The sequence below is a fragment of the Pithys albifrons genome, chromosome 20 (genome assembly GCF_047495875.1).
Source record: "Pithys albifrons albifrons isolate INPA30051 chromosome 20, PitAlb_v1, whole genome shotgun sequence".
NCBI lineage: Eukaryota > Metazoa > Chordata > Aves > Passeriformes > Thamnophilidae > Pithys > Pithys albifrons.
In genome coordinates, this window is record NC_092477.1 from 932,641 (window position 1) to 1,070,954 (window position 138,314).

General features: G+C 43.1%; 4 protein-coding genes across 4 annotated transcripts; 3 read left to right on the forward strand and 1 right to left on the reverse strand.

Moving 5' to 3' along the window:
• Window positions 1–12,602: 12,602 nt before the first annotated feature.
• LOC139681356 (fibrillin-2-like) lies at window positions 12,603–28,118 on the forward strand. Its single transcript, XM_071574708.1, is given in 12 exon segments — window positions 12,603–12,657; window positions 13,537–13,662; window positions 18,365–18,571; window positions 19,243–19,368; window positions 19,920–20,042; window positions 20,191–20,307; window positions 20,943–21,071; window positions 22,837–22,956; window positions 24,561–24,780; window positions 25,436–25,463; window positions 25,465–25,626; window positions 27,753–28,118. Coding segments are annotated over 12 exon segments (1,779 nt in total).
• A 2,202-nt stretch (window positions 28,119–30,320) lies between these two features.
• LOC139681358 (arginine-hydroxylase NDUFAF5, mitochondrial-like) lies at window positions 30,321–41,610 on the reverse strand. Its single transcript, XM_071574709.1, has 7 exons — window positions 41,591–41,610; window positions 41,225–41,462; window positions 40,793–40,833; window positions 40,529–40,592; window positions 39,852–39,899; window positions 39,645–39,748; window positions 30,321–36,693 (listed from the first exon to the last, which is right to left on the reverse strand). The coding sequence occupies exons 1-7, from the start codon at window positions 41,608–41,610 to the stop codon at window positions 36,678–36,680; spliced, it is 531 nt and encodes a 176-aa protein (XP_071430810.1). The 3' UTR covers window positions 30,321–36,677.
• A 48-nt stretch (window positions 41,611–41,658) lies between these two features.
• On the forward strand, window positions 41,659–46,866 carry LOC139681168 (ESF1 homolog). Its single transcript, XM_071574397.1, is given in 5 exon segments — window positions 41,659–41,740; window positions 43,363–43,558; window positions 43,561–44,058; window positions 44,911–45,053; window positions 45,992–46,866. Coding segments are annotated over 4 exon segments (1,071 nt in total). The 5' UTR covers window positions 41,659–41,740; the 3' UTR covers window positions 46,226–46,866.
• Window positions 46,867–53,590: 6,724 nt separating this feature from the next.
• LOC139681167 (uncharacterized) lies at window positions 53,591–84,325 on the forward strand. The gene is made up of 39 exons (XM_071574396.1): window positions 53,591–53,715; window positions 56,688–56,725; window positions 57,160–57,264; window positions 57,377–57,480; window positions 59,647–59,774; window positions 59,957–60,099; window positions 60,647–60,769; window positions 61,334–61,447; window positions 61,722–61,865; window positions 62,383–62,496; window positions 62,771–62,911; window positions 63,427–63,561; window positions 64,103–64,268; window positions 65,578–65,641; window positions 66,925–66,973; window positions 68,486–68,595; window positions 69,417–69,534; window positions 70,983–71,082; window positions 71,516–71,712; window positions 72,542–72,679; window positions 73,693–73,828; window positions 73,921–74,192; window positions 75,054–75,201; window positions 75,397–75,503; window positions 76,076–76,124; window positions 76,341–76,468; window positions 76,784–76,901; window positions 77,620–77,678; window positions 78,157–78,296; window positions 78,389–78,660; window positions 79,522–79,669; window positions 79,865–79,971; window positions 80,528–80,576; window positions 80,793–80,920; window positions 81,236–81,353; window positions 81,939–82,023; window positions 82,730–82,804; window positions 82,899–82,998; window positions 84,182–84,325. Exons 4-21 carry the CDS (start codon window positions 57,431–57,433, stop codon window positions 73,777–73,779), a joined length of 2,121 nt encoding a protein of 706 aa, XP_071430497.1. The 5' UTR covers window positions 53,591–53,715; window positions 56,688–56,725; window positions 57,160–57,264; window positions 57,377–57,430; the 3' UTR covers window positions 73,780–73,828; window positions 73,921–74,192; window positions 75,054–75,201; window positions 75,397–75,503; window positions 76,076–76,124; window positions 76,341–76,468; window positions 76,784–76,901; window positions 77,620–77,678; window positions 78,157–78,296; window positions 78,389–78,660; window positions 79,522–79,669; window positions 79,865–79,971; window positions 80,528–80,576; window positions 80,793–80,920; window positions 81,236–81,353; window positions 81,939–82,023; window positions 82,730–82,804; window positions 82,899–82,998; window positions 84,182–84,325.
• The last annotated feature ends 53,989 nt before the right edge of the window (window positions 84,326–138,314 follow it).

Here is a 138,314-nt window from a genome sequence, read left to right on the forward strand (position 1 = left end):
ACCTGACACAAGTGTTGTATGGGAAGTTTAAAGCCATCTCCTCTACCTTCCTGTGCAGGTCCTGCAGGAAAAGGAGCAAAAGAAGAATGTGCTGTTTAAGAGGCTGCTCGAAACCCAGCAGCAGCTTGAGCAGCTGAGGCAGGAGATGAAAGAGGAACGAGAGAGTGGCCAGGTAAGCCTGAGTAGCCCCCAGACAGAAGGAAAGCAGCGGCAAGGGCCTGCAAGGTAGATCTCGGTACTGAGGAGGGAAGGACTGTAGCAGGCCCTGAAAGCACAGAGCCCTTCAGGTCCAGAGATGAGCACCAGGAAGGAAGGGTTAGGATGGAAGCAGCGCTGGGGAGAGACACAGAACCAAGTGTCTGAAAGAACAGGAGTTGGAGATTGAGAGGAAAACCTGAGCGTGACGGCAGGTCCCTGTCACTTTGCATCCCTTTATGTTTTTAGAACATCAAGGAACAGCTGGAAGCAGAGCTGCAGGAAGCTCAGAGTAAGATCAAGGCAGTGGAGAAGAGGCACAAGGAAGAAATAGAAAGAATTCAAGAGTACAATCTTCTGCTTCAGCAGAGGGAGGCTCTGCAAAACCAGGTGAGGGAAACAGCGGTAGGCACTGCAGTCATGCAACAGTGGTCTCTGTCCTTCAGCAGCAGCATGATGGGGGCACTCCCTCTGATGGCCATCCTCTTGTGCTCTCCATCACAGCTGGTCTGAAGGAGACTTACTGCTCCACTGAATCTCAGCTGCCACCCTGGACAGCAGGGCTGGTCCACTTGGCCAGCAGTCACCCCAGTGGATTTCTGCTGGCCTGTTCTGCTGTCCCACCACTGTCCTCACAGGGGGCTGGGGGCGAGACACCACTTGGAGAGACATCACTATTATTGTTATTTTTAGAATAGTATAGACTAGAACATTACATCAGGTACATTTTATTCTATTTAGCATTCTTTATTATACAAGATAGAATTTGATATAGTTCTATTATTTTATCAATTAGTATATTGTCACATTCTTCTTAGTAATCATTTACAGTTCTTATTGGTTTAGGGCTGCTTTGGAGATGGTTTAGGTCTGTTTTTCTAGGTGTTTTAAGAGCTGCTTTTAGGGCTAGTTTAGAGCTGTTTTGGTTTGCTTTAGAGCTGGTTTAGCTTTTGGTTTAGAGCTGGATTTAGGGCTGGTTTATGGCCTGGATCAGGACTGGTTTAGAGCTTATTTCCGTCTGGTTTAGGGTTGGTTCAGGGCTGGTTTGGAGACGGTTTCGAGCTGGTTTCGGTCTCTTTTTCTGGCTGTTTAAAGGCTGGATTTAGGGCTGCTTAAGATCTGGATTTAAGGCTGGTTTAGGGTCGGTTTTAGCCTCCAGCAGAATGAGGCCCAAGGGCAGGGAGCTTGGGTCCTCTGCCTCTGGAGGAGAGTGAAGACCTTTAAGGTCACCCAACCCAGCCATTAATCCAACACTGCAAAGTCCACCACTGAACCATGTCCCAAACACATCCACATGTATTTTAAATACTCTCAAGGAATGGTGACTCAGGCTCTTCCCTGGGCCAATTCTTGACAAGCCTTTTGGTGTAAAGCTTTTCCTTGTATCTAATCTAAACCACCCCGGTCGTGGGGCCAGGCCCAGTCCCAGCTGGTTCCCCAGCCCTGGTGGGCATGAGGTGGCAGAGGATCCAGGCCAGGGGGCACCCTGGGCAAGGGGACAAGGACCCCAGTGTTGGTTTCCCCTCACCAGCTTCTGACACATCTCCACATCAACCTGGAATTCCATTCCAAAGTCTATTAAGAATCTTGTTTAAATGACTGCAAAGTATGGCCTTGGATTTGCCCCCTCCGACTGACTTTTTTGGACTAATACGGAGTCAGGGCGAGTTTCCTGAAAAGGATCTGGAATTTCAGAGCCATCGCTATTATTGTTATTATTACTGGTAATATTTCTACTGATATTATCATCACTATCCTTATATCCTTAACAGCTGCTACTGTTATTGGGATTGTTATTATTACAAATAGTATTACTGGGTTTGCTACTGTAATGTTGTTTTATTATATACAGCATAAATTCTATGTAACTGAAAACATAGAGATTTTAAAGCATTAGATAATTATATCTCTCTAAAGTATATAGAATACATATTACAGCCTCAGTGGGCACGAGGAGGGCTCGAGGCATTTTGGACACACTGTTTTGCCCAAGGCCTTTTGCTGAGACCTTTTGCCTAAAGCCATTTGGCTGCATTGCTTTTCCCAGGCCTTTTGCCCGAGGCCTTTTTCTCTGAGGCATTTTGCCCAAGCTGGTTTGGCCAGGGGGTTTTTGCCTGAGGAATTTCCCAAAGCTTTTTGTTGGGGCTTTTCCCTGAGGCTTTTGGCCCGAGGCACTTTGGCCAAAGTGGTTTGGCAGAAGCTTTTTCCCTGAGGTGTTTCACCACAGGGGATTTGGCTGCATCTTCTGCTGAGGCTTCTCCTGGAGCTGTTCCCTCAGGCCTTTGGGCAGAGCCTTTTATAGGGTCGGGTGGAGTGTGGGCGGAGCCAAGGGCGGAGCAAGGGCGGGGATAACCATATATGGAAAGGGTCTGCAATGCAGCAAAAACTGACCAATAGGAGGGCAGGGGCCACAGCCATGAGGGAACAGGGAAAGTTCCAGAACTTCCAATGGGGAATGAAACAAGAACAGGGGATTTTATAACAAAACCTGAAGGACAAATAGTAAACCAGACCTATAGTCTTGAAGTGACTGTGTCTTTATTATCGAAGGAGGGGACAGGAGGGGACAGGAGGGGACACAGGGACAGGAGGGGACAGATGGGACAGAAGGGGAAAGGAGGGGACAGAGGGACAGGAGGGGACAGGAGAGGGGGTTTGGGGGGGGACAGGCCCCAAAATATGGGGGGGAGGGACCCCAAAATATGGGGGGGACAGACCCCAAAATACAAGGGGAGAGACCCCGAAAAGGAGAGAAGGAGAACCCAAAATGGGGGGAGGGACCCCAAAATATGGAGGGGGGACCCCTAAATGGGGACACACCAAAATATGGGGAGGGGGACCCCAAAATAAGGGGGAAGAGCCCCCAAAATATGGGGATAGAACCCAAAATGGGGGGAGACACCTGGAAATGGGGAGACACCAAAATATGGGGGGAGGGATCCCAAAATGTGGGGGGGACACCAAATGGGGGAGAGGGACCCCAAAATATGGGGGGACACCAATATATGGGGGGGACACCTAAGGGGGGGGAAGGACACCCCAAAAATCCCTCAATGGGGGGATAGACCCCCTTTACCCCCCCACCTGCACTTGTGAGCTGAGGGGGAACGGGAGGAGGGTTTGGGGGTCGGGGGGGGGTTTGGTGGGACCCCCTGGACCCCCCTTTTTTCCCCCCCTGACCCCCCTTTTTGCCCCCCCCCAGGGCCCTGGAACAGGAACTGGGGTTCGATTTCGGCCTCAAGGGAGAGTTCTTGTACCTGTACAACCAGTGCTATGAACTGGGCACCAGTGAGTGAGGGGGGGCTGGGGGGCTTTGGTGGGTCACTGGGCTGCGGTCTGGGGGTCGCATGGGGGGTCTGGGGGGCTCAGGTGGGCAATGGAAGGGGCACATGGGGGGTCTCCTACCTGTACAATCAGTGCTATGAACTGGGCACCAGTGAGTGAGGGGGGGCTGGGGGGAATATTTGGGGGTCTGGCGGTGTCACTGGGGTGGTGTCTGGGGGTCTCATTGGGGTCTGAGGGCCTCAGGGGGGCAATGGGAGGGGGACATGGGGGGTCTTGTACCTGTACAACCAGTGCTATGAACTGGGTACCAGTGAGTGAGAGGGTTCTTGAGGGGTCTGGGGGGCTTTGGAGGGTCACTGGGGTGGGGTCTGAGGGTCTCATGGGGGGTTTGGGGGCTCGGGGGCAAAGGGAGGGGGACATGGGGGGGGTCTTGTACCTGTACAACCAGTGCTATGAACTGGGCACCAGCGAGTGAGGGGGGGCTTTGGGGGTCTGGGAGTTTGGGGGGTCTCTGGGGTGGGGTCTGGGGATCTCATTGGGGGTCTGGGAGGTCTGTGGGGCTCAGGGGGGCAATGGGAGGGGGATGTGGGGGGTCTTGTACCTGTACAACCAGTGCTATGAATGAGTACCAGTGAGTGAGCGGGGTCTTGAGGGGTCTGGGGGGCTTTGGAGGGTCTCTGGGGTGGGGTCTGGGGGGCTCATTGGGGTCTGGGGGGCCTGGGGGGCTCAGGGGGTCTAAGGGAGGGAGACATGGGGGGTCTCCTACCTGTCCAACCAGTGCTATGAATGGGCACCAGTGAGTGAGGGGGGACTGGGGGGTATTTGTGGAGTGCTGGGGGGGTCACTGGAGTGGGTTGGGGGGCTTGGGGGGCTCAGTGATCTTGGGCCTGGGGACTCTGGGGGTCTCAGAGGGGCACAGGGAGACTCTGGGGGGCACAGAGGGACCTTGGGGGGCACACCGGGGGCACAAGGGATCTCCTGGGGGTCCCAGAGGGGGACAGAGGGACTCTGGGGGGAACAGGGGAACACTGGGGGTCCCGGGGGGGCACTGGGACACTCTGGGGGGCACAGGGGGACTCTGGGGTCACAGGGGGGTACAGAGGGACTCTGGGGGTCACAGGGGGACTCTGGGGTCACAGGGGGGTACAGAGGGACTCTGGTGGTCTCAGGGAGACTCTGGGGAGCACAGGGGGGCACTGGGGATCTCCTGGGGGTCCCAGGGGGGTCTCAGGAGCATACGTAGCCCCCTGTGCCCCCCCGTGCCCTCCCGTGCCCCCCCAGGTACATTTACTGCCTGTGCCCCTTTCACCAAGTGACCCAGAGACCCAAAAACGGCGGCTCCGAGACCAACCTGGGGTGAGAGACCCCCCAAACCCCCCCGGGGGGACCCCCAAAGTCCCCCCCACTCTGAGGTGACCTGACCCCCCTCCCTCTCTCGCCCCACAGGACTTGGGGGTCCTGGGCCGGCCCCGACGGAGACAAGTTCAGTGCCCACAAGTATGAGGAGGGCACGGGGTGCTGGCAGGGCCCCAACTGCTCCACCATGGTGAGAGGGACCCCCCAAACCCCCCTGAGGCCCCCAAAACCCCCCTGGGCCCCCCCTGCCCCCCCCCCCTCCAAACACCCCTTGGGTGCTTATTGGCTAAAAGAGTTACACACCACCACGCCAGATACTTCAGTTGGTTAAAGCCTGTCTCTCACAAGTCCCATGATTATATTATTTATCCTGGCTGTTTTCCTGCACCTGCAGAGTCCTGTGAATTCCTACTATGTGAATTCTTGGGGAGTAACCTCCTCCCTACCAGCCAGCAGCAGCTGAGCTCTTTGCTGCCTCTGGCTGATAGCTCAGTCTCACAGGGGTTTTCTATAGATCTGAATTGCTCACTTTTGATTTTACTGTAACAACAGCCCTGGAGAGAGACCTGGACAGAGCAGAGGGCTGGGAATCACCAACCACAGAAAGTTCAACAAGGGCAAGTGTCAGATTCTGCCCCTGGGATGGGGCAACCCTGGATGTAGGGACAGACTGGGAATGAGAGGCTGGAAAGCAGTGCCAGGAAAGGGCCCTGGAGGTTCTGCTCAGTGGCCAGTTGGCCACGAACCAGCAGTGCCCTGGCAGCCAGGAGGGCCAACCGTGTCCTGGGGCAGTTTGGGGCACCACAACTTAAGGAAGATATTGACCCATTATAGAGTGTCCAAAGGAGGGCAATGAAGATGGGGAAGGGCCTGGAGGGGAAGTGTGTGAGGAGCAGCTGAGGGCACTTGGTGTGTTCAGCTGCACAGAGGACACTCGGGAGACCTCATTGCAACCACTACGAGTTCTGTTCTCTCTCCAAACCCAGAATCAGCCTTAGGCAGCCAAAGGAACCTGGGGACACTGTGGAACCCCATGGAGTCAAGGGACAATTGTGACACTGTGGAACCCCATGGAGTCAAGGGGCAATCGTGACACTGCAGGGCCTCAGGGAACAAAAGGAACCCTGAGGCATTTCTGAACCTCATGGAATCAAGTGGCCATTGTGACACTGCACAAACTCAAGGTGCCACTGAGATTCTCGAGTGCCTCATGGAAGCAAAGAAACCCAGGAACCCAGTGGAGCCTCATGGAATCAAGTGGCCATTGTGACATGGGGGCCTCATGGAACCAAAAGAACCCTTGGACATTGCTGTGTCAGGATGCTCTACTTCGAGAAAGCCTGGAGTCTGGCCAGAGAAATGCAAACAGGGCAAGGTGTCATGCAAGCTCTCTGTGGTGACTTAGTGCTGGCATCAAGGTGCTGGTTTTGGTGTTGAACTGTGCTGAACCAGCCTAGTTCTCCAGTTACAAACACACATCCTGCTTTTTGAAGCAGCATTTGACACATTAAGGTGCTGGCTCCTCTGTAAACCTGTGACTGGCAGTCCATCACTTTATAGCTGTAAAAGCCCAGCCCAGCTTCCATAGGGCAGATTGTTCCACAGACTTTCTCCTGTGAAGCAGGGACGCCTCTCTGTGGTCACTCCCTGGGAGTTGAGTGGAAGAGAGAGATCTGCCCACAATCACTGTGTGGTGAGTGCCATCAATCTCTACTTAATGACTGTTTCCTTTTGCCAGCTTTGATACAATTGCTTTAATAGAATTCCTTTGGTACAGGGCACTCTACTGTTTTATGCTCTCCCATACTCTACTAGTAGGTTTGTAGCTTTTACATTGTGTAGTAAATAATTATAATTAAATCTTTGATCTGTTCACTTCTCTGCTCATTTGTCATAAGAACTAACTCATTTTATATAAATTTGCCATCATTTAGTCCTGCAGGACAAAGTGGTTCAATCACTCCACTCTAATTCTTCCCATTTAAGCCATTGACAAAATCCAAGGCTAAGGTTGGATCCAGCCACCCCTAGGCTCCTCTCTGAGAAGGAGTTTACAAAGCCAGGGAGTCCTTCCTGCACCTCACAGATCTAAGAGAGGAGTTTCTCTAATGAGCTTTGTCTAAGCCTTCCACTCCCCCATGACAGTCACTCACCCAAACCAACGACTGTGGGCAAATCTCTTTGGCTCAGCCTCAAGGAGAGACCGTAAGGGGGAGAACCTCCACATACCCCCCAAGAAGGGATGTGTTACAAGATCCCCTTTAAAATTTGGGACTGGGCTTTCATAGTAGAAAGCACTGAACTGTCAGTGAGCTGTGTCCAGGCTGCGCCAGCTCAGCAGCTTTGGAGTTCTCAGTGGTGTCACGTGTTTGTTCCTTTCTCTGGGGATTGTTCCAGCTCTGCCACATCTTCCCCTCCCTCTCAGGATGTTTCACTTTGGGATTGATGACTCAGGCTGCTTTCAGCTTTGTTCAACCCCAAAAGCAGCGTGAGCACCTGTGGGATGATGGCCAGGGTTAAACTTCAGAGGAGACTGAGAATTCCAGGGTAAATGCAGCTGCCCCTCCCTGGATGGAAAGTGACCAACACCCTCCCCATCCAGTGATAATCACTGATCAGAGGGACGGAACAGAGTGGAGACTGCATGGTCCCCCTCCATTCAAATCCCAGCAGAGAGGGGGGACAATGTTGTACTACTGAAGATCAGGAGACTGTACAGTGCCTGTCAGCCAACAGAGAATGCAGATGTTGTGCTGCTGAGCCAACAAGCCCCTCCTCAGGTGCTGAGCCATGACCATCCCATTATATAATATTATATATTATATAATAATAACAATAATAATAATATTTATAATTTAATATTATATAATACATATATATTGTAGTATAATAATATTAATAATAATATATAATAATATAACAATAGTATATAATACTGATATATTATATGATAATAACAACAATAATGAAAAATTATATTATTATTATTATTATTATTATTATTATTATTATTATTATTATTATTATTATTATGAAGAAGAAGAAGAAGAAGAAGAAGAAGAAGAAGAAGAAGAAGAAGAAGAAGAAGAAGAAGAGGAAGAAGAAGAAGAAAAAGATGATGATTTGGGGGGGGTTGGTTTAACTTTGAGGAATTTAGTTATAAAATTTCAGTTTTGGTGAAAGGGAAACTCTGGTTGTAAATGAGAAAAGTCACAAAGTTTGGCCTTTCAGCGGCTGAAAAAGGAGCTTTTTGAAGACCTGGAGGAGCTCAAATAGAATTTAATTCAGGGGGGCCCGATCAGAGAACTGGGAAAAAGCGCGAGAAATAAAACAAGTTTTAGTGCAACAAAAATTAGAGTCCAGGCAGGGTTTGTTTTCCTTTATTTGGGGTTTGTAACCCAAATAACCCCCCTTGCCCCTCCCGGACCCCAATAACCGCCCAGGACCCCCCAATAACCCCCAGCCCCCCAATAACCCCCTTTGCGCCCTCCAGTCCCCCAATAACCCCCCAGTACCCCCCAGTCCCCCCTAAAACCCCCTTTACCTTCCTAATAACCCCCTTCATCCCCCCAATAACCCGCATGTGCCCCCTCCAGCCCCCCAATAACCCCACTTGCCCCACCCGGCCCTGCAATAACTCCCCAGGATCTCCCAATAACCCCCTTTGCCCCCCCAATAACCCCCCATCCCCCTTCCAGTCCCCCAATAATCCCCCAGTAACCCCCTTTGCCCCCTCCAGTTTCCCAATAAGCCCCCAGGCCCCCCAATAACCCCCTTTGCCTCCCCAATAACACCCTTTACCCCCTCCGATCCCCCAATAACCCCCCAGGACCCCCCCGGCCCCCCAAAACCCTTTTTACCCCCCAATAACCCCCTTTGTCCCCCCCAATAACCCGCATGTGCCCCCCCCCGGCCCCACAATAACCCCCTTTGCCCCCCCGGCCCCCCAGTAACCCCCCAGGACCGACCCCACAATAACCCCCAGGACGTCCCAGTAACCCCCTTTGCCCCCTCCGGACTTCCAATAAACCCCCTGAGACCCCCCAATCCCCCCCTTGTAGCCCCCAAATCCTCCCCCCGAACCCCTCAAATCCCCCCAATGCCCCCTGAGCACCCAAATCTCCCCCCGAGTCCCTCAAATCCCTCCCGGAGCCCCCAAATCCCTCCTGAGCCCCCAGATTCCTTCCCTGATCTCCCCAAATCCCCCCTTGTAGCCCCCAAATCCCCCCTGAGTCCCCAAATCCCCTTCTGAGGCCCCCAAATTCCTCCTGATCCCCTCAAATTCCCCCGAGCCCCCAAATCCCCCTCCTTGAGCCCCCCAAATCCCCCCCAACCCCCAAACCCATCGCGATTCCCCCACATTCCCCCCCGGAGCCCCCCCAATTCTCCCCAGGCCCCCAAATCCTTTCTGATCCCCCCCAAATCCCCCCGAGCCCCCAAATTCCTTCGCTGATCTCCCCAAATCCCCCCTTGTACCCCCAAATCCCCGCCGAGCCTCTAAATTCCTTCCCCGATCTCCCCAAATCCCCCCCTTATAGCCCCCAATCCACCCTGAACCGCCAATTCCCCCCAATCCCCCCCGGACCCCCCAAATCCCCTCTCAATCCCCCACAATCTCCACAAATCCCCTCCCGAGCCCCCAAATTCTCTCCCCTGCCACTTAACTGCCCAGGCCAGCAGTTAACAAAAGAAGCAGTTAACTGTTGATCGCGGGGTTGGGGGCAGGTTTGTCTCTTTTGGGTTTTTTTTGGATATTCTCCCCAGTCTTGGCTCGGCGGAACGGGGGAGTGGGGGCTCCAAGGAGGCAGCTGCCCTGCTGGTTACTGCTGGGGTTTTCCTGGCTGTCTTGCCGCTGCCTACCCCGGGCTACTTTTCGTGTCGTGCTGCTGCTGTTCCCTGCCTTGGATTTGCTGCTGGTTGCTCGTACCTTTCTGCTTCTTGGACGGGGAACACAGGGGGAAGAGACTGAGTCCATCTGAAAGCTCACTGCTCGTTTGTCTCGCTGGAGAGGGACTGAAACTCACTCTGCAGCCAGCCGGGCTGTGACATGGACACTTAAGTATAACCTTTTCTCCCGGAGGAAAACCTGCTGGGTTTTGTTGTTGTTTTGGTTTTTTGTTTTTTTTTCCCTCTCTTGTGGTGTTGGGGAAGTGGGTTGCACTAGTCTGTTTACATATATATATATATAGCAGTTATCCTTCTTGTATTAAAATTCCTTTTCTTAAATTTGATAAAGAGTGGTGTGATTATCGTGGAGGAGGCCCCTCCCCTGCTTGTGGGTAAAACATTTTGGTTTTTTCCCCTCAAACCGAGACACTGGGGCACAGTGACCATGAAATAATAGAATTTTCAGTCCTCAGGGATGTAAGGAGAGTCACCATTAAAACCTCTACTTTGGACTTTCGGAGAGCAGATTTTGGCCTATTCGAAAAACTGATTCAGAGCATACCCTGGGAAACAACCCTTAAAGGTAAGGGGGGCCAGGAGGGATGGACATGTTTTAAGAAGGAAATTTTGAATGCACAGCAACAGGCTGTCCCAGTGTGCCCAAAGGCCAGCCGGAGGGGAAGAACGGCCAGCTTGGTTAAATAGGGAGATCCTGAAAGAAATCAGGGATAAAAAGAAAGTTTACAGACTATGGAAAAAAGGGCTGGCTACTTACGAAGAATTTACAGATAGAGCTGGGTCATGCAGGAAAAAAATTAGGGAAAGAAAAGTGGAATTTGAAGTAAATTTGGCTATTTCAGTTAGGGATAACAAAAATTCCTTTTATAAATACATTAATAACAAAAGGAGGGGCAAGGAAAACCTCCATTCTCTGTTGGACTTGAAGGGAAATATAGTTAAGGAAGATGAGGAGAAGGCTGAGCTACTTAACACCTACTTTGCCTCAGTTTTCACCAGTAAGACAGGTGGCCCTCAAGACAACTGGCCTCTGGAGCTGGTGGACAGGGAGAGGGAGCTGAATAGCCCTCCTGTATTCCAGAAGGAAATAGTTACTGACTTACTGAGCCAGCTGGATCCTAACAAGTCTGTGGGACCAGACAGGATCCATCCCAGGGGGATGAGGGAGCTGCAGAAGAGCTTGCCAAGCCACTCTCCATCATCTTCCAACAGTCCTGGCTCTCTGGGGAGGTCCCAGATGATTGGAAGTTGGCCAATGTCACCCCAATCCACAAAAAGGGCTGCAAGCAGGACCCTGGCAACTCCAGGCCTGTCAGCCTGACCTCCGTGCCTGGCAGGGTTATGGAGCAGTTCATCCTGAGTGCAATCACACAGCACCTTCAGGGTGGACAAGGGATTAGACCCAGCCAGCAGGGGTTTAGGAGGGGCAGGTCCTGTCTAACCAACCTGATCTCTTTTTATGATCAGGTGACCCACCTGGTGGATGAGGGGAAGGCTGTGGATGTGTCTATCTGGACTTCAGCAAGGCCTTTGACACTGTCTCCCATAATATACTCCTGGAAAAGCTGGTAGCCCATGGCCTGGACAAGTGTACCCTCTCCTGGATTAAGAGCTGGCTGGAGGGTGGGGCCCAGAGAGTGCTGGTGAACGGAGCTGCATCCAGCTGGTGGCCGGTCACCAGTGGTGTTCCCCAGGGGTCTGTATTGGGTCCAGTCCTGTTTAACATCTCTATTGATGATTTAGATGAGGGGATTGAGTCCATCATCAGCAAATTTGCTGATGACACCAAGTTGGGAGGGAGTGTCGACCTGCTGGAAGGCAGGAGGGCTCTGCAGAAGGATCTGGATAGACTTGAGAGATGGGCTGATTCCAATGGGATGAAGTTCAACAAGGCCAATTGCAGGTCCTGCCCTTTGGCCAAAACAACCCCCTGCAGCGCTACAGGCTGGGCACAGAGTGGCTGGAGAGCAGCCAGGCAGAAAGGGACCTTGGAGTACTAATTGACAGGAAGCTCAACAGGAGCCAACAGTGTGCCCAGGTGGCCAAGAAGGCCAATGGGATCCTGTCCTGTATCAAAAATAGCGTGGCCAGCAGGCCCAGGGAAGTGATCCTTCCCCTGTGCTCTGCATTGGTGAGGCCACACCTTGAGTACTGTGTTCAGTTCTGGGCCCCTCAGTTCAGAAAGGATATTGAGGTGCTGGAGCGGGTCCAGAGAAGAGCAACAAGGCTGGAGAAGGGACTGGAGCACAAGCCCTATGGGGAGAGGCTGAGGGAGCTGGGGGTGTTCAGCCTGGAGAAGAGGAGGCTCAGAGGTGACCTCATCACTGTCTGTAACTCCCTGAAGGGAAGTTCTGGCCAGGTGGGGGCTGGTCTCTTCTCCCAGGCCCTCACCAATAGGACAAGGGGGCACGGGCTTAAGCTCTGCCAGGGGAAATTTAAGTTGGATATCAGAAAAAAATTCTTTACAGAGAGAGTGCTCAGGCATTGGAATGGGCTGCCCAGAGAGGGGGTGCATTCCCCATCCCTGGAGGTTTTTAAAGGGAGATTGGCCGTGGCACTGAGTGCCATGATCTGAAAGGGACTGGAGTTGGACCAAGGGTTGGACTCGATGATCTCCGAGGTCTTTTCCAACCCAATCCATTCTATGATTCTATGATTCTATGATTCTATGATTGCAAAGTGCTTTCATAATAGTATGGAAAATTCAGTCCTTACATTATTCCTTTCAGAGCCAGAAAGTCATCATTTAATATTCTCTTTTAGATACTCGTCAAGGCTTCTGTTTCACTAACTTTGAGAATGGGAAATGCTCAGTGCCAAAGGCTTTCAACACCACAAAGGCAAAGTGTTGCTGCAGCAAAATGCCAGGAGAAGGATGGGGTGACCCTTGCGAGCTCTGTTCAAAGGAAGAAGAAGGTACATGTCCAGATTTAAAATTTTTAGGTGGGAGAAAAGGAAGAGCACATTGGTGTTGTATTTTTTGATCAATAAAAAGAGAGCTCTCTCTGGCATTTGCTCTTAAAGGGCTTTTCTAGAACAATTTTCAAGTCTACAAAAGGATAAGATTAAGTACATGGAGCCACAGAAAGAGTTAAGTACTGAGTTGTTGGTCTTGCTCTGTAGAGAACTGAACTATCCTCCATCTGTGGGTCTGGTCTGCTTTAAGCAAAAGAGCAGAGCAAAGTGGGGCAGTGCCAAGAATCCCTGAAATAACAGTTTTCAGTCCTTGGGTTTCTCCAAGTATGGAAAGGCACCAAGCACATGCACACATCAGGTGCTGCTTTAGTGACCTAAACACAGTGTTACTTTTGCATCTGGCAAGACGGAGTAATGACTGTGGTTTAAACAGCTGACAACTATGAAAAAACGTGATGTAGAAGGTTTTTGGATGGCTTTAACCATCTGTCATGGTTCTCTCATTCTTTTTTTAAAAAGAAAACATATCTCTACGGTTGCTTTTCAGGGCCTGTGTCCTTATGGTCATGGAACTATTCCTGGAATTGATGATACACGTGAAGGTAGGCATTCTTTTGCCTGAGAATTAAAAAAAAATAAATATTTATATTTGAAACTGGACTTGAATATTATATGATATTACTCCTCACAGCTGCTGGGGGCGAGAGGCTGACACGTAAAATGTGGACCATATGGAAGGATCGTTAAAGGAACACTTTCTGAAATTGTGCAGCTCAAAGCAAGCAGAGTAGGGCTCTTAGTTTTTTTAAAATCTCTTTTTAAAAGCTTGATACACAAATGCATCAGCTAAATGATGGATAATACCTTCCTGCTTTTTAGATGTCAGTGAATGCCTTGGAAGCCCAGGAATTTGCTCCAATGGTCACCGCATCAATACTGACGGATCATTCCGCTGTGGGTGCCCCATGGGATACAACCTGGATGTCACTGGAGTGCATTGCATTGGTGTGTACAGTTTACAGCAATTGCAACACTTGAATTTAAAACACAGTTTGAAATGTGGCCCAGTCCCTTCAGTTTGCATTTATTCATTACATACAGATACTGATGAACGTTCAGTTGGCAGCCCATGTGGAAATGGTACGTGCACTAATGTGGTTGGCAGCTTTGAGTGCAACTGTCATGAAGGATTTGAGCCAGGCCCAATGATGAATTGTGAAGGTAACCTGTCCTCCTGGTTTTTCTTTTCCTTTACTTTTTGTCTAGTCCTCAGTATCCAAATTCATTAACTCATTCATTAATTTTGGTGCCACAATAACTGGGAGGAAAAAAGGTTTCTGTGCTTGAAATAAGTCATTGAAAAAGAAGTCCTGATTTGATTTAAGGTGTATTTTTAGTTTAGCACAGGATTTCTCAAACTGCGTGGTGTGGCATGTTGTATTATTCAGCTTTTTTAGGAAAGAGGTGGGAAGAAGTTAACTGTTGACCCCCAGAATATCCCCATATAGCCAAGCATGGCAGAAATACCTGCATTTGCAGAGCATTTTGTCATAATTGAGGCAGAGCAGTTATGAAGTGACCCACTCATCACAGTTGTAGGAACAGGTGATTTATTCTGCCTGTAATGAACTGAAGTTAGACCACTGTTCCATTAACTCATCCCTCACAGCTGAATGCTAATTCAGGATGCAGACATGACTTAACAACCTTCTGCAGTTTGCCCTCTAACGCAGGAGCTGAGGATACAGGGAAAATACGATGGAAACTGGGGGATGCATCCCTGAAGAGTGGGTTTGTTATCCACTTATGAGTCTGCTGTCCAAGAATCTGTTCAGAACAGTTAGAATCTGCTGATGCCTCTTTTCTCACTACTTAGAGTATTTTCTTCTATCTGTTTTAAACTAATCCCTTACTTGTCTCATTAAGTACCTCTTATTTTTCATAGCGTGTAAATTGTACACAGCTATTCTACTCTCATCATATCCCTACAGGATTCTTCTTACAATCTTTGTATTTTATGATTCATAATTACTTTGCTTTCTGAAGTAATTTTTTTTAGAGTTAGAAGAAAAACTGACATTTCTTGTCACACAGAAATATATTAAAAATGATCATACAATAGAAATCTGAAATAGGGCTGTTTCATCTTACCATTCTAAGCTCAGGTAGTTTTGTATATAAGTAGTTCTGTGTGTGTTATGCCATTATTTTTAAGCGGAGTATTGTTCAATTTTCTCTGGTTACTCAAAACCAAATGTCTGTAGTTTTCTGGTTTGAATTATTACATTTCTGATCATTTTAGCTGACAAGGGGAGAATAGGTGCAATAAAACCTTCTTGGTGATTGTTTTAAATCTTGGTAGAGAATGATTATTTTGTTTCTTTTGGCTATAAATGAGTGTGCTCAGAATCCCTTGCTGTGTGCTTTTCGTTGTGTCAACACTTACGGTTTCTACGAGTGCACCTGCCCAGCTGGGAATGAGCTCAGAGAGGACAGAAAGATGTGCAAAGGTAATGACTTCTCCCTGCCTTCCATCACCCTGTTCTGGCCAAAGCATGATCCAGGTATTTCTGTGCATCTTGCATTCATCTTCACCGTGGGACGGAGCAAACAGCCCAGCAGATGATGATTTATTCTTTCAGAACTCGGGTAAAAACAGTATTTAGTGTATCAAAGTGCAACCCGTGATGGTGACCATTCAGCCAAGGAGGTCACAGTGGAGTTCATCTCCACCATGACAAGATGATACAGCTCACAAAATTAATACACCTGTACATAGTTTCTTTCTTGAGAAAGTGCTTGTTGTCCTCAGTAACTGAAGGTACTGGAAGTTCAAACACAAAATGTGTGTGTTGAAGGTCTCCACGACTGTGAGTCAAGAGGAATGATTTGCAAAATTTGATTGGTACCTTCATGTGCATTTGTCCTGCTGGAACGACCCGGAGACCTGATGGAGAGGGATGCACAGGTAAGAAGGGAAGAAGGCATCTATTGAAATACATACAAGCAAACAAATAAAAAATTCTCTGTACATGTATATAGTAAACTAGAAAATAACAATTCATAAAGGCTACTTAAGATAGCTAATGGTGCCAGACATCTTAAACTTTGGTTTTTGTTTCAAGGTTTGAGCCTTATCTGGAAGCAGTTCTGAATGACTAATCAGGATTTCAGAAGGAAAACTCTATTGTTCTACAACAAAATCCAAACGTTTTTCAGGCAGTGTTGTAGTTTCAGATTCTGAAACTATAACAGACAGTTACTACATATAAGAAATTAAATTGCCAAACAAATGACACCCCATTTGATGGGTAGGAAGAGAAATTAGCATAAATAAAAAGTTATCTTTCCTTTAGCATTAATATAAAATCATGTGTGACTTCTTTAAAGATCTAAAGCTACCTATAGATGCCATGAAGAGCAAAAGATGTGGAAACTGCCACAGTTCAAAATAATTCCCTGTCCTGTAAGTAAGCAAACAGCTTTCCTCCACCATTTACTCAATTGGCTGAGGGGAAAACAATAACTACATTTTAGTAAATTATACTTTCTTCTGGTATATTAAAAACCCCAAACCATTCCAAAGTTCTCTGCCAAAAAATTAGTAAAAATTAAGTCTCCATCTTAGTGAATGCTTTAAATGAAAATATTTTAAAACAATGTTCCTTCACCAAGAGATGATTGCTCCCTTTTACAGATCTTTACCACTTTTTTTTTCAGGGAATATAATCTGTATTATCGAGTATTTTGGTTTTGGTTTGGTTTGGGGGGTTTTTTTGACATGTAATTATGCCTTTTTTTCACCTGAGGTTCTTCTGAGGTTTTATTTTAAACGTCTGTAATGGTGTGTAATTGTTTACAGTATCTGTGCCTTTACTGATGGAAAAAAATACCCTGGAATTGTAAACTGTTTCAGGGAAGTAATATGTGAACTGAAATATGACTTATTGAAGGAAAGGTCAAATGTATTCAGGGACTATTACTGATTACAAAGTGAAAATTTGTTACTCAAATCTTGCAACAAGGCATCTGAATTGTCTGTACCTTTAATTCAGACAGTGGTTGTGAACATAAAACACTATAATTTCACTAAGAGTTTGTAAGACATATTAAGAAGTTTTGGTGCAGGCCTAAAGATTAAATGCTAATGAAGGGTTTGTGTTCATCAACCTGTACTTCCTTTTCAATATTCAGACTCGCACTGTAAAATTCCTTGTTCTCGTTTTGGAAGTCAAACAGAGCTGCAAAACCTTCATTTTTCCATGACCAATTTTCAAGTGTAGGTACAATCCTGAAATAGAACAAGTAATCATTAATGTTCTTTCATCAAAGATGCTGCATCTTATGTAAGTGCTATAAAGTCAGCTCCCTGTAAATTGCCATCAACAGTGCACTGACTTCATGGCAAAGCAATAACAAGGGAAGCACAGAGTATTTCCTAAGGATTGCGAGCAGATGGGAAGGGAATGCTGCAATCTGTTAACCCCAGCCAGTCATTAAGGCCAAGGAAATACCCTGTTTGGAGGTCATTATTGCTTTTTTATATGTAACATGTAATTTTCTTGTTATTTTCTGAAAACTCTGAGTTGGGAGGGTTTGCTCATTGCAGCTTTTCCTTGGGGTTTTCTAGTTTAGAAATGACAACACAAAATGAGGCTGGCAGAAAAGAAACATAACATTTCTTCAGAATTAAAGCACAAACGTGGAGTCATGGATTACAGTGATTTAAACATATTGTGCAAATCTTTATATCTGTTCACACTGAAATTTATGCCACATCTCCAACTGTGAGCCTGATTCATGTAACAAGTGTACAGGTTCTGCTCCTCACTAAAAGAAGGTCAACCAATGTCGATACAGTTACACCTTCTGAAGGGTCAGAAGGATTTTAAGTTTTAACTCTGAAAGAGAAGAGAAAAAAAGTCTTTTTTTCTTTTTAAAGAAGCATTCTCAGAGCATAATTGCCAATGTCTCCATTTTAATTAACAAACAAGGCAGGTCACAGGGACTGTTTAGAAGATAAGGGGTTTCCATTAGCACTGGAATCTGGGATCTCTGCTCTCCTCAGCTGCCTGTTTGAAGGAAACCTGTAGGAGCTCCATGGCTTTGCTCCCCGTTCATTATTGACAGGTATTAACAATGCTATTATTAAAACAGCATTAGACAGGGACAGATCAACAGCAAGGCCATTTTTTTTCCTCAACAGAAAATGGGAATACCACAGAAAAAGTAGTGAGTTGCATTTACACTTTTCAGTGATGAGAATTTTTTTCCTTAAACCTCTTCAGGGTAATTGGAGATGATCAGACATGTTATTTTGGTCCAAAAAGCAAACAAACAAAGCAGACTTCTAACCCCACTCCAACGACATAATTTAAATGCTTAAGTGGGAGCTCAGTTTGCCCACAGCCTATTTTACTACCAAGCAACTCTTACTATCACCAGATATGCCCCAGGGCACAACTTTCCTGCAAGGAAAGGTCTTATCCAGCTCCTGCAGGCACTGAACATTAGGAATGTCTTGAATATGTTTGGAATGGCAGAGTATTATCAGAACACACAACAAATCTGAAAGGCTAAATCAAGACAGACTTCATGGTAGCTAATTATGTAGTGCTCATATGTGTTGATGGAGAGGGAGAATAATACATCAGGTGCTTCATTTTCTGTTCTTCTCTGTTTTAATCTCTGCCCTTCTTCCTCCCAGATAATCGCCGGGGGTTCTGCTTTGCTGAAGTTTTACAGACAATGTGTCAGATGGCTCCCAGCAGCCAGAACCTTGTCACCAGGTCTGAGTGCTGCTGGGATGGAGGCAGGGGCCGGGGCAACCAGTGCAAGCTCTGCCCACTGCCCGGAACCACCCAGGACAAGAAACTCTGTCCACATGGGCCAGGCTATACCACAGATGGAAGAGGTATTGGGAGGGATGAAAAAGAGGCAGAAAAGGGGAAAAAATATGCTCACATATTTAAGAAAATGCAGGATTCCCTTTGAAGTTCCTTTGAAGAATTTCCTGTTAATGGAGTTTGGTATTTCAAATTATGCTGAGAGATCAGATATTAAAAACACATTTCAACAGTAGCTGCAACCAGAACAGTTGTGCAGAATATTCAGGACTGGGATGTAAAACAGGAGGTACCAACCAGTAACTAAAAGCCAGAAATTATCCCAAAGTTTTCGTATGGTAAAAGTTACATAGATGGCAAAGGCAACAACTGTTGTTCTAACAACAATATAGGTACTATTTCTTCTCAGGAAGCAGAAGCCAATATACAGTTTCTAATTCTGGTGAAAACTTTTTAACATATAGGTGGGAATAAGAAAATTCACTTCTGTGGTGTTTGTATTTTGAGTTAGAAAAACTGGGACCTGTGTACCTGATGGAATAGCAGGAAGGTTTCGGTATAAAGAGCAGTAATGAAAGTTTGAAGGATGCTTGGCTTTGGATTCAGATCCATTTTGAAGAGGGAGAAGGGGTAAAGTTCCTATCAGAAGCAGGATGATAAGGAACTCTGAAAAAATGGGAGAGAAGAAAAATGTCAGATTTAAAACTGAGAGATGACCTATTGAATATTTTCTGTGCAGATATTGATGAATGTGAGGTCATGCCAAAGCTGTGCAGAAATGGACAATGTATTAACACAATGGGCTCCTTCAGATGCTTCTGCAGAGCTGGATATACCACTGACATAAGTGGCACATCCTGTAATGGTGAGATTCAGTGTCTCAATCAGCAGTAAATTTTTTGTTGGCTACAACCTCTGTAAACCTTGTAGCAAACCATTCTTTTCTCTTTTCTCTCTTTCCCCTCGTTTCTGTCTTTACCTAATAAGCCCCTTTGTTTCTGTATTTGATTTGGAGAAATCAAGACAGGGGCTCTGCTGGCAATATTCCTGCAGTACAATGATCCCTGAGCTGTTTCAGCTGTGTCATCACTTTAACTGATTGGTCTCTATTTCCCCACTTTTTTTTGTTGGTTAACACATATTAGTAGACCATAGGATGCCAAAAATTAAATAGTTGTTCCTTAGATGAAAATAGTAATGTCACTGTTCACTCTTTCAAGACAGTTTTTCTTGGTAGAGGCAACCCCATATAAACTCCACATCAACATCTTCACAGGGAAAGGAATAGAAATTCTGACCACATGTGAATCAGGGGCTTTTTCCACTAACATTTTCCCCTTAAATGTGGTGCTGTTTAGCAACCATCTTTCTGTCAAGGAAATCAGTACAAGAGATACTAATATTTTCTCTCTTTAGACCTTGATGAGTGTTCCCAGTCTCCCAGACCATGCAATTTCATCTGCAAGAACTCAGAAGGCAGCTACCAGTGCTCATGTCCTCGGGGCTATGTCCTTCAGGAAGATGGAAAGACATGTAAAGGTAAAGAAAGTTACACACACTAAGTTTTTAATTTCATTTTAACTTGACTTAGAAGGAAGTAGTTTTGAAGTGTGATGGTTTGATGAAATTAAACTCAATGTGCCTCTTCTTTGTTGACTTTTCTTAAGACAACATCTCTTACTTTCAGATCTTGAAGAGTGTCAAACCAAGCAGCACAATTGTCAGTTTCTCTGTGTCAATACCCTTGGAGGCTTCACATGCAAGTGTTCACCTGGTTTTACACAACATCACACAGCTTGTATTGGTAAGAAAAACATTAGTTTTCTTTCATAGTTTCTTTCTGAGAGAACAACATTCTCAACTCTCAGTCATGGCTTTTGCTCTTTCTAGAGAGCAATAGTGCCAGGAGTTCAGAGAAGAGGTTTTGAACAATGACAATTACAGCTAAAGCAAAAAATCAGTCTATCCAGTCTGCCCACTGCTCGTACATATTTAATACATGTTTTTATGTTCTAAGTATAAGCACATGGAGACGAAAGGGTCAGTTATTAAAATCTCATTTAAAATACAGTTAACCCAAACCAGACTGCATTTTCTTTTCTTATAGATACAGTAGATCTTAAGCATTGTATGAATCGTGCCAACTGGAACTATTTTGGTTCAGCTAACACAGACGTGCAGCAGTTTTCCAATATCAGCAATTACATGCCCGGTCTTCCATACTCATCTCATAACTGAATTACATCTTGCACTTCCAATTTATTAATTACTCATAGCTCTGCATGAGTTTTCAGGTCATCTGACACTTTAAAAGTGAAAAGCTACAGAATGAAATGTTGCACCTCTGTGGATTTCAGCCTCTAAAGAACATGTTACATGATCCTGTCTAAAATCATGCCCCAAGTTAAACCAACCTTCTCTCTCCTCTGTGTTCCTAAGATAAGAATGAATGTGGTTCCCATCCAACACTTTGTGGATCAAAAGGAGTTTGCCAAAACACTCCTGGAAGTTTTACCTGTGAATGTCAAAGGGGATTTTCTCTGGATTCTACTGGATTAAACTGTGAAGGTAACTAGCAATGGCTGAATATTTTTTATGGTGAACACCCTTCCTTCAGTGTCTAGTGAATCATTTGATGTCAAAGGCAGAGCAATAGCCATAGTGAAAATAATTATCAAAAAGTAATTGGAAATAATTTGACTAATTTTAAGCAGGATGTAAGAATACACTGCCTGAGTAATTTTTGCACAAATTAGAGTAAAAAGTGACTTCTTAGCCACGCTCTTGAACAGTTGTTTTCAGCCTGCCATTTCAACCTCACATAAGCTTATGCACCTAGAAGTGTAGTAGGGTTTTTTTTTCATTTTCATCTTTATACATCTAAAGAGAATCTCTCTACAATTTTTGTTTCGGCTAAATGTGTAATTATCCACCTGAGGGTATCTAAGATTAGATTCTAAGTTCTGTACTCTAGGTCTCCTAATACAGAGGCACATATTCAAAAGGCTAATTCACTATTTTCAGAAGAGTAATTAATTACAGTTAAAATGCAAATTATATTGATGAGCTCCCTCTCCCTCTGTTGGCCCAAAGGGGAGCCCCAGTCAGGAAATCACTTTTTGAGATCTCCAGACTCCTCCGTGGGCCTCAGGTATGCAGCAAAGAAGCAAATAAAAGGCAGTACTAGGCCATCTGGCTGCTGAGAATTAGAAATGCAGGGCTATACATGAACAAAGTTATGGCATCTCAAAATAGCTCTGATACAGCATTTAAAACCGGAATTGATATTTAGAGCCTATTTCTAGAATAGCAGTGTAGGATAATGCAGCTAGGAGTTTCACAAAGATTTATCTCCTGACTGAGTACTTATGAAGTACCTACACCTTAGTGTGCCTATGAAACACCAGAATTACGTATATCAAAGCATCATCAAGATATGTAAACAACTAGCACATCAAAACTGCTCTGTATGCCATTACTGGTAAAATTGACATCTTTCAGTTCCTGGCACAATGGTTTTCTGCACCTCGGGTTCTGGGACATCACAATTCCATTAAACTTGTTTCCAGCTGTGGACAACTGGAGTGTAACTTACAATCTGTGACACCATACATGATTTTTGTATTTTCTACTGGAATTGCACACTGTACCCAACAAATCAGGTTGCTTACAGTCTACTTCTTACAGCAAACACACAGAGGTCTGCATTTTTATATTTTGGGGAACCTTACATTTTGGGACTGTCTCCTTTAGTAACACTTACCTCAGAGACTTTTTAGATGGCTTCCTATTTTCAGTTGCAAAGACATCCAAACTTGGCATCTCAACTCTTCAGTGTGTTCCAGGAAACCGAAAGCTTAGCCCTAGGTAGTTGGTTTGAAACTGAAATTTAAAAAAACAAAATCAAATTCTAAACATGACACCAAAGCAACAACATGTTGGGTTATCAAAAATAGTGTTTCTTCTCCAAGTCTGAGTAATGTAAAGGCTAAAGAGCTCCCAGCAAAGTTCCAAGGGGGCCATGTTGGCTGTCACCAGTCACCTCCTTGTTTTCCACATGCCTTAACATAGTTTTCAGAAGGATCTGCCCCATGATTTTGCTGAGGACAGAGGTGAGATTGCCTGGCCTGTAGCTCCCCAGCATCTACCTTTTCCCAGTTATTGGGAGCCTCAGTGGACTACCACAGCTTCTGAAATATGATGGATTAACTGAGGTAAAAAAACCCCCACAAAACACTGGTGTTCCAGTGATTATGACCCCAGTGAGTAATGTGTTTGGCAATGTGTGTAATCGTGTGTTCTTTCACGTTCTGCTTCTCTCCTGATCACACAGATGTGGATGAATGTGATGGAAACCACAGGTGCCAGCATGGGTGTCAGAACATCCTGGGTGGATACAGATGTGGATGCCCGCAGGGATACATTCAGCATTACCAATGGAATCAGTGTGTTGGTAAGGGAACAAACAGCACAAAATATATTTAAACGGCAAAGGTATCATAGAGATTATAGTGACAACACCAGGCAAAGAAAAGGAATGGACAGAACAAAGGGCATGCAAACAATAATCTCTTTTATCTCTCTTGTCCTCCTTCCATACATTTGCCGCTCTTCACATAAATCAGTAACAGAAGGTAACATCAAAACACACTTGCCCTGTTGAAACTCTGAGTGACAAGGGGCTTTCCTTGTTAGGCCTAAATTATGACTGTTCTGGGAAAAATGCTCATCTTGGAAAAGTGGAGGATGTTAATTGAATTCCTGAAAGCATCTATGTCAATATGCTGCTGGGAAAAAAGAAATTAAACCCCATACCTTTCATTAGTAAGAATTGCCATTATTAGCAATTTGAGACTACTACAGAATAGCATCTATAGTGAATGGTGAGGAAAATACCCAAAAGCCATTAAGGGTTCCCTATTTCCAAAATACAGTATGAAGGTTAGCAGTAGTTATTTATGCAGGAAACAGGGACAAATTAAAACTCTCTGGAGTTTTGTTGTAGTTTTATCTCATTCCATCATCATTTATTTTCTGTGTTTCATGAACTAAGCTAAATCCCATACCAAATGAAGTGTGGGATTTTTTATTTTTATGAAAACCAATACACTCTGAAAGAACCCCATCCTTTCCTGTTCACAAAGACCAGTACAGCATATTTACTTTTTCAGTTTGCTTACATGGTTCTCTGTCAATGGTGTCATAATCAGAGGATATGAGCACTACCATACATTTCATATAGGCTGATATTACTGCCCTGATCCCACACATGCAAATTAATTTATTCTACCCATTTTACATTAAGTTGCACACCAGGCAGTTTTTCTGGAGTCCCAACCACCATTGTCACTCCTGACTTATTACTGCTTTACATCAAAGAAAGCAAAGGGCTGGGGTGAGAGTGACAGAACACACAACAAACAGCTCTCATAAAACCCCAAAGTAGCTATGGTTGCTGAATATTGTAGTCTTCAAGTAATCTCTCTGCTTTTTTTTTTTGTCTGAAACCAAATCAAGTCACACTAACTGGAGGTGTCATCTTGTCTGTATCTTAAAACCCACAAGGTGAAGATGATACTTTATTTTCGCTTTAATTGGTTTGGTTACTTAGAGCAGCTTTGCCTTTGCAGAACCTCAGGGATCACTGCAAATGTGTGCAAACTTCTCCCCATCAGTAGGTGCCCAGGAGCACCACCATGGCTGGAGTTCCAGCTCATTTCCCCTCTATGGACCGTGTGTGGGAAGGTGGTACATTTCTGTCTACCCTGCCAGGGGAAACAGGACCCCTGAGCAAAACACATTGAAGGGAAGGTGAACATTGAGTGAATTTAATATTAACAGTACCCTAAAATACCTTTTCAGCCCAGATAGATGAATTTGGGGACAGGGTACATTTGCCAATGTGCTTTTTCTTCAAAAACCAAGTTCTGTGGGGTAGTGAGGTCAGTGGTGTAGCAGAGCCTTAGGACTTGCAGATGCTCTGATTTCTGAGCTACACCATGCTTGCCCGGTGTCTGTCAGATTAGAAGATACCATATGCTTTTGCTTGCTTACCAGATGAAAATGAATGCTCCAATCCTAACACATGTGGCTCTGCTTCTTGCTACAACACTCTTGGAAGTTACAAGTGTGCCTGCCCATCTGGATTTTCCTACGACCAGTCCTCCAGTGCACGCCATGATGTGAATGAGTGTTCTGCCAAGAACCCCTGCAGTTATGGTTGTTCTAACACTGAAGGAGGTTATCTTTGTGGCTGTCCACCTGGCTGTTACAGGGTGTGCATAGTCACACAGTCATTTACCAAAGACTCATTCAGGAGGGCTGGTCTGAGGAGCAAAGGTGCAAATGAAGGACAAGCTGCTAAGTCATTCTGCTCCTTTCTACTTTTGCACGCAATCTTCAGAAGCTAGGAACAAAAAAAATACATATCTGTGCATGCAACATGACATTAATTTTAAATCTAGGAACATTAAATGAAGAGTTCTTCTTTCTCCCCCAGAACTCCTTCACAAACCTGCTCAGTGAGGACTGGTACTACATAAGGATAGGTACGACCTGTACTGAGACAATTAAGGGTTTTAAGTAACACTGATCAATCCAGAACATTAAACACTAACCAGCGTTGTGCTGGTGCATGACAGTGGGTAAATTCTGTACTTCCCCAGGCAAGAGCAGGCTGGCTTTTTTCTGCTTCTTCATAGAACTTGCACACCAAAATTAGAAAAGCCTTACAAGCCTTCAGCCAGTGGTTGTATTTCATTCAATATGCCACACTAGTGTGAAGGAAATTAATACACAGACCTCCTGCTGCATGAAGGGAGAGGAAGGGGATACAGACACTGTGGTACAAACTACATACACTCACTTCCCATTTAACAGGACAGTTCATAAAACTGCAAGGAGTGACTAATACAGGTATTTTTATTCAACAGGCACTGTGTCTCAGGGATGGGATTTAACAAAGGGCCAGTACCCTCCACTGGATGAAGATGCTGATAAAGAGAATGCTTTGTCCCCTGAAGCATGTTATGAGTGCAAAATCAATGGCTAGTCCAGAAAAGACAACAGGAGGAAAAGAAGTGCTAGTGATACTGTATGTGCTGGGATGAATAAGCACTATAACGTACTTTAATTTTCAGCTATTTTCAGAGATATGAAACCAACAGTTTCAGTAATAGAGGGAATTTTTTAACAGGCCACGTTCAGTGGTGAAAATATTTATTCCCCTGCCTCACCTGGGCTCTGTTGGCAGCAGTAAGATGACAGTGAGAAATACATCGACAGCTATGAATGGATGAAGTTTTTAAAGCTTGTCAAGGTTCATTGTAGTGTGATGCAGTCTAGTTCCTCAGAATACATTCAGAGAAATAATTTTCCTATAATGACCAGGAAACTGTCTGCAGCCTGTTCTGCTGTCAGAAGACTGGTCAGTATCTGTGGTCTGGGACAACTAAATAGACCTTCTAGGAGATCATTTTACTCTTGGTGTCTGTTCCATGCTTGTTCACAGTTGTGTTGGACTAGAGTCCATGATGTGGCTGATACACTAAAGTCCAATATTTGCAGAATTGCTGAGGGTATTAGAGAATCACACTTCAGACTTACTGTTGCTCTTGCTGCATTTTGTGGGCTTTCAAAGCTAAGTTGTGGGATATTCACAAAAGGACAGAACTACTATTTACACCTTCTAGATGCTTCTTATTCAAATGTTAAAAGAGTGTACCTGTATATCTCTCAGCTGAATTGTAGATCTTGTCTTGTAACTTTGGTCTTGAAATGTGTAATAATTGGAGACTAACTCAGTTTGCAGGTGGGGATGCAGACAGAGAGAGGTTTTCCTTCGGTAGTAAAGAGCTCTATAATGCACACAGGCAAAATGCAAACCCTCAGCTGAAGTGAGAGGGTGTGAAGGGATGTGGAAACAAGTCTGCTTTCTGAAAGGGTAAGGCCATAAAACAATCCAGGTGCTCCAGCCTCAGTGCACACTACTTTGCATGATGCCATCAAAGCCAGTTCTGTTGGCAAAGTTCCAAAAGAAGTCAGTCATCCCATAGTTTCTGCTCTAAAGGCACTTAAAATCTAAGTGTTTGATTTCCCCACACTTAGCCAAACTTCCTACAGCCATCCCTTGTCCCTCCCTATCAGCCACTCCCACTGAACCTGAATTCTGGTCTGAATTCTGTAGTCAGCCCACTACTTAAATTAAATTCATGGCTGTTGCAAAAAGCATTTTTTCTGTTGCACAGTTAATTTCACATCTAGTTCATAATTGTTACATCTTGTTACTGCACTTTTTTAATAGCATTAACCTTGTCAGTGTCTATTGCTTGGGTGGTAAAAGTGATAGATTTCTCATCCATAAAACCATCTGAAAAAGGAAAAACTCTTACCACTATTGATATCTGTGGATGCAGGAGTTAAAACACTGCAGTGCTTTCTCCTGTCCACAAATTTTCCTTGTTTTCACCATACGTTTTTAATTGCATTACATATTGGTACACATATTTTGACTCACATGTGATTTTTGCAGAAGCCCTTTCAAAAGTTGCTGCTTCTCAGATGGCCTTCCTGGGACTGCAGTGTGTTCACAGCCAACACCTCTGGGCACATTCACACCTGCAGCGTAACTGTACTCAAAACCAGCGCTCTGGCTTTTCCCCACACTCCCTTCAGTGGTCCAGACAGGATGTAACTGCACAGCGTGACTGGCTGAGCTGACAGTGCACCAGTTCTCTCCTAAACTTCATTTTTCCTCCTAAATGGCACCTCCTCATCACCAAATGTTTTTAGAAGGCAGGACTCATTAAAGCAGTTTCAGGGGATTCTCAGGGCAAGTTTGAGGGAATTCCCACAGTGCTGTGGTACATGCTTCAGAAATGTGAAGTGGGTCATAAAAGCAAAGCTGTGCCTCGTGTACAGTCTTTACTGCAGTAGTAAACATAGGTCTCTTCATTGCATGGATTCTTTGCAACCATGAAGTTAAACAGACTCTCAAACTAATGTGAAATCAGAGCCTCCTGTTACTCATCCTGTTAAGCCCATGTGGAAAGCCTTAGAGGTTTACAGGATATGCTCTGTAGAATCAAGCAGTTCTCCCAGGTAGAAAGGATTTACAATTGCCTCTTTCAAGGGTAGATCTTGATAAATGCAGAAACTGTTAATTATCACATATCCCTCCCTCAATGCAAGTGACTATCTGTTTCCCTCCTGCTCCAAACATTCTTTCCTCCTTTCCTTCAGGTCGAGCAGATTAATTTGGGAAGTCTGGACATGGATAGTCCTTTGAGGATGAGGGTCAATGTTTCCAGGCTGGACCACAAGGAGCACATCCTGGAACTCATGCCAGCCATTGAGCCCCTCACCCACCACGTGCACTATGTCATCTCCCATGGCAATGAGGATGGGATCTTCAGGATCCATCAGAGGGATGGGCTGAGTTACTTGCACACAGCAGAGAAGAAGACAGCGCCTGGAATTCACACACTGGAAATCACTAGCATTCCCCTCTATAAGAAAAAGGAGCTCAAGAAACTGGCAGACAGCAATGAGGACAATTACCTGCTGGGAGAGCTCGGGGAGTCACTCAGGATGAGGCTGTGGATAGACCTCTATTAGCCACATTCCAGGCTGAGTCCAGTCCTTCAGCCACTTATACCCACCTGAGAATATCTACTCTTCAAAGGTTTTGAAAAAGCCACTGAATTCTGGGGTAGGAAGAGCCCTTTCTTCCCATCCTGCCAAGACTGCATAACCACCCAGTCAGGAGGGTGACTCAAGCTCTTCCACTGCCAAAACTTCTATTACGAGGGCAATCGTGGTTACTGTATCTTCTATATAACCTCAGTTTAATGTATATTAAAAAGCTAAAGTTGAAAAAGTTATCATAATGGCAACTAAATGGCACAAAAATGTGAGATTTTGTTGTTTTCTCCTGTTAGCAGTCTGTAACACTTTGGGTATTTTGCTATAGTTCCTAATTTAAAAAAATCTAGAAATTTATTTATTTTTAATTCAGTAATACATGGAGAAAATAACAAATTATGTAAACAAAAAGGGAAAATTGCTTGGTTTTCTTTAGATTTGTAAATTTGAGCTATAACATTTTAGAGGTACTTTGTTAAAAAATAAACCATATTTGAAAGATGTTTTGGTGTTGGGCCAGTCATTCAAATAGTACATAAATAATTTTTAAATTCCATCAGAGCTGAAGGATCACCATAGTACATCTTCTGGATATTCTAAAGTGCTCTTGCAAAACTGAGCATTTAAAATAATTTTTAGAAAGGGAATAATTCAAGGGAGTCATAGAGGACAAGTTTTACAATATCATTCTCTGCAGAGATCATGTTTCCCATCAGCCACAGCAAACAATGGAAGAGGCACAACCCCTGTAGCAAAATACCTTGACTGTTTTTAATACCATTAGAACTGCAAAACCAAATTGTACTGTACTTCCCTCCAGTGACCTCAAAGAGCCACACAAGCAAACACACCTCATTCTCAGAAAGGGTGCTCTAAAAACTTGCATAACTGCAGGCAGCTGAAGAGAATGTCCCTCTGAAGGGAACACACCATGTTTGGTACTGTTTGGTGCAGGCTGGAATTAATGGTGCATTTGCTAAAACCTGAGAGCTGTTTCAGGACTGCCAGCTGTGCAAACTAATTACACAGCACAGACCAAAATGTGGTTTTGAAGTTCATTTGTTAGAAATTTCATCAATGCTGTAGTTATAAACCATATGCCTCATTTTATCATAGCTTGTGGTGTAAGAAAGATGATTGTACCATGAGTGGACTTTTAGTTTACCGTAGTAATTTCTTCTTTTGTTTTAAGTTTTGTACCATTATATGTTAAGTGTAGGTCTCAATGGGGCTCTTTTTTTGACAGCTGGTGCCTGTAATTAAGTCATGTAACATAATCTCATATGTGAAAATAGCCAAAGTACATGCTGATTCCAGAATTATTTCAGTCTCATGTAAGTGCTGACCAAAGATTATGTGAAGTTAAACTCAGTGATTTTTCTTTTCTTTTGTTGAGTTTGGGGATTTTGAAAAGAAAAAGAAACTTTGTACATTTTTAATCAAATGTCATAAGAAAAAATGTTTTTCTTGAAGGTCTGTATGACTAAGACAACACATTTATGCAATAAAGCTTATTTTGGGTTGGTTCTTTTTCTTTGAAATATCTGTATTTTTTACACAAGATAAGAAATCTAATATTAGATCTGAAAGATTCAGAGCAGGAAAAAAAAGCTGTTATGGTCCAAACACTTCTTCACTCATATTTAAGGCTATGCAGCATTTGCTGACTTAGTTTCTCCATCATGACACAGCTGAAACATGAGAGTGAAAATGTCCTTACAAAGTTAAAACTGCATCTCTGAGTCTGCCATAAATTAGGTCCAGGTAGGCTGGTCTTGCAGAGTGCTGAAGGACCATCACAATAATACAAGTTTTGTAACTCAGCTCCAAAAAATCTGCGTACACTGAAGAGTAGGAGTGTAAAATCTCCATCCCACCTGAGCAGCAGAATTCTGTCAACACCACCAGTAAAGGTACTTTTGCTTGCTGCCAGTTGCTGCTTTGAATGCCCTTCATTAGGTACACAGTCAAACAATGCAAAAAATGCTTTTTTTTGTTTTGCTTCCCCTAAAGTATTCAAGTTTTCTGGGAAGACATAAGCTATCCTGTCCTTTTATTCTATTTAGAGTTAAACTGGGAATTGCTTTTAATTAATAGACAGTACTGACTGTATGTTTTTTCACCGTGGTAATAGCCAGAGAAAGGGAAATTGGACACATTGGATTTAGCACCAAATTAAGATGAGAAATGCTCGGTTTAATGATACTCTTTGAATTCTGAGTATAAAATAAGAAAAAAACCAGTCTGGACCAGCAGAATTAGCCCTACATGCTCTGTTGGGGTTCTTCTGAGGGGTGGCACTTTAAAATTAATTGCATTAAAAGTCCAGTTGAGGTCTGGGGTTCTAATTGTTGGACACAGTAACAATGGGTTTCCCTCGTGTTTGAGAAATTTTTTCAGCATAAAATTACTCCTTGCCATGCTTTCAAAGGCCCAAGCAAAGATACTTCTGCCACCCTGCTGCATCGCTCTTCCCCAAAATATTCATAAATTAATAAAAGCAGCACAAGTTTTTAAAGGAGCTATACACTTAGGTTTCATTCAAGAAGGAAAATAGGAATTAAGGCATTGTAATTCATGTCATAATAATGAAAGCTCATGAAGGACTGTCTCTGTGGGGAGCAGGGGAAGGGCTTGACTCCTCCCTGAGCAGCAGCAGAAACAACCTGTGATGATCTGACTGTGACCCCCATTCCCATCTCCCTGAGCAGCTGGACGTAGGAAGGAGAGCCTGGGAAAGAAAATCTCTGGTGAAAGGTGTCCCTGCCACAGAGGCAGGGCTGGAACTACATGAGCTTTAAGATGCCTTCCACCCAAACTATTCCACGGTTCTGCGTTCTAAGCCTCAGATCCTTTTACAGCAAAGGGCTCTGGTTTGAATTCTCAAGACTTCTAAAATTATGCACAGTCTCTATGTGACTGTTCAGAGATCCAGGAGAGCCAGTACAGCAAAGCCAAACTGAACAGCAGAAAATGCCAGAAAGGAGTGCAGAAACTGAGTACTTCTGTATTTGTGAAGACACACTAACGCTCTGCAGGGAATCACTTCCCTGCATTTGGGAAGCCTTCGGGTTCATAAGCCTGAAACCCTTGCCAAAGAGGAACAAATAAGACTAGTCCAATAGATCTCAGAAGCTAATAAATAATCATCCTATTATCTTCTAATTCCATACCTTTTGGGGATAGCTAATCAGAGCTATAAATTAAATACTATCTTCTAAGGGATAATAAACTTTTAGCTACCAAAAAGTACCAGTCAAACTTACCATGCTGTAAAAGAAGTTACCATGTAAAATGCAAAAGGTGCCATGCTATAAAATGCGCTGAACAGGGATGCAATTACCCAATCCATCCACTGTTCAGTTGCACTTTCCATACAATACAGATTCAGTGAGTCAGGAGAAAAAAAAACAAACACAGAAACACACACTCAAAAAGCCCCAAATCAAAACTATGAGCTCCTACTTGGAAAGCTCATATATACAAATAGAAGAACAGATGGTTTAGTTTGTTTTGTGAAAGGTGGTAATCGAGGATCGGTCATCTGTGCATCAAACAAGTGCTCTATGTCTGTTGACTCAACAGTGCTATGACAGCTCCACAGCTCCTCCTGGGAATGCCTTCCAAGCTGAATCCTGGAAGAAAAATCATCTGAGGAATGCTTTGTTTGAGGCGTGATTAACAAAACCTCTTGGCAGTAGCTCTGCTACCTTTTGGAATTCCAGAAAGAATTACAGGTAAAAGAAATTCACAGACAAAAAACCCCAGGCACGGACAGGATGCAATGCAAAGTATTGAGTAGACACTGAATTATGACTTTGCCTTTTACTTTGAACTTGGCTATCCACGAAGTTCAGCACTACTTAACCAAATAAATCTTGCTACAGTTGCTGCCCCAGAACAGCAATACTACTCTAAGATTGGACATTCTGCTGTTGAGTCAGAAAAGATACTGACTGGGAATATAATCATCAAATCTGAAGTGGTACTTGATGGGAATTACAATTTTAATTAAAAAAGTAAGAGTGATATTGACATTAGGAAATAACTGCAAGAGTTTTGTGACAGGTACAAGTTCTGCATCAAATTAAAGCAATCAATAGTTCTAGAACTGGAACAAAGCAATAGAGCTTCACAAAAATAAAAACAGAATACACAGTAGGAAAGAAGTGGGAGACTTTCAAACATCTCTTAAGCAGTTTTTGGGAAGAACTGATGCTCTTGACACCTGGATGCTACAGCAGGACATACTTTGTAGAGATGATGGAGGAGCTGAAAAAGGGCTGTTACAAAGAACCGTCTGTGGCTTAGGTAGAAAAAAATAGCAAATCCAGTATCCACAAAAACTTCAAGTTGCTAGTTATTCAACCTGTTACCCAGGAGATTCCCTTAGTAAATTTTTCATTTTGCATAGTATTTCCATGGAATAAGTAATATTTTAATATTAGGGTGCTTTACCTTAGAAGTAAAAAAATTAAGGTTAGAGATTCAAACCATTTAAATTAGTCACTTTTTTTAGGCGGTTAATTTGGCTAAAAAGGTGGCATTTTATACATAGGATCATAGAATGGTTTGGTTGGGAGGGATGTTAAAGGTTATCTTGTTCCAACCCCCTGCCACTGTCCCAGGTTGCTCAGAGCCCCATCCAGCCTGGCCTTGGACACTTCCAGGGATGGGGCAGCCACAGCTTCTCTGGGAAACCTGTGCCAGGGCCTCACCACCCTCACAGGGAAGAATTTCTTCCTAATATCTAATCTAATCCTGCCCTCTGTCAGTTTGAAGACATCACCTCTGGTCCTGTTGCTCCTTGCCCTTGTAAATAGTCCCTCTCCAGCTCTCCCTGTAGCCCCTTTAGGTACTGGAAGGCTGTCAAAATATCCAGTTGAAATGTATCCAACTCCAGCTTATCACAAACACTTCAAGGCCAAATAAAAGTCCCCTGAATTCATCATTCACTGCTCCAAAATAAGGTTCCAAACATTTTTTCCAAGAATGACTTTGTCTCTTATCAACTTGTACCCCAAGAAACATCTCCAAATCATAGGGAAAATGCACATTGACTGGACCTTGGCAAAAAATCCTGGACATCAGCTGTGTCCTGGGTTGAGCCCACTACAAGCTGCTATGATAGAAATACTAGTGTCATGTGTGTCAACAGAATATCCAAAACTGAAAGGGGTGTTTGCTCAAACTCTGTTATGATTGTCTGAAGACATGAAACAGTAACCAGGCAGTTACCAAGAGACATCAGGTGGGAAAGAAGAATCAGCTTAAAAATCAAGTATAAAAAGCACTAAGATTTCTACCAGTGAGAACAGAGCACTGAAGACCTGCTCTGACACCAGGAAGGTGTTCCCTGGCAGCTGAAGCTCTGCTGAAGCCCAGGGGAGCCCCCTCTCCTGCAGGCCTGGCAGTGGGCTGGGGGCACAGGCTGCTCCTGGGCTGTCCCCTCCTGGTAGAGGGACAGAGGTGAGCCTGTACCTGCAAACTCAGTGGAGGAGGTTGCTGTGGGAGGGTGTTTAGGTATCTGAAGGTTTTGTGAGGGTCTAGCAGTCGTTAATTAACCTGTTATATTGCTGCTGTTAATCCTGCATGTATAGTTCATGGCCTAACAGTTAATTACAAGCCATCAATAAATCACCAACTACTTCAATCCTAACTTGATTTGAGCCATGAGTTGTTTTCCCCCACAAGCACATGCACTCCCTCCAGTGTTTTCTGCTTCACACTGATATGTGACATCCAGCTAAACTTAACTCTCTCAGGTTTTTATCTTTCTTTTTTATTCTCTTTTTCCTTTTTCTTCTCATGAGGGCACCCAAGATATTCAGGAAATCAACCCATGAGCTACACAGGCCACATTTGCTTCACTACTCACTTTGGTTCCAATCAAACTACTACAATAACTGCATTCCCCCAAAACAAGGGCTCCAAACCTGGGCCAAAGTAGGTCATGTCTTTGGAAAGTGGATATTAAGTTCTTGCGTTAGACAAATGAAAATTTAAGGGGTTTAACATACATGCTAGCTTTCTTAAATGTGGGTTCTTAAACAGGATGCTCTAATGAATTTATTCCACTAGATCAAGTTTTTGCTTCAGGAAATTCCAGTTAAACACCATGTGAAAGTTTGGGGTGTTTCTCCCCCAGCAACTGACAAAGTTCAGTGTTAGCTCTTCGTTTTTCTAGAAAACATTAAAAGAGTCTCATTCATATTTCCCTTTTAAGCAGAGTAAAAAAAGTACAGTTACATTTAATTTTGTATGGTTCACTCCCTTCTCTACTTCTGCTGATGACATTTTTATAAATTAGAGGTAATGAAGGGGCCTTTCCCATGTTTTAACTGCACAAATTCTAAGAGCCTTTTAAAATCTTAGGGTTTCATCCCTATATCCTAAACAGACTTGCTAAAAACTGTACATTGATAGATCTTGTAACCAAAGGCACAGCCCAAGCAGGCTCACTGATTTGTGACTCAGACCCTGAAATAAAATACTAATATTCATTAAAGAAGATACAGCATATGCCATGAGTGAAGTGTCATGCACTAAGGACAGATTCTTACTAAACCAGAATAAGTACAGAATACTCTGCAAGTCACTGTAACAGAGAACACAATACAAAGAATTAAGTGGGTTTCTTACCCGTAAGAATCCAAAACTTTCAATTCCAATGCTTTGCAATTTACAATTTGCATTGCTAGGAACAATTTCACATAATTCCTTTTTCAGTGTGAGTCTTGGAACATTCAGGCTTTCTAGTATAACTTATTTTAAGAATGAGTACAAAGTGTTTATTCAGACACATCACTGTATTTACATTTTTACACATACGCCTTAAAATTACTATCCCAAGAGATTTTTAATAAGAACTAAACCCACCACAATTGTGCTCTCTTGAATCACTTAGTGCATCTGATAACGTTCCTGGTAAGTTTCATTTTCATTAGGGAATTACTGCAAACAGCAGTTGATCCAGGGAAGAAATGCCCTGCATTGCTCTGTAAGTAACAACTGACTGCGTAGGAGCGAGTGCTTTCCGGTCCATGACCAGTGCAACAGAATATTAACAAAATCGTTACTCAACTGTCTGTTAATCCTCAGCAGACTCCAAACTGAGGAGCTGTTTATTCTCATTCCAAAGCCCTGAGAATTAGAAAGGCTCCCAGGAAGAGACAGTTTGTGGGATACAGGCTGCTGTCTCCCTTTCAGGGCTTTTCTGCCTGACACTGAAGAGGCTCACCCAGAAGAGGAATTCAAGGGAAGCAGAAAATTCATAGCAGGACATGAAGCAGCACATCCTTGACTTCTGCTTCCCAACACAGACCTGCTGAGAGGCATCATCTCCTGACTCACTGGAGAGCAGGAAAATAGTAATGCTTTCACTGTTAATCATTTATTATGTATTTATATTGCTTTAGGAAAGAAATTTGTTGTGATGGGGTGGTAAGGCACTGGCACAGGTTTCCCAGAGAGGTGGTATATGCCCCGTATGTGAAAACATTCAAGGCCAGGTTAGACAACGCTCTGAGCAACCTGATCTAGGTCAAGATGTCCCTGCTCACTCCAGGGGCGTTGCACTAGATGGCCTTTAAAGATCCCTTCCAACCGAAATGATATGGGAGTTAAGAAACACAATGGTGCAACCCTTCTGTATCTGCACCACTGACAAAGAAAACATTTACGTGTCCACAAAGAATGTACTTGCCTTGCAAGTCTTCCATCACCTCAAACAGCCCTGGCTAGTTGACTTGGATTTCATCAGTATCCTAAAAAAATTGAGGAGGTCAGTTTTAGAGCATATCAAGCTAAACCAGTAGCTTTATGTCAACCTTCAGAGCTGCTAAAGGACTATTCCCTGCCCATGGCAGGGGGGTTGGAGCTGAATGATCTTGAAAGGTCCCTTTCAATGTAAGCCATTCTATGATTCTATTCATCTGCCTCTTCTGCTCAGTGTATTTCTCAGAAAAATGCACTATCTTAGCATTTGTAAAAACTTTTGCTTTGCAGCCCAAATACAACTAAATTTTAATTGAAATGCCGTTATTTTCTCCTGGATTTCAGAAGAAACAGCAAGTGTCCAAACACTTCTCAAGCAGGTCTAACATTCTCTGAGACTTCTTCAAGAAGAACATACTAATTCTACTGGGCCATGAGCCAAAGACACATTTCAGCTGGTTCCATGAATCACCACGAAGCCAAGAAGAGCAGCAGTCCAAGCCACTTTAGAATCTTATTCAGTGAGGTGCACAACATGAAGAAGGAAGCAGTTCCTAATACACTGGTAAACTGATTTTCACATTGCAGCAGCTGTGATGTTCTGGGTTGTTCACTCCCATTGTTCTAATTACCACAGTGAGGGTGTTAAAGCCAGTCCTGGCCAGCAGGTGTCCCAGATCGGCGACGGCGGCGAAGGGGGGGACACGTGTGGGGAAAAGCCTCCCTCCCTCTCGAGCTCGGCCAGCTGCAGGGAGCAGCGCAGCTCGTACAGCGTGTCCCCCCCGAACATGGCCCCGATGAACAGGCCATCCGGCTTCAGAACGTGGTGACTCTGCAACGCACAAAGAAGAGCTTTATGGGCTTTGACATCAGGTTTATGTCATTAAGTTCTTAAGTTCTCGCTTTTTAATCAACTCAAAAGCAGCTGTTTTAATAAGATCTTTGACTGTATTGGACAGGGCAAGCTGTGCCCCAGCTCCTCGTAATACTGGTAAACAAATGGTCTGTCTGAAGAGACTCATTTCCTTAAGAAAGAGCGAATCCCCAGAAATTACACTTAAAGGCAGGAAACCGTGGAAATTGAGGGTAAAACTCCTTTCAGCAGTATACTCATAAAATAATATCCTCAATTAATTTACTTCTGAAAATTGGGTAGATGAAGATAGTAAAAGTAAGCAGAATCTTTCTCAGATAAGAGCAATAAAAGCGCTTTTTAATGGCTCAGTTTAAATGGAGGCCTCAGTGTTCAGCAGTGATCTTTCCACTTCTCAGAGTCAATACAGTAATGCAGTTTTTATTATGTCTCCTCCTACTTATTTTTAACCAGCCAGAACAGTAACATCACAACCCCAAGCTGTTTGTCTGCCTCCCAAGTTCTTGTCCCTTTCCTAGTGAAAAGGCCAATAAAGTCATGCTTTCTTTTTTCCTTAAGAATTGGCAATGATCCCTGGTTTAGATATCCAGAAGAGCCCTGTTCGATAACCAGGCTAAAACGACAGCAAAAGCTTACAGCAGTTTTGAAACAGAAATATTTTCAATTGTTTTTAAATTGAGCATTAATCAAGCTATCTCTTTTATGCTAGTAAAAAAGCCTTTAATTGACAGGTACAAAAATCAAGCAGTTAAAGGCAGTTTCCATTAAAGCCAGTGGTACCAACACAGGAAAGGAGCATCCATGAGGAAAGTCGGCCAAGAAACCCAGTTCCCTCCCCTGTGTGGGACATTATAATCTATCAGTTGCATTTACTGTGAGGCTAAAAATACTTGACACTCTCTAGAACACTTAAACTCCAGTGAAAATTACATACTTCTTTCCAAGGATTTTTTTTTTAAGTACTAAAGCCATTCCAATTTATTTTTATTATTTCCATAACTGTGGGGTACTCCTCTTACTACCAACAGCTGATGGAATGGTACTGTAATGACTGATCGATCTGAAATAAATTAAAAACCAACAAACTCGTGAAAACATTGCTTGGTCTTGCTCCAAAGTTTTGATTTGACTAAAGTTTACACCTCCAGGAACGGGATGAAGTAATCCAAAATAAGACTTGTTTTTTCAGTAGCAATTTTGGTTTTGCTGTAGTTTGGGATTATTACGTAAATTCTCTCCCCTGCCACTAACTGCCCATGCCAGCAGTTAACAAAAGAAGTAGTTAACTACTGATCACTTGGATGGGGGCAGGTTTGTCTCTTTTGTTTTTTGGGGACATCTTTCTTTTCTTAGCTCGGTGGAAGGCAGGAGCGGTGGCTGCCGGGGAGAGAAGGGGCTCTGCTGGCACTGCTGGGGCTTCTGGCTGAGCTGCTGCTTTTCTCCTCGCCGTGGCTGTTTCTCCCGGTTCCTGCATCCGGGATCCCGGCCTCTGTTCCAGCCTGACCACCGCCCGCACCGACCACCGCCCGCACCGACCACCGCCCGCACCGACCACCGCCCGCACCGTCACGCCTGCCCGCCCCGGCTGGGGCAGTGGCCCGGGAGAGAGAGAGGCTTGTAGCTGCTTTTGCAGGACACGTGGTGGTTCCCCACTTTCAGCTTTCTTTTTCCTTCATCTGGGACAAGAGACACAGAGTTCATCTGAGAGCTCACCACTCGTCTGTCTCGCTGGAGAGGGACTGGGAACTACTGGGAACTCACTCCGCAGCCAGCCGGGCTGTGACATTTGACACTGCTGAAGTATAACTTTCCTCCTGGAGGAAAACCTGCTGGGTTTTGTTGTTGTTTGTTTTTTTTTCTCTCTCTTGTGGTGTTGGGGAAGCGGGTTGCACTAGTCTGTTTATATATAGCAGTTAAGAACAGTTATCCTTCTTCTATTAAATTCCTTTTTTTCTTAAATTTGATAAAGAGTGGCGTGATTATTGTGGAGAAGGCCCCTCCCCTGCTTGTGGGTAAACATTTTGGTTTTTTTCCCCTCAAACTAAAACAGGTTTTCTGTCCTTAACAAATATTTGCTTCATTTCAAAATCAAAAAGCCTTTCTCTGTGTTACCTCAGGTATCATAAGTTATCTCAATCACAGCTGTTGAGAATTCAAAACATTATTCAAACATGTTGTCTCACTTATCTATTCCAAATTGATTTGAGGTAGTAAATTAGTACCAGCATCAACTCAAAATGGCAAAAATACTGCAAAAAATACTTGTGTGAAACATCAGCTATTTCTGTGCCTCTTATTTGAAAGATCTGGAAATGTAGAGTGCTCTCAATTCAAGTGATGGCAGGTGCTGACTTTGAGTATTTATAAACAGTTTCTTACCTCTTTAAAAGCTTTAGGAAGGTCACTCAGCCAATGCAAACTGAGATAATAGAAGCATACATAATAATAATATAATAATACATTTAATAAAATTTGGGGAATGCACCTGTTTCATTAACTAAGGAAGTTTCAAAAGCCAAAGCCAGAAACAAGTTTCTCAAGCTGAAGTAGTTCTGAAAAGCCTTCCTAAGAGTGATATGAAACAAGACCAAAAGTTGGTAGAAATATGTTGGTTTTCCTCTTAGGGCTTTTAGTTAAATTCAGAAGGTGCCAGTCCTGGAGACCAGTTTGTGAAAATGCAGGAAAGAGAGAAACTACAAGTGTTTTGAAGGAAAACAAACTAACCAACCAGGAAGAAGCACCAGGACAGCAATTTTTCCTAACACTTGCTCATATCAACTATGCAAATATACCTTTTATTGCTCTTTAATGGACTATTAATATTTTTGTTTAATTTTCTTAAAGCTACTCTGAAAAGAACATTATTTAACATGTTTAACAAAACAAATAAATAGATGATTAATGCATACCTTAAGCTGCTAACAACCAGATCAAATGTGTCTTCTTTGAAAGGAAGGAATTCCTCATCAGCTACAACTCTGACCGTGGGGATTTCAGTTTCTACAGCATTTTTCTAAGATTGGATTAGAAGAAAAACAACATCAGGAACTCAGTTCTTCTGTTTTCCTGTGTTACAGAACTGAAGCACATTCAGTGGCATTAACAAAGCTACTTACCAAAGCATTCTCTGCCACATCGACTTGGGTAAGTTTTTCAACTGTTTCCTGAAATGTAATTTTAAAAGTCTATTAGATACTTAAGTTGTTTTCTGAGCGGACTAGGTAATCTTTTGGAACACTCACACCTCCTCATATTAAGTTAAAAAGAGTCTTTTCAAGTCTTGCTAAAAACTTTATATAAAGCAGAAAACATTTTTCCCCACCCAACATGGCACTTTCTCCCAGGGAGAGCAGCTGAGGCAGAAGTGGTAACAGAAAACACACTCTGTATTTCTAAATACAAGTTTAGTTAAATACAAACCAGGGATTAACAGCCCAGGAAGCACCTTTACTTAGTGTGGGTTCATGAAGGGGAAGCTGCTCACGGTTTAAAAGTTTTCGTAATTATACTTAAGAACTGTGTCCAATAGATTGATCAAAAACATCCATATTCCTACTCAAAACTAAAAGTTAATTGTCATGGAACAGAGAGCTTTCCCTTGCACTACCATTTGTCAAGTTTTCAGTGCCAATAAATATCAAACAGCCAGGACAACACACAGCTTTGGATTTTAATGTGAATTGGGGAAGATTTAACTCATCGAGACCCACAAGATTGGATTAAGTTATAATAAAGCCCTATTTGAGAACAGAGGGATATAAATGCACTCATTTTAAGAACAAAGAGCCAGTACCTTGGTTAAATGCTGAGCTATGCAACCTCTTCCAGAGTCAACATCCAAAGCGAGAGGAAACGTTCTAAAGGATGAGATTAGCAACACGAAACATAACCAAGACTTAAGAACGTTTGAAGTTTTAGACTACATTAAGTTTCACCTGCAGATTTCCACAGGCCTTATGGAACGGCCCATGGCGCATCCTCGTGTGGACCGCGGGAAAGGCGCTGCCCACCAGCGGTGCCGGGCCCGGGGAATGTGCGGGACTCGGCCGGGGCTCACCTGGTGATGTCAAACACCCTGTCCGCGATCCTGCCGCCGACCTGGGGAGAGAGCCTGCGGTCAGAGCCGCAGGATTAATGGCTGGCAAAGACCTCTGAGATCATCGAGCCCAGCCTGTGACCAACCACCACCTGGTCAGCCAGACCGTGGCACTGAGCGCCACGTCCAGTCTTTGCTTAAACACCTCCAGGGACGGTGACTCCACCACCTCCCTGGGCAGCTCCTTGCAGTGTCCAATCCGTCTTTCTGTGAAGAAATTCCTCCTAATGTCCAACTTAAACCTCCCCTGGCGCAGCCTAAGGCTACAACCTCTCGTCCGGTTGTTCGTTATCTGGGAAAAGAGTCCAACTCCCGCCTGGCCAAAACCTCCAACCAAGTAGTTATAGGAGTGGTAAGGTCACCCCTGAGCCTCCCCTTCTCCAGGGCAAACACCTGCAGCTCCCTCAGCCGCTTCTCACACGACTTGCGCTCTAAATCCTCCACCAGCTCCGCTGCCCTTCTCCGGACCCGCTCCAGCCCTGCGAAGTCCCTCCCGAACCGAGCAGGCCCAGAACGGGACACGACACCGCAGGTGCCCCGCACCTCCTCCCGCAGGTAATCGCACTTGGCGGGCTCGACCCGCAGCGCCGCCCAGTTCTTCTGCTTCCGCTTCAGCCGCCGGTCGAAGAGGCTGAGCGCGCCGGGCGAGGCACCGGCGGGAGGAGAAGGAGAAGGAGAAGCGGCCCCGGCCCGCAGGGGCAGCGCTCAGAGCCGGACCCGCCGCGCCGTCCTCAGTGCCGGCCGTGACAGGCCCCTCACGGCCCGCGCCCGCCGCGCATGCGCACTGACGGCACGGGCCAAGGCCCGCCAGGCTCCCGTAGCGCCGCCGGAAAAGGCGGGAGCGGCGGCGGCGTGGTGGGAGCTGAGGGGCTCGGCTCGGCTCGGCTTAGCACGGCACAGCAGAGCACGGTGGGTGCGAGCGAGGCTCCTCTGGGGCTCCTGCCGGGGCTATGTCTGCCGCTGGGGTCGGGGAGGGAGCGGGAGCTGCAGCGGGGTCGGCGCACCCGGTGCTGCCGCTGGGCCGAGCTCGGCAAAGGTTTGTGCGTGGGGCTGGTGGGAAGGCACGGAGGGTTCTGTTTGGGGCTCTTTGTGGTGTGTCCGCTGTCGCCGAATCACAGAATGGTTTGGGTTGGAAAGGATTTTAAAAATCATGGAATAGAATCGATTGGGGTGGAAAAGATCTCTGAGATCATCAAGTCCAACCCTTGGTCCAACTCCAGTCCCTTTACCAGATCATGGCACTCAGTGCCACGGCCAAGCTCAGTTTAAAACCCTCCAGGGATGGGGAATCCACCCCCTCTCTGGGCAGCCCATTCCAATGCCTCATTACTCTCTCTGCAAAGAATTTTTTCCTGATCTCCAACTTCAATTTCCCCTGGCAGAGCTTGAGCCCATCGTGCCCCCTTGTCCTATTGCTGAGTGCCTGGGAGAAGAGACCAACCCCCACCTGGCCAGAACTTCCCTTCAGGGAGTTCCAGACAGTGCTGAGGTCACCTCTGAGCCTCCTCTTCTCCAGGCTGAACACCCCCAGCTCCCTCAGCCTCTTCCCGTAGGACTTGTGCTCCAGTCCTTTCACCAGCCTCATTGCTCTTCTCTGGAGCCAGTTCATCCAGTTCCAACCCCCTGCCATGGGCAGGGACACCTCTCACTAGCCCAGACTGCTCACAGCCCCATCCAACGTGGCCTTGAACACTTCCAGGGATGAAACAGCCACAGCTTCTCTGGGCAACCTATGCCAGGGCTTCACCACCATCACAGGGAAGAATTTCTTCCTAATATCTAATCCAAACCTCCTCTTTGTCCGTTTGAATCCCTTCCCCCTTGTCCTGTCACTCCAGGCCCTTGTAAATAGTCCCTCTCCATCTTTCTTGTGGGCTCCTTCCAGGCACTGGAAGGCCACAATTGGGTGACCCGAAGCTTTGTCTTCTCCAGGCTGAACAATCCCAGGTTCTCTCAGCCCTTCCCCACAGCAGAGGTTGCTGTGTGAGGAAAGGCTGAGAGAGCTGGGTTTGTTCAGCCTAGAGAAAAAAAGGTTCAGGGGAGACCTTATCCCAATGTTCCAGTATTTAAATGTAAAGAAGGTGGAGACTCCCTTTTTATAGGGAGCCACATGCAAAAGACACGGGACAATGAGTCCAAGTTACTCCTGGGGAGATTCTGATTAGGCACAAGACAAAAAATTCTCCTGAATGAGGGCAAACAGCCGTTGGAATAATCTCCTCAGGGGAGTGGTGGATTCCCCAGCAATGGACCCTTGTGAGATCTGGCTGGGCAGGGTGCTGGAACATCTTGTCTAGGCTGAGCTTTTGCCAAGAAAGCTGGGACCAAATGATCCTTGAGGGCCCTTCCAACCTGGTGGTCTGTGATGCCATGAAATTGCCATTTGTGCCTTTGGAAAGAACTTTTTAGGCATAGGTTAAAAATCCGACTTTGCTTAATCCTTTAGGGTTTTTTTCCAGTTACGTATCTAAATCTACGTTAATTAAGGTTTTCTTCATCAAAAATATTTGGATTTTTTTCCCATATTCTAGATGGCCAAGTCTTCAACAAGATCAAAAATGTCATCCCAGGAGGAAATCCTGAGCCATGGGCAGTTCAGCCGCGTCGCGAGGGATCCCGGGTTTTGGGAGATGCCTGAGAAAGAGCGGAAAGTCAAGACTGACAAGCGATTCCGAGCCATGTTCCATGACAAGAAGTTTAAGATGAGATACACTGTGGATAAAAGAGGCCCCCTGTTAACTTCTCCACTACGGAGAACCTCAAGAAGTTTTATGCCCTGTCAGAATCTGACTCTGATCTTTCAGAAAGCGAAGAACATGCTGAAAAGCAGAAAAAGAAAAAAAAAAAGAAAAAAAAAGGTAAAGGAGAAACAGATTCTGCAGAGGTACCTGCTGGTGATCTCCCAGGGGAGGAGAAGAAAATAAACCAAAAAGGAGTGGAGCAAACATGTGAAGCGGAGACAGAAGTAAGTGACCTTAAAGAGGAAGGAAAAAAAAGCAAATCTAAATTCAGCTTGAAAGAGGACTCAAAGAAAACTGCAGGGGAAGTTGATCCCTGTCAGGGAAACAAGGGCCTTTTACCCGAAGGGGGAAACAAGCAAGGAGATGCATCAGGAGGAAGATTGACTTCAAATCAAAACAAGCAGAAGTCTTCACAACCAAGTGGTATTGAATCAACTAAAGCTCCCAGGAGGGACCTTTCCCTAGGAGGGAAAATAAAAGACTCAGGTTAGTTGTTCAAATAACAAGTGGCATTCATATGTGTTTACCTGGATGTTGGTGCTCTCCATAGAAGATCATCTGCAAGATCAGTTATAAAAAGCTGCCTGACTCAGGTTCAGTGTTGCTGAAGGATTGGAGTTGGTCAGCTCTGTATAGAATCATTGCTCATTTTTCAGTGAGATTGTGAACATCCCTGTCCTTTAAATTGCTGGAGGTGAAATTGTTGGTTGGAAAAGTAAGGTATTTAATAGCATATAGACTATTGTATGTATCAAACCAAACAGCAAATGTGTGGCCTGATACCATGAAGGCTTCAGCACATCAGTGTGTTGACTGAAAGTGTAAAGGTGCCAGTATTGAGCCATTAATATTAGAGAGGGGATTAGAGAGAAGAGATGACTTGAAGAAAAACTCCCTTTAGGTTGCTTATACATGTTTGCAGCCTACATTACTGAAATCTGGGATATTAGAGAGGGGATTAGAGAGAAGAGATGACTTGAAGAAAAACTCCCTTTAGGTTGCTTATACATGTTTGCAGCCTACATTACTGAAATCTGGGTTTTGCATGTTAATTTTATACATATAATTAGAATATGAGAATATTTCATTAGGTTAGGATACCATTCTGGGTCTAAAGAGCATTTGAATTAGATTAGACCAGACTAGACAAGATGAAGAAGCAATACTGATGTTTTATGTTATTTGCACTTCCCTGGTGTTATTTGTTCTTGCATCATTGCACCTTTCAGGGGTCTTGTAAATCTGAATGAAGAAAAGCTGAAGTTTTCCTTCTTGTAAAGGATCATGTGCAATTCCACCATAAATAGAGGTATCTAATGTTTATTTCTCTGTGCACAGACACCCGTGATCAAAGTGTAAAAAATAAAAGCCCATTAGAGGAAGAAACTTCTGCAAGTGAGGGTGCAGAATCGGGAGAAGAGGAGCAGAAGAAGATGAGGAAACAGGCGAGGAAGAGGAGCCAGAAGATGATGGAGAAACAGGTGAAGAAGACAGTGATTCAGAAGATGATGAAGACAGTGATAGTGGGCCTGATCTAGCCAGAGGCATAGGGAACATTGAGACCAGCTCAGAGGATGATGAGGATTTAAACGACCTGTTTCCGAAGGAGCTGGAGATCGAACATTCCTGGCGTGAGCTGGACGAGGACGCCCCTCGTGGAGAGGAGGTAACAGCACTTTGCACATGGGAAGTTGCTACATAACAAACTCAGAAATGTTATGAGTTCATCATAGCCCTTTGTCAGTGAAACAGTTTGGGGAAGTATTTTTTGTAAAGGTTTTTCAGCCTTTCACTTACAGAATGCAAGTAATGATGAAAGTGTCCAAGTTTGAGTTTTCCCTGTTGTCTCCCTTTCCCTCTAAGCACACTTACCTGTAGATAAGCTGTCTACAAGTGGAAAAAACAAACAAAATCGAGCTTTTCATAAATTCCAGAATGTAAATAATACTGCTTTTGTTCACTGCTGATTTTTTTTCACTTTTTAAAAGTCTAGTTATTTAACTCAACACTGTAAGAAATTATGACTTTATTAGACAGCGAAGAACGACTTTACAATTAGTGTATAAGTAATGACAGTGCTCCAGTGCTGTCACAATACCTTGATGCTGGTTGCTGTTGTGACTAACAATATGAGATGATAACAAAACCCTAAGTGCTGTCGTTGTCACTGCAGTCCTAAATTGTGATTGGTGCAGTCTCTTTTGTGGTGCTTCACTATTTATGTCTTTTTCATCTGCTCCAGTAGTTGCTGCTTCTGATCTTTGCTAGTGTAAGTGATAAAAGGTCTTGAGGAAAATGCTTCTTTTATTTTTTTCAGTAAAGTTTATTGCTGACTTTGATTTTTACCACAGAGTTCTGCCACAGAATTGTGTATTCCCCATAAGTCAGGAACTAAACCTATGTCCTTTTTTTTTCTCAGATTGCAAGTAGATTGGCAGTTTGTAATATGGACTGGGATAGGCTGAAGGCAAAGGATATGCTGGCTCTATTTAGTTCCTTCACACCCAAAGGGGGAACAGTATTTTCTGTTAAGGTAAGACACGGTTTCAAAAAGACTTTACTGTTTAAAAAAAAAAAAAAAGAAAGATCCAAAAGAAGAACAACGCCAGACAGTTCTGTGGAGAACCAAAAGAGAGATGAACATGTTAAATGAGAAACTGTGTTGCAATTTAACTTGCTGTGTGAGAATCAAATGTGCTGCTTTTCAGTAATGGGTATGTGTTTGGTAGAGTTCAAGGCCAAAGCATTCTCATGTTTATAAGTTTGGTTCTAAGTGCTATTTTTCTGAGACTAATAGTGAAGTTCTCAAAGTCTAGGAGGGGGAGATTACATTTCCTTTTTCAGTTTAATTTTCAGTGGTCCTTATGGTAGGTAATCCCACGTTAAATCTGGCTATTTCTAAATGTATTCCAACCCTTCTTACCACTGCATAACACTCACTGTTTTTCACCACTTTTAAGTTACTAATAATCTGGTGGTTTTCTGGTCAATTAAGTTACACTTTTCCATAATTAGTGTCTGCCTCCAGCTTTCTGAGAAACGTTGGTCAAGATACCCCTTTCTGAAAAGGGCCACAGTGGAATGAACAAAGTCAGGGTTCCTGTTCTTCATCTGTCTCAAAATAATTTTAGTGGGCAGTTTGGTTATTCTACTGTCTCTTCCATACATTAAAATTAGGATGGTGTTAAAGCTTATGGTATTAATTCCTTAACCGATTTTAAATAAAAAACAAAGTCTACAAGCCTGGTGAGATATTTTTTTTCCTAGTTGGTGTACATTGCAGCACTACAGTTAAAAATCTAGTTTTGTGTTGTTGTATTTGTAGATTTATCCTTCAGAGTCTGGAAAAGAGAGATTGAAAGAGGAAGAAGAAAAAGGACCTGTGGAACTGTTTGAGCTTCCAGAGAATACCACAGAGAGATACAACATGTTTAATTCTCAGGGAAAATCCCAATTACTCCTGTTTCCAGAAGCTTGTATGTGGAAGTCTCCTGTGGACACCTTAATTTTTTAGGTTTTTCCAGTGATGTTTTACAACTGGCCCTGGTACATTTTCAGTGCCTTTGATAAATGCATTGTGATGAAACTTGAGGAGGTTTGCTTGTTCGTAAGCAAATTCAAAATTCTTATAATGCAGCTCATTGGAATAATCAGTGGAATGAATGTGAGCTTAGCACAGCATTTCTGCTCTACAAATTGATGCAGTAAACTCCCTTTGGTGCTCACTGTCAAAATTCTGAGCTGTGAATCCACAGGGACCTTAATTTAGGCCAAGAATTCCAAGACTGAGGTTTCCTGAGTGCTTTGAGCAGCAGTTCTGGCTTACCAGGCTGAGCTCCTCAGTCCTACAATTCTCCAGGCATGTCTTCTGTCACTTTCTTTTTCCCCCCCAGCTTTTGTTACAGGTTTTGCTTTTATATTTTTCCTGAATTTCCAGGTTTTTGGCAGCCTGACTGGGGCCATATTTGTCCAGGACATCCTGCTGGACTGCCCTGCATTTAGAAAATCTGGTTGCTTTTAAAATAGAAGGCAGATCCCTTTGAAGAAATGTGCACCAGGGGAGTGTATGGTGGACTTAGAGCACAGTCTGCAGTCACCTTCCCTGTGTGCATCAAGGTGCATCCTGAAGCAGAGTCATATATAAATTGTACACTTAATAAAACTGAATATTTTATACTATAGACATCGGTGGAACCTCATGCTGCTCAACATTGAGTCTCATAAGATCGAGAGAGTGTTTGATTGGTACCTGGTTTTAATGAGTTTAATTACATAGTTTGCAAATGAAAAACTGTAAAAGCCAGCTCACCTGACTGTGCTGTTTTCTCCACTTTTGCAGGATTTATAGGGAAAAACTGCGGGAATATCAGTTGAAGCACCTGAAATAATTCTATGCAGTTGTAGAATGTGATTCTCTTGAGACAGCCAATAAAATTTATGAGGAATGTGATGGACTGGAATTTGAAAGTAGCTGTTCTTTCATAGACCTGAGGTAACTGCACTGGTGATGTTTTCACGTGTTGGGCTGGGGAGGGAGAATTAAAGGCAGTTTTCAATAATTCTGAGTAAATTACATGGACTTTATTCTGTAACCAAAGTGAGATATGGAGAAAAATTGGGCACATGGTGAGTTGTTAGGTTTCCCTTTGCTTCTTTTTTCTCCTTTCTGGCCATTTTTATTGGCATAAATAAAAAATGGTTCTCTGCATGCAGGTTCTCTGCATGAAGAGATTATTTTCAGAAAAACCAGACAAAATGTTCTGGTTGCATCTTCAACCTTTTGGTAAGTGAAGTGGTAGGATTTATGAAAAAACCAACATACTGTTGCCTTTTTCTTTTTTCTTTTCCCAAGGGTCCAGAAGTGGCATTTTTTCAGGCTTGCTTCCCACAGGGCAGGAATATTGCTGCTGTTGTCCTGAAGCTGCAATAGATAAGTTGGTTCCTATGAAGGAGCTGAAGCTCTAATATTTCAAAAGTCACGTTTGGGGAAGAAAGGATTCAAACTTATTACTTGCTTCATTGTTAGTATTTCCTTTTGTTGCAGAAAAGCTTTTCAGTTTGAGCACAAAAGTTCCTAAATCATAAAAAGCTGTGACAGAAGCCCTGTTTGTGCACTGGGGCCCATGTTGTGGGCACTCTTGGAAGTCAGTGAAAGTTGAGGTTTTTGCTTTGAATCGTTTTCTAGAGGAACTTAATTCATTTGCTTTGAACCATTTTGGAGAAGATGATCTTTGCCAAGTGAGCATGTAACTTTTCACCATTTTAAACATAGATAATGTTTTACAACAGGCACAGCTGTTTGCAATTCTACAGTGATTTTCCTAATCTTTTGCTTTGTTAAATTTTAATCTCTCAGAGTGTACCAGGGTTTTTGGTTTTTTTTTAAACCAAGTTCTTCAATTGTTACCCATGACTTTGGTCTTTTGAGCAGTTTTTTCCCTACTAATTATCATTTTGAAGCTGTACCAGGCTTTCCTAAAATGCTTTGATTTTTTTTTTAATTTATCTGTTTCCAAATTCTATTTTACTCACTTTTTTCTTTTTTAATTTTTAATATTAAGCTTCCTGAAAAGATGTCTCTTATAACAAAGGAAACCACTCAAAAAGCCACTCCTGCCCCTGTTTATACCAAAGTGAAAATTGATTTACTTCCCAACAGAGCGTTGTTACACATGGAAAACCTCTGGAATAGCTGTGCAGAAGCCAGGCAGTTCATCTTACACGTGTGGAATATTTGCCCATTTGTTCCCTTTTCAGGCTTGCCTACTTCTTGTAGCAGATTCTTTCATGCTGATGTCCCACACTCCTGAAAAGCTTAGACTGTTTATACCATGAAATTTCCCAATGTATTTGAAGAATGTTTTGTTTGCCCTTAAGATTTATTCCAGACAATGTTACATTTGATGAGAAACCAAAAGATGCAGCCTCAGAAGTGAATGTAGCTGCTTATAAGCCGAAGTATTTCACATCTGCTGCTATGGGGACGTCAAAGGTATCTTTACAATGGTTTTATAATGTTTTTCTAATTTGTTTTGTCTTGCTGTCAGCTTGTAAATTATATATGTAGCAGGGAAAAGATTCCTGATTCTCTCCACTATTTCAAAATAAAGACATCAAACACGTTAAAAGATTTAAGTGTGTTACAGACCTACAAGTTGCAGCCCTGTCCTGGAATTGAAATGAGATTCAGCATCTGTGTTACAAATTAAATACTGTGTTTTAACCTAACACAACTTGCTCATGAAATTACTTTGTTATTTACCGTTAAATCTTTTAATTTGCCAAAAGTGGATGTTTATGGGTAAATCTTTAAGGCCTTTCTGGTGGTAATGCCAGGCTTAAAACAGTTGCTTCCCCTCCTGGTAGCGATTCACCCCTATCCTGTCTTACTGACAGCCAAAACTTGCATCTGGCCATGAAGGGAACCAGATTGGAGAAGGGATTAGTTGAGAAATGAGTCCTTTGTGCTGGATCATTTCTCACTCGGATCTGTTCCGTGTCCCAGCTGAGGGTGCAGTTGTGTAAACGCTTTCATTGTCCGCGCTGCAATCCCTGTGTGATTCCAGGAGTGAGTTGGGCTGGAAAAGAGAGGAGCTGGTGGCTGCTTCAGCACCAGTATCTGCTGCCACAAAGGAAATTTGGCTTGCAGAGGTTTTGTGTTGTGTGACCTGCTGTTACAGTCTCTTCAGTGCATGAGGAGATTTTTTTATATATCTCAAACTCCTTGAAACTCACCGTGGAATAAATTCATAAATGTTAAAGTTATTTTAGTAAATGGTTATTATAGCTAATTATTGTAGAGAGCTTTACCAACAGGTTTGTATTGCTGGTATCAAATAATTTTCCCTAAAATTCAGTGTTACAATATTTAGTGTTAGTGTTCCAGCTTCTACAACTGGCATTGTTGTTTTTAAGGTAGGTAACACATGGGACAAGACAGACCACGAACGAGTAACATCACTCAGCAGAACTTTCAACAAAGAGGAACTTCTTGACATGGATTTCTAAGCCTATTTGGCTTCATTAAGTGAAGAAGAGGAAGAACAGCAGCAAGGTACTTTGCTAATGAAAGCTGTCCACAGAGTCATTGGCTCCAGTGTTTTCAACATGAGTTATTTAAAGATTTAAATTCCGTATCTCCAGAAAATGCTTTGAATGTCCTCTTTTACAAGGACAATATTATTCTTGTAGTATAAAAGCTGTGGTCAGGTTCTGCTGTGAAAATTACCTGCCTTTCCTCCAGACCTAAACAGCTCTGAAACTGGTGTGTGTGACTTAAAGGTGGAGGGAAACTGGGGGGAGCACGTTGGCATTTTTTCCTCCCTCTTTTCAATTAGGAAATAAGTGGCTTAATGATAGAACATTGACTGACTGACAGATGCTAAAATTTTTTTGAAAGATTTTTAAGTTAGGCCTGTTAGCATGGAAACTGGAGTTCCTTAAATTTCCTGGACCTTGGCATTCTTTTTCTTTTTGTTTGTTTGAGATAAATACACTTTTCCAGTGTTGTTTATACATGATAGGAAAAATCACAGCTGAGTTTTTAAAATGGTGTCTCTAAAGCCACCGTTGATATTCATTATGCAAACCTGATTCTGATTCTCTCGGCGATTATTTTGACCCCAAAATTGTGACATTATTTTTGAAGATAGAGTATGTTAGCTGAATTTGAAGTTTCATCTTACTTGGAAGATTGTTAGTGAGAGTTTGACTTCATATCGTCACCCCAGCTTCAAACCAGCTCTCTGGTTTTCATTTCTCTACTGCAGAATCTCTTTATCTGGTGTAATTAATGTTTGCATAATGATTATAGTTTGAGGCATTTCAAACATCTCTCAAAATGCCTCAATAAGGCCTATTTTTCTTATTGTTGATATGATAAATCCGTTTATTAAAAAAGTTACTTTCCATCATACATTTGAATGATTGTGGCTTTTCTGTTCATTCAGTGCTGAGTGAATGAAGATCTGCTGCCCTTCTGTGAACTGAGTAACACTCATCAAAAATGACCACCTGGTAGGTGATCTGGAGTGATCCTAATGACTGAGCCCCTGAACAGCTGCTTTCTGAACCTCTGAGTGTAAAATAATTTTATTGCTTTTTATTTCTCCTTCTACCCTCTTTGTCTTTTCTCAGCATACATTGGCATCTCTTTGTCAAGTTTGGCAGTACCTGCTTTAATCTCTTAATTTCTGAGATTAAATTATAGAGCCATAGAACTGGAAGTATTTTCTTTTCAGAGGAAAAGTTGTAGTTTGAAATAAATGGTTAAGGACTAAATGAACAGTACTATTTTTCAAATGCTTTTTGATTCATGTACTTCTTAAGACTATAAAGAGAATTTCATCTAACTTTGTAAGGTACATAAATCTTCCGTGTGGTGCGCCAGTATGTAAATTCCCGATTTAACTTGCTTGTTTTCATTCTAAATTCATCATGCTTTTAGTAATATATATGTAGCCTAAATTACAAGGCAAATAAAATTTCATTCAGCCTGAATCAGGTCTTTCAAGCAGATTTATCCTGCTTTAAAGCAGGTTGTTGCAATCAGAGGTGAGCATGGAGCATGGAAAGGAACATTACAGATTTTCCTGGTTACAGAGTTGGGAAATCTTTTGGCAGCAAACGCAGCTTGGCAGTGTCTTGGCAGGATTCAAGTTCATTTGTTTTTCGTCTTACACAAAAACTCACTTACAAACTGTCCCATTGTGAGCTTCAGTGAAGTCTGGAAATGAGAGCAGGAGGTGCAGGGGAAGAATTCCCATCTTCTATCACATACAAGATGACCGTGATGTTAAAGAACAGCATCTGTGACAGGGCAGTGAGGAAAGCAAATACCCCTGTGAGCAACACCTCAGAAATTCTAAAGAGCAAAACTCCACTGTTGGGAAGGAAAAAATACTGACCTTAAAGTGATCTTACCACAGTAATAAATGTTAAAGCTGGAAATATCAGGATTCTAAGCATGTTTGGAAAAGTAAGTTATCAATAGAGGAATTACGTTGTCATGTCTTAAATGTGTTCCTGACGTTTTCTCCATCCAGTTATGTGATAGGATCCTGACAGGATCCCATCTGTCAGGATTCCATCCAGCAGAATTATGTGGCACTGTGCACAAATGGGAAAAATCAATGTCAGCTGCTTGAATGGAAATGTAGGAGTGTGATAAGGAGGGAAAAAATGTCCTGGACTTTTATTCATATTTTTTAATCTTATCAAAATGTTTTATTTATCATCAGGTTTTTGTTGGCCTGTTCTAATCTGGGTTTTTTTATGGAATTTTTCAACTTAAAATATGTGCATCTTGAATGTTAGTATTACTATTATACAACAGTTTTGTAATGTCAAGTCTTTCAATGACATGGACTGTTGTGGTTCATTGCACAAAGCATCTCCTTTACATTGAGTCTCCTGAATTTTCTGTTCCTTGGGTTCATTCATTCCAGTCAGGAAGTGCTTGTGGCGTTCACCAAATCCAGCTCATAACTGCTGTTGGGACCATGAGCACCAGGGGCTTGATGCCGTGGCATTTGAAACAGGCTTCAAATTAAGCATTATGGGGTTTAGGCCTGAGCTTTGAATTTTTGCAATAGGTTTTTTTAATCTTTGCAAGAGCAACATCTTTTCTGCTGTGCTGCTTTGCACGGCACACAAATACTGGAACAGACCATATGACAAAATACCTTTATAGGTGTATTTTTAATTAGCTGGTCTTGATGTTGTGATCACAGAATCATAGGATATCCTGAGTTGGAAGGGACCTACCATTAGAGCTTAATATTAAATAAAATCAGACCATTTATTAAATCTTGTTACAATCCTGAAATACATTTGATGCAATAACTGACAACATACATAAATTTAAATGCATATATAGCATTTTATCAGTTGACAGGGCAGCCTTCCTTTCTCTCTTAATAATGAACAGTGTTCATATGTGTTTATATTTGCTAGAACTATTACAGAAGGCTAAGACATAAGTTGGCAGAAACTGCTGGAAGCAGGAATAGAGGACGAGCAGGCCCTTTTTCCTGAAGACTGCGAGTTTGAAGACTGAGGATCGTGTTCGTGTTCCATCTTTCTCTGTGTCCATTATAGTCAGTTTTCTGTGGCTCACAGATGTGCCCAGGGAAGCTTCCAGAGGTGAGTCACGGGTCCCTAAGGCTTTCCTGGGATGCAGCAGCTCTGCAGCAGCAGGTTCACGTAGGTTTGTCACTTGGCTTTCCCCACAAAGGTGTCCTTCTTCCTTCATCATGCCCTACAATTTGCTCGGTGATGTGAGCCCTGCATTAAATGGGGAAAATGACAGGCTTTCAAATCTAGGGAGCTGTCCTGGATAACTGATGCAAGAGTTCATCAGCATCATTGTCAATGTAGAACTGGGCCTTTCAGCGTTTGGGTCGATGTCCCAATGGCACCCTCAGCCTGTTCTCCAAATCCTTGCTTTCTGTATCTTTACAGCAGAGAACCTAGAGAACTACAAGAGCTTGACAATGAGATGTCCTTGGCAGCTGTGGTAACCCTCAGTGTTAGGATTTTGAGAGCTGAAAGGCAGGCAGACTCTTTGCACAGCAGTGATGTCCTGTGGCATGCTGAAAGGGGATTCTGTCAGGGTGGGGGTTTCCTTCACATCAGATAGCAGTGACCATTTCAGCAAAATGTGTTTGTGTTCCTAAGTGTGAAAAGTCCAGTGTAAAGCTCCTGAAGCGAACTGTGCTGTCCATCAGTAGTTGTCCTGTCTGTGCAAGAAAAAAAAGCTAAGCTTTAAATCATTATCCCATGGAAGAGCAGAGTAAAGGTTCATGAGCTCTTTTCCCTCTCACAGTCATTACATTCTTTCCTATTTCAAGCTGGGTCCTGGTTTTAGCTCTAGATTTGGATGTAGAAGAGAATGGTTGCATCGACGTTTAATCGTGAGGTGTCAATCCAAATGTCTGCAAGTAATCTTGATGGATGAGGATCCCAGGGAGCATGGGATCTGTGAGGCTCCAGCTTTGGTGTATTCTAAAGCTGCTTATTTCCCATTAACCTCTGCAGAAAATTGCACAGCTGCAACAGAACAAAACTGGAACCAAAGAGCCGCCCACCAGTTGTTCTCAATGTACTCAGATGTTAAGAATCAGAAGAAACAGCAAGCAGAAATAGAGGAGCTTTGCATAGGAGTGATGCCCCAAAAGGCAGAACAAACTGTTTAGAGACAAAGTTTTAGTCAATAAACAGCAAGGTATTTATTAAGACAACGTTGGGGTAACTCTCCAATTAGTATCGGACAAAAGAGCTCCAAACTCTACAGTGAGAAGCTCCAGTATTTATACATTTCTAGTGAGGGATTACAATATTTTTACCTACATATTCATGCACGATTATAATATTGCAATATCCAGTTATAATATTCATAGCAGGCAGAGTTGGGGCGGAGCTGTCCATTTTGAGGAATATTATAAGGGGAGATCCTGTTACTTCATCTGGTGGTGGTCGTATTTTTGCTCTTCATCCTCATGAACTTTTCAACTCGGTCTAAATTTGCAGATTCTTGCAGATTCTTGCAGTGGGTCTTTCCAAACATGGTGCTCTGGCTTTTTTCTTGGGATTAACCTGTTTGCTACATGGACCTTTAAGACTTCACTGAGAGTTAGATGTCTTCCATAAATTAGACCTTATCTCTTGGAGACTCCCCAGAAAGTTGGGTGCTTTTAGTAAAATCCCCTGGGTTCTGGCTTTTCTCTACTTCAGGAGATAAGCCAACATCTCACTGCTACGAGGTATATATGTGCTTGGTTCATTGTTGGAGTTATTCTTGGATCCTCAGAGCAGTAGGTTGTGGACAACAAGGGGTTTTGTGCTGCTTTGGGGCAGAGGAGAACTCTGCAGGCTTTTCTTTTTTGCATTTGCTGCAGAGAAGCTTGGGTTGCTATGCATGAATTCTCAGAGCAGCATGGAGTGGCTGCCATTGTGACGTCAGCAGAATGTTGCCGTGTCACAGCGTTGTCCGGTGAAGGTTGCCCTGGTGCGCGGAAGGTCTCTGTGTGCAGAGCAGCTCTTTGGCTGGCTCAGTGCAGGAGGATCCTCCCGATCGAGGCGCCTCAGCCAACCCTTTGAACCCTGTCAGGAGTGTCCTTTTGGTTTTTCCCTTGGTGTTGTACAGTCTGCGAACTTGTGCAGCACTACCCAAACAATGGAACGATTCTGTAGAGCAGTTTGGACTGCTTTGACTGACTCTGGTTATTATTTTACTCACCTGGCACGTAAGTAGAGGGTTGTCCTAGGTACAGCATCTGGGAACAAAAATGCCACAAAGAGGGCATTAGTTTGATAAAGCTCCTGTCAAGAGCTTCAGCTAAAAAGGGGATGTCTCTAGCCAGTGGGACTTGGGCAGCGTTTGGAATGTTACCTGCAGATCTTCCCTTCCCTTCATGGGATGGTCTGTGCCAGTGGAGTCTGTAATTTCCTCAGTTTGCTTGTTCAAGCAAGACAACTTCTAAAACGCAGCCTAGGAGACTACACCAGGAGTCCTTCTCAAAACTTTGCAGTTCTCTCCAGACTGGAGGGAAAGCATCTTTCATTCCCTCAGTAAAGGATTTGGCTGTGTGACTTGACACTCCCTGTGTGCTAAAATAGCAATTGCCTTTGGTATGAAGTGCAAACTCCAAAAGGGTTAGTGTATGCTCCTGAAGCCAGGAGGTGTTCCCATGCTGTGTCAGAACAGAACTGCCACCTCTGAGGGGGACTTGGGGGAAGCTTTTCTGGGGAAATGTTTTCAGCAAGTTAATGGGAATTAGATCATGCAGTTTATAAAAAGAAAGAAAGAAAGAAAGTACAGGAAAGAGGGAAGAAAAAAGATGCCTTAGCTCGTGCTGGGTAGAAGAAAAGCATTGACTGTTTGCATTTTCTTCATGAAGTTACTACTTAATTACTGGCAAAAGGTGGGCAAACCTAGACACAACCTAATACATTGTGCTGTTCTTTTGCTTCTGTGCTGAAGAACCGTGTGGACATCCCTGGAGGGATGTGTTGAAAGGAAACTGTCCTCTCTTTGGCTTGACCTCTTCTGTGGGATTCCCCAGCACAGAGAGTTTTCTAACAGCATTTTGTTCCTTTTCCCTTTCCTGTTACAGGACACCTCACACGTGGATGGAGAGAAGCCCATCCTACGGTGAGTGGGAAAGCCTCCTTTGACATTCCTGGTGTTTGGGAATTGTGGAGCAAGCTGTGAGCTTGGCCTGTTGCACTAGAGTGCCAGCCTGGTAGGCTGAAAGAAACTCCATCTCAGTGTCTGCATCAGCAATAGCAAAGGGATCACTGCCTCTTCCCCAAAGTTCCACTTAAGAGCTTTTGAATGGACAAAGGTCAAGTTTGCAGACAGAAGGTTGCTGACTGATTCCAGCTAGGGTGGAATATCTAATTCAGAGCAATATCCATTGCTATCTAATGGCTCTACTTAGCCCATTTTAATGTAGTTGGAGTGTCTTAGAATCCTCTGTCAAAGTTCATGATTTCTTCTCAGTCCAGCTGGGTATAGCAATCAGTAAAATTCAGGTTCTAAATGACAGGTTATTCCCTGTCCCTCATGCTGCAATCTGTCCACAGAGCACAACACCAGCATCAGAACCTCCCTCTGTTCCTGAGGATGAGGCTAAGGAGGAAGCAGGTGCCCAGGAACTTCCACCTGTTGTCACTCCACATCCCGAAGCAGTAAGTGGCAGCTTTGGTTGGCACTGTCTTTGGTGTAGTGCAGATCAGAAAAAGGAAACGCTCCCTGCTTCTCTTGTGGCACACACACACCAACTCAAGAGTCATTTTGCAGGCCCTGACAGAAGAGCTTTCTGCCAATGAGAACTCTTCAGCCCAGGCAGAAGAGATGGAGTGGCAGGAGAGGATGGATGGAGTGCTCAGTGTCCAGGAGCTCCTGTGAGTGTTATACTTTCTCACTTTCTCTGGGCAGGGCAGGGCATTGATGGGCTTTAGGAGGTCCAGTGTCAAAGAAGGGATTTTGCATGCTTGTCATTGGAGCATAGATGGGAGAAGCAAGCACGTGGGCAGGTGTGGCTGCCCCCTGATAGCTGCCTCCTTGTACTTGCTTTATGAACCTTGAAAAAAATCCTTCCAAACCGGACCAGAGTAGCTGGTGAAAGGCATAGGCTTGCAAGAAGAGAGGTTCACACACAGTTTCAGGAGAGAGCAAAGAATTGAACCACAAAGGCAATCAGGCAGCAGAACAAGTGGCTGAGAGAGCCTCTGCAGATTCCACCTCTGGAAATTTGAAAGTCACAACTGCATAGCAACCTGCCCAGATCCCTTAGCTGACCCCAGCTGCTTTGAGCTGAAGATTGGGTCAGAGGCTTCCTGGGGTCCCTGCCAGCCTGAATCATCCTGTGATCCTATGATTATTGGACTGGAAATTCATACACAGCTCGTCCCCATATAGCTTGCAGGCTCTTTCATTGTTTCCCCGCTGAAGGCAAGAGTAATTGTGGGCATAAAAATCTGGACTAAGAAAATGAGTCTTAGCCAAAGAACACCTTTGGGAAGTAACCAATGTATTAAAAAAGAGAGAAGAGTTAGCAGGCAGGAAGCTGTTGAGAATACCTGAGCTTTCTGGAAAGGTCTAGGATTTCTGGAACCTTGTTTTCCTTTCTCAGTGAGGAGTGTTTTACCTGCATCAAGGACAAAGAGTGATGCAGATCTAGTCAGGGAATTCCAGCACTCTGAGTTAGGACTAGAAGGCTGTTGAAAGTCTCTTGGACTGCCATAGGTGGGACATGATGTGTCACCTTGGTTTTGGAAATGAGACTTCTTTGCTATTAAAGACTTGTTTGTCTGTCCCCTGCTCGTAGACCGACACAGAGCTGTCTACTGTTGAGAGAAACCCCTCTTTATTAGAGAGGGATTTGGTCATGGTGGAAGAGAGAGGGGAGGAATTGAAGCTCCTGAGGGGTCTGCTGAAGGAGAAGAAAGATGAGCTCTGGTTTGTGACCCCTTGCGCTTTCTGGTGCCAAGTCCCAAGGAAGCCAACCTGGCTCTGAACAGAGTAGCAGGGAAACTATGCAGATGTTCGCTGAAACCTCAAGTTTTTCTCTGGTTTTGGTTTCTTCTTCTGTGCTTCTGAACATCAGTCTTTCCTTGCCAAGTAGTTTGACATGAGATCTTCAGAATTCAAGGCCCTGAGACACAAGTGTTGTGAGTAGGTCACTGCCATTTTAGGGTGAAGCAAGAGGGTCATGCTGAAAATCTTGAAGGCCTTCTGGGCTAACTCATGTGAAGCATGTTCAGGACCTAGAGTTGCTTACAGCAGCAACAGCAGCAGCAGCAGCAACAGGGAAATGTCTTTTGACTTCTACACAATCTCTGGGCATTCTTGCTCACCATTCCTGTCCGCCGAGCTCTCTAACCTGTCAAGTCCCTTTGGATGGTCCTGCTTCCTATTTAAATAAAGCTATAAATAAAGGTAGCAAGTTCTTCTGTTACCTTCCAGGAATTTAAACTGCAGGATACCTGTCTCTCATCCCACATAGTTGTCGTCCAGAGAAAATCTACTTCAGATTTCTAACAAATGCTGCTGCAAGCCTGAGATTTTACTGTATCATCGGATATATCCCTTTAGTCCCTTTTAAATAGAAGTGTCTGGAAAATTAGGTACCTCCATGTACACTGTTAACAGCATTAAAATGTCCCGAGTCAGACAGGGAAATAGTCTGTTCGCTGCCCCTGCAGAGTGCCTTGAAGGTGCTGATGAGATCAGGGCTGTGAGCAGAAGCTGTGCTTTTGCTCCTGGGCACAGACTGTTTGGGCACACTACATGTGTGTGGTGGTCAGACAACAGCAGTAAGATTTGGCTGTCGAGATCCAAGTGGGCTGAGCTTTATCTGCTGTGCTAGGCAAGGTCATAACAAAAGCCTGGGCGCTCCCTCATAGGGGTCTGCTTTGTTACTTTAAATACACTTGCTGTCTCTGAGTTTTCACGGACTCCATTTCCATACTCAGGGGTAGGGATCTTGAACCACATCTTCCTGGAAAAACTCCCATGTGGCTGTCCAGAGCAAGAAAGTAATTTCTGTTCATCTTCATAATTTGTAGGTCAGAGAAGGAGAGCATGGAATGCAGCCTGTCTGACTCTCAGCAGCACGTCTCTCAGCTGGAGATGGCCAGGAGTCACCTGAAAGGCCAAGTTCACACAATCATGCAGGTCAAGGAGGTGATGGAAGGTGAGACCCTCATGTACTTTGTTTCTTCTGATGCTCCTGCCCGGAGAAGGTGCTACAAAACCACCTGTGTCTGCCGGGCCTCTGAGCAGTGAAGGAGCTGGGGGCAGGTCCCTCCTAGAATAAGGTCAGTAAAGTCCACTCCTTGAGTAGACTTTGAATGTCACCCTTTGTCATGTTTGCAGAGAATGTGAAGGGCCTTGAAAATCAAGTGGAAGAATGGAGATCCTATAAGAAGCAGGAACTGGCAGATTTGGATCAAGAGCTGCAGTCGATAGAAGAGCTGAACCACATTACACACAGGATTTTGGAATATGCTCTTGAAGAGGTAAAAAGAAAGCTCTTGCAAAAGGTGGTAAGAAACAATATGCATCTGAATTTTTCAGGCAAGCTTTATGGCCAACTGTAGTCACAGGAACTGCCTTCCTTTCTTTCTGTCCTTCCATGGTGGACAGAGATGACCTTACCTCTGGTCTTGAAGTGTATGGAAAGGCTACTAATTCCTGGTACTTCAGCTAATGGCCTCTCCTGAGACTAGGGCATCAGGGTGCTGGCCTCCTTAGTGCCCTGCAGTCCATCTGCAGCTCTACATGGATGAAAAGGCTGGTGAACTTTGACTGCAGAGTCCCTGAGAACAGGGAGAAATCCTGAGGATGGTGGTGCCAGGAAACAGACAGCTAGGAGAGAGGGGAAGGGGACATCTCCATTTCTTCCCCCTGCTTTTCAGTTCCTTGTTTGTACATGATTCCTAGAGGGCACAAAGACACTACTGGGGACTGTTCAGGTGGGGGGTTGTGGGAGGGATGAAGCTTCCCTTTCTTCACTTGAGGAGCTTGGCTGGGCCTTCATGTGGAAGTGTGTTCCTCCCCCATCAGACAAGAAAGCTGGAAGTCTTGGAGACTCAGGAGACCTGCAAGGCAAGCAGAGAAAGAGAGTACCAGAGAGCTCTGCTTGAGATGAAGCAGGAAGTCGCCACCATGCGAGCTGAACAAGACAAGGTAGGAAGCAGAACCAAGCAAGAAAGAGACAGTGAAAGGAGAATTTGCATTTGACTCTTCCGGGATCCTTTTCTTAGTCCTTCAGTGGACACCATCCTTTTGAGTAGAATTTTCTCTTAGATGCGTCTTTGTAAACAGAAGTGATTCCTGAGCAACCACGAGAGCTCGTGCCTTGAGGGACAGGGCGTGCAGTGGGAGTCGCTACCAGAGGGGAGATGTAAGGAAGGCACAGGTGGTGTTGCAGGCCTGAAGAGAAAACGAATCCCACAACTGTCTCTTCTTGCAGAAGAGGAGGGATAGCCTGGGCAGCAAGGCCAGGCGCTTGAGAACTGCCACCCATTTCCTGTTAGCTACCTAAGAGTTTGTTGGAGTTTCAGTCAGGGCTGGACCATATATATATACTGCTGGTCTCACTTAGGAAACTGAGCCTCCCCATGGGCAGAAGGCAACCCAGGAGAGCAGAAGCACAGTGCCTTGGGAATGTGCAAGACTGTCAGTTTTCAGTCTTAAACCACAAGTGTTCTACAGGAAGTTTAAAGATGTCTCCTCTACCTTCCTGTGCAGGTCCTGCAGGAAAAGGAGCGTGAGAAGACTGCGCTCTTTGAGAGGCTGCTCCAAACCCAGCAGCAGCTTGAGCAGCTGAGGCAGGAGATGGAACAGGAACGAGAGAGTGGCCAGGTAAGCCTGAGTAGCCCCCAGACAGAAGGAAAGCAGCAGCAAGGGCCTGCAAGGTAGATCTCGGTACTGAGGAGGGAAGGACTGTAGCAGGCCCTGAAAGCACAGAGCCCTTCAGGTCCAGAGATGAGCACCAGGAAGGAAGGGTTAGGATGGAAGCAGCGCTGGGGAGAGACACAGAACCAAGTGTCTGAAAGAACAGGAGTTGGAGATTGAAAGAGGAAAACCTGAGCGTGATGGCAGGTCCCTGTCACTTTGCATCCCTTTGTGTTTTTAGAACATCAGGGAACACCTGGAAGCAGAGCTGCAGAAAGCTCAGAGTAAGATCAAGGCAGTGGAGAAGAGGCACAAGGAAGAAATAAAAAGAATTCTAGACGAGTACGATCTTGTGCTGCACCAGAGGGAGACTCTGCAAAACCAGGTGAGGGAAACAGCAGTAGGCACTGCAGTCATGCAACAGTGGTCTCTGTCCTTCAGCAGCAGCATGATGGGGGCACTCCCTCTGATGGCCATCCTCTTGTGCTCTCCATCACAGCTGGTCTGAAGGAGACTTACTGCTCCACTGAATCTCAGCTGCCACCCTGGACAGCAGGGCTGGTCCACTAAGCCAGCAGTCATCCCAGTGGATTTCTGCTGTCCTGTTACTACTAGCCTAGTTTTTCGAGATGTTTTTTCCAGAGAACATGGTGACCCAGATAGATTTTAGATCAAGTGGTCCATATCCATTGTGATTCTTGTTCTTGTGATGATGGGGTGAAATTTAAAGCTGTTCTTTGCCTTTCCTCATAGTCTCTGATATGGCTGACAGTAACAAGGCTGTAGTCTCTCACTGCTTTGCTCTGTTTGATTGGAGGTGCAAGAGTTGAGATCTGAGCACGCAACCTGACACAAGTGTTGTATGGGAAGTTCAAAGCCATCTCCTCTACCTTCCTGTGCAGGTCCTGCAGAAAAAGGAGCATGAGAAGAATGTGCTCTTTAACAGGCTGCTCCAAACCCAGCAGCAGCTTGAGCAGCTGAGGCAGGAGATGAAAGAGGAACGAGAGAATGGCCAGGTAAGCCTGAGTAGCCCCCAGACAGAAGGAAAGCAGCAGCAAGGGCCTGCAAGGTAGATCTCGGTACTGAGGAGGGAAGGACTGTAGCAGGCCCTGAAAGCACAGAGCCCTTCAGGTCCAGAGATGAGCACCAGGAAGGAAGGGTTAGGATGGAAGCAGCGCTGGGGAGAGACACAGAACCAAGTGTCTGAAAGAACAGGAGTTGGAGATTGAAAGAGGAAAACCTGAGCGTGACGGCAGGTCCCTGTCACTTTGCATCCCTTTGTGTTTTTAGAACATCAAGGAACAGCTGGAAGCAGAGCTGCAGAAAGCTCAGGGTAAGATCAAGGCAGTGGAGAAGAGGCACAAGGAAGAAATAGAAAGAATTCAAGAGTACAATCTTCTGCTTCAGCAGAGGGAGGCTCTGCAAAACCAGGTGAGGGAAACAGCGGTAGGCACTGCAGTCATGCAACAGTGGTCTCTGTCCTTCAGCAGCAGCATGATGGGGGCACTCCCTCTGATGGCCATCCTCTTGTGCTCTCCATCACAGCTGGTCTGAAGGAGACTTACTGCTCCACTGAATCTCAGCTGCCACCCTGACAGTAGGGCTGGTCCACTTGCCAGCAGTCATCCCAGTGGATTTCTGCTGTCCTGTTACTACTGGCCTAGTTTTTCGAGATGTTTTTTCCAGTGAACATGGTGACCCAGATAGATTTTAGATCAAGTGGTCCATATCCATTGTGATTCTTGTTCTTGTGATGATGGGGTGAAATTTAAAGCTGTTCTTTGCCTTTCCTCATAGTCTCTGATATGGCTGACAGTAACAAGGCTGTAGTCTCTCACTGCTTTGCTCTGTTTGATTGGGGGTGCAAGAGTTGAGATCTGAGCACGCAACCTGACACAAGTGTTGTATGGGAAGTTCAAAGCCATCTCCTCTACCTTCCTGTGCAGGTCCTGCAGAAAAAGGAGCATGAGAAGAATGTGCTCTTTGAGAGGCTGTGCCAGATTCAGGGAGGGGTACACCAAACCTGGCAGCAGCTTGAGCAGCTGAGGCAGGAGGCAGGAAGGCAGGACGAGAATGGCCAGGTAAGCCTGAGTTGTGCAGTGATAGAGGGAAGGGCAGTGGGAAGGGCCTGCAAGGTAGATCTTGGTACTGAGGAGGGAAGGACTATAGCAGACAAGTCCGAACTGATGATTGGTCACAAAGCTGAGCAAGGTCTGAGTGAGGCACAGGCACTTTCAAGGAAGAAGTGTTGGAGGCTGAAGACTTACTTAAGATATTGCAGAAATAGAAGAGTTGATGGGAGGTGGTAGAACATTAGAATAAGGAGCTACAAGTGTATGTGCAGTCTTTAGAGTGGGAAGGGAATTGTTGGAAAGAAGTGGAGCAGTCATTCTTGCAATCATATCCCAGGAAATCTGTGAAAATGCAACATGAAACTGTGAGCTAGTGGAAGACTAGGCTTTTGTTTTTGCCTGTTCACTTTTAGAAGTGGACATCAAAAATAAAGGGAGCAGTTTTAAGAGCGCTGGATGTGGCATCTTCATAAGGGCTTGCATTTGAAATGTGATCCCTGGGGCATCTCTGCCAGATACTTTTCTGACATAAACCAATTTTTTGTCCCAGATACACAGAGGTGAACCTTCCATCACACCTCTTGATGCAGCAGCACCCTTTAAAGAAGCCTCTGCTCTCCAGCCTGAGAACTCAAGCCCAAGCCATTCATCCATCTTGCGCCTGGACGCAGTGCAGCTTGAAGAGATAAGTGAGGAGGAGTCCCTGAAGCTGCTGAGTATGTCTTGTGTATTTCTGGTCTGCTAGAGCAGTGTACTGTGTGCATGTCTCAGCATGAGCTGTGCCACGTGTTCCTTCTCCGTTTAGTGTCCTAGAGGCATTTACACCTTCCTACAGAACCTGTTGCTGTGCTGTGAGGCAGCGAGAAAGCACTTGGGGTGTTCCTCCTGCCTCTGAGGGCAGCTCGCCCTGAGATGCCTTGCCTGAGCTTCCTTCTACACTAAAGGCCAAAAGCAGGGATTGTTGCCAGAGGAGCAAAAGGCTGTGACCTAGCAAATGACCTAGTGAATTCCTGTGTGCTAGTGGCCTAATGGAGCAGAATATTTGGCTTCCTAGTTTCTCTCTAGACTCCTGATGTCTCACCAGTCCTAAGAGCCAAAATGCTTCACTGAAATCAATTGGTTTTGGAATTGGTTTCTTATTGGTGTAATTTTGGGTTGGTATTACTACTGCCATTACATCTACAGTTTGTTTTTGCAAGAATTCTACAGTTTTGTCAGCAAGAACCCCTTTGAAAGAATATCAGGTGACAGCATGAATAAGAGAGGAAGGGAAAGGTGTTTTCAGTGAGCCCCAAAAGCAAGAAAGGATACTTTTATAACATTCCCTATTCCATTTCTTTCTTTTATGTGGCATCATCAGGTAAAAGTGCCCTGCAGGCCATTCTCATGACCAAGCCTCCAGCCCACCCCAGTGGATATTCCGTAGACACAGGGCACTTTGTTACGGCTGATTCCCAGCCTGCTCATGCTCTTGCCATACTAAGCACTGGATTCAAGCCTTGAGCATATCATACTTTAGGAAAAGAGTTTGTGGCTCTGTTTAATCTGTGCCTATCGTCAAGTGTTGGACCAAAAAGCAGATTGATCTATTGCTTCATGTGTCCGTTCTCAAAGGCAATAACGTTCTGTCTTGAATGGGGGCAACAGCTCTCAATGGGGCTCAGCCTGGCTGTGGCTTCTTCACAGTGGTTGTCAATGCTCCTTCTTGGGCTTTAGAAACCCTTTTGTCATACCTGCCCTGCCATTGAGGGCTGGTATGACTGCAGAGGCTGGAGCCTTCCTTGGCTCTTTCCCCATGCACTTACTTTCCTGTCAAGGAACTTTAAAGTTTAGAGTGCAAACAATCAGACTTTGTGCAGGCCATCTGTGCTACAAAGCTGCCTGTGTTGTTGTTGTTGTTGTTGTAGTTATTACCCAAATGACCACAAAGTGCTCAGAGCCCCAGCCGGAGGGGCTGCATGTTGGATGTGCTGGAAGGTGGGATCTCTGTTTGTAAATCAGCCTGTTGCCTTTTGTGTCTTTCAGGGAGCACTGTAAATGTGGGAAATCCGATGAAGAAATACAGTGGATGGGAAAAAATTGGAGAAGGGTGAGTGCAAACACACTTCCTTCTAGAAAACCATGGTCCAGGTATTTTGCTGATGCCATATCATGTGTGAAGTCAGGCAAGCTCCAAGCATGCTCAGACACTGGGCTCACAGTCTCCCGTCTCTTAGAGCTGATCAGGATTTATGAGTGTGTCCCGAAGACATGGTCAAAGACATTTAGATGCAGGCAATGTCTTACCTGCAGCAGGGAGCAGGATTTGCAAGATTTCCTGGCCCTCAAGTGTGTGGCAGCTGTTTGCTCATTTTTTTAGGAGAAATGCTTTTTGCATGTCTCACGAGGAGGCAACCAGGCTAATGGAAAGAGAAAAAGCTTTACTGCCTAAAATAGCAACTTTCCCTCTGGTAGCTGTCGGATGACAGTTCTCAGTAACATGTTTTCCAATCTTCTGCTGAGAACAATATGCAGTAGTCAGGATTATTACCACCGAGTTTAGAAAGTGAAATGAGAGATGAAAGAAGGAGCTCTCTTTCCTAGCCCGTGCGGTGAAAACTCAGAACTTCAGGAACAGAGAGCCAGTGCACTTGAGAGAAAAATGCATCATCTGCCGGATGGCTTTAGGAGTTGACTGAAAATAATCCCCCAAGACTGTTGTTCAACCCAACTTTCCTTCCTGTATGTCATGAGGCAATAACAAAAGAAGATACCTCAAAAGTAGGGTCTTTCCCCTGTCTGGTGCATCTAACAGAAGTAGCTGCCAATGGGTCTTGACACATCAAAAAGCTATCTAAGCATCCTGTGTTTTCAGCAGTTTTCCCTTTTGTGTGTGAAACAGTCGACCCCTTAAACTCCTCTAGCTGTGACCTAGCAGGATGGCTGGAGACTGCTTTCCTTGCATGCTGGAGAAAGCTTTTTCCAGGTCCTTTCCTGAAAGGGCCATCACCAGTGTTCGGACTTCTCAGAATCACTGCATGGTGCGGCCTGGTTTTGGCAGAGAGATTCAGAAAAGAGGTGTGAGAAGGCCCACCAGAACTATATGCTCCACTGCCTGGGAAAAACACATGTGAGCACAGGCACAAAAAGAAAACGGGAAAGAACTGCCCCCCATAATCTCACGTGTCTATTTGAAATTTGGATTGGCTCTTTTTCTTCCTGTTGGACCTCTCTTGGACACCTGGCATAGCAAAGGGCTGCTGGGCTGCTGTTCTGTTGCTGAAGAGTAGATGAAGCCAGGTGTTTATTAGAAACAGTCCAGGCAGTCTGAGCTGGCTTTCACTCCTAGGCTCTAATCAGCTTCTCTTTTCTTCACTGCTTTTCTGTTTCTAGGGGTTTCGGAACCGTTTATAAAGCATTCAGTGCTGTCAGAAGAAGAGCGGTAAGTGCCAATAAGTCAACAAGTTTGCAGCTCCTGAGAGCTTTGCCCTCTGGTGTGAGCTGTGGCTGGACCTTTGGGTCGCTGGTGTTTGCTGCAAAGGCTGTTCCTCAGAAGCCCAGGCTAGAGGCAGCTTGCAAAAGGCATTTTGGGCAAATTTTGTCTTTCTTAACTACTGAAAGAAAGCAAGGAGAGCAGTGTTATCTTTCAGAGAAGGACACGCTAGCATGGTTTTAGTTGACTAGCTGATGGTGACTGCTGTCATTCAGGCTCAGACAGTGGGCTCAGAGTCTCCCGTCTCTCAGAGCTGATCAGGATTTACGACTGTGTCCCAAAGGCATGGTCAAAGACATCTAGATGCAGGCAACGTCTTACCTGCAGCAGGGAGCAGGATTTGCAAGATCTCCTGTCTGTCATTCACGCTCAGTTTCTCTTAACCCCAGGTTCAGGCACAGATAGGGCTTAACCCTCTTCTCCACCCTGTGTTTCATCTTGAAAATCTTAATGCAAAAGATAATGAAGGAGAGATCATGTTTGCAACGAAGGTTTGTGCTTCGGTCCTAGTGAAGCTGGCTGACATACACACTCATCTATGAGAAGACGTTTACCAAGAGCAAAGATCTCTCCTGAGCAATACAGCTGTGTTTTGGTTCAGTGTCCATGACAGCCCATTACAGAGATGCTGTTTGTAATAAGCAGACATGGCAGTGTCTTAGAGAGTCCCTCTGCTCTTTCAGTCTCCAGCTTCATATTCCTGAATTCTCATATCTGGCTGTCAGCAAACGGATCGGAATCTTTGTGGTAGTTCCTTATCCACCTGCAGTGCTGTGCTTGGGAACTGTGCTTAGAGGTCTACAAGGTGTCTAAAAGCCCTAAGCCCTGCTTATAACGTGGGGCATAGCCAATTGCAAAGCTAAACCGTCTTAAAGATTTTCTTTAGAGTTGCAAAGTCCAAACTGAAGAACTTAGGAAGTGCTAGGATTGTATTTTTGTTGGAGTAACCATGGAGTAACCTTTGTCAGACGTTTGGAAATGTTGATCTGTAACATATGGTTCTGTTGGCTTTGTTGTGCAATCAAGAATAGCAGTAGTTTATGAAATACTGATCAAGTCCCCTAGAAATGCTAAAGGATTACCAGCTGTTTTGATATATTCTCACAGGAGCAAAATTGCTCTGTGTTTGCAAAACATGTGTAAATGATAACCATGATGGTAGACTAAGGCCTTTTGAGAAGCACCTGGGTGCAGAGTGTTGTTAGAGCTTTGTGGTTGCCAGTTTCCAGCCCATTTGAACCAAGTCGACAAGGCAAAACATCCATGGCCTTGGGTCCTGTAACTGGCACCTGAGTGAGCTGAGGAAGGGGCCATAGACATGTCAGTTACAAATGGTGTTGATGTCGAACCACAAGACCGTTGGGCACAGCTTGGCTGTGTCATTCCAAAATTGTGCACTCCACTCTTGTTGTGGTCGCAGGCAGGAGACTCCTCAGTTCATGGTATTCAACATCATTTTAGGTGGCCGTAAAGCTGATCAATCTCCAAGAACAGAGTAGCACGAAACTACTGACAGAAATCTTGGTCATGAGGGATAAGAACCACCCCAATATTGTTACTTATATAGACAGGTAAGTAATTCTGGTGTTATAATGTGAATGTTCACTTACATACTTGCAAGGCAAAGGCTAAAAATCCCTTTACTCACTGGTAAAAAAATGGATCTTATTATTATTTTTAATGTAATTGTGCACCATGTATGGGAGGAGATTGCATTTTTCTTGGCATACACAGTTTGGATACTGTTTTCAAAAACCTGTATCTCTCACTAAATCAACAACCTGTATGTTCTCTCCCTCCACGTTGTTTTGTGCTTTGATTTTATTTGAGTGCCTTATGCTAAGTGCTGATAAACCATCCCAGAAATGTTTTTCTTTGGGCTGGTCCTACAGTTTTCCATTGCCAAAAGACTAGGTTCAGACACACCTGATTTGCCAGCCTTTCAATGGGTTTTCCTGTTTGGGAGTGTACCTTACACAAGGTTTTCCAAAGGCTTGACCAAATTCTGTCCTAAGTCCTGCACACCCTCCTCCCCTGGATAAAAATTGTGAAAACTGTGTCTCCTTGCTGCTGGCGTGACTGGTGGAATTTTTGTGTTAAAAGGGTAAACCAGCTGAGGGGATGTGTCCCAGTTCCAGATTTATCTTTGCTGTTACTAAACTGTTTTTTTCTCTTGCTTGTCACCTTTGCCATCTACCTCTTTATGGCTCTGCCTTTCTCACTTAGACTGCACAGATTGCAAGTCCTGTGTACAGCCTAGGCAGACTGTCTCTGCCTTTTAATCTATCTTCATGTGCAAGTGACCTGGAAACAAAACTCAGCCAAGTAGTCTTTTCCATAACGCAATTTAAGTGTGCACATTTCTCTCCACACTGTTGTTTTCTTCTTCCAGCTACCTTGTCAGAGAGAAGCTCTGGCTGGTGATGGAGCACATGGATGGAGGCTCTTTATCTGATGTTGTTAGCAAGACAGTACTGGCTGTAGGACAGGCAGCAGCTGTCTTTCGGGAGGTAAGGGATCCCATTTGTGTTTCTGATGGCTTGGAATGGATTGTCCTTATAAAGAGGTGTTGGGAGCAGGAGGGATTTCCTGTTCACAAGTTTGTTCCTGGATGACTCTTGGGATACAGGGGAGAAAGATGCTCTGAAGTGAACTGCCTGCCAGTGTCCCTGCACTTACCATACTCTGTTCTTACCGTTATAAACGACCAACTAAATAGCCAATCATTTGGTATAAAGGATAGTTTAATTTTATAAATAGTGAAAGCCACAGAGTAAACAGTGCGGTGCTGGGTGCACTGGGAGTCTCCATTCCATCAGTGACACCCAGTCGAGCTCACAGCCTACTTTTTTATACAGTTAAAGCAGGTTTATTTTTAGCCAGTTCCAATAAATGATTTTCTTTTTCTCTGCTTTGAGATCCTTTCATCTGATTCTGCCTGTTACTTCTCCGTGGTCGTGGGGGGTTGGGTTCTTCTTTGCTGTGATTCTTAACTTGAAATTTAACTGGAGACATTCTTGTTAGTTAAGCCTTACCTGATGTCTTTAATGCTTCTTCCTTATCTTGATTGGGTTCACTTTTTCATTGTATTTAGGTATTTTTGGATATTCTTTGGTTTGCACTATGTTTATTTTACTTCAAAAAGCTGCTTAGTTATTAACTTTAGTTCTATTCTTTTTCTACTTTTAATGCATTGATAAGCTCATAGACATTGTTGCTAAATCTTTACAGCATCAAGCTACACAGAAGTCTCGTTATGTTCTTGACATGAATGAAGTTCTATATTTATCACTTTATGATACCCTTATCCACTGTTGTACACTCTGTCTCTGTTTTTCACATTTATTTACTGCTCTGCACTCTGCCTCTCTAAACATTTGCCTGGAGTCTCTCTGTACTGCATTCCTTGCCTGTGAAAGCAAAGGTGCTGGTGGCAGAATTTTGAAGTAATGGCACAGAAAAATAGCGACTCAGTTTCTCCCAGTCCTCAGCTTCAAAGGACAGCATTGCACCCAAGGAGCTGTTTCTTTCTGAAGACTCACTAATGTGCTACTTCCAAGGTTGCTGTCAAGGCTAGCAATCAAATGCTGATCATGCAGCCTCTTGCCCAAGGGTGATCCACTTCATGTCAGGTTTTGGCAAAGCCTCTTTGTCCTCCGGGTGGAGAGGGCACATCCCCTGCAGCAGCAGTCATTCTGGTTTGCAGGGGACAGCCTATAGCAACAATTGATCTTTCTCTTTCAAAAGCGACTAAGTCTTCCCTGAGAAAGACACTGCCACTGTCCTAGCGTGACACTCCTAGTGCTGGTGTAGCGAGCTCTTCCTCTTGACAGCACCGTGCCCTGCCATTGCTCACTATTTCCCTAGAAACGGGAAAATATTTTAGAGCAGTTTCTTTTCTTGCATGGTGAAATCAGATTGCTAATTGTTACCCTCCTGCTTGTTCATTCTCTCTCAGTGCCTGCAGGGACTGGCCTTCCTGCATTCCAACCGCTTGATACACAGAGACATTAAAAGTCACAACATTCTTTTGGGACTGGATGGATCTGTGAAGTTGGGTGGGTATTCTTGCTAAGACTCAGCATTCTGGGGATGTGGTGTGGGGCTGCTTTAGAGTGACTGTCACTTGCCCAACAGTGGTTCGTGTGGGAGTACACTGAGCCCTGCTGAAAGCTAAGAGCATGGCTGCAATGGGCAGAGAGGTGTCGAGAGGAAAATAGTGTTTATGAGTGTCTTTGTTTTGGGTGTGTCCCTTGCAGAGGGGAGGGCATTACAGTCTAAACCTTCAGGTGAATACATAAAAACCACTGTGTGAAGCACTGGGGGTTTGTTGAGCGGACAGTGCCTTATTCCCTTGGTTGCAGCCCTGAGGAAAGAGAGCACGGTCGGCTGCTTTTCCCAGTAGATTCAACACCGCATTCTCAGTGGGAAATTCTTTTCCTTGGTTTCCTACTTGAGGGTTGTTTTAACAGAGTCTGTTTTTCTCCTCAGCTGATTTTGGCGTCTGTGCTCAGCTCACCACTGAGCAGAGTAAATGCAGCTCCGTAGTCGGAACTGTTTACTGGATGGCCCCTGAAGTTGCGAGAAACAAACCCTACGGTGCCAAGGTGGATATCTGGTCACTTGGCATTGTGGGAATAGAGATGCTGGAAGGAGAACCTCCTTACTTCGAGGAACCCTCTCTCATGGTAAGGTGCAAATACCCTCAGACAGTGGGTGTCTTTCTAATCCGTCCCATGAGACAAAATGCTAACCCCACCAGCTTCAGCTAGTTGCACCAAGGTCCACTTGTAAAAAGGTCCCTGCAGCACATCAGCATCCGCTGTAGTTCTGTTTCCATCCATGGGAGAACCTCAGAGGAGAAGTGGCACATAGGCAGCTCAGAAACATTTCATCTTGTCCTTCAGCGATGCTGGAAGTATCTCGTGTGTAGTTTGAACTCTCTTTGAGCTCTGTCTCTGCTGGACAAAACAGTTTCAAGCTTCTGCCTCATCTGTGTATTGTTCTGGCATGTGCCTGGGTGGTCTGGGTGAGTTTAGGACCTTGTATCTCTTTGCCAACTGCATCAGAGGAAACAAAAGCTCAGCTTCCCATAGACCTTTTTCTGTTGTGGTAGAAATATTTCAAAGGTGTGGTACCTAGCTAAAGAGGAGGCCCTCATGATTCATGTCCCTGAAGAAGCTAGCAATTGAAAGAGCTCAGCTTGTCCTGGCACTGCTGCTGTGCAGCCAGGTGAATGTGGCTGGAATCCCGTGTCTGCAGCCGACATGGGTGCTGTGCTCCTTTTGGCTGCAGGAGCAGGAATGTCCCTCGGAGGCACAGCTGTGAACAGAATGAGGAAGGGCACTGCAGCTTCCCACCATGTCCAGTGGCTGAGATCAGCTGCAGAGGGACAGGATAAGGCTGAATTAGTGACCTTTTATGCCACTGGAGGGTGGAGCTTAGAACACGGGGCCTGGGTGAGCAGTTACTGAGAGGGAAGAAAGAGGTTGAGTCTCATGTTTCCTTTTCCCTCAGGCTCAATACCTGATAGCCACACGAAGTGCACCCAAGCTGCAGAAGCCCTGGCTACGATCCCGTCTCTTGCATGACTTTCTGAACTGCTGCCTGCAGAGGGATGAGGAGAGGCGAGCATCTGCCTTGGAACTTCTGCAGGTAAAGTGGGAAGCGGCTGCAGGTGAAACAGCCGTGCCCTGTCAGGGATTCCTTCTCAGCTAAACTCCAAGGCATCAGATAAGCCCCTCTCCTATTCATCTCCACTCTTGGGGCTATGCAGATGGAACTTAAGGAGGATCCTAAACTGCTTGGTCTTGGATGGGACCTGTGTAGGTCATCTAATCCAGCCCCCCTGCCCTGACCTCAAGTGTTTCCAAGGATGGGGCGAATAGCAGCTTTCTGAGCAATCTCTGCCACTGTTTCACCACGCTCCCCAGAAACAGTTGCTTCCTTACAGCCAGTATGAATTGACCTCTTTTAGTTTAAAACTACTCCCCTTGGTCCTATTGACACTAGTCCTGTGAAAACATGTGCCCCTGTGCTTCACAGAAGCAAGCTTGGAGTACTGAAAGGTGAAAAGGTCTCGTCAGGGCCTGCTCTTCTCCACGCTGAGCAGGGACAATTCTCTCAACTTTTCCTCAGAGGGGAGACTCTACGTTCTGATCCTTTCTGTGACCCCATTTTGCACTCGGATGGTGTATTCAGTTTTACCTGGTAGCTGAAGTAGAATGATGCCAGGCCTGAAAGTTGGTGGAGGAACGCAGTGAAAGCAGTCCCAGCCAAGCGCTCTGAGACTTGGCTGTGTTCGAGGTGTTGGAGTGTCCCAAGGGAAGGCTTATGTCTCTCCTGTATTTTGGCAAATAAAATATCCAATATGTGTAGAAAAGGGGACCCCAGATGGAATATCCTGAAAGGATCAAAACCCTGGCACACCAAGTAGCATTCCCAGAGTACTGTCAGGACCAAAATCCCAGGAGGCAGAAGACACCTTGATGAATGGCCAACTTTGCCTGTGATAGTAAGGTCCTGGACACGAAAACAGAGATGCAGATGGTCCCCTCGGTCTTATTTTTGTGTCTTTCTGGGAACCAGAGGAATCCTAATTGAGTCTGTGGTGAAGTGAGTTTGGAAAGTAATGGCTCCTTTCTTTTTTTTTATTTTCTTTTGGGCAGCATCCATTTTTAAATTCAGCCGAGCCTCTCTCCGGACTGCTTCCATTGATCCTTGCAGCAAAGAAATGGAGGAAGTACAGGACGTAGAAGCCTGGCTCCAGGGCCAGCTCTGAGGGGAACTCAGAACAACAGCTCTGTAAGCCCTCAGCTCTCTTGGAAGATGGCCAGCCTTGTCACGCTGTGAGTCAGCACAACATTCACTTCTGAATTGTCCATTGTTCCTTACAGATGAAAAGTCCCCAGTGAAGAGCATGGCCGCCAAGACATCGTGTGGAGATCCACACTTTCAGTTTTGTACATAGACAGTTACAGTTCCTGACTAATACAGCCGACGTGTCTCCTCTGTGACTGCCTCCACTTCCAAGGTGCCCATGGATAACGGGTACTCTGCAAGTGGAACAGAACACGGAGGGGACGTCTGCTGGCAATCCAGTAGAGTGGACAACAAGCAGGCCTGGAGGTTTCTGGAATGCGAGGCTGAGAACTTCCTGACACAGCAGGTGAGTGAGCCGAGTAGGGAAGGCACCTGCCAGACCTCCTGTTTGTGACCAGAGGAGGTCTGGAGGATGTCAGGAGGGTTGGAGGCCATCTCGGGCTCAGTGGTTGTGAAATGATGGGGTTTGATTCTTGGAGAAGGAAGGAAGGGGCTCAGCAGATCTGCTGCCTTGGACTGCCCTGCCCTTCCCAGCTTGAAAGAGAAAAGAGTTTTCCTGCAGAGAGAAACTGAGCAGCTTGTTACCTCTCCCAGGTCTCACTCTTTCCAGTCTCTGTGCTTGACTGGTTTTGTCCCTCTTCCTGTGGCCTCTGTTCTCCCTGTGCTGGGTGGCTGCTACCCATGACTGTGTAGCTGGCATAGCTAAGGGGCTGGAGACTCTCATTTCTCTGTGCTGTTCACAGCAACCTGTTCAATCTGGGAGGCTCGGTCTGGAGAGGGAGTCCTGCTCTCCGTTTGGTGCATAACCTTCAGGAGCTGGTGCCTGTGCTCTGAAATCTGAGGTGGCACTGAGGGCTGCCAGGGGCCTCAGGCTGGTGCAGCACTGCTGCAAAGGGGAGGGGACAGTGGCAGGGTAGCTGCCAGAGGTGGCCCAAATGCTCCTTTGAGAAGTCACAGCACTGCATCAGCTTTCTGGAAAAGGTCTAGGATTTCTGGAAGCTTATTTTCCTTTCATAGTGAGGAGTGTTTCACCAGGGTGAAAACGTGATGCAGCTCTAGTCAGGGAATTCCAGCATTCTTTGAACGGAACTAGAAGGCTGTTGGAAGTCCCCTGGACTGTCATATGTGGGACGTAGTATGTTGCCCTGCTTCTGGAAATGAGACTGCTTAGCTAATAAAGACTTGTTTCTCTGTCCCCTGCTCATAGACCGAAGGAGCTGTCTGCTGCTGAGAGAAACGCCTGCTTATTAGAAGAGAGGCATTTGGCAGTGGTAGGAGAAACAGTGGAGGAGTTGTTACTCCAGAAGGATCTGCCGAACAAAGAGAAAGATGAGCGTACCCAGGCCCTGATGAAGGTATGGTCACCTTTTTTCCAGGCGGCACTTTGGGAGAGGGAGTTGCACTGAGAGGTGGAAAAGAATCCCTTCTTGGGGTTGCTACCCAACTGACCACAAAGGGCTCACAGCCCCAGACAGTGGGACTGCATTTTGGGCCTTCTGCATAGCGGGGTCTCTGTTGGAAGAGAACACATTGCATTTTGTTCCTTTCAGGAGCATTGTGAGTGTGGGTGGTGAGCCAAGGAAGAAATACACAGAACGGGAAGAACTTGGCCCAGGCTCAGTCTGATCCCTCTTCCTGATACACACTCACAGGCCAGGTACTTTGGCAGCTGGAATAAGAAGCATGAAGTCAGGCAAACTCCAAACATATTCAGCTTCTCCGGTCTCTCAGAATTTGTAACTGTGCTCAGAAGGCATCATTAAAGACAGTGTGATGCTGGCAATGTCTTACCCGCAGCAAGGAGCAGGACCTGAAGGATCTCCTGTCTCTGAAGCTTTATTGCCTAAAAGAGCAACTACCCACCTGACAGCTGTCAGACAATAGTTCTCAATAGCAGTGGTTTCAAATATCTTGTTTACAAGCTTTTAAGAGACACACACACACACACACACACACACACACACACACACACACACACACACTCCCCGCCCCATTAGGATTTAAAGTAAACTAATTAGGTGTGCCCATTGGAGATTTGCTGCAGCCCTTTGTCTTCCTGGTGGACCTAAGTTTTCTCCTGGACACGCTGCCAGGTGGAGGGCTGGTGGGCTGTCGTGCTATTGGCTGAAGAGTAGGTGAAGGCGGGTGTTGTGAAAACACTCTAGGCAGCAGAGATCTCTGCTGGGCCCTAAATGGCTTCTTCTTTCTCCACACCTGTTCTGTTTCTAGGAGCTTCAGAGCTGTTTATAAAGCGTTTGATGCTGGCACAGGGCAAGAGGTAAAGTGTCCCCATCCCCAGCAGATTTTGCAGCTCTCAAACACTTTGCCCTCTGGTGTGAGCTGTGGCTGTAGTTTTGAGTTGCTGGTACTTGGTTGCTGCAAAGGCTTGTGTCACCGTAGACTAGTGTCAGGCTGCAAAATGCATTTTGCACAGACTTCTGTGCTTCTACTAAGCTTTGCTGTCTGAAAACAAGACTTGCCTCTGTTGTTCCAGAAGCACTCGCTCCATGTTCTTTGTCATCTCATGCAACGAGCAACTTCTCAAGTTAATGGTCTTCAAAGCCATTTTAAGTGGCCGTAAAGAAAAGGAATCTTCAGGAGAAGATGTCTGAGCAACTGACGGTCAGTGAAATCCCAGTCACCAGGGACAGTAAGAATCCAAATATTGTTAGTTACTTGGACAGGTTCTGGTACTCTCATGCGAGTATTAAGTTAGACACTGCAAGCCAAAGATGAAAGAAACCATTTGGTCACTGGCAGAAAATTGAGTTCTGCTATTTCTCTATTTGTCTGCAGTGGATGGGAGGAGATTGCAATGTGTCTGCATTAAACTCTTCTGGTGAATGTAGTTTGAAGATGCTCTTCAAAAACCTGGGTCAGCCCTAAGGTAGTTTAGCTGTGCACATTCGTCTCCATGCCATTGCTTTCTTCTTTCAGCTCCCTGGTCAATGCAGAACTTTGACTGGTGATGCAGTACGTGGACAGAGGCACGTGACACGACGTCCTTTGTGCAGTATACGTCGAGGAAGGAGAGAGAGCCAGTGTCTGTTGGGAGGTGAGGGACCCTGCTTGTGCTTCCAATGGTTTGGACAGGATAGTCCTTGTAAGTAAGTGGTAAGAGCAAGAGTGATTTCCTGTTCAGAGCTTTGTTCCTGTGTTGCTGTGATGATATAGAAAAGGACTACCTGCAGTCACCTTCCTGCCAGTGTCCCTGCCCTTCCTAGAGCCTGTTTGTGTACTCCGATGTACTGTTGTCCTAGTCTTGCTCTGGTTTTTAATTGGCTCTTCACCACTTTGCTTGTCTGACCACTTGCCTGGAGCCTGTCTGCACTACATTCCTTCCCTGTAAAAGCAAGCATGCACATGTGGAAAAATCTTAAACTAAGGGATAAGGAAATCTTCTCATCTTCAAAGGATAGCATTCCCCTCAAAGTAGCATTTGCTTCTGAAAAAGACCTAAGGTGCTACTTGCCAATCTGCTACCCAGGCTAGCAATAAAATCTTAATCAGATAGCCTCCCACCTGAAAGTGATCCACGTGGTACTGAAGGGAGGAAGGACTTTTTCAAAGCTAATATGCCTTCATTTCCATAGATAGGACTATAACAGAGTTGCCTGTGTTCTTTTTGTTGTTTTTGTAGTTGTTGTAGTTGTAGTTGTTACCCAACTGACCACAAAGTGCTCAGAGCCCCAGCCGGAGGGGCTGCATGTTGGATGTGCTGGAAGGTGGGATCTCTGTTCTGAAGTCAGCGTGTTGCCTTTTGCCTCTTTCAGGGAGCACTGTAATTGTGGGAGATGCAATGAAGAAATGGAGGGGAAAAAACTGGCAAAGGGTGAGCGCAACCACACTTAGTTCTAGCTAGAAAACCATGGGCCGGGTATTTTGCTGACGCCATATCAAGTGTGAAGTCAGACAAGCTCCAAGCACGCTCAGACACTGGGCTCAGAGTCTCCCGTCTCTCAGAGCTGATCAGGATTTACGACTGTGTCCCAAAGGCATGGTCAAAGACATCTAGATGTGTGTAGAAAAGGGGAACCTAGAGGGAATATCCTGAAAGGAACAAAATCCTGGGACAGCAAGCAGCATTCCCAGAGTACTGTCAGGACCAAAATCCCAGGAGGCAGAAGACACCTTGATGAATGGCCAACTTTGCCTGTGATAGTAAGGTCCTGGACACGAAAACAGAGATGCAGATGGTCCCCTCGGTCTTATTTTTGTGTCTTTCTGGGAACCAGAGGAATCCTAATTGAGTCTGTGGTGAAGTGAGTTTGGAAAGTAATGGCTCCTTTCTTTTTTTTTTTTCCCTTTAGGCAGCATCCATTTTTAAATTCAGCCGAGCCTCTCTCCGGACTGCTTCCAGTGATCCTTGCAGCAAAGAAAGGGAGGGAGTACGGGACATAGAAGCCTGGCTCCAGGGCCAGCTCTGAGGGGAACTCAGAACAACAGCTCTGTAAGCCCTCAGCTCTCTTGGAAGATGGCCAGCCTTGTCACGCTGTGAGTCAGCACAACATTCACTTCTGAATTGTCCATTGTTCCTTACAGATGAAAAGTCTCCAGTGAAGAGCATGGCCGCCAAGACATCGTGTGGAGATCCACACTTTCAGTTTTGTACATAGACAGTTACAGTTCCTGACTAATACAGCCGACGTGTCTCCTCTGTGACTGCCTCCACTTCCAAGGTGCCCATGGATAACGGGTACTCTGCAAGTGGAACAGAACACGGAGGGGACGTCTGCTGGCAATCCAGTAGAGTGGACAACAAGCAGGCCTGGAGGTTTCTGGAATGCGAGGCTGAGAACTTCCTGACACAGCAGGTGAGTGAGCCGAGTAGGGAAGGCACCTGCCAGACCTCCTGTTTGTGACCAGAGGAGGTCTGGAGGATGTCAGGAGGGTTGGAGGCCATCTCGGGCTCAGTGGTTGTGAAATGATGGGGTTTGATTCTTGGAGAAGGAAGGAAGGGGCTCAGCAGATCTGCTGCCTTGGACTGCCCTGCCCTTCCCAGCTTGAAAGAGAAAAGAGTTTTCCTGCAGAGAGAAACTGAGCAGCTTGTTACCTCTCCCAGGTCTCACTCTTTCCAGTCTCTGTGCTTGACTGGTTTTGTCCCTCTTCCTGTGGCCTCTGTTCTCCCTGTGCTGGGTGGCTGCTACCCATGACTGTGTAGCTGGCATAGCTAAGGGGCTGGAGACTCTCATTTCTCTGTGCTGTTCACAGCAACCTGTTCAATCTGGGAGGCTCGGTCTGGAGAGGGAGTCCTGCTCTCCGTTTGGTGCATAACCTTCAGGAGCTGGTGCCTGTGCTCTGAAATCTGAGGTGGCACTGAGGGCTGCCAGGGGCCTCAGGCTGGTGCAGCACTGCTGCAAAGGAGAGGGGACAGTGGCAGGGTAGCTGCCAGAGGTGGCCCAAATGCTCCTTTGAGAAGTCACAGCACTGCATCAGCTTTCTGGAAAAGGTCTAGGATTTCTGGAAGCTTATTTTCCTTTCATAGTGAGGAGTGTTTCACCAGGGTGAAAACGTGATGCAGCTCTAGTCAGGGAATTCCAGCATTCTTTGAACGGAACTAGAAGGCTGTTGGAAGTCCCCTGGACTGTCATATGTGGGACGTAGTATGTTGCCCTGCTTCTGGAAATGAGACTGCTTAGCTAATAAAGACTTGTTTCTCTGTCCCCTGCTCATAGACCGAAGGAGCTGTCTGCTGCTGAGAGAAACGCCTGCTTATTAGAAGAGAGGCATTTGGCAGTGGTAGGAGAAACAGTGGAGGAGTTGTTACTCCAGAAGGATCTGCCGAACAAAGAGAAAGATGAGCGTACCCAGGCCCTGATGAAGGTATGGTCACCTTTTTTCCAGGCGGCACTTTGGGAGAGGGAGTTGCACTGAGAGGTGGAAAAGAATCCCTTCTTGGGGTTGCTACCCAACTGACCACAAAGGGCTCACAGCCCCAGACAGTGGGACTGCATTTTGGGCCTTCTGCATAGCGGGGTCTCTGTTGGAAGAGAACACATTGCATTTTGTTCCTTTCAGGAGCATTGTGAGTGTGGGTGGTGAGCCAAGGAAGAAATACACAGAACGGGAAGAACTTGGCCCAGGCTCAGTCTGATCCCTCTTCCTGATACACACTCACAGGCCAGGTACTTTGGCAGCTGGAATAAGAAGCATGAAGTCAGGCAAACTCCAAACATATTCAGCTTCTCCGGTCTCTCAGAATTTGTAACTGTGCTCAGAAGGCATCATTAAAGACAGTGTGATGCTGGCAATGTCTTGCCCGCAGCAAGGAGCAGGACCTGAAGGATCTCCTGTCTCTGAAGCTTTATTGCCTAAAAGAGCAACTACCCACCTGACAGCTGTCAGACAATAGTTCTCAATAGCAGTGGTTTCAAATATCTTGTTTACAAGCTTTTAAGAGACACACACACACACACACACACACACACACACACTCCCCGCCCCATTAGGATTTAAAGTAAACTAATTAGGTGTGCCCATTGGAGATTTGCTGCAGCCCTTTGTCTTCCTGGTGGACCTAAGTTTTCTCCTGGACACGCTGCCAGGTGGAGGGCTGGTGGGCTGTCGTGCTATTGGCTGAAGAGTAGGTGAAGGCGGGTGTTGTGAAAACACTCTAGGCAGCAGAGATCTCTGCTGGGCCCTAAATGGCTTCTTCTTTCTCCACACCTGTTCTGTTTCTAGGAGCTTCAGAGCTGTTTATAAAGCGTTTGATGCTGGCACAGGGCAAGAGGTAAAGTGTCCCCATCCCCAGCAGATTTTGCAGCTCTCAAACACTTTGCCCTCTGGTGTGAGCTGTGGCTGTAGTTTTGAGTTGCTGGTACTTGGTTGCTGCAAAGGCTTGTGTCACCGTAGACTAGTGTCAGGCTGCAAAATGCATTTTGCACAGACTTCTGTGCTTCTACTAAGCTTTGCTGTCTGAAAACAAGACTTGCCTCTGTTGTTCCAGAAGCACTCGCTCCATGTTCTTTGTCATCTCATGCAACGAGCAACTTCTCAAGTTAATGGTCTTCAAAGCCATTTTAAGTGGCCGTAAAGAAAAGGAATCTTCAGGAGAAGATGTCTGAGCAACTGACGGTCAGTGAAATCCCAGTCACCAGGGACAGTAAGAATCCAAATATTGTTAGTTACTTGGACAGGTTCTGGTACTCTCATGCGAGTATTAAGTTAGACACTGCAAGCCAAAGATGAAAGAAACCATTTGGTCACTGGCAGAAAATTGAGTTCTGCTATTTCTCTATTTGTCTGCAGTGGATGGGAGGAGATTGCAATGTGTCTGCATTAAACTCTTCTGGTGAATGTAGTTTGAAGATGCTCTTCAAAAACCTGGGTCAGCCCTAAGGTAGTTTAGCTGTGCACATTCGTCTCCATGCCATTGCTTTCTTCTTTCAGCTCCCTGGTCAATGCAGAACTTTGACTGGTGATGCAGTACGTGGACAGAGGCACGTGACACGACGTCCTTTGTGCAGTATACGTCGAGGAAGGAGAGAGAGCCAGTGTCTGTTGGGAGGTGAGGGACCCTGCTTGTGCTTCCAATGGTTTGGACAGGATAGTCCTTGTAAGTAAGTGGTAAGAGCAAGAGTGATTTCCTGTTCAGAGCTTTGTTCCTGTGTTGCTGTGATGATATAGAAAAGGACTACCTGCAGTCACCTTCCTGCCAGTGTCCCTGCCCTTCCTAGAGCCTGTTTGTATACTCCGATGTACTGTTGTCCTAGTCTTGCTCTGGTTTTTAATTGGCTCTTCACCACTTTGCTTGTCTGACCACTTGCCTGGAGCCTGTCTGCACTACATTCCTTCCCTGTAAAAGCAAGCATGCACATGTGGAAAAATCTTAAACTAAGGGATAAGGAAATCTTCTCATCTTCAAAGGATAGCATTCCCCTCAAAGTAGCATTTGCTTCTGAAAAAGACCTAAGGTGCTACTTGCCAATCTGCTACCCAGGCTAGCAATAAAATCTTAATCAGATAGCCTCCCACCTGAAAGTGATCCACGTGGTACTGAAGGGAGGAAGGACTTTTTCAAAGCTAATATGCCTTCATTTCCATAGATAGGACTATAACAGAGTTGCCTGTGTTCTTTTTGTTGTTTTTGTAGTTGTTGTAGTTGTAGTTGTTACCCAACTGACCACAAAGTGCTCAGAGCCCCAGCCGGAGGGGCTGCATGTTGGATGTGCTGGAAGGTGGGTCGGGGGTCTGGGGGGCTCAGGGGGGCAAAGGGAGTGGGACATGGGGGGGTTTTGTACCTGTACAACCAGTGGTATGAACTGGGCACCAGTGAGTGAGGGGGGGGGGGCTTTGGGGGTCTGGGGGGCTTTGGAGGGTCTCTGGGGTGGGGTCTGAGGTCTCTGGGGTTCTGAGGGGTCTGGGGGGGCTCAGGGGGGCAATGGGAGGGGGATATGGGGGGTCTCGTACCTGTACAATCAGTGCTATGAACTGGGCACCAGTGAGTGAGGGGGGGGCTGGGGGGGGCCACTGGAATGGGGTGGGGGGGCTTGGGGGACTCAGTGGTCTTGGGCCTGGGGACTCTGGGGGTCCCAGGGGGACACTGGGGGTCCCGGGGGGGCACTGGGACACTCTGGGGGTCCCAGGAGGGTCTCGGGGGGCACAGGGGCACTCAGGGGGGCACTGGGAGTCTCCTGGGGGTCTCTGGGGGGCACAGGGGGCACAGGGGCACTCTGGAGGGCACAGAGAGGCACTCTGGGGGTCTCAGGGGGGCATAGGGGCACTCTGGGGGGCACAAGGGGACATTGGGGATCCCAGGGAGGCTCTGGGGGGCACAGGGTGACCATGGGGGGCACGGGGCGGGGCATGGGGGGACTCTGGTGGTCCCAGGGCACTCGTAGGCCCCCGTGCCCCCGCCCCAAAGCCCCCCCTGTGCCCCCCCAGGTACATTTACCGCCTGTGCCCCTTTCACCGAGTGACCTAGAGACCCAAAAACGGCGGCTCCGAGACCAACCTGGGGTGAGAGACCCCCCAAACCCCCCCGGGGGGACCCCCAAAGTCCCCCCCACTCTGAGGTGACCTGATCCCCCTCCCTCCCTCCCTCCCCCCACAGGACTTGGGGGTCCTGGGCCGGCCCCAACGGAGACAAGTTCAGTGCCCACAAGTATGAGCAGGGCACGGGGTGCTGGCAGGGCCCCAATCGCTCCACCACGGTGAGAGGGACCCCCCAAACCCCCCTGAGCCCCCCAAAACACCGCTGGGCACCTCCTGCCCCCCCCCTCCCAAACACCCCTGGGGCACCCAAACACCCCCCTGAGCCCCCGCAACCTGAGCAGGGCACGGGGTGCTGGCAGGGCCCCAACCACTCCACCACGGTGAGAGGGACCCCCAAAACCCCCCTGAGCCCCCCAAAATATCCCTGAGACCCCCCCCAAACACCCCCCAGTGTCCCCTGTCCCTGTGTCCCCTCCTCGGGTGTCCCACGACCATGACCCCCCAGTGGGGGTGTCCCTGACCCCCCTGATGTCACTTGGGGTGTCCCTTGGGGGGTGTCCCCATGTCCCCTTTCAGTGTCCTTGTCCCTTGTGTTCCCCTGGGGGTGCCCCATGTCCCCTTGGGGATCCCTGTACCCCCCCTGCTGTCACCTGGGGTGTCCTTTGGAGAATGTTCCTGTCCCTTGTGCTCCCCTGGGGTGCCCCCTGTGTCCCACCCTGTGCCCCCTGACCCTCCCTGTGTGCCCCTGAACCCTCCCGTGTCCCCCCTGACCCTCCCGTGTCCCCCCTGTGACCCCCCCCGTGTCCCCCTGACCCCCCCGTGTCCCCTCTGACCCCTCCAGTGCCCCCTCTGAGCCCCCTTGTGACCCCCCTGTGTCCCCCCAACCCCTCCTGTGTCCAACCCCTGTGCCCCCCCGAGCCCTCCTGTGCCCCCCCCGTGCCCCCTCTGACCCCCCCGTGCCCCCTCTGACCCCCCCTGTGCCCCTCTGACCCCCCGTGCCTCTCTGGGGGTCCCTGTGCCCCCCCGACACCCCCCGTGCCTCCCCACCCCCCTGTGCCCCCCTGACACCCCCTGTGCCCCCCTGACCCCCCCGTGCCCCTCCTGTGCCCCTCTGATCCCCCCGTGCCTCTCTGGGGGTCCCTGTGCCCCCCCGACCCCCCCCCGTGCCTCCCCACCCCCCTGTGCCCCCAGTGTGCACCCCTGACACCCCCTGTGTCCCCTCTGACCCCCCTCTGTGCCCCCCTGACCCCCCTGTGCCCCCCCTGTGCCCCCCTAACCCCCCCGTGGCCCCCTGTGCCCCTCTGACCCCCCGTGCCCCCCTGTGACTCCCCCTGTGCCCCCCCAACCCCCGTGCCCCCCTCTGACCCCGCTGTGCCCCCCTGACCCCCCCGTGCCCGCCAGGTAAAATTCACCTGTGGCACCGACACGGCGGTGACGGCGGCGACGGAGCCGAGTCGCTGCGAGTACCTGTTGGAGCTGGAGACCCCTGCGGCCTGCAGGGAGCCCCCCGCCCAGCATGAGGAGCACAACGACCTCTGACCCCCCTGGAACCCCCAAAAGCACCCCTGGGACCCCCAGAAACACCCCTGGGACACAGACACACACACTCACACAGACACAGACACACACACAGACACAGACAGAGACACAGACACACACACACAGACACACACAAAGACACAGACACACACACACAGAGACACACACACACACACACACTCACACAGACAAAGACACACACACCCCCACACTCACACACACAGACACACACACACAGACACACTCACACAGACACACACAGACACACACTCACACAGACACACACTCACACAGACACACACACACACACAACACACACACACACAGAGACACACACAGACACACACACAGAGACACAGACACACACACTCACACAGACACAGACACACACACTCACACAGACACACACACAGAGACAGACACAGACACACAGACGCACACAGACACAGACAAAGAGACACACAAAGACACAGACACAGACACACAGACAAAGAGACACACAAAGACACAGACACACAGACACAGACACACACACACACACACAGACACAGACACACACACACACACAGACACACACACAGACACAGACACACACACACACAGACACAGACACACACACACAGACACAGACACACACACACACACAGACACACACACACAGACACACACACACGCACACACACACACAGACACACACACAGACACACACACACAGACACACACACACAGACACACACACACGCACACACACACACAGACACACACACAGACACACACACAGACACAGACACACACACAGACACAGACACACACACACACAGACACAGACACACACACAGACACAGACACACACACAGACACAGACACAGACACACACACACACAGACACAGACACACACACACACACAGACACACACACACAGACACACACACACAGACACACACACAGACACACACAGACACACACACAGACACACATACACACACACACAGACACACACACACAGTCACACACAGAGACACAGACACACACACACACACAGAGACACAGACACACACACAGACACAGACACACACACACACAGACACACACACAGACACACAGACACACACACACAGACACACACACACACAGACACACACACAGACACAGACACACACACACAGACAGACACGGAGACACGCACACAGACACACACACAGACACAGAGACAGACAGACACACACGGAGACACACACACACACAGAGACACACACACAGACACACAGACACAATCAATACTTTCATGCAGTAATAAAAATAACTTATTGTAATGGTAACAGCTCCAAAGGACTCCTGACTATGTGTGGTATTTTATTTCGTTCAGATCTATGTTCCATTCCCCAACTAATGGCACACTGTGCGTTTTAAAGTGATTAAAATTGTTGTCAAACTGGCCTCCTGGAAAGAGAGAACGCAACTTTTCCTGCAGTTAGTAGATCTGCAGAATCTATATTTGACTGCTACAGCTCAAAAGTAAAGAAAAGCTAGTGCGGGAATAATAAACTAGGAAATTATGGAAAAATGGCTGATTTTTTTCTCCAGTGCCCCTAGTAGCATGTTTAAGTTAACAACAAAAACAAAGAAGCAGCTAGTATTGCTGTTTTTTGAAGGTTAATAGAAATACAATGAGATTTGCCTACAACTACACAGGAACATACTAGAAGAGGTAGGAATATAACAGATCCTTTGAATGAAGTCTCCAGTGTCTTTGGTTCCTTAAGGGCAATGGGATTTCATCTTATTTTTTTAAAAAATTATGTTTTCTTTTTCCAACATTGATGGAACTTCTCTTTATAATATTCCTGAGAGGTATGCAGACAATAGTTTTGAAGGTTTTTGAACTTCAGCTCTTGCGTGCCACAAACATGATATTTCCACAATAATGAAGTGAAATTATTAGGAGAACTTTTATTAATTTCTTAATCAAAAATTCAATAACAGAAGATGAAAGTGATTACTCTTTGTCTTAGCTTTTTCTAAGGCTAAAAAAGTCTAAATAAATGATTGTTTGGAATCACCCTTGCAGCTGATTTTCAATTTGCTACAGTGGCTTATAGAAAAACTGCCACACAAAAATGCTTGTGAATTCTAGTGTTACTGTGTATCTGAAATTTCTAAAATCCAGAGACATTTTTCAGAGAACAGTAATCTATGCAAGTTGCCATGAAAGCGAAAGGCAGTCAGCTTGCCATCATTTAAGGCTTTTTGGCTTCTACTGTTCTAAAAGAGATCTAACCATCTGTGGTCAATTAGAAGAAAAAACTGTTTCTGAGAGAAACAATACACATGAGTCCTGCTATACAACCAACTGCACGTCCTTCTGGGTTTCTGTCTGTTGAAGTATCAGCACATACTGAGTGTAATGAACAATATACAGATAAGAGCTTCAGTGACCTGGTGTATGTTTATGCTTCAGCATCACAATTCTTCTATCTCCCTAAGAGCCTAGATCAAGGTACAACTTTAATCTTTAACCCATCGAATTTAATTTTACCCACCTGTAATGTCAGCTTTTTCTCTACAGAAAAATGTTATATACACACTCAAAAGTCATGGTAAAAAGCAAACAAAACTTCTGGATACCGACTTAAAACCTAAGCTCCCTAGGACTTAACCTGGAATCCCATATATCTTTTTAACATTAAGCAGTTTCTCAAACTCTTCTTGAGATTTCCCCTTTCCCCTCACAGCTTTCTCCATGAGTCATGATATTCCCTGTATCTGCTCATACCATGAATCTTTTAAAGTTCAGATGTGTAACTCATCTAATAGACACTCTTTCTAATAAATGAAAACTAAATCTGTAAAAAGAATATGTATTGCTTAAAGACTGTAAAATTATAACCAAGTGTTTTGATGCCTAAGAATTTAAAGTAATTTTAGGTTTTAGAATCATATAGGCTCTGCTAAGTTGCTCTGATTTTAAGTGCACATATTAAGTGCCTTTCTCACGAGTGTGCATCTGCATTCATAGTTTTATTTCAGAGTATTTGCCTAGATTTCAGTAACAAAAAAACTTGGAAAAAAGAGAAAGAACAAAATTGTTCTTCATAGATACATTAGTGACAAAAGAGAAAGCACCAACAAGCAATTTCCTCAGACTGAATAGGTGTCAAAGAATTTTAGACAGAGTCATCAGGTCCAAAAGAAGCAAATGAAGGGATGAAGCTCAGAACTAAAGGTAAGTCATGGCTGACTAGGTGAAGAAATAGGGATAGCAAAATCAACCTTCAAACTTGAACAGATCTCAAAGTTCCTTACGTGGCTAAGCTAAACCAGGAGCCTGTGACCTGAAATCTTAGTGCCCTGTTCTGTACAAGCCTTTCTACTAGGAAACTTAGTTATCATGAACACAATAACGTGGCTATCTAAACCAGGAGCTTGTCACCTGAAATCCTAGTGCTCTCCTCAGTACCAGCCTCAGTACTATGGAACTTTGTTATCATGAACAGGATGACAGATACAACTTTATGTTTTCCTTACAAACACTGTAGTTATGTTCATTTAAGGCCTCTGCTTCCTACCTGCATGATTTGTCACATCTAAATTCCATTAACTTGCCTTTTTTTTTCCCAAATCCTTTGCACTTACAACAATTTCCTAAAGACTGTTCAAGACAAATGGGAACTTCACCGTATTTCCTCATATAGTTTCCATTAATCTTGTATTACTTAAAAATAGTTAATGTAGCATAAACTAATTTGGCTGTTAAGGTTACTGGACTCAATTCTCTTCTGTTCTGCACATTGTTTAATTACATCTGTGTAAATAAATACAAAGGCCTAGCAAGTCTAATAGTCACTTGTATGTTTTCAGCAATTTACGTTTACTCTGCTCTGATTCAAATGGCAGAACATGAGCTACCTAGAAACCAGATCTGTTAACTACACTCCTTAGAAAAGGTTTTATACAAGAATCTTGGTGCAGTTCTTCATCTGCTCACCTTCACTTCCACTAAGCTCACAAATGAACAAACCCACAAAAAAGCTATTATTTAATCTCCCCAAAATATTGACTCTGCCACTGAGAGAATGTTAAACTTCCAGTCATATTGATACTGAAGAGACTTTTTGAATTAATGCACATGCATCACAGACAAATATTAGCTCTTTTAAGTTTGGTGGTCTTTTTGTTTTTGTTTTTGTTTATTTGTTTGTTTTTAAGCTTGATTAAGATGTATCATTTACATGCAATTCTTAAAATAGTATAGGAAAAAAGTCGTTTTAGTCACAGAATGAGACTCTTAGAGACAAAAAAAAGGAGATTCTCTGTTGTATTTTTACCTTATTATGACAATAAAATCCTGCAATTAAAAATTAATTTTCAGAAATTCTTTAATTAAAACAAAATTTAACACATCATAAGCACCTTGTGAATAGACAGTTTCTGTTGGCTGCAGAGTACATCAGAAGCAGATTTGGAAAAATAATAGAAAGGTAGTAAACACAGAAAGAAAAAAAGAATATTCAGATAATTTTACACAAGTCAGACCTGAAGTATATGGATTGTGAGCATATCACTTCACACATGGTGTTCTTCCTCTGGCCTGTGCAATAGGAAGGTGCCTGGAATTAGAGGCCTGACATCTGAATGAGAGATGAGATGCTTGGCAAAAAGTCAGCCCTGCACAGCTCAAGATCAGCAGTGGTACGTTGTGTGGGCTTAGCTCTGTGTTTGAATTTATTTTGGAACAGATAACTCTTAAGATAAAAGAGAAGGCACTATGAAGTAATGTACATCCAAGCATTACAGCTAGACTCACTTTGGCATAAATTTTATGGCTATGTTGCAAAAACAAGTTCTTACACTTAATCCCTCTGAAGTTCGGAGTCAAAGTCTTTGGGATTATGCCAGTTCCTGGCAAAACACTATGGATACCAAAAAGTAATAACACTACTTACTGTTACCAAAATACATAATATAGGTTGTGGAAATCAAGATTTCAAAAAAGAGAAACTTGGAAGAAAAAAGTTTTATTTAAACATCATCTCTGTAAATCTCACTGTACTTAGCTGGAATAGGTGGCATTATATCCTCCTATAACATATTAATATGAAGGCAAAGGGAAAAGGGAATTGAAAAATAAGTCTTTCTAAAATGAACAACATCATACAAAGACAATGGAAAAAAGAGTTTAGTGTTTTTAAACCCAAGAGCCTCTCTATCCTCTCCTGATGATAAAATAAGGCAGTGGCAGAGGGCACATTAAAACATATAGTTGTTGCACACTGAATTGCAAACTGTTCTTTGAACCTATAAAGATTTACTGATTTTAATGCTTATTAATGATGTCATAAATATAGCTGACAATAATCCTAATAGATATAGTTCTTCTTATTCAAAGGGAACATATTATTCTTTCTTTAAACATGATTATAGTCTCTAAAACACTTGTGATGTGCTAGGTAATCCAATATATTAAACCCCCTCATTTTAAATGTGACTCAGTGTTCTTCTTACCTCAGTTAATTGGAAGCATGCAGCTTATCATCAGAATTTTCTTGAAAATATTAAATTTTCTATTTATCTGCAATTCATCTTTAAATTTAGAGGGAGAGTTCAGAACCTTTACACATTAAAATGGAAGGACAGAGGTTTCTGCTCAGAAATCAGTAATGCCAAACAGTACCATCCTATTTCCTTGCTGAAGAAATTTTGTATTTGGTTGTATTTTTTAAGATCCAGCATACCAAAACCCATTATAGAATACATTTGAAGCAATCTATAATAAGAACAAATATCATACTAGATAAACAGGTATGTCCCATTTTTACTTGTAATGAACTTTCATTATGTAAGAGACTTGTGCCTTGCTTACAACAGGAACAAATGTGTGACCAAAAACTAGCAGTAAGAGCGATTCCATTCTTACAGAAAACACACTGTAGATCCAATTATTTTGAAATAGTGAGTAGCTACAGATAATTGCTTATATATACATAGCTAGAACTTGGTGTTCTGTCATGACTTCCTCCTGGTGAGACCTTTGTATCCCTTTGGCTGAATCACTCTGTTGGAATGATATTCACAAGAAAGGTATTATAAGTAACAAGAAGATTGAAAACCTTTCACAGAACTGAAAACAACAGGTGGTATTCTGCACAACAATCTTTAGTAGAAAAGGAAATTAGAGTATAACACACCAGTGGGGAAAAAAAAATCTAATAAACCAACACTTTTAAAAAAGTTATCAACAGATGTTCACAGCTTGTAATAAAAGCTGTTCCTGAACAATAATCACAGAGAGGAATGCTGGAAGTTTGGAAGCTGGTATCTTCTGTTAAAGTAAAAAATTACAGACATTGGGAAACTTACTCACTGCTTGAGCAAACATCAGCTTTCCTCTCATAGACATAACTATTTCCCATAGCTATGCCAAAACATGCAGTAATTCACCTATATACACACTGTTTTATAGGACAAAGTTGAGATCACCAGAATCAGTTCATTTGCACCTTGACTTGGACTTAAAATATTTAGACAGAAAACAGATGGCAGTCACAAAATATACTATATTATTTTGGAATCTACTCTGCTCTCTCTTACTCTTGATTTGCTGGTCATACATTGTTACAATCTTTGGAGTGGTTTTGGAAATGTGTTCTACTGTTAGACAATTTATTCAGTTAGTATAAAGGCACCAAAGGCTACTCAAAAGTGGTGGTGCCATTTTAAGAGATTCGTTCTAGTTGTTGGAAAACATTTTTCCAAAAAGAAGAGGAATGGACAGCATTTATATTTCCGTTCCTATGATGCTATCAAGTATATCTCAAACCACAGCTACTGGCTTCCCTGTGCATATTTAGAAATGTGATATTGCCCCAATAACAGAGCAAAGAATCAACCTATGGCACAAGTGCTAAAGCAACTGATGCTCTTCTGAGAACTCAAAGATGTAGACACTGAAAATACACCATCCACATATGTAGATATTTCTGGCTATACAACTTTTTATGGTATCAGAAGAGTCACAGCTAAGAAATTGTCTGAAAGTGCCAATGACAGAGGAAACAGCTGTCATAGCAAGTCTCACATCTTCCTTCAGTTTGATTGCCTAAATCTGTCAAATTAAAAATATTTTGTTCTTTCCCCCCCCCCTAAAGTTGTACAAGGTGGCATAATTTTTATTCTAATTGGATCTCCTGAGATGTTTCTTTGGAAAAGAGCAAAATAATAGTTTAGAAAGAAATTAAAATTGCTTTTGTTCTCCAGTGTCCATCTCTGACACACTTTTAGTGTAATTATTCTTAAATATAAGAGCAGTTGCCAAGAGGAAGATGGGAGCAGAACCAGAAAGAAAAAACATTCTCAAATGATTCACTTAATCTAAGTTTTCACTAAATCAGTTTCCTCAGAGGGTGATTAACTTCAGTATAGCATAGGATGAGACAGCAGGCTCTTTTCAGTGGTATTGCTGGACATTACTCAGTGCCTCTTAATTTTTTAAGAAGTTCAGGTAGTCAAGACTGGTCTCTAAATGATCCTACTAAGACAAGTAGCTCTGCGATACAGCAACAGAATCCTAGGAGATAAAAATGATGCTACCTTTCCATAATGTCGTGCAATAGGTTCAAAGTGACATGTTTGGTTTTCTTCATCTGCAATCACATATATCAGCTTGCTGCCTGCTCCCTGCTGTATAACTGCCCCATGGCTTCCTGGCGAATCCGAAGCCCGATTGAAGTGTCTGGAGCTGTGAATGCCATCCAGCATACTGCAACAGCACTTACTCCAGAATGAATGTATAATTTAAACAAATTAATTGCTCTTTAAAAGAAGTTACAGACAGGACTAGTCAGTCAGAGTTAGCTTTAGAATAATATTAATAAAATGACAATGAAGAATAAGGTTACCGCATTTTCTTGCAGAAAGAGTTGAGTAGATCTGCTCTTCTAAAAATTGCTGCAGAACAGAAACACATCAGGAGAACACGATTTTAACTCTTCCACCAGGACCTGCCTTCAGTGGTTCAGTTTCTCAGCAAGCCTTTTAGACTAGGCAATCAGCTTCTTAATTACTTCTAAGCCCTTATGCCTTGACAATGCCATCTTTTCTGATCATCACAATGAAGATGGCTGCCCCCAGTCCTCTAGGGAAGAAAGGAGAATGGGCAAAAACTCATGGCTTCAACCAATGTGTTTCTTCTTCCTTGTGCTACAATGGTTCTTGTTTATCCTATCAGTGAAAAGGTTTTCCCTCTCATGCCTAATAATTGTGTATGGTACATTATTCAATAGTAAAGTGAATTACCCTGCTCTCCTCTGGGGTTATTGATTTAAATTTTTTACAGGCTTTTGTTGACCTTAACAATGTAAGTATTGCAAAAACATATGCAATAATTACAAATATTCTTCTTTTTTTGCAATACTTTCAGTGGCATAGCTGTTCATTTCTCATATCCTAAACATTTAGAATTCATCTTTGCAGGTGGCATGAAAGGGTTCACTACCTCATCTGAGGAGGATGGCAGGGAGAAGCTTTCTTTCTTCAGCAGCTGACATTTTTCCTCATTATTTTATTTCTGCCTCTCAAGCATTTCTAGTTACACTGACTGTTGTTGCCGTGCTTGGTTTCTTTACACCTTTAAGTTTCCCACCTTCAAAGACTTCAGGATTTCTGGAAAAGGGGTTGTACACCTCAGGATGTCCAATAGGGCTGACAACCACTAAAATACAGCATATATATGAGGGTGTACTAGAAACATAAGAGACACAAACCATTCTCTACTGTCATTCACAGGTTTCTTCATTAATTCTCCTTCTGAAAGGGGAAGGCTATGCTTTCTTGAGTAGGAGAGAAAGTGAAAAGCAAGAATTTCTATATCTGGTAAGAGCACACAGCATAAACTTTCTGCAGAAAAACAGATGCTTAAAACAAGCAGTCGTGGGATAACACTTCAGTCTGGCACCGTAGTATGCCTTGGACTGAAAGGAGAGGTGACTGCAGCGTTAGACTCAGTAATTACTTAGTGGCGCTGTGTCAAACTCAGTTCAAAGGCTTGACCTGTGTTCTTAAACTGTTTAATGATAGACACAGCTCTCTTTTCTGTTTGACTGTGACACTAATTTTCTATCCCCAAGCGTTCTTCCACATTATTCCCCTCTCTAGACCATGGTTCCTTCCTTACACTGTGAGCATTAGGGTATACTGGGCAAAGCCCTAGTTGTGCATTTTTAATTTTTTTATGGCTTTTACAAATAATTTAAACGAGAAAACCAAAGCAGTAAGATAATACAAATGCTGATAAATAAATACATTAAAAATACATTTTTGGCCATTATAAGACTGCAGTATTCAATTTTGCCACTTAGTATGACTAAAATTGCTCTTCACACCCCATCCTTCTAATCAAACTCATTGGCAAATATTTGTACTTGACTCAGATCTTCCTACACAGGGAGACAAATACAAAAAACTCATCAGAAATACAAATTACACTCAACATTTTAAAATCTACTTTAATAAAATTTTCATCACTAATTTTTATAAATTAGAATATAGTGTAAGAAGCTGAGACACGCACAATAAGCCATCTTTACCTATTCACTTTTGAATTAACTGATTTTCACTTCTTATATTAATTTCCCTTGGAGTGAAAAACCCAATATTGCTGCTCATGCTAGTTAGGTAGAACTGGAACAATCACAAAGACCAGTAAGTCAAGATATGATGTGTGACAGAATTTCACTGAAGAATGACCTGGTTTCCATTTTGTGTTTTCCCTTCAGTAATGAACAGTGGCTTCCTTTTCAGTGATACGTGCAACTTACAGTGGTACCCAATCACGCAGAAAAAGGCAGTGGATCAAATGTTTTGGGTTTTTTCAATGTTTCCTAAGGAATAATGTCAATTTTTTACTTTCCATGTGTGACGTTCAGATCTGCTTAAGTTTTTATGCAGATTGAACTACAAGTTCGAATCATTCTCCTGAGCAAAATTAAAACTCAAACAAGTTATCTGTAAATACCAAAAACTGATTTTTATTAATTGATTGCGAGAGAGATGCGAAAGGAAAAGAGGAAAAATAAGAAAAGTTAGGAAAAATGCTTAAGATTATTTATAGAAGCAGAGAAAAGATACCACCATGAAAAACTACTTGAGTGCCTTGTCCATGTAACTGAGAGGAAGGGGGGGGATGCAGATGCTCTCTCTGTTTCTGCCACGATGTTATCTCTTGGCTGCAAGAGGATGGTGAGTCTTTGAAATGCAAAACTGCAGTTATTTCCCCTCACGACCGGACCGGCTTCTGGTGTAGCTGCAAAAGAGGGTGCTTTATTTTAGCCTGTAAGAGAAAAATTCAGAGAAATTCACAGACAGTCAGAGACTATTCAGGCTGCCAGGCAGTCTCGCTCTAGGCCGATGCCCTCTCCAGGCTGACAAGCAGTCTCTCCTTCGAGGCAGATGGCAGCTGGTGGTGTTGGAAGGAAGGGAAGACGAGCTGAGAGGAGAGATCCGAAGAAGACTAGGCGAGGCTTCCTAGTTTCTCCTTGTCTCTTGTTCCTCCAACTTCTGAATTCACCTTCAGGTTTTTATAATGCTTTCTTAATCTCTACACATGTTTTTTGGCACGTAGTCAGGTCCAGATGTGGGAAACTGATCACAGAAGCAGGATTTTCTGGCAGGAAGTATTTCCTTGAGAAAGCTTTTCCACTAAAGCTGACACGGCAATGTTAGCAGAATGTATTGAGAGGCAGAAAACAATGGAGAAACATATTTTTGACTTGTTTACCCGCTACATATTCCACCCCGTTGATTCGACATTGTTCTTCGGCACATCAATGTAGCTTTCCTCAGTGGTGGTAATATGAATATAGCGGACAGAGGGAGAGAATGAAATAAGCAAACGATTGATCATGCATTTAACTAGGCCAATGCCAATAATTAAGAATACAATTCCAATGACAATTGCTATTCCAATTTGTATAATCCATTTTCCCCATCCTGTGAGTCCAAAAGAGTCTAGGATGTTAGTAAACCACGATTCACTAAACACTTCATGTGGTTGCATTGCATAAAACAAATTTCTAGTGTGATTACTTATTTCTCTCATTGTGGCTCGTGCTTCTTCAATGGAGGTTGAGGCATTATAAATTGTTATACAGCATTCAGTTTCTGACAAATTTAACATTCCACATACACCTTGTTCTTTTAACGGTAATGTATCTAATGCTAATCGGTTTTGCAATGTCATCTTAGAAGTTTGCTGGACTTGAGTGTTTAATTCTCCAAAAGCATGCTGTGTCCAATTGCTTAAAACACTTAATTGCCAGGTAATATCTTCTAATATAAATTGGTGTCTTTTTAAGGTGACAAAGGGGGTAAAGAAATTTTCAAGAAAAAGGGAGGCTTTTTGTCCAGTTGTATAATAATCTGGAAAGTCAATTTCTTTAATTGCCCATTGTGGTCTTTGTGTTGCTTTTGGAGAGGGAATAACACTGCGTTGGTGACGTTCTTTAAACTCTTTAGCAAAAGTAAAGACACGTCTGGGGCAGAGAGAGGGAATTCCCAGTCCACACTTAAGCCCAGCATGCTGTTGTAGTGACAAATGAGACTAAAACTTTCCCTCAGAGCACCCCCAGGCCATTCCCAGAGGGGCTATATATTTTGCAGTTTTACAATCAGTATTGTCCACATGATCAAGGATGGTGATTTTAGGTTTAGTATTTATTGGAGTACCATGGATTGGGTAGTGAGTATAGGGAATACCACAGTGATTAAGGAGATATTTAGAGGTTGAGTTACAGGATTCATCCTGATTTTTCCAGCCTTTAGAGGGGTATCTCCAACAAGTACACATGTCTCTTATTAATGTTCTAATTCTAAGCATAAACCAGGTTTCTGGGGGATCTCCTGGTCCTTCTTTGCATGTTATAACCTTTGAGCAATTGAATAGAGGACTGTCTTCTACTTGAGACACAGTAAATTTGGGTTCTTTAAATTTGGATTTAAGAAATTGTTGTACAGACCATGCCCACATTAAGTTTTTTCGGTCAATTGGGGTTATATTTGTTATATTAGGGAGTTGTACACACCAGGAGGGACTAAAAATTGTGGCATACTTACTTTCATATACATCTGGCATGTATAAGGGGTCAAAGAGGAGATTCCATGAATAAACAAGGCAGGGTTGTCTAGCACTGTATTCCTCAAAGGTTATTGTTCCAGGTTTAAATTCACCTTTACTTGATTTAATAGATGGGTGAGGGGATTTAATTTGAGATAAGATAGTTACATTTACTTCTGGACGATTAGTTTTGCAATATTTGCTGTGTGACAACCAGTTAAGAGTTATATTAGGAGGTGGGATGTAAGTTTGGTATAGGTCATGCACTATAGGAATACCTTTCCAGAGTATTTGAGCTCCATTGGTCTTGTTTGTCCACTGCTCAGATAGGGGTAAAGGGGCTGTCACACTTGTCATGTTAAAAACAAAAGATAAGTTCAATGGTATCATAAAAAACCGCAATCCTTGTTCAGTAGATTCAGGTAAAGTGATACAAATACCTTGATCAGTATGATTCCATATTTTTGCAAACCCTTTGATTAGTTCCCAGGCAAGATTTTTCTGATTTTCACCTTTAACAGTTAGTTCTGATGAGCATACATACAAGGTAAATAACCATACAAATACAACTAACAACTTATAACTACAGTTACCCATAGACTGAAACATAGTCCAAATTTGAGGTTCTTTCATTCACCGTTCTGAAAGATTTTCTTTGTTGAACAGTTACCTGTAAAAGAAAAAAGAAAAGTCTGTCCAGCCCCTTTTTAGGGCCAACATTAAAATGTAGGAACAATCCATCGCGAGCTTATTTTGTGTTCTTTGCCATAAGCATCTTTAGCTTTCCAGGAGTACATGTCCAAGGGTGTGTCTAGTGCCATCGGTACAGCTCCCACGGTAGGCAGTTCTACTAATACAGGCTGTCCAGGAAGGTTGAGAGGGTTTTTGATTACTCTCAGGTTTTGATGTTGCTGGTAGCAGAGAGGGAGGCTGTGGATAAAAAGCTGTGAGTCTGGGACAACCATTTACCCTCCATCTGTCATTTATTACTTTTACAGCATCACAGAGTCGTTCAGTCCAATTGGGTTTTTGAGGTTTTAGAAATCGTTTTAGCAGGCCATTTGTTCTCTCCACTATGCCATTTGCTTGTGGATAATAAGGTGTGTGGAATATCCACTGGATTCCTTCTTCCTTGGCCCACTCCTGGACGATAGCAGCTGTGAAGTGTGACCCATTATCTGATTGGATAGATACAGGTTTTGGGAAAAAACTGAACCACATTTTAAGAGCTTCCAGAGTGTTTGTACTGGTTGCCCGAGGGAAAGCTTCTGCTTGCACCAATCCTGACCTAACTTCTACTCCTACTAACACATACTGTTTTCCCTCAGATTTTCAAAAGGGTCCAATATAGTCTATTTGCCATGTGTCCCATAGACCTTTTTTGTCTCTTATATGTAACGGGGGTTGTCCTAAAGGGTGACGCTCAAGTCGGGTTCTGCACTGCTCACATGAGGATATGCAGCTGCGGCACATCTCTCGTGTGACCGGCCATCCCCTGCTTCCTGCTTCTCTGTAAAGGTCTTGTGCTCCTGGGTGCTGTCGCTTTAAATGCAGCCACTCTAACAGTCTATCCCAGTTCTCAGCAGGAGCTTTCACACTTACTGGGGATAGTTTGGCTAACTCATCTACTTTGTTGTTCCAGTGGCTAGCTGGAGTTTTATTTTCCTGGTGAGAGGCTACCCACCCGACAAAAAAATTCCCTTTCTTTGCTATAGCAAGAATTTCTTGCCACTTTTCTTTCTGCCAAACAGGGACTCTATTCACTTCCCAGTCATTTTTGTCCCAGAAGGGGAGCCACTCAGTACACCCTTTGAACACAGCAAAAGAATCTGTGTAAACATACACAGAGTCAGAGGTTTCAGCTTCATGGTTAAATACACTCCAAACTGCTACTAATTCTCCTACCTGTGCACTGCCTTCTCCTTCTGTTATTATTTTGTTTCCAGTGTTTACTTCTAAAGCTGCAGCACGGTATTTCCAAACTTTACCTTCCCTCTTAGCTGAGGCATCCGTAAACCACACATGCTGCAATTGCTCTGAATATGGGGGTGCTACTTGGATCACAGAAGGTAGAGAGTCAGCAGTGCTATTTAAAGTTACTTCATCCTGTAAGGGAAGGTTTTTCCGAGCTCCTTCTGTTACCTGAAAAATGGTGCAATAATGTTCAATTTGAGCATACCATTTCCGAACCGTAGCTCGCTGGGCCACCCCATCAGGGGGTGGGGTTCCTGCCAAAACAGGCTTAATGACCTTAAAAGGTCCCCTTAGAATTAGGGATAGGGACCGGGTGATTATTTCTCCCCGGCTGCAGTGTAGAGCACATTCTTCACATCCTGTCCTGTCCTGACTGGCCCAAGGGCTACTGTGTGGGCAATCTCCTGTTTAATCTGCTCAAAGGCTTGTTGTTGTTCAGGGCCCCACTGGAAATCATTTTTCTTCCATGTCACAAGGTAAAGAGGGCTTACAATCTGACTGTACTCAGGGATATGCATCCTCCAAAAGCCCACGGTGCCCAGGAAAGCCTGAGTTTCCTTCTTGCTGGTCGGTGGGGACACAGCTGCTATTTTGTTGATCACCTCTGTTGGAATCTGGCAACGCCCGTCTTGCCACTTCACTCCTAGGAACTGAATTTCCTGAGCAGGTCCCTTGACCTTACTTCGTTTAACGGCAAAACCAGCTCTTAGGAGAATCTGGATTATCTTCTCTCCTTTCTCAAAAACCTCCCCTGCTGTGTTCCCCCATACAATGATGTCATCGATGTACTGTAGATGTTCTGGAGCCTCACCCTTTTCCAATGCAGTCTGGATCAGTCCATGGCAAATGGTGGGACTGTGTTTCCACCCCTGGGGCAGTCGATTCCAGGTGTACTGCACCCCCTTCCAGGTGAAAGCGAACTGCGGCCTGCACTCTGCTGCCAACGGAATGGAGAAAAAGGCATTGGCAATGTCGATGGTGGCACCACTTGGCTGCCTTGGACTCCAGCTCATACTGAAGCTCCAGCATGTCCGGCACAGCGGCACTCAGGGGGGGTGTGACCTCATTGAGACCACGGTAATCCACCGTCAGCCTCCACTCTCCACTGGACTTTCGTACTGGCCATATGGGGCTATTAAAGGGTGAGTGAATCTTGCTGACCACCCCTTGGCTCTCCAGCTCACGAATCATCTTGTGTGTGGGGGTCACAGAGTCTCGGTCAGTGCGGTATTGCCGACGGTGCACTGTGGCTGTGGCCAGCGGTACCAATTGTTCTTCAACTTTCAGCAGTCCCACAGCAGAAGGGTCCTCTGAGAGGCCAGGCAAGGTGCTCAGCTGTCTGATTTCCTCTGTCTCCACAGCAGCTATGCCAAAGGCCCAACGCAGTCCCTTTGGGTCTTTGAAATATCCATTCCTCAGGTAGTCTATGCCAAGGATACATGGGGCTTCTGGACCAGTCACAATGGGGTGTCTATGCCATTCCTTCCCAGTCAAACTGACTTCAGCTTCCAGTACAGTCAGCTGTTGGGATTCCCCTGTCACCCCAGAAATAGAGATGGATTCTGCCCCAACGTATCCTGATGGCATCAACGTGCATTGTGCACCAGTGTCCACTAAAGCTTTGTATTTCTGTGGGTCTGATGAGTCAGGCCACCGAATCCACACAGTCCAATAAACCCGATTGTCCCTCTCCTCTACCTGGCTAGAGGCAGGGCCCCCCTAGTTCTGGTCATGGTATTCACTGCGCTCTCCCTGTGAATATGACCGGGAGGTTCCTTCAAGAGGATCGGGCATAACATCATCATTCCTATACTGTCTGGAGCCTTGCCCACGAGAGACCGGAGCAGCCTTCAACCTTGAAGAATTCCCTGTGTTAGTTGTGCCTCTTTGCAATTCATGTACCCGAGCTGCTAAGGAAGAGGTGGGTTTCTGTTGTAGTTTGGGATTATTATGTAAATTCTCTCCCCTGCCACTTAACTGCCCAGGCCAGCGGTTAACAAAAGAAGTAGTTAACTGTGATCGCTGGGGTGGGGGCAGGTTTGTCTCTTTTGGTTTTTTTTTTGGATATTCTCCTCAGTCTTGGCTCGGCGGAACGGGGGAGTGGGGACTCCAAGGAGGCAGGCTGCCCTGCTGGTTACTGCTGGGGTTTTTCCCTGGCTGTCTTGCCGCTGCCTACTTCGGACCACCTTTTCCTGCCGTGCTGCTGCCTGCCTTGGATTTTGCTGCTGGTTGCTCGTACCTTTCGGCTTCTTGGACGGGGAACACAGGGGGAAGAGACTGAGTCCATCTGAAAGCCCACTGCTCGTCTGTTTCGCTGGAGAGGGACTGAAACTCACTCTGCAGCCAGCCAGGCTGTGACAAGGACACTTAAGTATAACCTTTTCTCCCGGAGGAAAACCTGCTGGGTTTTGTTGTTGTTTTTTTTTTCTCTTATGGTGTTGGGGAAGTGGGTTGCACTAGTCTGTTTACATATATATATATATATATATATATATATAGCAGTTATCCTTCTTGTATTAAAATTCCTTTTCTTAAATTTGATAAAGAGTGGTGTGATTATTGTGGAGGAGGCCCCTCCCCTGCTTGTGGGTAAAACATTTTGGTTTTTCCCCTCAAACCGAGACATTTCTTGGCGCCCAACGTGTGGGGCTTGTAAACAAAGAAGGATAACTGCTATTTTGTGGCACCATGTGGGTCTTGAGCTTAGGGTTCATCAGGACCATCCTGTATAATATATTGGCTTTTTGTTGGTACAAATTCATGCCAAAAGGAGCGGCAGGTTTAAGTCTTATCAACAAATCAATGAGCAAAACTCAAATAGCCGCAATTATTATTGAGTTCTTACTCTGGATTTATGGTGCCATGAATTCGATGCCTTTGGATGTCATGTGGGTGGTGCTCTCCAGGCTGTTTTCCTGCCGCAACCTAAGCTGCTACCTCTGGGGATTCAGTGATAATAGTACGGACCCTTGGGAAGGAACAAAGGGGAATCTCTTCTCCCAACCCTTTGTCCATTCCCCATTCAAGTCTGCTACAACAGCTTTTGAGATGTTTAAATTCTCCCTGGATGCCAGAGATATCTTGCTCTTTATGGTTTTTCTGCAGGGTTGTATCCCTGCAGCTTACAGAATGTTTGAAGGTAGGGCCAGGGTTTTTCCAGAATGCATTCAGAAACCTAGCCCAGTGAAGGGGGAAAAGCGAGAGAATAAAACCCCTGATGCCACAGTGAAGGGAGAAAAGGATGAGGCTAAACCAGGAGGACAGGCCAAGCCTATGGAAGTTGCCCCTATTCAGAAAAGGAAATATAAGACCAAATTAAACCATCCAGCAGACGATGAGGGGGCTGCTGCACCTCCACAGCAAGCAGACCCAGAGCCTGAGATCATCACTGAGTCATTGTCATTTGATAATCTCCGTAGTTTGCGGAAAGACATTGCTCGACACCCGGGTGAGCCCATCCTGACTTGGTTGATCCGAGTTTGGGACCTTATGGGTGAAACCTTACAACTGGATGGTGCTGAAGCCAGGTTTTTGGGGGCTCTGGCCCAGGACGTGGCTATTGAACAGGTGTTCGTGAGGGAATCAAAGCCCCTTTCACTCTGGGCACGACTTCTAACGAGTGTAAGAGAGAAGTTTGTTTATAGAGAAATCCTGCAGGAACATCATATTAGGAAGACTTGGAAGACGATGGAAGAAGGAATTTTACGTCTGAGGGAGATGGCAATGATGGACGTGCTTTTTGGAAGAGGTGGGCAAGCCAATAATGACCCTGACAAGGTCAGATGCACACCACATATGTGGTGAGACCTTTCACGCTCGGGGCCAGCTGAATACACCGATTTCCTGGCATCCATGTATAGGGAAGAGAACCATGAAACAGTGGGCGCAGTAGCAAATAAGCTCCGGATATATGAAAGCATGACCCACAGCCCAATGCAGGCCCGTATTTCTGCTGTAGAGACATTGGTTGAGAGTCTCAAGACGCTGCCTGCAGAGGTAAAAGCGATCAGAGAGGAAATTAGGGAAAGTCTCCAAGTGGCACCAGTGCGAATGAGAACCTCTGAAGTCAGAGCCAGACGCCCCCCAGCCAGAGGAAGTGGACAGACCTCACGAACTGAGATGTGGTACTTCCTGGTCAAACATGGAGAAGACATGGGACGGTGGGATGGGAAACCCACCCGTGCCCTTGCAGCCCGAGTACAAGAACTGAAGGAGAATGGAAGAAGGTCAGTGAGAGTAAGTGCAGTCCCAGTTTCCCACGGGCAAGAATCTGACCCACAGGAGGGCACCTCCCAGGTGTACTCATCGAGAAAAGGTTCTGACCGCTATGACCAGGATCAGTGTTAGAGGGGCCCTGCCTCTAGCCAGGTAGAGGCACGGGACAACCGTGTCTATTGGACTGTGTGGATTCGATGGCCTGGTACATCAGACCCACAAAAGTATAAGGCTTTGGTTGATACTGGCGCTCAATGCACATTAATGCCATCAGGACATGTGGGCTCAGAAACTATTTCTATTTCTGGGGTGACAGGGGGATCTCAAGAGTTGACTGTGCTAGAAGCTGAAGTGAGCTTGACAGGGAGAGATTGGCAGAAACACCCCATTGTGACTGGTCCAGCCGCCCCATGTATCCTGGGCATTGACTACCTCAGGAATGGATATTTTAAGGACCCAAAGGGGCATAGATGGGCTTTTGGAATAGCCACTGTACAGACAGAAGGGATTGAACAATTGAACTCATTGCCAGGTCTCTCAGAAAGTCCTTCTGCTGTTGGACTGTTGAAAGTTGAGGAACAGCAAGTGCCAATTGCCACCACGACAGTGCACCGTCGGCAATACCGAACGAACCGTGATGCTGTGATCCCCATCCATAAGATGATCCGTGAACTGGAGAGCCAAGGGGTGGTCAGCAAAACCCACTCACCCTTCAACAGCCCCATCTGGCCTGTGCATAAGTCTGATGGAGAATGGAGATTGACTGTGGACTATCGTGGCTTGAATGAAGTTACCCCACCGCTGAGTGCCGCTGTGCCGGACATGCTGGAGCTCCAGTATGAACTGGAGTCCAGGGCAGCAAAGTGGTATGCCACTATTGACATTGCTAATGCGTTCTTCTCCATTCCTCTGGCACCAGAGTGCAGGCCACAGTTTGCTTTTACCTGGAGGGGCGTGCAGTACACCTGGAACCGACTACCCCAGGGGTGGAAACACAGTCCCACCATCTGTCATGGACTGATCCAGACTGCACTGGAGAAGGGTGAGGCTCCAGAACACCTGCAATACATTGATGACATCATTGTGTGGGGGGACACAGCAGAAGAGGTTTTTCAGAAAGGAGAGAAAATCATCCAGATCCTTTTGGGAGCTGGCTTTGCCATCAAACGGAGTAAGGTTAAGGGACCAGCCCAAGAGATCCAGTTCCTGGGAGTGAAGTGGCAGGATGGACGCCGTCAGATTCCAACAGAAGTCATCAATAAGATCACAGCAATGTCTCCACCTACCAGCAAAAAGGAAACACAAGCCTTCCTGGGTGCCATAGGGTTCTGGAGGATGCATATCCCAGCATACAGTCAGATCGTAAGCCCTCTCTACTTGGTAACCCGTAAGAAGAATGATTTCCACTGGGGCCCTGAGCAGCAACAAGCCTTTGACCAGATCAAGCATGAGATTGCTCAGGCTGTAGCCCTCGGACCAGTCAGGACAGGACCAGACATACAGAACATGCTCTACTCCGCCGCCGGGAATAATGGCCTGTCTTGGAGCCTTTGGCAGAAGGTGCCTGGTGAGACTCGAGGCCGACCACTTGGATTCTGGAGCCGAGGCTACAGAGGATCTGAAGCCAACTATACCCCCACAGAGAAAGAGATCCTAGCCGCCTATGAAGGAGTTCAAGCCGCCTCAGAGGTGATTGGCACAGAAGCACAGCTGTTTCTGGCACCTCGACTACCAGTGCTGAAGTGGATGTTGTCAGGACAGGCTGCCTCTACACATCACGCCACTGATGCTACCTGGAGCAAGTGGATTGCCCTGATTACGCAGCGCGCCCGTATAGGAAAATCAAATCGCCCTGGGATCCTGGAAATCATCACAAACTGGCCTGAAGGTGAAAATTTTGGTCTAGCAGATGAAGAGGAAGAGCAGGTGACACGTGCGGAAGAAGCTCCACCATACAATCAATTGCCAAAAGAGGAAATACGCTACGCCCTCTTCACCGATGGCTCCTGTCGCATTGTAGGGACTAATCGCAAATGGAAAGCAGCTGTATGGAGTCCCACACGACAAGTTGCAGAAGCTACTGAAGGAGAAGGTGGGTCGAGTCAGTTTGCAGAGCTTAAAGCCGTGCAGTTGGCCCTGGACATTGCTGAACGAGAGAAATGGCCAAAGCTTTACCTCTACACCGACTCATGGATGGTGGCCAATGCTCTCTGGGGATGGTTAGACCGATGGAAGAAAACCAATTGGAAACGCAGAGGGAAACCCATCTGGGCTGCCGATATATGGCAAGATATTGCCACCCGAGTAGAGAAGCTGATTGTGAGAGTCCGCCACGTAGACGCACACGTGCCCAAAAATCGGGCCAATGAGGAACATCTCAACAACCAACAGGCAGACCGAGCTGCGCAAGTGAAAGTATCACAGACAGATCTGGACTGGCAGCACAAGGGAGAGCTGTTCTTGGCTCGATGGGCCCATGATGCCTCGGGCCATCAGGGCAGAGATGCCACTTATAAATGGGCACGAGACCGAGGGGTGGATTTAACCATGGACATTATCTCTCAGGTTATCCACGACTGTGAGACATGTGCTGCCATTAAGCAGGCTAAGAGAGTGAAGCCCCTGTGGTATGGTGGACGCTGGGATAAGTATAAGTACGGGGAGGCCTGGCAGGTTGACTACATCACACTGCCACAGACCCGCCAAGGCAAGCGCTATGTGCTCACCATGGTGGAAGCAACCACAGGGTGGCTGGAGACACACCCAGTGCCTCACGCCACTGCTCGGAACACCATCCTAGGCCTGGAAAAACAAGTGCTGTGGCGACATGGCACCCCAGAATGAATTGAGTCAGATAATGGAACTCATTTCAAAAACAGCTTAGTTGCTACCTGGGCGAGAGAACATGGCATTGAGTGGGTGTATCATATCCCCTACCATGCACCAGCTGCCGGGAAAGTTGAGCGGTGTAATGGACTGTTGAAAACCACTTTGAAGGCGTTGGGTGGAGGGACTTTCAAACACTGGGATCAACACTTAGCAAAGGCTACATGGCTAGTCAACACTAGAGGCTCTGTCAATCGAGCCGGCCCTGCCCAATCAGAACCCCTTCACACTGTAGATGGAGACAAAGTCCCTGTAATACACCTGAGAGGTATGCTAGGGAAAACAGTCTGGATCAACCCTGCCTCGGGCAAAGGCAAACCCATTCGTGGGGTTGTCTTTGCTCAAGGATCTGGTTCCACATGGTGGGTGATGCAGGAAGATGGAGAGACACGATGTGTACCTCAAGGGGAACTTATCTCTGGGTAACGACTCATATTACTGTACTTGTAAACACTTAATTATTTGAAAGAAAATTTAAGTTTAATGTAGAGTATCGGCATGGAAGAGAATTTAGGGGTGGATAATGTTGTAGTTTGGGATTATTATGTAAATTCTCTCCCCTGCCACTTAACTGCCCAGGCCAGCGGTTAACAAAAGAAGCAGTTAACTGTGATCGCTGGGGTGGGGGCAGGTTTGTCTCTTTTGGTTTTTTTTTTGGATATTCTCCTCAGTCTTGGCTCGGCGGAACGGGGGAGTGGGGACTCCAAGGAGGCAGGCTGCCCTGCTGGTTACTGCTGGGGTTTTTCCCTGGCTGTCTTGCCGCTGCCTACTTCGGACCACCTTTTCCTGCCGTGCTGCTGCCTGCCTTGGATTTTGCTGCTGGTTGCTCGTACCTTTCGGCTTCTTGGACGGGGAACACAGGGGGAAGAGACTGAGTCCATCTGAAAGCCCACTGCTCGTCTGTTTCGCTGGAGAGGGACTGAAACTCACTCTGCAGCCAGCCAGGCTGTGACAAGGACACTTAAGTATAACCTTTTCTCCCGGAGGAAAACCTGCTGGGTTTTGTTGTTGTTTTTTTTTTCTCTTATGGTGTTGGGGAAGTGGGTTGCACTAGTCTGTTTACATATATATATATATATATATATAGCAGTTATCCTTCTTGTATTAAAATTCCTTTTCTTAAATTTGATAAAGAGTGGTGTGATTATTGTGGAGGAGGCCCCTCCCCTGCTTGTGGGTAAAACATTTTGGTTTTTCCCCTCAAACCGAGACAGTTTCCCATCCCACTTCCTCGTATCTTCTCCATGCTCATGGAGGTAAAACCACAGATTGCCGCGTGGAGTGTACCCTTTCTCCTTAGCTGGAAGACGCCTGCTCCTGATGGCAGAGACTCTCGTTTGTTCTGGAGAGATATGGAAGAGTCCTTCCTTAATCTTCTCTTCCAGTTCAGCCAGTTTTGTTTCCACAGCTGAGACGTGGGCTCGTAATGGAGCAGTGACAGTGTCTTCATAAATCCTGAGTTTGCTGACCAGTGCACCCACCTTGTCTTCTCCCTCTCTCCACTGCAATGTTGCAAGGTAGCGAGAATACATTTCTGGCCCAAGTCGTGCAAATTTTAACCACATCTGGGATGTGCACTGGACACCATCTGGACTTTTAGGGAATCTCTCATCCTCTGAAAAGATTATCTCCAGTACGGCTAATTCCCTTAAGCACCGGATACCTTGTTCCATCGTCTTCCACTGTCCTTGCTGTACGTGGAGGTCCTCCTTACAAAGATATCTCTCCCTCACGCTTGACAACAGTCGCCGCCAGAGGCTGAGAGTTTCCTGTCTCTTTCCAATGCCCTGATCAATGACAACATCTCGAGAAAGGGATCCCAGCTGCCTTGCCTCACTCCCATCTAGAATTGTATCATTGGCTGCAGCATCCCAGATTCGAAGTAGCCAGGTCAAGATGGACTCATTTGCCTGTCGTGTGAACTCTCTCCGGAGCTCACGCAACTCTCCCAGGGATAGGGACCGGGTGATTATTTCTGGCTCCATTTCTTCTGCTTGAGATGAAGGTCCTGACTCTTCCTCGTCATGCGCTATACGAACTGATTTGGTCTTTGATTTTCTTTTCTGGACAGGGGCAACTGCTATCGGTTTCTGTTGTCCTTCTGGCTCCTCCATGGTTTGTGTGGACATGGTGCTGGTTGATTTGTTACCCTTTCTCTCTGGCTCAGCTGTGGTTTGTGTGGGCATGGTGCTGGTTGATGTGTCTCTTCTCTCTGACTCAGCCATGGTTTGGGTGGACATGCTGCTGGTTGATGTATCCCTCTTCCTCTCTGACTCGGCCATGGTTTGGGTGGACATGGTGCTGGTTGATGTGTCTCTTCTCTCTGACTCAGCCATGGTCTGGGTGGACATGCTGCTGGTTGATGTATCCCTCTTCCTCTCTGGCTCAGCCGTGGTTTGGGTGGACATGGTGCCTGTGGATTTGCTCCTTTTCTCCTCCTCCTGATGATGCTGTACCACACCAAGCAGTGTGCGGTAGGCAGTGGCCAGGGCCCAGCAGGTTGCTGTGAGCTGCACATCTCTGGGACTACCAGAGCATCTTCCTTTCACATAGCTTAGCATTTTGACAGGGTCCTGCAGTTGTTCTGGGGTGAATTTCCAGATCATTTGAGGAGAGAAGGTCTCCAAATACTGGCTCATATCTTCCCACTTCCCGTGCCACTCAACATCATCCGCTCCCAGGGCAGGCCTCCAGCAAGTCTCCTTAGAAAGCCCAGTTCTGACCTTAAACATGGTGTATACAGTACAGAGGAGACAAAGCAACACTAACAGCACTAACAGTAGGATTATGCTGTCCCTAACATCAAAAGGAAGCTCAATATTTTCAATGATTGTTGTAGCAGAGGTGAAAAGGTGGAAGTGACCATCTCCGCCTGTTTTCCCCACAGTCTGGGTGCTATTTTTAATGAGACCCCAGAGGTAACAACCCAAACCAGGACAGGCAGACCAGACTGAATATACATTCACAATGAAATTCATTGCTTCTGATGTTATGACAACATAAACATAGTATATTAATAAAGCAATTTTGATCCTTCTCCCTGGTATTAAAGAGAGCATCAAAACAGGCACATGGTTCCCCATGTGTCGAAATATGAACAGGCCCAGATACACCATCCACATGAATACATCAAGCAACATGGTAGTCAGGGAGCTTCTGTATCCAAATACACAAAATGAAATTGTAATTCTGACTTCTCTCTCATGGCCCCACGTTGGGCGCCAAAAGATGTGCTGGTTTAAAGGTGAACCAGCAGGGGAAATGAACTCACCACGAGAGAGATTATAAGTCAGACCTAAAATTTAATAATAATATTACAATAACAACACTGACACAAGGGAAATTGCTTTCAACTCACAAAACCCCAGCAGTATAACCCAGTGTCCTGGGGCACAAACCCAAGGGGGCTTGTTTGCCCTTGTGCTGAGACCCCTGTGGTTCCCCCAAGTCCAGAGCAAAAGGAAAAGAAAAACCTGTTGGTACAGGCGAGGGCTGTGGTCTGGGCGAGAGCGGTGATCTCCTCCTGTCGAGGTCCTGCTGCTGCTCTGGTTCCGACAAGAGGTTCACAAGGTCTTCTTACCCACCCCTTATGTACCCTCAGGGAGCACCCAGTCCCTCCCCCTGGGCGGGGACTCACACAATGGGTGATTAACTCTGGGAGCCAGGGGGTGTTGAGCTGTTGATGGCCCATTGGCAGCTCTGCCCCCTCAGGCTGGGTGTGAAGGTGATAATGGCTCCCTGGGCAGCTGCTGCTAATGGCCCATTGACCTTGGGGAATGAATAGAGGGGGTAGAATACACAGCTTTGATCACCCCCACACAGGGTTAGCTGGTCCCTCCTGCTGAACTAGGACACATGGAGGAGTGCTTAGTCCAAAATAGCGTTACCAGTGACCTCAGTGTATGTTAACACTTCTAGAAATACAAGCTGCACAGGTTAAGATCTACTCTTCGCTACAAAAATATCAGTAATATCTACCTATGACCTGATGAAAATATCCTTGCTACATGTCACTAGGTAAGGTTGTAATCTTCATTGCAGTTAAAATATGCATGAACTAGAGTTGCAAATTAAATATGTTAATACTTGGAAACACATTTTAAAAGCCAATGTTAAGCAAAAAAATATTGCTAACTCCCTGCTTAAATGTAAAGAAATACACTAATATTTAATTTAAAAATTTTCACAAATGCAAAAAGAAATTTGTGTACGGAAGTTTTTCATAGACTTCAGGAGGCTGATAATATTTTTGAAAAGAATCTTTCAGGTTTACCTCCAAGAGCAAGCTTCTTGAAAGAACACACTGCTTGTATCTTCAAAATGCAAGTGCAACTTCTGTCTACATTTCTTCCTGTAGAGCTGATCTCTTCTTTCGTGTCTTCTTAAGGTAATGTGACACACAGCATGGGTAAGAATGATATAAGAAGGGCTGACTTCAAACTTCACAGAAGTGACATTAGGAGTCTGGAGAAAGCCAGGACAAACCATATCAAGTACTATGACTGATAGGATATGTGCTGCTTCTGGAAATGACATTTCCTGGCTTTGGAACCCTCTTTGTTCCTACACAATCAGTTTTGTCCCTCTATAAGTAACAGGACAGGAAGGGGCTCCCCTGTTGAAGATTATTTATCTATTTATCTATTTATCTATTTATCTATTTATTTATTTAAATAAGAAATACTCTGAATTTGGTGATACACAGCACGCTCTTTTAGGTTTTCAGTTTGTATAATTTGTACTAAAAAATGGCTGAGACATTTTAAGTTATCTTGACTTTTAAGATTCTTCACTCATGAATGTGTTTTCATCTAGGCTATTTATTAGCAGCAGATGAACTAATTTAACCTCATAGCTTTAACATAGACAGTGTTCCTTAAAAAGGTTGATGGTTAAAAGGAAAGAAGAGCTGGAGCTGTGCAGTTTACTGATGGAATGCCATAACTCTTCCTGTATTACAGGGTATATAAAGTTGCAGAAAATTGCTTCTGCTTTATAAGGACTCATCTTCCTCAGAAAAAAATTATAAATTACTGCAACTAAAATGACAGACACTTTTTCTTTTTTTCAGAGGAGACAAAAGTGATATGTCTACTGTGTGCACCATATAGCACTGGATCAGGGAAAGGTATCAGATTACCTCAGAACAATCAGTGTTTATGTCATCCATTGGTTTACAAAAAACATATAAACAATAATACAGTTGTCCCTCAAAAGACCACAAGGATGTGATTCCACAGTAGATATACCTTTACTTATTACAGCACACATAAAATATCTACAAATATTACAGATGTCTCTATATACTTAGCAGAAATTTATTGTATATATGTGAATGACTTAGCTTGCTCACTCACCCTTCTTAGAGTGGCATACCGACTTTGGCTCCAGTCTTAGGTCTTAGGCACTGCCAGGCCTGTCCAATTGTGCATAGAATAAATACTGTAAGCCTTGAAACCTCTGAAATTTTGAGTTAATGAAAATATTGAAAAAAGCTGAATTAAAACATCTTAAACAGGTTGCTATAACATTAATTCTGCTTTCTTCCAGAGGGAGAAATAAAGAATTAGGCATCATTAGAATGGCTTTTTTTTTTTTTACTAACAGGAGAACTGTTATAATTAACAGTGAGAAAATAGGGTTTAGTGACAGTAAATGTGCAGAGAATTCTTTAAAATATCACACAAAGCATTTGTTCTCCTGGACTGAAAGTTGAGAGGCAAGGGGCAAGAAGAAGTCAAGTAGAATGATATGAAATAGCCTGAGCCTGCCTGTCTCTGTGTTGTCATGGCATTCTAAAGCATTTCTGTATGCTAATTCACTTTTTTTTTCCCTCTGTTCTGATTTTAGCTACTCATACTTCACAGCTGCATTTGTTTAACTTATTCTTAATATTTTCAATTTTTAATGTGACGTTTCCTTTTGTGAAGGTGTCACATAACTATCATTTGAATACTGTCTAACTTGTGAAGCTGAGACAATAAGTGATACCACCCTGTTGCCCTGGAAGAGTGATGTGTCAAAAGAATAATTTCATTTCCATACTCAGGTACTCTTCAGTCTTTCTGAAATGGTTCCTAAGGAGTCCAAATAATTATGGAGAATTTTATGTCATCTATCCAAGTGGAATTTTACCCTCACAACTATTTTTATTTAACAAGAGGAAATAACAACTGTCTTTTAACTTATAATTTAAATTAAATGGAAGCCTGTTTAGCAAAGTGTAGTCCTTTTTTCATTAATAACTGCTTATTTTCTTTTTTTCTTTTCATTCTCTTCTATTTTTTAGTCACATACAAAAATCCCCCCCAAAACAAAACAAAAAGCACCAAAAAAACAAGCCTCTCCAGCTATTTTGATTCCTCATGTTGAATATTTTTTTCAAGTACATTATCCCACTGCAACTCTGTGACTGTTAGCCCTGTACAGTACTAAGTCTTTTGGACTATCCAGTACAGTACATTTCTAAGATAACTTTCATTCTGACTGAATGCATAATCAGAATGAGCAGTGCTCTTATTGTAGCTTTTTGACCAAAGCCATTCTGTGAATTCTGTTTTCAAACAAGAATAGCAAATTTGTATTCTAACAGACACATTTTAAATCAGATTAAGGCAAAAATGACAAACAAAATTAAGTCTGCATGAAAAATTGCAGTGTTAGCTTTTTGCTTCTATGAAGTTGCAACAATTCTAAAAACAAAACAGTGGATTCTATAGATATGGTCTTGGATAATTGCATGCATAGTTCACAGAGAAATCAACCTAAAACTTCACAACACAGCACTTTAACAGTGTAGAAAAAATGAGTGAAGCATATTCAGTCTACTACTGAATTGTTGGGCAGCAGGAAATAATAAAATTAAAGGAAGCATATGAGATTTGTAACAAAATATTGCAGTTCAATTGGGTACAGTTCAATTAAGGAGAATATGTTATAAAGACAATTTTTTTAATGAGCCATAGACAGTTAGGAACTTGCTTTCTAAGTCAATGAAGAGGTGATCTCCAACCTATATAAGGACACTGGCTCAGGATCAGCAGAGAAGTGTACAGAGAATGTACATACCATTATGAAAAAAGCTGGAGTCTTTTTCAGTCTCTTAGCAAAGTAAGCAATGAGTGACCCATCCAGGTCACTACACACCATCAACAGCTTTTGGACTACTACTGCTGTTCCAACATAGGGTATTGAAATTCTTGTGCTCTAGGGCATAAGTCAGTCATTAAGCCTGAAAACAAAGCTGGTTTCACCAGTTTTGACGGGACCAGTTTTCACTGAAATATGAAATCTTGCCAAAATCAACATGTTTAAAGAGTCGGGTCAATTAACTGGAATTTTTCAAAAGAAAACTGGAAATTAGTCCATTACTTTTTATACAAGTCACAGTCATGCATTCAGAATATTATTTTTCCTGCAACCATCCTTCTGGGATTTGTGCATTCAAATTCTCTTTTCCTCATCAATTCAAACTCTTGTCATTGTATTCATGTATTTTAGGTGGGCATAAGCATAGCAGAAACAACAAAATTTTTTGTGTATATTTATGCTGAAAATTTTATGCATTCTCTTAAAAATCACTTGCAACTACCTTGAAGTGGAAACAATTGCATCAGAAATATCCTGTCACCATGTAATCCTCTGCCTTGTATTAAAAAAAGGACCCAGTGACTTTATTTCTGTATTTTCTTTTTTCCTGTTGTATTAAGTGGGACAAACCAGCAGATTTTTCCATTTACTTCCAGTTCCAATCCAGTTATGACTGAAGTTGTATTATTTTTCTCTTTGATTAATGGTCATAACACTTGATTAGCTGGTCAGTGCTAGAAAATGCAATTTCAAAGAATAGAAAATATTAAATAACAATGGACCAGTCTTCCTTCAGGATATTTTTTTTCCTCCTTTTCCACCTTTACGTGCTCTCAGTTTCCTCACAGTGCTGTAGCTTCTTTCCATTGCTCTTGATCTAAAAAATGGGGTTGAAGATGTGCTAAGTTGCAGCACTGTGCTGTCATGGAGTGCTAGTGGCACAAACTCTTCAGCAAACAGGTAATGAGGTTCAGGAGGAGAAAAGAGGTGTAAGACCCCAGGCTCTCCCCACAAGCTCATCTTAGGGGTTTTATGTTAAAAGATACATGGCTCCAAAAAAGTCCTGGAGTTCTTTTTATGCCTTGAAAGAGCACTCAGGAGAAGATGCTACACGTTTCTTCAGGGGTCAAAATAGCACACTTTTGCTGGAAAACTTTACAAAATAAGGGAACCTGGCAAAAGTTTGCAGGGCAACCTTCAACGAAAATAAAGCATTTCACAAAGCATCGACTCTGCAAAAAGGGCCTTAGCTCTTTTATACCTCAGGGCCCTGCATGGGAGAAACGCTATGACGCTTTTTGAGGAGTCAAAATAACACACTTCTCCTGGGAAACTTTCAAAAATAAGAGAACTAGCCCAAAGTTTAAAGCAATCGACATAAAAATTTTCACAAAACATTGAGTTAGCAGAATTTATCCCATCCAGGTTTAAGTTACCCAATATCAATAAAAGGAAATTAGGAGAAGAAATAAATAAATAAAGAGAGAGAGAGAGAGAGAGAGAGAGAGAGAGAGAGAGAGAGAGAGAGAGAAATAGAATTATAGCACAGCTACTGCCTTAGATCCAGTGTAGACTTGGCTATGTCAAGCCCAAGAATGGTAGGGTCATGTGGTGGTTTTATTGGCTCTGGACTCCTGTGGCCATCCCCCACAGGTGGAGCTTCTGGTGTGCCATCTTGGGGCTGGGTTAAGGGCTCCAGAGGGTGTAGTGTGGCATTTCAAGTGTGCCAGTGACTGACGGCTGCACTATGGGCTCACAAGGGAGTGGGGTTATGGGGGCAATAAGGCACAATTACACCTTGGCAGAACCTGATCAGCCCCCTCTGCCCACACAAAGACTTGTTTTGAGCCAGTAATAACTTTAATAATTTTTTCAGTCACCACTGTGTGGAATTTAGTTATTGTTGTGTTTGGTTTTTTTGTTTTTTTTTTCCCAAAAGTTCAAATTTTATCTTGGATTCAGCATAAATAAATTCAAGCACTATTTTATGTCTTCTTTTTAATGTAATAATTTCTCATTCCTTCTTCTTTTAAAAAACTGGAATTTTTATGTCCCAGACATCTTTTCTTTTTAGTCATTTATGGACAAGAGATGAAAAGCCAAACTGGAGTTAGCACTCTAAAAAAAAAATCTCTGAAACTGGATGTAGGTTTCATTATTGCTAGCATATAATCTGGTTTTCAACTTCAGTCAATGTTATAGGCAATAGAGTGATTTCAGAATTAACTGACTAAAAGTAACTAAAACCTAAAATAAAACATTAGTTCACGTTTATATATCTTGTCAAGTAACACATTGTAATCAGTATGGCTTTTTTTCTGCAAGTAGGTGGTTATGGTCCTTTTACCTGCTGCCAACACCACCTGCAAAATTGTAAGCCTCCTCTGTGTACTATTTATTGTGAATCACAGCCAAACTGTGTCTTGTTTACTAAAGCAATCAGTTTCACCAAATGGAAAAAATACTTTTGTTTGTTCACATCTTACAATCAGTCTGTTGAAATGACCTTGTAAAAGGGCATATGAAAAGGTAGTTATAATACTCAAAGAGGCTAGAGAGCTCCTATTATCTGAGGGGTTTTTTCATTTGTCATTGGGCAAGAAGAAAGAAAAAAAAAAGGTGTTTCTTTTCTGTAGAGCAGCTTCTCAGTAAAAGTGGTCTTATGACTTTCTTGAGAGACCAGTGAATCACTTGAGCCACAAAGTGTTGTGCTTAATATGTAGAGCAGTACTCTTTTTCCCTTTCCTCTTATGAAACATCAGGCTTTGCAATTGTTATCCAATTTGATGTTAATAAAAAGAAACCATTCAATATTCTTATTTTCCAAGTATTTTAAAGTCTTTACTTACTGAGAAATCTGTAGTTACCTGCAGTTTTAGTGTGTTTCCATAGAGGATTTTTTATGCTTTTGCCCTAAGAAATTGGTGAACTTGAACATTGTATAGGAGGCCTGAGTGGATTTAGAGGAATGGACAGTTTTGTTCACAGTGTTAATGCCAAACATCTTGTCCATTAACAGCACACTGGAAAATATGCCAGGAGCCTTCCAGCCATGCTTTCACATGACTCGCTGGAGAACAGTAGTGTTTCATGACACTTGTCCAGAAGCAAGAGCTGTTTCACAAGGATCAAAGTGAGGATGACATGTACATTGGTCTTCTGCTTAAAGGAATTATTGCTGACATCACTGCCAACTAACGGTATTCATATGTTAAATACTGTACCTCAAGAGGTAAATTTGCATTTTCTAATAAAGTCACGGGTATGCTTGACGAGTTCATTAGCTGCAAATCTATGTACCCTACTGTCAGTAAGAGGAAAAGAACACTAAAGCCTTCACTAAGCCTATTTCTTTATTTAGAGTAAGTTCTATGCTGTGACCATTTAATTTTATTATTGTTAACTGTACTAAGCCATTGATTAATGCTATTATAAGCTGATTTTACACTGATTTCATTAAAAGTCGATGTCATGGTTTAACTCCAGCCAGCAGCCAAGCACCACACAGCCACTTGCTTGCTCCACCACCTGAAGAATCGGTGGGAGAGATTTGGAAGGAAAAAAGGCTAGAAAACTTGTGGGTTGAGATAAAGACAATTTAATAGGAAAAGAAAAATCCAAGCATGAAAGCAAAGCAAACCGAGGAATTAATTCACTGCTTCCCTTGGGCAGGCATGTGTTCAGCCATCGCCAGATCAGAGCCTCATCACAAGCAACAGTCAGTTGGGAAGACAAACATCATCACTCCAAACATCCCCCCCTTCCATCACCTTCCAGGTTTATAAGCTGAGCATGATGTCATGTGGTATGCAATATTCCTTTGGTCAGTTATGTTCACCTGTCCTGGTTGTGTTTCCTACCATGCACCTCCAACTTCCTCACTGAGGTGGCAGCACAAAGAGCAGAAAAGGCCTTGGCTCTGCTTAAGCACTGCTCAATAGTAAAAAAACCCAAACAAACAAAAAAAACCAAACCAAAACCAACAAAAACCCCCTCTTTATTATCATCATTGTTCAGCACAAACCCTAAACATAGTCCCATACTAGCTAGTGTGCAAAAAATTAGCTCTACTCCTGTCTAAACTTCTGCCCCTTCATGATTTGTAAATCCCTGGCTGAGATTCTTAGGGGAGTGCTCAGATGCAAACTTAGTTAGTGACACAACTGAGATCTAACAGCCTTATTTCTAAAGCTACCTGAACTTTCAGATGATATTATTTCTTTATATGGTGCATTCATAGTAACACAAGACATGATTTGGGGAAAGTGGTACACAGGCTACCCGAGGAATTGTAATGTGATGAAATGAAGTTTCTAGAAATTTAGTCTCCATCTCTTTACAAATTCTGTGTTCAAAACAAACATATGTTGTATTTACATGATGGACTGTCTGGCTATCTTTTCCAGCTGCCATTCCATTTTGTCTCAAAACCTTTAGACACTTACGATTCCTTCCTCAACTCAGCTTTCTGGCTATTCTTTTCAAGAAGTTTAAGGCAAACTTTTACCTCTGTGGAAATGTGATGAGGTCTGGGCGTGTCATCAGCCTGAAATTATTAGGGAATAGGATTTTGGGAAGCGCTGAAGACTGTCTCCCTCCACAATTCAGCTGTAGTCTCATGTTCTCAAGTACCCAAATCTGCTTTACATTTTCTCTTAGATTAGTCTTATAAATGCCAGTAGAGCTGCAGAACGTAGAGAAGCAAGCAAAAAATTCTAGAGTGGGTTCTGAACGAAATATGATTATGTTATCATTGTATTGCCTTGGAGTAATCAGCAGGGACTATCAGTGGCAATAGTATCTTGGGTGAAGGGACATGCTGGTGTAGGTGTATTGCCTCTGATCTCTGACCTTCTGTAGAAACTAGGTGCAATTGTAGAGCAGATTCCAGAAACTAGTATATTTAAGACTATTATCTTCAATTTTACTTTGATAGTCACTGCACCCCAATACTTTATCTTTTTATTCTTTCTGCCCTAGTATCTTTTCATGACAGTATTATTCACGTGTTGCTAGGACACTGGCATGTTGGACAAAAGAGGGAGAAATGTCACAGCTTTCTCTTCCTTAAGCCAAGACCTTTAAGGCAGAATATGAGTCGCCAAACTCAGATATATTTACTAAATTGGGACCAAGAGGATATGTTCAAGATGTCCTGAAATAGAAACTCTGACCCCTTGGAAAGACAAGCAGCTTTTTAAATGCAAAGGTCCTCAGTTAGCAGAAAGTTTAAAGGAAGCAAGAGAAGGCAGAAACGTCTGAACATTGTTAGGGGGTATTAAGTTTATTTAACTCCTCAATCATTAAAAATCTTCCCTTTTCAGCTCAGCTTTGGACAAACAGTCTTGAGAATACTTTGCCCTCTGTTTCACTGAAAGGTTTTATACAAAAATAGAACTCATTTACTGCCTAAATTTAAACATCTGCCTCTGAAATACACAAGCCACAGATAGCAGAGGAAGATGTGTGAACAAGCCTGGAAGGTGATTAGAAAAAAAAGACCCATAAATTGTTGCATGTCTGTAGACCATAGACACATGTCATACAGAGAAAAGCAATAGCGATAAAAACACACATATGCACAGAAATTTGCCATATTTTATGACATATAAAGTTAAAATATGTCTCATTTCTGCTGTATGCAGGACAAAGTCCTGCTAGTATCAAAGACAATGGTTGATTTGTTAGTGCTTTGGATAGCAGAAATTTTTGAAGGGTTGAAGAACAATCTTAGTTCTAAAATGAATGGTGGGAACTCTGGTCAAATTCATCTAAAAGAGAAAAGGATGGGATATAGGATTTCCTAATGGATTATTATTTAAGAAAGAATTTTAAAACACAAGGGTCATGGTAGAGATCCTTGAGAATCAAAAAGATTTTTGTCTTAAAATTCACTAAACTGAAATAAGCAGTAGATATAAAATATTTAAAATGTAACTAAATACATTTACCATTTTTTACAAAAATCCTACCAGAAAATGACATATAATCTAATTAAATTTTCGTAAAAATACATTGTGTGAATTGCAACTAGTATAATTCACACAAAACGTGGAATTTCAAACAAAGGCAATAAAGTTGCCAAATAAACCAATGAATGTCATAAATAAACTGCATTACAAAATTTGTGCAATGCAACAAGTCAATATATTTCATTAGTCAACAAACGCCTAAGAACTTCAAACAATTCATTTCTAAATTCAGTATGGGCCCCATAAATATATTAGTTTATGCTATTTTCCTTGCATTTTTGCATTTGCTTGGTATCTGAAATGGAATTGTTTGTACTATTTTAAAAACAGGGAAAAAAATCCCTCCAAATAAGAAAAGGCTATATTTAACTATTCTAATATGATTTGAAACATATATACTCTTAAAATATCTGGTTTGTACTCTGGGTGTATCCAATTTGCAACAACTCTTTCACATAAAGAGGAAATTAAAGAGCAGATTGCTAAATGGGATTATAATATGATTTCACTCAGGCTTGCTAATACATCAGGCTGAAAGCCGACACTCCCTTGCTTAAAATTGTTCTAAACAGTGCATGTCAAATATTTTAGACATTATTGAAAATGGCTGTCATAGAAAATATAAAAGGACTCTGCATACATTGGGCATGGCCTTATTGTCTGAATGTGTGAATCTCTACACTGACACAAAATTGCTACCCTGTCAGCATGTAAAAGGATGGATCATTTAATCTCTTTAGTGATGAAGTTTAAAATCCACAAAGCACAAGCTATCAGTCCTTAGAGATGATTATGATGCCTCGAACCTGACAGCTTGTGATGACAGCTTTCACAAATTCTGGAAATCAAATTGTTCCTGCATCTAACAGAAGAAGGCAGGTGTGTACATAACAAAAATGAATGAGGTTAAACATGCGGATAGTGTGATCTTATGTTCAGTGTAATTGTTAAAAGTTTTACCAGGGAAAATTATAGATTTTGGTTTTGAACCTCTTCATGATATACACAGATGAGGGCACCAATAACACATATGGGTAAAAGGTTTGCCAGGAAAGGCATATCAAGACAAACAGATGGCTGTACCATGCCATATGGCTCCTTGGAAATTGGACAACACTATGGCATTTTGCCACAAGATAGATCTAGTGTTATTTCTGTGCCAATATTTTAAGAAATGCAAGGAAAGAATACATAGCTATCTGCAATTAGCTGTGTTATGCAAATATACAAAAATCTAACTGGTTTATGGGAATTTTATAGACTGATACGTTTCTGAAATACAGATAGCAATTCACTGGAAAACTATTCGCTTCAGCTTTTCTTTTTTTGTACTTGTTACTCAGAAAAATGTGTTAAATTAAGTTGCTGTGCTGATGAGGCTTAATTTCACAGTTTATCTCTCTGTACAGAACAAAGAAATTGTCTCTGAAACACAGTGTTAGCAGTGCTAAAAAAGCAGAGGAAAGCAGAAGTAAACTACAGGCCATTCAAAATAAGGTCAGTAATTCTAAAACTCAGCTCAGCTGGATATCTGCATGCATAACCAAATTATTCAGATATGACCTTGTATACAAGGTCAAAGGTTTGCTGTTATCATAGAGTATGTACTTAGTAGGACTTTCTGATGGTTCAAACACTGTTGGCAGACATAGCAGGTGTGTTGCGTCATTTTCAGGTATGTTGTGCTTAATCAGGTTTTTGCACTGGCACAGACATCCCTTTAGTTCTGGTTAAGACTGGTATTCGTTTAAAGAATAAGCAAAAGCTTAGCATGAAGCACAGAAATGCAGTAGAGGATAACACAGAGGGCATTTCCACTTCATGGAAGTGTAACTTGGCTTCACATTTTATAATAGCAATATCAGGGCTTTCAAAGGAAATTTTAGGGAAGAGCATGTGAATGTAGCTATTACATTATTTGTATATTTAAATCCAAAACACCAAGCTCACATTTTTATTAAGAAATTGCACTCTCTGGGCAGAGCAGGGTAAAAGCTTGACTTACATGGACTCTAATAACTCAGAAAACTTTTGATTAAGTAGTTGTTGCAGTTTCAAAAAAGATCCTTCTAGGAATTTTTCCTCTCCCTACCAGCACAGAGGTTTTAGGAACTTAAGGGCCAGGAAAAAGAACAAAGGGGTGGTTGATGGCTCTAAATTGCAGCTGATTAGCTGGGAGGAGGAGAAGGGAGAGGGAGAGAGGTTTCTTCCCGTGTTCTGGACTCCTTTTATTGGCAGCTGATCTGAGTGGAAGCCACCATTTTGCTGGGCTCATGGAGGCGTTAGGAGGGAGCTGAGCTGCCCTGATTTGGCCCCCAAGATCTGCGTGCTCTGTGCTGCCCATCAGAGAGAGCAGTTGCTGCTGCCTTGGATTTGTTGCAGACTTTCCTGAGGGACAGGGGTTTTTTTATCTGCAGAGGAATGGCTGAAGATCACCACCACCAGCCCCTATCCTCAGCGCTTTGACTTTGGACAAAAGAGGAGGAGAAGTCTCTACATTGCTCATGGAAAAGGTTCCACCCTGTCCCTTTGCAGCTGCCATTCTCACGCAAGTCACCAGAGAGGAAGCCAATGTCTCTCTCTGCCCTTTGCCTTTGCTTTGCTGGGAAAACCCACTACTGCAGACAGCCGAGGCATGGCATCACCCCCTGCTGTCCGTAAATATAATTGCACTGAAAGGAGCAAAGATAAAACTCAAGAAATTTAAAGGTTTTGGTTATGGTGTTGCTGGTTGTTCTGTTCCTTTTTTTGGTTATATACATATATATATATATATGTTTATAGTTAGAACTTTTATCCTTTTTCTATATTTTTTTTCTGATTAAAGTGTATTAATTTCAAAGGTTGTGGTCCTTTTTGGGAGAGAGGCTCCCTGACTAGTCCAGACAGACATCTAGTTTTCTTCTAAACTAGGACAATAGGGTGTAATAATCAAAAATATCAGCATATGTTTATAGCAAAAAACAGAAAGCAAGAGGACACAGAAATAAGCCCAAGTTATAAAGAAATAAAAGAAAAAATCCCAACAAAAACCTCTCCACATAATTTTTCACTGATATTTCCTCCAGCATTTCAGTTATGAGCTATTCTTTCCAAGCACTACACTTTACTGTTTGAATTCCCCAGCTCTAGAATTACTCAAAGCACGTAGCAATTTTTCTAGTATTTCTTTTAGCTAAAATTAGCACTCAGACTGATTCTCTTTTATTTCAAATCTTTGCCTGTATACTATAAACATAAAATCACATAGCAAGAGGAATAACCAGAAGACAGGTTCCACAATTAACTTGTGGGATGCTAGACATGTTTGCTTGGTTGGTTGGTTGGTTGGTTGGTTGGTTTGTTGTGTTTCGGTTTTGGGGTTTTTTTTCCCCCAAGGGAAGAAATAGACGGGGGGGTGGGGGGAGGGGTGGGGTGGGGGGTGGTGGTGCAACATATAATTGAAAAAAAAACCAAAATGACAAAACACTAAGAAGTGACAGTATCTTAGAAAAGATTATTGCTGACATTAAAAGGTAACTAGCACTGTTACATAACTTCTGTTACTCTGAGAAACCTGTACTGACACAAGCTGCCTTCACTGAATTTTTGGAGAACCCCTTGAGACAGCTCCTTGAGGTTTTCAGAGGATCCATGCATACTTCAAAGTTTTGATCACTGCAGCTTCTCAGTGACCACAGAACTCTACAGCCTGCAGTACAGGCATTTTTTGACTCTTCATTTCCCTGCAGTATTGTAGGCTTTAGGGGAAATTTCAGCCATAGCTTTGAAGCACAGAGATGGTTGAACTCTGTGTGGTTTTTTCACTCAGAAAAATGTTCCTTCATGCACTGGCAATCTTCTCTTTAACAGATCTCACATCCCTACCCACATTGCATTAGAAAACTGGTTCTGTTGCAGAATATTCATGAGTATGACCAAAGTACATTAATATTTCACTTTTTTATTGCCAGCCACATTGAAATACCAAGGATTTTGACAAAGAGTAAGTTGACCACATCTTTTGGCATGAATGACAACAGGTCTTCAAAACCAGCTTGTTCTCCCCCCTAATTATTATTACTGTGACTCATTTCTATAATACAATATTCAGCTATATTCAGCAGATTTGTTCCACTAGGCTGGCTCGACAACAGCTCTTGGTCACAGTCTTTTAACACTGTGTTCAAGGGAGAAGTAGGAGGAAAAAGAAAGAAGGCAGAAAATGAGAAGAGGATCGAAAAAAGGAGTAAACTTGTAGAGAACTTAATTTAGTTGATTATCATGGCTTGTGTATTCAGTACAATGAGAATAGTGTGCTCTTAAATGAAAATATCCCAGGCATTATAAAAGTCATCTTTTAAAAATCAGATGCTGCATTTAGTGGCCAATACATAAAGATCTCTAAGAATCTAAGTTTAATTTTTTCTCAGAATTCTTTCCACTTTAGACACAGGAGAAGGAAAAAAATCAATTATCAAAATAGTATGTTAACTTTATGGGATTTTGACAACCCTTTTCCATATGCATTTTCTTTCATAATGATTTTATTCAAATGATACATTTCCTTGAGATATTTTACTTCTAGTGAACTAACAATGTCCTACTTTTGGCCGGAAAAGATTTCACTGGTGTCCCTGGTATATTTGTGGGCCATTTGTTCTGTAGTGCTGTTCTCTGCAAACTGGATTTTGGTTGCACAAAATTCAGATGTTATTTTGCAACTTAATCAGCACTCATCTCAAGGATGACCTTACCTAGACAGAAGACTGAGTATTGCTTCTACTCTCTATTTGAAGTAACTATTAGACTGGACAAAAGAATAGATATTAATAGCAATCTTAGAGAATAGAGAGGTATTTTTTCTGGAATAAGTAAATTGAGTTATTTATCATAGCAAAATGAAGGCTACAAGGAAACAAAATAACTTTCTGTAACTATACTGAAAGTAAAGTAAGGGAAAAACTGTTTGACTAAAGGACAATGCTAGCACAATAATTGGTTATAAATTGACTGTTGCATGCTTTCTATCTGACAGTAAGAGCCGTTGTTCTCTAAAATAGATTGCATAAGATGCTTAGGGAAACTTATCGCAACTTTAAAGAACAACCTAGACAAATGTTTTTGAGCACTGTGATCCACTCATGATGGGGAAAGACTAGATAACTGGACAATCTCTAAAACTTCCTTCCAGACTTATTTCTAGAATATGATATCATACAAGAACAGAGGATTGGACCAAATTTAGTGAACAAGCTATTGCTTCCAGAATTTTTCTTGTTAAGACAAGCTACTTTTTAGCTGTCTGAGGGCTATACCTTTTGAAATTATTTTCAGTCCTGCTACCCAGAATGGATATTTTCACATACATTACTAATGGGACACTTTTTTCAGAAAGTTTCCAGTTCCCAAAAGAAATCTGCTGGAAGAACGGGGCAGCTTTTAAAAGAAAGAAAGAAAAAAAGTCTAATCACATGAAATGTTGAAAAATACACAAAAACCAGTTTTAGAAGGCTTTGTCCATCTCCAGACAAGAATCTTTTTGCACATCGCTTCAGGATTTTATAGAATTAAAACTTAATTCTTGGGTAGATTATCTTAGATGTCTATTTAATGGCAATGGATATCTGCATTAATTTCTAGATGCTAATGTGTAAACTATTAAGATATATTCTCATGACAATACTATTTGTATTGTTACAGTTTGTCTAAGTGACTTTTTTATATTTATGTTCTGCTACTACCATAAACTTAATCAAATCCAAAATCTGGCTTCAAAACCTACTGAAAGGCAAAATTATGATTCCAAGGAGTGTAGATAGTAAATTCAGTTAAGTAGTAGAAGTTAAGTAGTACCTAGTTGATGTAACAACCACAACCATGACAATTCCCTTCAAATCAGTACTGAGAAAATTATTGCGGACAGCAAGTATAATACAGTTTGGTTTGTGCATCTAGAATCTTTGTTGTGTGGGAATTTGTGAGCTCACCTTCAGGATTCTGATCACTAAACTGAAGGCTAACCTCCCAAAGCCCAGATCTCCAAAAGCTGACTTTTGCTTTGTATGAGGACGTAATAATTGCTATAACACAGACACGGATCATTTGAATTTTCTGTGTATAATAAGCACTCACCATGCAGAAAGAAAGTATTACAGAAATTTAAAATGGTCTTTGGAATGCTTTCTTTTCATCAGTTTCTTCATTTCTGTGGAACAGGGACTTGCTCTCTGTGGCTGAACCTGGGGAAAATGCCTGTAATGCCCTAGCAGCACATAACAAGCTATGTAGAAATAAAATCCTCAATTGCAGCAGCTCTCAGTTAGTTAATCCAGAAGAAGCATGAAGATTCTTGAGATGCAGATAGCTTTGTTATAGGTGCCTAAGGAGAGAGTGCTAGAATACCTAGGGTTTTCAAAGACAGCATGCTGTATGGTTTTTTGTTTGGTTTTCAGCTTAGGCTACAAAACTTTCTGGGTATTTAAATGCATGCTTTTCATGAATCTGGTGGGTTTGTGGGGTTTTTTGTTGTTGTGTTTGTTTGTTTGTTTTGTTTTCCTTTCTGAAAAATGTTTAAAAATTAGTTAAGCATCTGTTTTCTTCTTTGAAGCAACTTTTTAAACAGCTGTTTAGCTTATTATAATTGTCTACCTCCTGGGAAAGCAAGAGTTTCCAATACCTTTAAGATGGGTTGTCTTAAATCACTAAATGAATAACTTCTGCTTAGTTTTCTACTACATATTTGTGCCTGTGTAACTGTTTCTTACTCTCTGGCACAATGCTTCTTGTTATGTTTAAGTTGTTAAACACATGTTAGAGCTATACCATGGACTGACCTATTGCTTGGAGGAAGTTAAGAAGATATGAGAGGAGTGGTGAAGATCATTCTCTTTTCTTCTTTTTCCTGTTCACCTGTGTGATACCTGCTGCATTGTTTCTTGTGTTCTTCTAGTAAAAGAAAAGTCATGGTCTAATATTATATTAAAAAAAATTCAGAAGACTAGTCTTCCTCAGCTATTACTAAAGGATGAGATGGAGAGACTTTCAAAGCCTTGTGAGTCAAACATGAACTTCTCCAGAGCCTGAGAGAAAACACTGTAATGAAAGAAGCAGTAATTACTGAATTTACAGTGCTCTTATTGCTTTTGTATTACTTAGTTTTTTGGTTTGATGTAAATTATATTTTTCTAAGCAGCTTTAACAATTCTTAATGAGAACAAATGATGCAAGCTAACCTTGAGATTCTGCTTTATTACTACTACCCTGAAATGTAATCCACAGGTCCTGGAAAAATGTTTCTCTCTCATTTTTTTAGGAAAATGCCATTTATGGGAACAGATGTTTTAGCACAAAGATTCAAGAAGATGCCAAAACCTTCCTCCTACTGCAAGACAGCAAATAGCAAGAACTTAAAAAAGTTTTATGCAAAGGCTAGGAGATCTGTTCCCCCTTTTTTTTTTTTCCCATTAAGGGTTAAGACAGCTTGGGATCTTCAAACCTTTCCTTGCTACCCCACTAATTTTCATAAAAAATAGTAAAATACCTGGAGCTCTGAATCAGCATAGTAATTTCTGGTAGTTGCTTTTTTTATTATTAAAACAATATCAATTTGTTGATTATCTCTGTTTCTGAACATCTGTCTACAGCGTGTCCCGAAAAAGACTACTTTAGCAATAGTTATGGGAACAAAAAATTGCAACTAGAAAATTAAAATGTGTAACCATCTTTTTGAATGTGGTGAAGAAACACTATGCAGGGCAACAATCCTAGGTTCAAGTTTCAACTGTTTTGTAACAGCTTCTATTCTCCTAATTTCTCCCACTGTGAAAATTGTCTGTCTTGAGTTATTCATGTTCTCTGTTTTTGTGATCTTAATCGCATCACAGGACAAATAAGAAATTCTCTGGTTTTGCAATTGTAATTTCCTTTTTGTATAAGAAACCACAGTGCTGCATCATAGGGTATATAAGCAATAACTTCCTAAGAAAACAGGGATATCACATGCACTAAAGTCAAGACTTTTTTTGCCTATGACACTACAGAAGTTATTTATTGGTGTCTGTTTCACTTTACATCCTCTCTCACTGATTTTTTTTCAGCTATGCAGTCACAGTGATTGAGACTTTGTGGATGAGACTTTCAGGAATGTCCAGCATTAGTGTTCTGTTGTTTTGTGGAAGGAATGGCCTTTTACAGCAGAGCTAGTGTGACAGCAACACTTGTAGTCCTTGTATGAACTCCAGTTCACACAAAACCAGTATGTAAGAATCCAATCTCCTAACACAAACTCCCTGTTCTGCAGCACCTTGGAAGGTCCTGAAGGCATCCTGCAGCCTCATTTCGATGAAGGCATGTGAGAACTAGATTTCACTGACTATGTTCAAAAAGTTGGGTTTTACTCAGCACTAGGGAAGCATTTCTACATCTACATTGACTTTTCAAGGACACTTGTTAAACTCTTTAAAAAGGACAGATTTTGTCACAAAATTGCAAAAAAGTCAGCCTTAGCTTCCATGACTAAAAGGAGGCTGATATGCTTTTGAAAGGTCACAGGTAGCAGAACAAACCTTAGTTGACATGTACTCTGGGAAGCCATCTGGTTGTGCAATTGCTGAAAAGTTCATATTCTAATATCACATGCCATAGGCTGTTCTCAGAAGTTAGCTAGGTCTTTTTATATTCCTCTTGGTTACTTTTGGTGAGTGGGTTAATATTTGCCTAAAAGATTGGGTGAACCTAACTTATAATTCCTCTAGCTCCCTCCTAATCAGCAGGGGGAAAAAAGAAAAGGAAATAAAATGTAATAATATTCCAGCTCAGAACTTCAAGACTGAGATCTGGAAGACACAGATCTTATTTCTGGCTTTTTTAGATACTCAATCAATGTAAATCATATTTATTTTTAGTCATTTTTACTAAAGCAGTATTATAGCAATATTTAAGAGCTAGTTTAAACAAGCCTCCACAGTGTTGGACAGTATACAAAGCACATATCAGTAGGTGTTCCTCTCTCAAACTTCAATGCACAGAGAAAGGAAAAGGGAGTTGACACACAGAGGGAATCACAGGGAGGCAATAAATACTATTTTAGTATCTTCCTCATACCTCTTTCTTTAGTGATTTATTTCAGAGACTATAAACACAGGAAAAAAGAAAAGTAAACAGAGTAACAGTGGAGAGAGAGTGCAAAATGGAATTAAACAGGTATGAAAGAGGCAGTGAGGAAAATAAATTACTGGAGTAGTTAGTGAGACAGCAAGTTGACTAAAACTACAGATTTAGTCAATGTTCACATGACCATGCCTTGAGTGATTCTGTGTCTATGACCAGGTATTTTTCCCTTCAGCTGTGGTTTTGAAGAGCATCTGCAACTGCAAGTCATTGTACTTTGCTGAAAAATATGGATGGGCGAAACCTTTTTGTTCCCTTCTCATGGAATTTCCGCTCTTCTCATTTGGAGTCCTCTCTAATTAACAGAAACAATTCCATCTTTGAAACTACAATGCTAAGCTAGAGATTGAATATGAAAATTCTAATCAAAACCCAATGTAAATGCAAAAGTGTTTATTATGAAGACAACAGGGATAGGTAATCAACAATAATCTTGAATGTCCTGCTTGATCTCAGTACAATCTTTTGCCGCAATAACTGATGCTCCCAAAAACGCTGTATTAGCAATGATATTATAAAGGTGCGAACTACAGAGTTTTAAAATCTGTTTCTTTTGTTAGCATCATGTCTTCTCTAAGTTACATCTAGGTTTAAATCATAAGATATGCTGCCTATATGTATTCATGTATCCTGTATACAAAGTGTATATCAATGACAAGAGGTAATAAAAGCAAATGTGACAAGCCTCCATTGTGCATTTATCCCTTAGGCCTTGCAACTTCTGTATCAAAGGGAGATATGATATTATTGCTGATATTATCTCTACTGGTATTCCCTTTATCACGATATATGTCAGTCTATAAGCAAGGTTACTAGGGTACTGTCTAGCAAAATTTCACCTGTAAAGCTGAAGTGGCTCCTCTCATGGGGCAGAAAGAGTAAGTATCTAGCAACTCTTATGAACAAAAATTATTTAAACTGTTCCTGACTTTCTCCCAGAAAATGTCATCCATTAAAGTCAATTCATCTTTACAACAACAGAGGAAATGGAGCTTTTATGCTCCAAAGTTAGTAAACATTGTGGAATAGCTTCTTTAATGTTATAGAGGCACAACCTGACTCAGCTTTTTTTGCCACCACCTATGCCTCATGTGTAATGGCTCAGCTGTCTGGTTATCAGATGTTTTGTCTTAAATAATCACACCATGCTTGTTATTTCATCACATTACCTATTTACTTTGGGTGCTCAGCTTACCATATGAATCCACACATTCCACACGTGTATGACATTTATCAGACAATTATTACAATGAAAAAGAATAAATTTTGCATATCATGCTACTTTGCAAAGAGGAAGGGATGCATTAGTCAATGTGCAGTATTCCAGCTTGAAAGAGATTGTGCCATTCTGCTAGCTATGCTCTCCTCTTTTAAATGTAAAAGAGTCTGTCTATTGTAGACAGTAGAAAAGCGAGAGTTATTTTAAATTCCTGTTCAAATTTTTCACAGAAGAGAGTGATTCACTATATTTTATTTTACAGATAAATTCTATATATTGTTTTAAATAGCCTTAAATACATTATTCAGGTGGAGAGGGTTGTTCTTCTTTTTGCACGTAAAAATAACTATTTGTACTGTACTATTGTTTGTTATTCGTATATTGGTTGCTAAAGACATTTTGGAATGTTGAGATGCATTTTCCCCAGTGAAATGTAGTAAATTGTGGACTGGCAATATGTGAAACCTGAGCATTTTAATTATTTTCCCAAAGAAGAATAAGCATAATGTCACGCATGGTTGCTGAATCTGCAGTGAGCTTCCCACAGCTGGAAAACTGCAGCAGCAATTTTTGCAGCCAGCTGAGGTTTGTCTCACTTGTTTCACCCGAGAAACTTCCTGATTTTTCTTGAACTTGCAGTAGTGAAAATGTTTGCGGCATTAAAATACAAAAGTTCTGTGCATTTTTACTGTGTACCCTTGGAAAAAGTCTTTCTTCTGACTGCAAAATCTGGTGACATTTAAGACAGACACTCTGAAATGGCTCAAAAACAGAGTTGAAGAGAAATGAGGGATTTTCTGACACTAAGAATCTTCCTCTCTGATTATCTGTGGGAATTTGTTATTGAATATAGATTCTTAGATATGTAGATCAGATATTTGATATGCTATTGGTGTGTTTTATCTATGGTAGAATTATTTGCAATAAATTGGAACAATGCAATTTTCTTGTTCATCATAATTTCTTTATTTTAATTTGTGCTTTGCCTGCAAGAAACTACTTGATTAATTGAAAGCACCAGGTCAGACACTCCTGTAAAGGTAGCACAGGTGTAATGTGGGTTTCAATTCAAAGTTATGACTGCAACTTGACATGTGCTGTAACCAGACATAACTGATATCAGCTTCTTGGGTGCAGGGTAGGCACTAAAAATTCCAGTTAGGGCATACGAAAGTCTTTTATATAATTTATATTTACAGGCTGTTTGATAAACTCATAAGAGATCCAGCCTGCTGGGCTTGCATATATCTGCTCCTTCATATAGATTAAAGTCCAGACCTTAATAATAAACAATCTTCAACTGAATCTTTGAGTCCAGAGCTGTTTTGTTTTTCTCCTGAAATTAGAGCAATATGTGTCTAAATAGCTTCATTTTCTTCCAGATTTAAGACAGAGTGATAAAAACCTTGCCCTGCCTGGTCTTCCAGAAAAATTCCCATTTGGCTTCTTTTTCCACAGTCACAGGTTTATTCCATAGTTCTATTTTGGGACCCTTATGTAGGCAGTGGCTTGTTGCCAAAAGCTCTGGTGTCTGTAATTATGCAAGTTTCCTCTTAGTTGAATTGGGACATCACCTGGCCTGTCATTTTCCCACTAGGTCTCCCAGGATGGAGGAAATGTTGCAGGGAGTCACTCACAAATACCTCAGTATTCTTTTCTGGACCAGCTAAATTTTTTTCTGGCCAATCTCTTAGAGAAGAGTAAGAAAACTTATTTCTTGCTATAGTGCTAAAGAAGCCCATTATATAGTTCAATTGAGATAAAAAGGAATCCAGGATAAATCACATTTTTTAAAGTATGGAATTAAGCATAGAAGATAGATCCATGAAATCTTTTAGACTAGATGTGCTTTGCATACAACTTCTTCTAATGTAATTACACTTTTTAAAATCCATATTTTAAAAGGAGAATAGCAATAAATTCTGCTACCCCTTTCATGGACTCTGCTAATTCTTACAAGCACTTGTTTTTTTAAATATTCTTGTGTGGTGCTCCTACTTTTGCAAATATTCACATAGAATCTGTGCAATCCACTTCCACCAGAGTAGAATATTTTGCTACAGTACACAAATTTTGAAAACCCACAGTTTTCTTAAAAACAGTTGATGTTTGGAAACAAAGACAGAATTTTATTCTTATGAAGGTTTTATTCTCTGTAAATGTCAAGAAAACTGTGAAAGTAAGGGAATTTTTCAACCACTTTGCAGCTTTTCTCACAGTTTGTTACTTTCCTTTCAAAATCACATCTCACAATTAGCACTTTTTCTCTTCATTAAAATAATTCCCCAGATGCTTCTCAGACTACAGTATGCAATCATGTTCCACTCTCCTAAGAACAGAAACTCTTTTTTTCTTCAGGCATCTTTTAATGTTAGTCACACACATGTAATGACTCAATGGTGACTGAGAGACAGAGTTTGGAGTTCTGAGGCTTGTTCAAGAATATTGTCTTATGTCACATACAGTCTCCTCCCACTACTGAAATACCTATCACGTAGGTAAAAGAAACTCTGAAATTTAATCTTTTTCTTTGACCACGTGTCTGATTGAAAAAGGCTGGTATCTACAAAAACATCATTTCAGGTAGACCTAGACACAGGAGCAGAGAATTAAACTTGTGTGATTGAGGCACCCATGGCAGAAAAGCCTTCTTTTTATATATTCTTCCTCAGAGACAAGAAATTTGCATACAAAACCTGATTTGCAGCTCTGTCCACACTGGTCACTTTTGTTTTAGCATTTTTGGCAGAACTATATGGAATTTATATGGTATACAACAAGTATTTACTGATATACCATGTCAATATTTAAGATTAATATTCTAACAATAAAAGTACAAATATGCTTCCCACCAGCTCAGCAGGCACTTGACATGCCTGGGTAGGTGGTCCCTGGTCAATTGCAGATGCATCACCTATACTTTGCTAGGTTTTTTGGCAGAAGTTCATCTGGATATCTACAAAAGAGAACAAAGAGACAATATCGGGTGTGGAGCCCCTCAAACAAACCCTCACCCCTCTCCTCCCAAGCCCATCACAGAAGCCATCAGTCCATCCAAGATTCATGTACACAAACTCAGAGGCGCACAGAGGCTCAAGGGCATTCAGCACACCAAACTAAGGACTCAGAGGAAGTGATGTCCCATCCAGGCCCTCCTATGACTGTCCCAAAAAAGCGTCAGTCCTAGACCTCTTTTGTGAAACACACCAAAGTCAGTCAATGCAGAAGGAGCATCTTTAGGGAGGGGGGTCTGTGCCTAAGGCAGTCAGACACATTGTGGGATGCAGCAGAAAAGTTTTTCAGGATTGCACAAGCATTCTTATGGGTATCTTAATAGGAGGGATCTAAGTGATATGGGGACTAATAAGTGTAAGAAAGTAGAGACATATGGGGATAAAAAGACCTGTCATGTGTAAACACTTTTTTGGTTGTTTGGTTATCAGTCCAAGCCAAGTCAGTACAGTCTGTCTTTTATATATTAAATTTCTTCCTAACTCTTTCCCATAGGTGAGATCACAGAAGTAACTGGCTATCAAGGGGATCTGTGTAGTCCTGGACAGCAGCTGGTGACATCATGAGGTTTGGGAGTCTCTAGAGACAAGACCCACCGGTGCACATTTGTGTGTCTAAGGGGAAGAGCACAGAGGTGCTGTCTACAAAGGGGGTTATGTGTGTGTGTGAGTGGAACAATCTGTGCCAGGAACTGAAGCAGGGCTACAACCTCAGAGGTTTGTATGTCCAGGTGACAGTAATTAGTAAGAAGTGGCCCTATCCAGCATAACATATATTTTGCTCTAAAACCAACTGGTCCTCAAAATGTGTTGATCTTTTATTTCAGTCATTAGTTGTCTTCCAAATCTGACCACATGCTATAGGTTTTTATGTTTTTCATAATGCTTTGAATTACTATTTGCAATTTTAAAAACTAAGTTCTGTTTTTATTTTCACTTTTCTTGTCTTACATGGCTTTGACTTTGTGTACTTGCACAACTCGGTAAGTTTTGTTCATTATGACTCAAAAGTCATACAGTTGTGCTTCACAAAGCACAAACTTGCAGACAGCTGAACCTTTGAGCTGTGAATTCCATATCCAGATTTTGTTTACAGCAATTTTCAATAATTCTTTTTTAGCTTTTGCTCCATGCTGTTTTAAGCAAAGATGTATCTATGTACTTTTCCAGCTCTTACAGTGTATTCTTCTAAAATATTACCTACACCCACTAATTCAACCTTTAGCTTCCACCAGTCTCTAATACGGTCATTCTTTAGATATTCGAAAGAATACAGAAGTGAAATATTTTCATTATAGATATTGCAAAACCACTTCACTTTTCATGTGACAATTAGGGCTGCACAGGTGTTGAAATATATGTTGGAGGATGCACATATTTGCTATTTAAAAACCAGAAAGAGTAAGGAGAGAGGTAAAGCTACATATGAAAAAAAGCAAACCAAAACACCCTTTTTCTACAGAGAGGGAGCTCTAAAAGCAGCCCACACAGTTTGAGCATTAGTGATTAGATAGTACTTTCAAGCCTATTTGTTTTGAAAAATCTGTCCTTCCTACACAGTACCCTTCAGGATGCAATGTAAATTGAACTGCGGGGCACTCTATGGCAAATCTACAGTCATTATCTCTTAGTTGATTCTGCCTTGTGCCTCATAACTTTTCAGAGGTTTGTATGAAGCTCCTCTCATAAAAGCTTTCACTTTGTCTCCATGATACCTGCTGATATGAGATGATGAAATAAAGATGATTACTCATCCCAGCAGGCACCTGCTTTGACCTTGTTGTGTGTAGTTTATCACAAACATTGCTGTGTGGTATTTCAAGTTGAAAATTAGGCAGATGCAAGAACACAACATATGCCACTGGGCCATTTTATGTCTTCTGGCAGTACACATGAGAAGTTTATAATGCCACAAAAGCAACATTATACAGATGATACAGCAAATTTAAACTAAGCCCACTGCTAAAAATGGTCCACATGAAAATGAGACCTAACTACTTACTTTCTCAGTTTGTGAGCAGAAATTTTGCAGAGACCACAGTTAAAAAAATCTGTAGAAGAGAAAATAGAAAATATTATATTTATGAAATAAATCCAAATGACTAAGATAAATTCATTAAAATTCATGTATGCTTACAATTTATATTATTTTCCAAAATAAATTTTGGTAACTTGAGGAGAAATAATGAGTGAAAAATGTTAGTTCCTTCATATTGAGACTATTTCCCCTTTTTTTATGTAAAAGGCACACATAGATATAAAGATATCAAAAAGGTGCAACTACTATAGTGAATACTGCTTTAAATATATGTGTGTGTATATCTATATCTAATCTATACCTAATCTATATCTATATCTATCTATATCATATATATATGTGTATATATATATATATGTATATATATGTATATGTATATGTATGTATGTATGTATTCATTTAAATATAATATTATCTCCGGACTAGTGCAGGAACATATGTCCTAAGGATATCACCCACCCACCAAAATCAAGTAGGTTACAAACCCTTCCTCTTTTACTAGAGTTTTCTGATGTCACCTTTCTACAGCAACAATGGTTTCCTCCCTTGAGTTTTAACTTTTGACACTGCTCTTTAGAACAGGTGAGCAAATTCAACAGAGGAAACAAAGGCAATAGGACTGGCAAAATAAAAGCCTCATAACTTCTGTTTTACTTCAAAAAACACCTTTATTTCATGAGATCACTCAGCTCCTGAACTCTGGGTCCATGAATGAAATTCTTGGTTTGTTTTTTTTTCTTTTTGACACTAACTGAAGAACTGATAATTCAGTGAAAGTACAATATTATGTCCATCAAAGTCTATGCTTATTATGAATCTGGGTAAGGCTCCAGCTAATGTATGTAAAACACCTCATATATGAGGTTTCCTAAACTTGAACTCTGTTTTACCTTAAAAAAAAAAAAAGAAAAGAAAAAGGGAGCTAAGTGAAAGAGCTAGATTTGGGATTTTATTTAGTTCTTTGGGGAAGGGAAGTTGTAGATTAAAACTGCTTCATCCCTGTTGGTGTTGCATGAGAATAAAAGAAAGTCATATTTTAATTGAGCCAATTATTTCAAATTTAGTTATTTCAGCTTAGAAAAATCTTTTAAAAACCATGCTTTACACTTTTGATAAAAGCTGTAGAGTTGACTCAAACGGAGGCATTGAATCTACACAGGGAGATGCAATCTTGCAGGAATTCCAGCAAGAATCCCTTTGGATTTCATTTTTTCAACATAAGGAAAAGTTTTTATCAGGAATTTTATGATGAAACTGCAATTTACTTGTTTTAAAATCATGAAACCGAGGCATACCATAGTGGCCTGGAAATACATGTAAAATTATTTGTAAAAAAGAGAAGATATTACTTTCTCTAAAATATTTTTACATTATGATCTATTCCCCGTAGCAATTTCTAGCATCCTTTTTACAACAAAGGTAAATCCTCTACTTCTTGTTCTGATATATAATTACTTTTATTTAATCTTTAAAAATATTTTTTTGTTTAAAAAATGAAATTATAAAAAACCGACCCCAAACCAAGATTTGCTTAAAAGAAAAGAAAACAAAACAAAAAACCAAACAACAAAATCCCCCATAAACAAAATAAACAAATAAATCAAAGGTAAGACATTTTCTTCTCACTAAAGTAAATTATGACACATGCTTTATGTAACATGTTAGGAAGAGATAATTTGCATTTGATAATTTTCTCTTTTGTTAGAAGTGACACACAATGGAACTAAGCAAGTGTGAAAGAATTAGAAAGTGCAACACTTGGTGAAAAAAAGTAAAATTGAATTATTTCTACTAGCTTTAATAGAAATTATGTCAGGATGCAAAGCAGCTTTTAATGCCATCCTGCTAGCAGATAGGAAAGAAGGAGATATATCCTAAAAGTATTTGTGTCTGTTTTAGATTTCATTTTTTCAAAAGTAACACTGAAGAGAAAGGTGCATGTCTACACCTTTAGATAACTGAATTTCCTACAAAATAGGCCACCATTATTCCTTGTCTGAAGCCTATGGAAGCAACAGAAAAGGTGTAAATTAATTGAGATATATAAATGTTCATATGAATGTCTAAAAGTGTTACATAAACAGAGAAAATTGATTCAGTATAAGATTTTAATCTTCACATTTTGATGATGACTAAAAATACTATAATGAGTCTTTGAGTTTCCTTTCAACAAATGTATTTTTCAACTAGACAAACATCTGACTAATAACAAACCATATTTATGTTCATTGTAAGGTATCCACATAAATCAAAGTGATCTGAAAAAATATTCGCAAGTGTTTGCTAAAGTGTAACAAAAATAAAACCTAGATTTGAATTAACATAAAAATGTGAAATGCTCCTTGCCCCATTAATTAGCAGAATAAAATTGTTATTCTTTAACATCCTTCAGCCCCCCTCTCCCCCACCAGTCTGTAATTCTAAATAGTGCATGTGGATTTCATGAATAATAACTTTGCACTTTAAAATTGCAGTCTGAGCAATTTAAGATTACACATTTTATTGACTTTTAGTGACACTCTTCTTAGATCAGTCATGTACGTGTAGAATCTCATCCCAAATCCTGAGATTGAGTTGAAGCTGGACATAGAGGTCTATAAATACCTTGTCTTCAAATTAACTTGAAAATTTTCAAAGCACACATTAAGAGTAGTTTTATGAAACCCAGTTTGCTCTTACCCAGGCTAAACTGTCCACTTCTCTACAGTCTCTCTGCATAAAAGCTGGAGAGACAGAATACTTTTAAAGGACAGCTCATACTATCCTAAATATTTCTGAAACAATAAGATCAAATTCTATTCCTATTTACTCCTAATATACTCCACAAATAGTAGCGTGAGATCCTGGTTTGATATAGGTCTGACTCCAGATAAAAGGGCCCTGTGTGCAGCATGGCACTGCATCATATGATACCCTTAAACCTGTTCCAGTTTCCATTTGAATAAAGAGAGGCTTAATAGATACTTAAACCAATAAGCACTGGATAGCTATCACTTTTACTCCAATTTATGCTGTGGACAATCCTACCTTCTTAACAATCAACATTAATAGCAATTTACTTGTTTACAAAGAAGACTCTCTGCTAATCCAATGCTCATCATACTTACTCCATGTATTAGTTTTGCTAGAAGAATTTACTTTCCAGACTTTCCACAGGTATTTATATTGCCAAACATTTTCTTAACTGGGTCTTCAAAGAAAGAAGAGTTATCAAAGAGAAGAAATTTCTACACACCTTGACCAGATTACTATCAAAAATCAAGTTAAAGAATAAGAGTATGACTGTGAGACAGGATGAGAGCTTATATTCATGTCTTAGCAGATGCCATTACTTAACCGTGTTTATTCACTGGACAATATTCAAGAAACAATCCAACCTGCTTGTATGAAAAAAAAAAAGATGGAATAGAGAGAGAATAAGGTTTAAGTCTTCTAAAAATATTTCAATTAGACCCTGTCTTCTATTTTCATACCTCATACTTCCTTATTCCATGAAAAATCATGTCATCATTCTTAAGTTTAACATAAGTCCATGAAATTAAATGGCAGCAGACCTAGTCATTGATGAACTATATTATTAAAGCCAAATTTTGTTAATCCTTATATAAACTACAATAGAAATCTTCCATTCCAAGTGAAGTGCAGGTAGAAATAGTGATAATCTTATATTTCACCCTGTGATAGCAAAGGCTGATTTTCCAGTTGCAACTGAAGAGCATATAGTGGAATGTTATAAACAAAAGAACTAACTGGCAATAATTGTATTGTGTATTCAGCAACCAGGAACACTGTGTGAACATTTTATTAATGTTGCCAGAATAATCATAAAGCACAGATGGCTTTTCCCCTAGACGAGCACACAAGACAATAATGTAGTAGGGTAGTTAACATGGGAAAGATTGTGCATCATGTCTTTTTTTTTTTCTTGAGGAAATAATTTAGTTCATCTCTAGGGGAAATAACACTTAAAAATAAAAAGAAAAGAAATAAAAAGAAAATAATTCACCTGGGGAAAAATATTGAAGTCAAGAAAGGTATTCCTTTTTTATTAGTCTGTGATCCATCCCAATACTTTTTTGTTGAAAACAAAAAGCTGCTTTAGGGAGCAGAGTATCTGAAATAAGTTTTTATCTGTTTATGGAGTTGATATACCACCCATTTAAGTCACACTCCCTTTCTCCTTTCACTTTTCAGATAAATTTTAAGTATTCTTTACCTGGAAATACCATGTCACATTTCACATTTGACAAAAAAAAAATTAGAAAATATTTGGAAAAGTAGTAACCTTTATTTTAGAGACTGCTCTTATGTGCATTCATGCATGCTCTATATTC

Excerpts from the sequence above, each read along its gene's own strand:
- LOC139681167 (XM_071574396.1), top strand. The coding sequence starts at position 57,431 with ATGGAGTGGCAGGAGAGGATGGATGGAGTGCTCAGTGTCCAGGAGCTC. Across the intron at positions 63,562-64,102 it reads GGCAGGACGAGAATGGCCAG|ATACACAGAGGTGAACCTTC; the intron begins GTAAGCCTGAGT and ends TTTTTGTCCCAG. Across the intron at positions 72,680-73,692 it reads CTGCCTTGGAACTTCTGCAG|CATCCATTTTTAAATTCAGC; the intron begins GTAAAGTGGGAA and ends TCTTTTGGGCAG.
- LOC139681358 (XM_071574709.1), bottom strand. The coding sequence starts at position 41,610 with ATGCGCGGCGGGCGCGGGCC. Across the intron at positions 40,593-40,792 it reads AGGGTGTTTGACATCACCAG|AACGTTTCCTCTCGCTTTGG; the intron begins GTGAGCCCCGGC and ends CTCATCCTTTAG. Across the intron at positions 39,749-39,851 it reads ATGTGGCAGAGAATGCTTTG|AAAAATGCTGTAGAAACTGA; the intron begins GTAAGTAGCTTT and ends ATCCAATCTTAG.